This window comes from Dendrobates tinctorius, unplaced genomic scaffold, assembly GCF_039654945.1.
Source record: "Dendrobates tinctorius isolate UK_male_01 unplaced genomic scaffold, ASM3965494v1 ptg000070l, whole genome shotgun sequence".
NCBI lineage: Eukaryota > Metazoa > Chordata > Amphibia > Anura > Dendrobatidae > Dendrobates > Dendrobates tinctorius.
In genome coordinates, this window is record NW_027361738.1 from 126494 (window position 1) to 251443 (window position 124950).

The window sequence follows — 124950 nt, forward strand, 5'->3', positions numbered from 1 at the left end:
GATTATATTTATCATCATTAGTCATTTAGGACAACATTGGATCATTCAGAGATCCACAATGAACTTCTGGAGTGAGTTTGCTGCACTGAAAGTAAAGGGGCCGAATAATATTGCACGCCCCACTTTTCAGTATTTTAATTTCCACAAAAATTTAAAATAACCAATAAATTTCGTGCAACTTCACAATTGTGTGCGACTTATTGTTGATTCTTCACCAAAAATTTACATTTGGTATCTTTATGTTTGAAGCATGATATGTGGGAAAAGGTTGAAAAGTTCCAGGGGGCCGAATACTTTCGCAAGGCACTGTAGCTGAGGGCACAGATGACAGGGGCGCATATATCTGGGGGGCACAGATCACAGGGGGCGCATATATCTGGGGGGCACAGATCACAGGGGGCGCATATATCTGGGGGGCACATATATCTGGGGGACACAGATGACAGGGGCGAATATACCTGGGGGCACAGATCACAGCGGGGCACATAGTTGGGGGGCACAGATCACAGGGGGGCATATAGCTAAGGGGCACAGAGATTATATTGGGCCACCACATAGCTGGGGGGGCACATAGCTGGGGGCACAGAAATTACCTGCAGACAGCCACTGAGCTCCTATTTTGGGACAGGAGACCGGGAGAGCATTGGGTGCTAACCCCACCCACCTTGACGCTAACCCCGCCTTCACAGATGCCATCATCATTCCTGTGCAGGCAGCAATCTGTAATGAACGCTGCATGCACTTGGGGGTTAAATGGCCGGTAGCTGGCAGGGCTGCCGCCGGAGAATTGCGGACTGCAGGGACCTGCCTGCGGGCCAGGGGCGGACACTGACAGCTTGGGGTCCCTGTGCAAGAAATGTGTCTGGGCCCCCTTCCTTTTATGGCGACAAAGCTACATTTTATGTATGTATATATGTATATATATATATATATATATATATATATATATATATATATAGCCACACACACATACATGTATGTATATTACATAGTCTCCTTTATTATGTATATTGCTGTACCTTACACAATGCCCTCTCTAGTCATGTACAGCACCGTCACTTGCATATTGGATTATATAGAGCCCTGTTTTTCATTACATACCGTCCTGTCTTGTTAGCTGTATAATGCAATGATGGCTGATTGAGCATGGGAAAGCTTCCTTTCTAATGGAGGAGCTGATGGACTGGTAGTCTGGTCACCGACTCCTCGATCAGCAGTCATTTTATATCTAAAAAGAGAGGGGACTATATAATAAAAGAGGGCGCTGTGAATAACAAAATTAACAAGAATACACTATGTAAGAGACAGAACTATACATAACAGCAGAGGAAGCTATATAATAAGGGACGGCACCATATATAACTAGAGAGGATGGTACATAATAAGAAACGGTGTTATACATAATAAAAGAGGAAACTATGTAACTAAGGATGGTGTTGTACAGAATTAGTGACTACACTATATGCTAAGGGACTGTGTTATACATAATAAGTACGTATACTATATGCTAAGGGACTGTGTTATACATAATAAGTACGTACATTATATACTAAAGGACTGTTAGGCATAGTAAGTGAGTACACTAAATACTTAGGGGCCTGTGCTTGACATAATGAGTACACTATATACTAAGGGACTGTGTTAGACATAATAAGTGAGTACACTATATACTAAGGGACTGTGTATATAGTGGAAGAAACCAGGGGAAGAGTCTTGAGGAGATCATTTGCATATTCCCAGTGCCTTCTGGGATAAGTGAAGAGTCTCCGCGAGCTCAACGATCACTGGGTTTTGGCCGTTGCAGCTGAAAAGAGGAAATCGGAAAACCAGGGGAAGAGTCTTGAGGAGATCATTTGCATATTCCCAGTGCCTTCTGGGATAAGTGAAGAGTCTCCGCGAGCTCAACGATCACTGGGTTTTGGCCGTTGCAGCTGAAAAGAGGAAATCGGAAAACCAGGGGAAGAGTCTTGAGGATATCATTTGCATATTCCCAGTGCCTTCTGGGATAAGTGAAGAGTCTCCGCGAGCTCAACGATCACTGGGTTTTGGCCGTTGCAGCTGAAAAGAGGAAACCGGAAAAACCGCGCGCCGATAGCCATTTGGTGAGCTGCATTTCTTGCTACATGTTCACAGATTTACCTGTGGAAAAGCCAAACTTCACATGCCACAAATGCAAGCTTGTGTCCCTGTTGGAGGAAAAGTTGCAAAATCTCGAAGAGAGGTTAGCTACGTTGAAGATCATTAAGGAAGGTGAAGAGTTCTTGGACAGAGCAGAATTATCTCTTCATGTTACAGAAAGAGAAGAAATTCGAAGTGCACCTGAAGAAACAGAGGAATGGAGACATGTGACCCAGAGAAGCAGGAGGATCAGGAGGCAGTCAGCACCCATACTGCTCAGAAACCAGTATCAGGCTCTCACGCAGGAAAACGATGAAGAAATACATCAGGATAAGACTTTGCGAACAAACAGCAACCTTGTACGACTTCAGAGTCCTCCTGGATGGAGAAAGAAAAATGTTGTGAAGAAGAAACGGAGAGTGGTGGTCATGGGGGATTCCCTGTTGAGAGGAACAGAGGCCGCTATCTGCAGACCGGATATAACTTCAAGAGAAATGTGCTGTCTTCCAGGTGCAAAAATTAAAGATGTGTCTGACAGGATATCAGGACTCTTCAGACCTACAGATGACTACCCATTCCTGCTACTACATGTGGGGACAAATGACACCGCAAGAAACGACCTGGAAACCATCTGCAGAGACTTTGAAGACTTAGGCAAGAAAGTGAAAGAACTGGGAGCGCAGGTGGTCTTCTCTTCCATCCTCCCAGTGGATGGCCATGGAACAAGGAGGTGGAATAAGATTCTGCAGGTGAACAACTGGCTACGTCGATGGTGCCGTCAGCAACGATTTGGATTTCTGGATCACGGAATGAACTACTTATACGATGGACTACTTGCTAGAGATGGGGTGCACCTTACGAAGACTGGAAAGCATGTCTTTGGAAGTCGCCTTGCTACACTTGTAAGGAGAGCTTTAAACTAGAACAACATGGGAAGGGAAGCAAAAGACCAGAAAAAGCCATACACCTGACAAATGCTATTGAGAACTCTGCTATTAGAAGTGGAAAGGAAGAACAAAGACGAAAGAATCTAATTAATAAAAATATTGGAGAAAGAGAAACCAGTCACAAACTAAAATGTTTCTATACTAATGCACAAAGCATGGGCAACAAACAAGGAGAATTGGAACTACTAACACAGGAAAAGAAATATGATGTCATTGGAATCACTGAAACTTGGTGGGACAATACACATGATTGGAATACAAGACTAGAAGGCTACAACTTATTTGCAAGAAACAGACTTGATAAACGAGGAGGAGGTGTCGCATTGTATGTTAGAAACGCGTATATCTGCACAGAGATTGAAGCTTCAGAGACTGGGAGTTCTGTGGAAACTGTTTGGGTAAGAATACAAGGAAAGAACAATGGAAAGGACACCATTGTAGGCATTTACTACAGGCCGCCTGTGCAAGCTGAAGATATGGATGAAATCTTTATGCATCAAATGGCCAAGTTCTCCAAAAAATATGACATAGTTGTCATGGGAGATTTCAACTATCCAGACATTTGTTGGGAATCTCTCTCAGGCAAAACTAACAGGTCAAGGAAATTCTTATCCTCTCTTGCTGACAACTTTATCTTCCAAAAGGTAAGGGAGAAAACAAGGGGAACTGCTACCTTGGATCTAATCCTTATAAACAGGGAGGAAATGGTTGAGGAGGTAAAAGTGGCTGGGACCCTAGGAGGTAGCGACCATGCTATTTTAGAATTTTGGATAACTAGAGGCGGAAGACCTGTGAAGACTCAGACGTCAAGGTTACATTTCAGAAAGGCAGATTTTAAGGGATTCAGAAAGAGAATTGGAGGGATCCAATGGCTGGATATCCTTAAAGACAAAAATGTCCAGGAAGGATGGGAAATCTTGAAAAATGAAATTCTCAAAGCACAGTTGTTAACAATTCCAAAAAGAGGGAAGAATAGGAAGCATTTAAGGAAACCAGGATGGATGAACACAGAACTTAGCACATGCTAAAAAGGAAGAAAAAAATGTTTATAAAATGGAAAGAGGGAGGCATATCTAAAGAAGAATATAATGCTGTCTGCAGAACCTGCAGGGCACAAATCAGATTAGTTAAAGCTGAAAATGAATTGAGGCTTGCAAGAGATGTCAAAAGCAATAATAAAGGATTTTGGGGATATGTCAAAAGTAAAAGAAAAGTCAAAGATGCTATAGGATTTTTACAGGATGAAAATGATGAAATGGTAAGACAGGATGTTGAGAAGGCTGAACTTTTAAATTCCTATTTTGCATCTGTTTTCTCTCAGAAAGGAAATGTAACATCAACTGTTATTCACTGTCCTATTAAGGGAATAGAAGAATCCAGGATATCTATAAACAGAAAGACAGTGAGGAAACACTTAGCTAACCTAAATGAAATCAAGTCTCCAGGTCCAGATGAATTACACCCCAGAGTACTGAAGGAGATAGCAGAAGAAATTTTTGAACCCCTCTCCATAATCTTTGAAAATTCTTGGAGAACAGGAGAAGTGCCAGAAGACTGGAGAAGAGCAAATGTTGTTCCTATCTTCAAAAAGGGGAAGAAGGTGGACCCAGGCAACTATAGGCCGGTGAGTCTGACTTCTATACCAGGAAAGATCTTTGAACAAATTATTAAACAACATGTATGTCAATACCTGGATAAGAATGAAGTGATTAAACAGAGTCAGCATGGGTTTGTAGCTAATAAGTCATGTCAGACTAACTTAATTTCCTTCTATGACGGTATCACTGATTGGGTGGATCAAGGAAATGCTGTAGATATAGTATATCTTGACTTCAGCAAAGCATTTGACAAAGTCTCTCATACAATCCTTATTGAAAAAATGACTAAGTATGGAATGGACAAGGCAACTGTTAGGTGGGTTCATAACTGGCTTAGTGATCGGACCCAAAGAGTGGTCGTAAATGGCTGCACATCCAGTTGGAAGAATGTCTCAAGTGGGGTACCACAGGGCTCTGTCCTGGGCCCTGTATTGTTCAACATCTTTATCAACGATTTAGATGAAGGAATTGAGGGTAAACTAATTCAATTTGCTGATGACACAAAGCTAGGAGGGATAGCTAATACTAGAGAAGAGAGAGAGAGGATTCAAAAAGATTTAAATAAACTGGAGAAGTGGGCAGCAACTAACAGAATGGTTTTTAACAGGGAGAAATGCAAAGTACTACATCTGGGCAATAAAAATGAAAAAAGCATATATAGAATGGGAGGAATAGGGCTAAGTGACAGCACATGTGAAAAAGACTTGGGTATACTAATAGATCACAGACTGAATATGAGTCAACAGTGTGATGCAGCAGCAAAAAAGGCAAATGCAATTCTAGGATGTATTAACAGAAGCATACAGTCTAGATCATGTGAAGTCATTATTTCCCTCTACTCCTCTTTGGTCAGACCTCATCTGGAATATTGTGTCCAGTTTTGGGCGCCACATTTTAAAAAAGACATCAACAAACTGGAGCAAGTTCAGAAAAGAGCGACCAGAATGGTGACCGGTCTGCAAACCCTGTCTTATGAGGAAAGGTTGCAGGATTTGGGAATGTTTAGTTTGCAAAAGAGAAGACTGAGAGGAGACTTAATAGCTGTCTACAAATATCTAAAGCGCTGTCACATTGTAGAAGGATCAACTTTATTCTCGTTTGCACAAGGAAAGACTAGAAGCAATGGGAAGAAAATGAATGGGAGGAGACACAGATTAGATATTAGAAAAAACTTTTTGACAGTTAGAGTGATCAATGAGTGGAACAGGCTGCCACGAGAAGTGGTGAGTTCTCCTTCAATGGAAGTCTTCAAACAGAGGCTGGACAGACATCTGACTGGGATGATTTAGCGAATCCTGCTTTGAGCAGGGGGTTGGACCAGATGGCCCAGGAGGTCCCTTCCAACTCTACGATTCTATGATTCTATAATAAGCAATAATGTCTTCCTCCACCCCCACTGTTCCTAAGGCCATTATAAGTGCCCCTTCCTCCCATCCCAATCCCCCACACCCCTCATTGTCCTCCTCCCGCATCTCATTATTGTCCTCTCCCTCACCCCATCATTGCTCATTCCACCACCTCCATCATTTTCTCCTCCTCCACCACCCACATTATTGCCCTTTCCACCACCATCATTACATTCTCCCCCACCACCCACATCATCATTTTTTTTTCCCCCACCACCCCATCATGGCCTTCTCCCCATTACCCCATCATGGCCTTCTCCCCATCACTCCATCATGACCTCCCCATCACCCCATCATAGCCTCCTTCCCATCACCCCATCATTGCCTTCTCCTCCACCTACACACACACACACATACGCACAGCACCTTTCACCTGTCCGCAGCATCACCGGTGCCCGTGCTCTCTGGCACAGTGGCTAGCTGGCCGCTGATTGATGACATCATCCAGCGGCGCTGCTCTGTGTCAGAGACAGGAAGTGCTGGCGTGTCCACACCCCAACCACACCCATTTAGCACTGGTGATTACACTGACTGGTACTGAGGGCACAGTGGCTGGTACTGTGGGCACACTGACTGGTACTGAGGAAAAGAAAGAACACAGAGTAAAGAAAAAACAGAGAAAGAAAGGAGAGAGGGAGAAAGAAAGAGAGAAAAAAGAAAGAGGGGAAAGAAAGAAAGAAAGAACAGAGAGGGAGAGAGAAATAAAGGGGAAAGAAAGAACAGAGAGAGAGAAAGAAAGAGGGGAAAGAAACAAACAGAGAGAAAAAAGAAAGAGGGGAAAGAAAGAACAGAGAGGGAGAGAGAAATAAAGGGGAAAGAAAGAACAGAGAGAGAGAAAGAAAGAAAGATTCTATAAAGATACTATAGCAGCCCGGCTCCCATTGTAATGCCCACCTGAGCCTCCCGGTGCAGGACATATCATGATCCGCCTCACATGGCCGACATCCCCGAGTCCAAGGCGATCTCGCTGTCTACGCTGTCGGAGGACACGGGGATGGAACTGAAGAATTTCCCTGAAGTGCCTCCATGGATCCGTCACAATCTCCTCTCGAAATTCCCTAATTTCCTGTCAGCTTCTAGAACGTCACTTCCAGTGGAACATCACGTGCGAATTTTAAAGTGCTCCTCGGTGCTCCGCCGTGTACTCATGTGTCCGCGGAAAAAGTAAGCTCCCGGCCAGCGCAGTAGGGCTGACTCTCTCTCAAATTCGGGACTGTCCCACTGGATCTGGGACGGTTGGGAGGTATGAATGCTCCCCACCATACACCTTGTACACGCATGGTTCTGTTTTGTATGCCTCGTACACACGGCTCCACTCTGTATACCTCGTACACATGCGGCTCCGCACACCTCTCCGCGCTGTACACACACGGCTCCGCACACCTCATACACACGCGGCTCTGCTCTGTAGGAGCCCCTGATCATGTGACCCCTGACCCCTCCCCTCCTGTGACCTCATCACAGGTTCTGTGCGCACAGAACAGCCCAGCGTCGTCATTGCTGGGATTTTTCAGTGGCTGGGGTGGCCAGTTGGTCTCTCTGGGAGGGCGAGGATGGGGTCGGTGCAGGGGAAGGGGGAGGCGTGGAGGCTCAGTGCAATGCAGGAAAAATAAGCTCCAGCCCGCGACAGTTTGGAGGTATGCATTAGCCGGTTGAAGCGGCGGTATGTCTGCCCATGCTGCGGGCCGCATGTGGCCGGAGGTTCCCCATCCGCTTTAAAGGGCCGGCGGCGGCAGCCCACTTAGCCACCAGCCCACCAGGCATCTGCCCAACTGGGCAGATTAGCAATCTGGGCCTGCTGCTGTCTGTACACACAGCAGGCATGGCAGGAGGGGTACCTGGGCTCACCATAAAGGATCTCACTATAAGATCACAATATATAGAATCACTATATAGGATCACAATATGGGATAAGAATATGTAAGATCGCAAAATGAGATTACAATATATAGGATCACTATATAGGATCACGCTATGTAGAATCACATTATGGGATGGGATAAGAATATGTAGGATCGCAAAATGAGATCACAATATAGTGACATTCATGGGGGAACCCGCTACTGAATATTTGGTTTCCTAGATTGTCACCAGCTGTGCCCAAGAAGTAACTGGTGCTGCCACTAGCATATGGCACAGCTCATCCTCCACATATCGGTGACAGCCAGTGTACAGTGTCACAGGGCAGGATAGTCACCAAGATTAAGTGACAGACTAGAATGAGATTTTTTTTGTTCGGTGAAGGACGAGGATCATAAATATCATCTACTTGTGTTTCTTTAAGAAACATGGAATATATTGTACACGTCAGGATTTTGGGTTGTTGCATATGTTCCTTTGAAGTCAGGTGACGCCTAATTTATTGGGAGGAATAAAGTTCATTTTCTCCTAGGTGCTGTGCTTTTGGTACGGTGGCCGGGCACTTTCATAAAACTATAAACCTCCAGATTAACCCTATATCTGCATGCTAATAGAGTTATCCTTCCTGACAGGTTCATTTTCGATAACAAAAAAATAAATTTTAATATGTATCTACACAACCATAATAACCTGAAGGTATCCTTATAAAGACTCTCCTCTCCTCCCTTAGTACGGGACAGATTGTGACAACGTTCCAAAGTGCCTTGGTCTGTGAGCAGAGAGAAATGCTGAGGATACAGAGAAGACAGCCAGAGGCCAGAGAAGAGCACTGAGGAGCTGGCAGAGAAGAGCACTGAGGAGACGGAAGAGAAGAGCACCGAGGAGCCGGAAGAGAACAGCACTGAGGAGCCGGCAAAGAAGAACACCGAGGAGCCGGAAGAGAAGAGCACTGAGGAGCCGGCAGAGGAGAGCACTGAGGAGCCGGCAGAGGAGAGCACCGAGGAGCCGGAAGAGAAGAGCACTGAGGAGCCGGCAGAGAAGAGCACTGAGAAGTAGGGCTGCCACTAGGAATTTCAGGGTCCCATACTGGCAAAATTTTGAGACTCCGCACAAGCTCCACCCCAGCTCAGCCTTCACCCCTCGCACCTTCCATAGTCCCACCGCCATCTCTTGGAAAAACTCCACTTCTGCGCTGCGTCCTCATCTAACACACATTAACAGTTCCCATCATCAGATCACATACACACCCATCAGCTTTTGTTTTGGCCAAAATATTTTTTTAAGCCACCACGAAAATAAGTTAGACTCTTTAGGCAGGGCCCTACTCTACCAACTCTACTAAAACCTATTAAATATTTCTTAAAATACCCAATACTGTTTTTAGGTATATTTTTCTTTAAGTAAATGTGTCACATACATTTTTTAAAATGATCAATAAAACCACACAGAGGGAACAAATACCATCTCACCATGGCCAGACCACATAATACTACCACATAGTGTTAGGCGTCAGGTTTCTGCGTCTGCTCTGCAGGAATCCCAGACCCTTACATTCTGCGGTCTCTTACTGTTTATCTACCGCAGAGGAGATTGCCTTGCAGCAAATCTCTCCAGGGGCTAAGTCCCTCTGTCCTCCTACTGAGCATGCTCATGAGACGATTTCCCATTGGAGATCGGGAGTCATGTGCTCAGGTCCTGCTCCAGATCTCATTGGTCCATCTCGGAGATCTGGAAGCTTCCGGAAGGTCCCGGCTGCTATAAAAAGTGCGCATTGGCCGTTCCGCCATGTGCTAGTATAGTCTCTAGTTGCTACTGTGTGAATGATGATGGATGTATGATTCTGGTGAATGACTCATTTGAAACCCCTTCCCTCTGATATTACGTATGTGCACAGGATCTAAGCTTAGAGTCAGCGCCAGCACGCCATTACTACATCATCCACAGTTGCTAGCTTCCAACATTGCGCTTGCGTACTAGCTTTGTCGTCTAGCGGCAGTGTCCTACGCGGCACTGCAGTTGCAGCCCTCCTTGGCGTCCGCAGTTGCAATGTCGCACGCACGGTAGGTCTAGACGGCCGCAGTTCCGCTGTCTTTGGCTCTGCTCCTGTGACCAGATACCGTGTGTGCATTTACTCTGAGTACTGTGACTCCAACAGGCTCAGCCTTATTGTATTTGTCTTTGTTGAAACCTCTATGACTTAACAGAGATTGCTCCGCGCACCTGGGTGATGTTTAACCCACGTGCGCATTTCCGCCATATTGCTTGCCTGTCACCACTTAGCAGCAGTCATATCATCTACTGCACGGTGGACCCCGAGCGGCGAACGCACTTTATTATTATTTTTATTTAGTGCGTTCCACCGTTCCTAACACATAGTGACCTAATAATACCACATATAAGGGAGAAATACTGCCACATCATGACCAGACCACATATTACCACCACATAGTGAATAATACCACATTCAAGGTATAAATATCACACCATGATCAGACCACATATTACCACCACTGTGACCGAATAACATCACAGTAAAAGGGACAAATACTTCCACACTGTGACCAGACCACATATTACCACTACATAGTGACTAAATAATAAAATACTGGTCATTAATAAAAAAAAACACAATACTAATAACATAAGTGCCATTATTATCTATATATAAAAAGCTGAGTGTATGTATGTGTGTGTTTATGTATCAAACCCCGCCCACTCCACATAGCCCCGCCCACTCCACATAGTCACACTCACTCCACATATCCACACTCACTCCAGCTCCGCCCCTTTTGTGATACACTGAGAAAATGTCAGGACAATCCTACTACAACAGCTAAACATTATGTGGGGCTTATCGGAATCATAGTAAAAGATAACAGCTGTGTACTTGAAAGGAAGTGACAGAGGCCGTGATATGCCTTCCCCTCTTTGGACATTGTTCACTGTATTACGTGCAGTTTCAGAGCGTTTATAAATGTTAATGTGTATGCACTTGATATACAGTATGTTGTGTATAATATTAGGGATAGCAGAGGATAATAGTGGGAATAGAATATTGGGGCAGGGCACATTAAGCCCCCGTCACACATAGCGATCGAGATCGCTGCTGAGTCACAAATTTTATGACGCAACAGCGATCTCACCAGCGAGATCACTGTGTGTGACAGCGATCAGAGCGGCCTATCACATTCAGTAATCAAAGTCATTTTATGCTTGTGTGTTACCCATTCACTATTTCCATCTATCCCCCACCCCCTGAAGATGGCTGGACCAGCATTGTAAATACATCATTGTAAATACACACCTGTACTTTGTATCTCCCCCACCTCATTGTAGATTGTAAGCTCTCACAAGCAGGGTCGTCTTATTTCGCTTTAATTATTGTATTGTTAACGTTGTTACTTATGACTGTTGTGTTTGAAACTGTTCAACTGTAAAGCACTGCGGAATATGTTGGCGCTATATAAAGATTATTATTATTATTATTATCATCATCATCATCATCAGCGACCGGCCCCCCTGCCAGGTATCGCTGATCGCTGTGGAAACCTTTGGACATTTTTGGGGTTGCTGGTCTCCCGCTGGCCAGCACGCATCACTGCGTGTGACAGGCAGGAGACCAGTGACCAGCAGCTGGTAACTAGGGTAAACGCAGGGTATCTAAGGGGCGCAGCACCTAGAAACCCGATGTGTACCTTAGTTACCAGCTCCCTGCATCAGCGCGCTGGTAACTAAAGTACACAGCGATGCCGCGCGCTCAGGGTTGCTGGTGCTGATCGCTGGTGAAGCTGTCTGTTTGGCAGCTCACCAGCGATCATGTAGCGACTCACCAGCGATCCTGACACGTTGATATCATTGTCGGGATCGCTGGTGAGTCGCTATGTGTGATGGGGCCCTTAGTGATAGGGAATGAGAATGTGAGAGTAGATATAGTGAGCATTAGGGGTTTTCCAGCTGGGAGGGGTTACAGATGGTGCAGCACAGAGCAGTTAAGTTGCAATGGAAAAGTGAAACACTTGCTTATTGAACCAAAAAATGGAAACCATGCTTCACAAAAGTCACTCTGTAGCCCAATCATAAGGCTTTGCGCAGACAAGACATGAAACTAACTGAAGTCAAATCATGGGATGTAGCCTGGACATATGGCCTTACTACAGCCTAGAGGTTCAAAGCTTAGCTGCGTATATGTGAAAACAGTGACCAGAAAAATGTCCACAGGAAAAATGCCCACACGGAAAATTGCCAAAAGCAGCATCAACGTTTCAGATCTATATGATATTTCAGGTGCAAGGTGAGGATGTTCACATTAAATGTGAAAAATGCCCACAGACATGAATACCCACAGGAAAACAGTAGAGAGTTATAGGTGAGATGCTCTGCACCACAAAAGAATGTCAGCGAAAATTGCTCACAGAAAATTACCCACAAGTTTATTAAGAACAGTTTATTAAGGAGGTTTAATAACAATAACTTCAATTTCTTAAACAATCATTGTCACCTGCAAATAATTAGCCACCTGGGGATAGTCCTGAACAAGAACAGTTTATTAACCCCTTAGTGACAGAGCCATTTTGCAGCTTAATGACAGGGCCAATTTTTACAATTCTGACCACTGTCACTTTAGGAGGCTATAACTCTGGAACGCTTTAACGGATCCCGCTGATTCTGAGACTGTTTTTTCATGATATAATGTATTTCATGTTAGTGGTAAAATTTCTTCAATATGGCTTGTGTTTACTTATGAAAAAAAAACAAAACAGAAATATGGCGAAAATTTTGCAATTTTCAAAATTTAAATTTTTATGCCCTTAAATCAGAAAGATACAGTACAGACCAAAAGTTTGGACACACCATCTCATTCAAGAGTTTTCTTTATTTTCATGACTATGAAAATTGTAGATTCACTCTGAAGGCATCAAAACTATGAATTAACACATGTGAAATTATATAATTAACAAAAAAGTGTGAAACAACTGAAAATATGTCTTATATTCTTATATTCTAGGTTCTTCAAAGTAGCCACCTTTTGCTTTGATTACTTCTTTGCACACTCTTGGCATTCTCTTGAATGGCTTCAAGAGGTAGTCACCGGAAATGGTCTTCCAACACTCTTGAAGGAGTTCCCAGAGATGCTTAGCACTTGTTGGCCCTTTTGCCTTCACTCTGCCGTCCAGCTGACCCCAAACCATCTCGATTGGGTTTAGGTCTGGTGACTGTGGAGGCCAGGTCATCTGGCGTAGCACCTCATCACTCTCCTTCTTGGTCAAATAGCCCTTACACAGCCTGGAGTTGTGTTTGGGGTCATTGTCCTGTTGAAAAATAAATGATGGTCCAACTAAACGCAAACTGGATGGAATAGCTGGCAGAAACAGCGAACAGGGTCCCAGGCAGCACATGGGGGCTCCAGGCAGTGCACAGGGCCCCAGGCAGCACACAGGGGGCCGGAACAGCAAACGGGTTCCCAGGCAGCACACGGGGGTCCCAGGCAGTGCACAGGGCCCCAGGAAGTGCACAGGGGTCCCTGGCAGCGCACGGGGCCCCAGGCAGCACACCCGGGCCCCAGGCAGCACACAGGGGCCCCAGGCAGCACACAGGGGCCCCAGGCAGCACACGGGGGGCAGAGACAGCGAACAGGGTCCCAGGCAGCCCACAGGGGCCCCAGGCACAGCACCGGGCCCCTGGCAGAGCACAGGGTCAACAGGCAGCGTGCAAGGGGGAGGGGAGAAATCACGCAAAGGGGGGAAGAGACAGCGTGCAGGGCCCCTGTGCGCTGTCTGGGATCCCCTGTGCAATGTCTGGGGCCCCGTTCTTGAGTATATCACTCAATCCGTGTGCTGCGAGGGGCCCCTGTGCGCTGCCTGGGACCTTGTTCGCTGTCTCTGCCTCCTGTGTGCTGCCTGGGGCCCCGTTCGCTGTCTCTGCCCCCCGTGTGCTGCCTGGGGCGCTGTTTTTGATGGTTCTCAAAAGTGTGAAAAATCTGATCTACAGCAGCTCGGGTATATTCTGACCCGGAGAGGTATAATCTGGCCTAGGCCAATTTATACGTCAGGGTATAATTTTGCCTAGGCCATAATATACCCAGGAATAATACAAAATCCCAATGGCAGAAAACATACTATCATATAGTGGTCAGAGGATTACCCAAACCACCAAATGGCATTAGCCGTAGGAAAACTCCACCAATACTTGTAAACATGCAAAAAGAAGGAGTCTATATCCTCAAGTAAAATCACATAATTATTTTATTAGTAGATAAATCACAAATATATGAATAGACAACATAATACAATAGTAATATGGCTGAGTGTCAGAAAGAGACCTAGGTGCAACAAAGGTGCAGTGCTTATGACAGCAGGAAGAAATAGTATGCATATTGCCAGTGCAAATAAATTCAAGAGGCCCCAAAAATGCAAATTAGCAGAGGTATAGTAATCAACTAGTGAGGTGTGAACATAGCAATAATCCCTTGCTAATCAGTCATGAGGTCATAACCCCATACTTATTCCTTACCCATGGCTGTCAAGAGGACCGCACGCTGGTGAGAAGAATTTTTTGTTTTTAATTATGCATTAGGGGCAGAACGAGGACACATACACTAGGATTGGGGACCATGTAAACCAGGACGGGGACATATATACCAGGATGGAGACCATGTGGACCATATACCAGGATGGGGACATATATATCAGGATGTGGACATATTCACCAGGATGATGGGCATATATACCAGGACGGGGGAGATTACTACATAATGAAGGGGGACGGGGGCAATTCATAAGTCTTTATAGAATTTAGAACACAACATGGGCCCATACATCTGACCGTGTGGGGGGGGGGCAGGTCCAAATTTTGCACTGGGGCCCATCGGACTCCAGTTACACCACTGCAAAACCTTATATATTCTCAGCAAGAGCACAAGGAAGTAAAAGTGACAGAATCTCTTTCTGCTGTGCCTTCTGGGCTTCCAGGAACAACTATCTTCCAGCAGCACTCTGCTTTTGGTGGGCTCCCACTGAGATGATAATGTATTAGATGTGGCCTGCAGTCCCATGTAACTCCACAGGTAATACAGTGATACTTTTGTGAGTACTGATAGCAGTGATGGCTCCTCTGGATCACATTGCTGCTGGTTCTGCATGTGCTGCTGTTTTGAGTTGGTGAGAGGAGTAAAGGGCATGTCACACTAAGAGATATCGCTAGCAATATCGCTATAACTAGTGACGTTATAGCGATATTGCTAGCGATATCTCTGTGTCTGATACTTACCTACGACCCGCTCCTCCGCTGCTTATCGCTGATCACGCGAGAACGTTCAGGACTGTTTCTCGTCGTCAGCTTCCTGCTGTGAGGACGAGCGACGCGTGGAGCCGGGAGGGAGGACGCAGGATCGCCTGGTGTGACAGGTAAGTAGCGACCCCCGTCCCCAGCGATGTCGCTGGTGAGATCTGCCTGTCTGGAAGCTCACTAGTGACCACTTAGCGATGTACCAGCGATCCTGACCGCGTCATATCACTGGTCGGGATCGCTGGTACATCGCTAAGTGTGACAGTACCTTAAGACAGAATCAGTGAGAGATGAGAGCAGACTATATCTATCTAGTGCTGATAATGACAGACTGCTACAAACACAGATCTTCGTCATTTTTGCAGTTTTGCACTAGGTCAACTGTAAATCACAAGTTGATCACATCATGTGAACTTCCTCACCTTGCACCTCAAATATCATTGATTTGAAACTTTGTGATGCTGAAATTGGCAATTTTCCTGTGGGCATTTTTCAGGGAACGGAAAACACGTCACTACTTCTGTATTTATCACCCACTCCTTTGGCTTACAAATGCATTATATTACTAATAATACTGAGGTAAAATACTGACCGTGTGTGAATACGGCCTTATACAAACATGGTGGCTGTATTCGGATGGTGGTGCCTGCTCTCAGGTAGGACAGAGTCCAATATCAGGGACTATTGCTCCCCATACCCTGTCATTACTGTAGTGTAGCACCCAAAACAGGGTATGTGGGGCTCAGGTAGGGGAGCACTCAGGTGTAAAAAAAAATATTTCTTTATACAAGGAATAACAGGCTGGGATGTTTCGGCTTTCTAATATTATGTAAATTCTGTCATTCATTTATTTTTAAGTTCCTCACATATATAGAGCCAGTATGTTCCTTAGCGTTTTACACACACCGTCACATATATGACTCCATCATCCATACCTGTATTTCTTGCTACTTCTGCTAGAGGATGGCAGCCCCCCTCATTCTGCTCTGGACCCCGATGATTCTAGTTACACCTGTGAAGTCTAATGATTGCACAGCTCCAGAATCCCTGTGATCTCCAGCCCCATCTACTGGGCAAGTGCGGGATTGCACCTAATTGACCTAGTAGCACCCAGCTGTGCACGGCGTGTGAGCAGTGATAAGACAGCCCGCCGGTCACTGCCTCCCTGCTGCCGCCAGGAACTAGGGAGGTGAGACCGGGCTGTGCTCTGCTACCGGCTATGGCCGGCAGTGTATGTGTGGGCACGCAGCTTCCTGTTTAGCGCTAGCAGACGGCCCACTCGTGTTATTTCCTACAGAGGGCACAGGGGTGAGCTATAGACTGGGGGGATGGTCCCTAGACTGTGGCAGGTGATACATGAGGCTGTCTGGTGCCATGAGGGCAGTCACTGACTCCATGGCTCTTCTGCCACACTGACCACCTGCAGGCTATCAGGAGATGCTATGGGGGAGGAAATCTGGGATATTATAGACCCAAGTTCAATAACTTTATTATGCAGCCCCCATTTATTGCTCCATTTATCATAGCCCCAAAACTAATATGAACCACACAGGATCTGAAAATTGAGGGAGCTGTATATAGGAAGGGCTGATGCTTTATGTAGTAATTTTGGACACTATATAATAAGGGACAATGCTTTATGTTGTAAGGGAGGACATTGTATATAATTAGGGGAGATGCTTCCTGTAGTAATGGAGGGTGCTGTATATGAGGGACAATGCTTGTATAGTAATGGAGGACACTGTATATGAGGGATGATGCTTTATGTAGTAATGGAGGACACTGTATATGAGGGATGACGCTTCCTGCAGCAGAGGATGCTGTGTATAGGAATGAACGATGCTTCATGTAGTGTTGGAGGGTGCTGTATATAAGAGACCACGCTTTATATAAGGGTGTAGAAGCATCCAGCAATGAATAAACCATACACATAAATGCCCTACCGCCAGGGCTGTGGAGTCAGTGAGCCAAACCACCAACAGCGTCTCCTCCATTTCCCTACTCCTGACCCCACAGCGCTGACTACAACAAGAGGTATAAAACCATATAGAACTTTTTTTTATGGACTTTGTGCGCTGCTGAACAATGGACACAATTCCAAATATGGAGTGTATTTAGTCTGTGAACAACGCTATTCTTTCATGTCTGTCATCCCCTGAGGAAGAAGTAACTATTACTCCGAAACGTGTTGGGAATAAAACACTAATCTTTCATCATAACTGGAATTGTGTCCATTGTTCAGCAGCGCACAAAGTCCATAAAAAAAAGTTCCATATGGTTTTGTATATCGGTGGTCACTGGTTTGGCCCTTGGACGTGCAGCAGCTGATCCTTTACATGCTTTACCTTTCCTACAAGGGGTGAGTGGATATTGTATTTTGTATTTTGTCATCGGATAAGACCCTATTTGTGCTCCTTTCGTTCCTATAGCATAAATCATTACCACAAGAGGTAATAATGGCAGACATTATAACTGCTGTTATAAAAGGGCCGGCTGATTTCCTCAGTACACAGAACATTGTGGGTTCTAGTTAATTTAGTGACAATGTACAATTGGTGGAGAGAGGTTGAACTTGATGGACTGAGGAATATTTTAAATCTATGTACAGTAAAGGCCCTTTGACATTTAGCGATGCACCAGCGATATGATGCGGTCAGGATCACTGGTGCATCGCTAAATGATCACTAGTGAGCTTCCACACAAAGATCTCACAGCGATGCAGCAGCGATACAGCGCACGATACTCGCCTTTCACACTCAGCGATGAAGACGTCCTCCACGCGTCGCTCGTCTCACACAGCAGGAAGCAGACGAGAAATGAAGCCGCCCGATCTCGCACGATCAGCGATGGACAGCGGGGGAGCCGGTCGGAGGTAAGTATCACACATGGCGATATCGCTATAACGTCACAAAATCAGTGACGTTTTAGCGATATTGCTAGCGATATCGCTATGTGTAAAACCCCCTTAACTAAAATAACTAGATATCACCAGGGTGAATAATCCACATCATGTAGTAGTCGCTGTAATCCTGCATCATCTCTGGCCTCCTCCCCATAGATTATAATCTCAGTAACTATTGCAGTAATCTATACCCCCCCAGCTTGGATTAACAAGGCGTGGGCTACACCCAGTCACTGAAATCCAGGACCCTCTGCAGCTCTGGCTGTAATGATCTGTGTGCTGCATTGTGACTTGCAGATTACTGTGAGACTCCTAGACGGCTCCACATGTGTTGGATTTTCTGCTGTTTGTAGAAGTGACACTTGCCATAGACTTGCATGGGACTTCTGCAGATTGGTGGTTTTCATTAACAGCAAAGTCTGATCTCTAAAATCGCACCACAGACAAGTTGCACAAATGTTTCTGGTTACAGAACGGCTGTTGTGCGTCGCTTGTTTCTGTGTGGTCCCAGCCGTCCATCGTGTGCTCCTCACCGTCCCGCTATCTTCCATCACCTGCTCTCTGCTGAGCTGCTGCTGGCTTTAGATTGGCCGATATCACTGGGGAACACGTCTTCCTAGCTGGGCTGCAGCTATTTTTGAGTGCACATGCAGTTAACTTTGAGCGACTGGAATAATGTTTCTGTCCTTTTGCACCCGAAGGTCAGCTTATTTCATATTTGGTAAGATCAGCCTTTTGTGCATTTCTGGCAATGTATACTATATGATATATTAAATTTTTTTAAACTCTCATTTCTAGTCCCCCTGACAGGTTTGAACCTGCACTCAAAATATCATGTACCTCAAAGTAGCATTGCTAAAACAAAAAGCACTTTAGTGAGTGCAGGGGGTGTGGATATGTAGCTGAGGAGAGGACTCACACCAGGAGAGCGCCTGACATCCTGCAGATAGACCCCTGCTACCGTGGCATACCTGCCAGTTTCGGGACCCCCTGGACTCGGGATGCTCCTGGACCCCTGAGGGAGGACACAAAAATTCTCTGGTGAGCTGATGGGGCGGGCGGTGCGGCCTGCATGAGGTGGCGGCCATCTTAGACGCGTGCGCTCTGACAGTGAGAGATGCGGCGTCAGCCCCCCATCGCTGCAGCACTACCCGGGCAGTGAGCACACATCCTGAGGATAGGAGGGGGACACTCGGTGAGTGCTGTGCAAGATTGGGCCCCATGTTCCCCTGCTGACAAATCACTTAACCTGCTGGTGCCATTACTTTAGGGGCCCCTGGACCCCCTGCTGCTGTCTCTGCAGGTGCTATGGATTCCCCCTGGCCACAAGAAATCCTATTAACCCCTTCATGACCCAGCCTATTTTGACCTTATGACCTGGCCATTTTTTGCAATTCTGACCAGTGTCCCTTTATGAGGTAATAACTCAGGAACGCTTCAACGGATCCTAGCAATTCTGAGATTGGTTTTTAGTGGTAAATTTAGGTCGATAATTTTTGCGTTTATTTGTGAAAAAAATAGAAATTTGGCAAAAATTTTGTAAATTTCGCAATTTTCAAATTTTGAATTTTTATTCTGTTAAACCAGAGAGGTATGTGACACAAAATGGTTACTAAATAACATTTCCCACATGTCTACTTTACATCAGCACAATTTTGGAAACATTTTTTTTTCTTGTTTTTTTGTTAGGTAGTTGTAAGGGTTAAAAGTTGACCAGTGATATCTCATTTTTACAACAAAATTTACAAAACCATTTTTTTTTTTTTTGGGGACCACCTCACATTTTAAGTCACTTTGAGGGGTCTATATGGCAGAAAATACCCAAAAGTGACACCATTCTAAAAACTGCACCCCTCAAGCTACTCAAAACTACATTCAAGAAGATTAACCCTTCAGGTGCCTCACAGGAACTAAATGTGGAAGGAAAAAATGGACATTTTAATTTTTCCAACAATTTTCTTTTAGCATCAATTTTTTCATTTTCACGTGGGTAACAGGATAAAATGGATCACAAAATTTGTTGGGCAATTTCTCCTGAGTACATCGATACCTCATATGTGGTCATAAACCACTGTTTGGGTGCACGGCAGGGCTCAGAAGGGAAGGAGCGCCATTTGACTTTGAATGGAAAATATGCTGGAATATTTAGCGGTTGCCATGTCGCGTTTGGAGAGCCCCTGTGCACCTAAACATTGGAGCTCCCCCACAAATGACCCCATTTTGGAAACTGGACCCTCCAAGGAACTTATCTAGATCAGGGTTCCCCAACTCCAGTCCTCAAGGCCCACCAACAGATCATGTTTTCAGGATTTCCTTAGTATTGCTCAAGTGATAATTGCATCACCTGTGCAATACAAAGGAAATCCTGAAAACATGATCTGTTGGTGGGCCTTGAGGACTGGAGTTGGGGAACCCTGATCTAGATGCATAATGAGCAATTTGAACCCCCAGGTGCTTCACAAATTTATCTGTAAAAAAAGTGCTTTTTTTTTCACAAATGTTCTTTTAGCCTCAGTTTTTTCATTTTCACATGGGCAACAGGATAAAATGGATCCTAAAATTTGTTGGTCAATTTCTCCTGAGTGCACAAATACCTCATATGTGGTCATAAACCACTGTTTGGGTGCATGGCAGGGCCCGGAAGGGAAGGAGCGCCATTTCACTTTTTGAATGGAAAATTAGCTCCAATCGTTAACGGACACCATGTTGTGTTTGGAGAGCCCCTGTGTGCCTAAACATTGGAGCTCCCCCACTAGTGACCCCATTTTGGAAACTAGACCCCCTAAGGAGTTTATCTAGATGTGTGGTGAGCACTCTGAACCCTCAAGTGCTTCACAGAAGCTTATAACGCAGAACCGTGAAAATAAAAAAATATTTTTTTCCCTCAAAAAATGATTTTTAGCCCACTATTTATTTTCACAAGGGTAATAAGATAAATTGGACCCCAAAAGTTGTTGTCCAGTTTGTCCTGAGTACGTTGGTACCCCATGAGTGGGGGGGGACTACTGTTTGGGCACACGTTGGGGCTCGGAAGGGAAGTAGTGACGTTTTGAAATGTCAACTTGATGGAATGGTCTGCGGGCGACATGTTACATTTGCAGAGCCCCTGATGTACTGAAACAGTGGAAACCCCCCACAAATGACCCCATTTTGGAAGCTAGACCCCCTAAGGAGCTTATCTAGATGTGTGGAGAGCATGTTGAACCCCAAGTGCTTCACAGAAGTTTATAAAACAGAGCTGTGAAAATAAAAAAATTTTCTCCACAAATTATTTTTAGCCCCCAATTTTTAATTTTCCCTAGGGTAACAGGTGAAATTATGTGTGCAAACTGTAAAGCGCTGCGGAATATGTTAGCGCTATATAAAAATAAAGATTTATTTATTAGACCCCCAAAGTTCTTGTGCAATTTTTCCTGAGTACACTGATACCCCATATGTGGGAGTAAACCACTGTTTGGGCACACGTCAGGGCTTGGAATGGAGGCAGCACTGTTCAACTTTTTGAACGCAAAATTGGCTGGAATAAATGGTGGTGCCATATTGTGTTTGGAGAGCCCCTCATGTGCCTAAACAGTGGAAACCCCTCAATTCTATCTCCAACCCTAATCTCAACCCTATTCATAACCCCAACACACCTCTAACCCTAATACCAACTCTAACCCTAGTCACAAACCTAACCCTATTTCTAACCCTAATTGAAAAATAAAAATATTTTATTTGTCCCTATGATAAAGGGGGCAGTGATTTACTTTTTTTTTTTTTTTTTTTTTTTTTTGATCGCTGAGTTTCACAGTGATCAAAATATAAAAAAATGAATCTGCCGCTGGGCGCACTGCGCATGCGCCTGTTATTTTCCAAGATGGCGGCGCCCATGGACCGGGACAGCCAGGGGGGTTAGTGAGTATCGTGAGGGCGAGGGGGGCAGATTGTGACAGCGGCAGCTGATCGCCGTCAGTTGATGGCGGCGCCCGATCGGCGCCGGCAGGGGGGGGGTTAACTTGGTGTCTCCAGCCATGTCCGATGCTACTTCAGCATCGGCCATGGTTGGATTGTAATTCATCAATTTTCATTGATTAAATATTACTATCGCTCTGATTGGCTGTTTCACTTAGCCAATTGGAGTGATCGTAGCCACGTGGGGGCGAAGCCACACCCCTTGTGGTGAAGAACAAAGCCCCCTGTATCTGCGGGTCGGGTGACCTTTCAGTGACCCCGGTCACCCGACCCGCAGGGGGGCTTTAAAGTCATGACGCCACATAGGTGTCACTGGTAAGATTGGCACCAGTTTTCATGATGCCTATGTGGCGTCATTGGTTGGGAAGGGGTTAATGACTCAATGCCAGGCATTATCTCTACAATCTTACGTGGCCCTCCTGCTTTGCGCTATTCCTGGGACATTATCACATAATAGCCCTGCTGTGTTTATAATTTGGAGTGGGGAGTCCCCAGAGTACATAATTCCAGTCATCTTGCTGTGCCATATTGCTATCGATCATGAATCGTCAGGGGGTTAGGAACAGCTGAAAAATTGAGTTTGCCAGAACTGATCCCTCTGACACTGCACTCTGGGGTGAGGAGGGGAGCGAGCAAGAAGAATTGACCCTCAAACAGGCATCCGAACAGTTGATACAGGCCATCTCCAGGACGTCCCTGACTGGGAAAATAGAGGATGTATACACTGAGGTGGGGTGTCTTTGGCAAGATATGCAGGCCATGAAGCGGTGCATTATGGAAGTGGAGACAAGTGTCCCAGATAGATACCATTACACCTATGGAGGCCAAGCTAACAGAAGTGGCAGGCTCTAGAAACACCTGGAGGCAAAAAGCGGATGACCTGGAGAATAGAATGCGTCGGAACAATATCCGAGTCATTGGTCTGCCGGAACGCTCGGAAGGTCAGCATCCTGAGCAATTTTTTTGAAGGCTGGCTTAAAGCTTCTTTGGGGGATGAATTCTCTCCAACGTTCGCCGTTGATAGGGCTTACAGGGTTCCTACAAATCCCCTTCCTCTGGTAGCCTCATCTAGACATTTCCTAGCCCATCTCCTCAACTGCAAGGACAGATATGCTATTCTATGTCTAGCACGGCAAAAAAATCCCATTAAGTTAATCAATGCCACGATCTCTCTTTTTGGATTTTTTTTTTATGGAACTTCAGAAACAGCAGGCACAGTTCATTGAAATCAAGCAGCTTAGAGGAACGTTATGTATTCAATGATCTATCCGGCTCGACTCTGGGTTATCCACGAGGGTTCTTTCGTGTTTTTTTATTGAGTAGCTGCGGTCTATTGCAAAGGAATCCTAATGTACCTATTGCTAATCAGAATTCTCTTATTAATGGTTTAATTGGGGCTTTTTCTGCAGGCGTCCAATTTACCAGCAATACCGGACACTGAGTTCAGTGATGGTATCCCCTTGTTTGTTTTATGATAGGAGTGTGGGACTTTACTCCTATATTGTTAGGTTCTTCTGTTTTCTCTTTTGCAATGGTTAACTGTTCATGTAGAAGTTGAAGCCAACAGCAATCTCATTTTCTGTGTGATGTCGCTAAATTTTACTCGAGTAATAATGCACACCATATCTAGATGAGTAAACATGGGGTCTGAAATAATATGCATGACCTGGAATGTGAGGGGTATTAAACCCCCGGAAGAGAATCAAGGTATTTGCGCAGATTAGGCATTATCACCCTTGCGTTGTGGCCTTGGTGGAGACACACCTGACCAGAGATACAGCTCGGAGCGTACAGAAACCATGGGTACAATGGCTTATCCACGCATTTCTTACTAATTACTCGAGAGGGGTTTCATTACTGATATAGAGATGTTAGGTGGGAGGCCCAGAAGGATCCTGAGGGTCATTTTGTTTTTGCATATGCACTGAATAATTCTAGGAAATGCGTCCATATTGTGTCTATACCCCCCCCCCGGCTAATATGTCAAATCTCCAGAAGGCGATGAGTTTTGCCCTAAATTATCCAGATGCAGATGTCATCTGCATGGGAAACTTTAATTTGGTCATAAACTGCCTTGATAGACTGAGATTAGGTGATGGGGTACCAAAATCTTACTGTTATAATGGTCTGTAAGCTCAGTGGATCCGAACAGTTATGTGGCAGACTGGGTGATCACCAGAAAAATACAAAACCTCATAGTATGGAGGAAGAGAGAAGGGTGGCAGTCAATGTACTCATGTGGCAAAAAACAAATGTCATGTAATTTTAAAAGCATGGAGATGGGGAGAAGTGTGGCGCAAAGGAAGGCGACTGCTGTTTCGTGCTTGCTGCCCTTCAGTGGGTCCTGGGCTGATGTCAGCTTATGTCATACAGGGGGAAACTGAGAATGATGACATTCTACTTTGCCTACAGCATTTTTGATTCAACGAAGTTTTCTGGAATTATTTCTATTTGAATAGCAAGTGACAAGTTGTCCGGGTTTCTGTAAATGCAGCTTGTTCTGCTGTCTCCTCTCCCACTACACTTCCCACATTACCTGCTTATACTTCCGTGTCTTCATTTGCATTGTGTGGGTGTTGTGTCTGCACCTTGTCTGTTGGAAATCTCTGCTAATGGGCTGTAGTCTGTCATTTTAGAACACCATCAGACTCGGGTGATGGCTGAGGGCAGTCCGATGTTTCACACGCACCCATAGACTTGTATGAGTGAGTGCACTTTGATTCTCGGATGCGCCCCCAGCGTGCTGAGATTTTCTTCTCATTCTGAAACTGCATGAGAAAATACCTGTAGATCTGTGCTTCCCCCATAGTATAATATAGGGCTGAGGGCTATCTGATAAAACATCGGCACGCACACCGCCATGTCATACACTCGTGAATGAGCCCTCTGTGCTTTAGTTTTCCTTCTGTTCTTGCAAGATTTGTAATTTTATCTTTCTAGCCATATGCAACTTTGTTTTTATACAGATTAAAAGCTGCTTTTTTACAGTATCAGCAAAAACAGACTTCTGGAATCTCGTGCACACCCTAGTGTTTTTTTTTTTTTTTTGTTTGTTTTTTTTTTCCCAACTGAATTGGAAACTACAGTCTTGTATCTGCAGCATGTCAATTCTATCAGTGTTTTTCCATTTTTTTTAGCAACTTTTTTACTAATAAAAGCAATGAATCTGTTTCTGATGAATACCTTTATTAAACATGTACTGTAGACAAATGACATATTCTGCACCAAAACCCCCAGCAAGAACAGAGCACAACCCAGCTTCTTGAGGCTTAGTGCTCACAATCAGGATATAGCAATGTTTTACACAGCATCAAATGGAAGCATAGTGGGCATTGGATTTCAATAATGCAGGTGAGCTGTTTCCAAGCTGCTGCTTTCTGCATAGTGGGCACATAGCCTTACTGCCAAGAGCAGGTTTTGCCTGCAGAAAAACCCTGGAAAACACGTGTAAACATGACCTTGGGCCAGTTCTGCACACCCATTTCAGTGGATCTTCTACTAAGCCTCATTGGTGGCAAGATGGGAAGACTTCTTTAAAGGTGTCCACTACTAGGACAGCCCCTTCTTAAACTACTGTAAATGTTTTCAACCTGATAAAATCAATGTAAATACTTAGGTCCCAAAAAAATGAGTTATTCAGAGTGATACCTTTATTGGCTAACCAGAGAAATTGGCCAATAAAGCTTTCAGGGCTCAGAAGGCCCTTCATCAGGCTTTTTTACAAGTGAAGGGGCCTTTGGAGCCCTGAAAGCTTGCAAATATAGTTTCTCTGGTTAGCCAATAAAGGTATCACTCTTTGAATACCCTTATTTTTTTTTTTTTTTTTTTTTTTTTTTTTTTTTGGGACCCAAGTACAAAGATTTTTCTGGCTAACACTGTACCACATTATTTTGTATTGTACATCAACCTGATAAAAAAGCCTACATTTGCCTCCCTTATCGGCACTGTTCCAGCAGAGTCTGCACTCAGTCCAAGGGATAGTGATGTGGTGGGCACTGGGCATCATGTGTAATTCCAATCGTTGCTAGCATCAGTCTCCACCTATGGACACCATTGAACATGTAGAAGAAGCCAGGGATGAGCTGCAGCCCTGCCTTCCACTTAATGTTCAGTTCATACAAAGGTGGAGATGGTGACGCCAGCACTGATTGGGCACCGGCAACATGTCACAGCACTTCATGAGATCCTCGGAGAGCGAATGCAAACACGGAGTGTAGACTTCATCACTTTACCAGGGACTGAACACTTAGTTTGAGGTTGTACTAGAAGTGAACAGCCCCTTTAAGAAAGGAGTTGCTTACACAGGGCTTTCAGCCTGGGGAAGAACAGGTGATGCTTATTTGAGCCATGACATTGGTATGTACAAAATGAGTTGCTGGAGGTGCTAAAAAGCTGCTCTAAAACCAGGTGTAACATGAACAAGTTAAGAAGTTAACTTTATCACCTAGTCTACTCTAGGTGTAGGAGAAGTTTTGCAGCAAATCCACTATTTATCAAAAGCTTTATTTTTGTAGTGGTCTCATACTTTGTGACTTTCTAGACTGGACTTGTGCTGTTCACACAGCTGCAAGTTATTGCCACATTCTAGGCTAGTACTGCATTACTACATTCTAATAAGGGATTGCTAATGGAAGTCTCTGCCTTCTGCTACTGTAGATCTTATGTGTAGGTATGTGCACCAACTGGGGGGTGGTCCCTTTTTCACCATGAACAGACTGGAGACAGACCGGTGTACATTCAACAGGTCCCCTTTATTGGCCGTCCTCCCAACGACCACAGCAGCACGACTGCTTCTGTACACAGGCCCGGGTACATTGCACCTTTTTCTCCTTTTTGAATTGACATCCCTCGCTGTTCTATCACTGTGGCTGCCCTAGGCCTACCACCACAGCGCTTCGCCTGTCTGGGTCCGTCCATCTGGTACCCCCCGGGCTTCCTCTGTCCTGCAGCTCTCCTGTCAAGGCCACCCCCTGACTCTCTCCTTCCAGTCCCTTCCGGAGCGCTTCCTCTTTGCCTCTTCCTCCTTCAGTCTTTCCCTCTGCTGAACTCCTCCTCCTGGATTGGCTTCCCTGGACTCGCTCTGTTTTATTCCCCTCTCGAGTCCCTGTAACTCCACCCACCATGACTCTGCAGTTTCCTAAGCATTAGCTGCTGTTAAGTCCTTTTCTTCCTTTCTCGTCTCCCTCTAGTTGCCAATGTTTAGTACCGCACTGTCTCCTTTTCCTGCTGTTCTTGGTTGGGGGCCCCCCCCAGTGGCCAAAACCCAGTACTTCACCATCTTTCACTATTTCTTGCTGTCTCCCCACATGTCCATATGAATTCACTTCAAGTATGTTAACTGCACACTTCATTCACTGTTCCTCTTCAGACAGGTCCACAGGTCAGTCCACTTCCCTACATGTGCAGTCCTGGTAGTGTGGTTAATGTGTGCTAATAGAACGATTACAACACTCCGCTGACCAGCAGCTTCTCAAGTGGAGTCTTAATGCAGAATAGCAAGGTGGGTTGTTGTGGACTTCAGATCTGACCTTGAGGCTGGAACCTGTTCCTTAGCTGGTGGAGCTGCTATATTCCCTGATGGGTGTTATGTGTATCTCTTAAGATGCGGGAGGAGCATCACGCTGCCATAGTAAGGCTAGGCTCATTCTGCATTCAGACACCAGGTTTGGACTATTCAGTGCGTGTCGATGAACCCTTTGCTCTTCATCTAGAAATATAAATAGAAGGAGTTGGCAATGTCTATGGCATAAAATATTTTGTTACCAGGAAATATTTTGCATCTTGCTCAATGAGATTCTCTTCCCTTTTCATGTGCTTTAAAAAAAAAAAAAATAATAATTAAAAAAGTGCAAGGTAATATTCAGAGGTGTGAAGAGATCAGATCTGATAACAAGGGGAAGCCAAGATCACAGGAAAACTGTTGTAAGTTACTGAAGTTGTTTTTTTCACCCCCGTGTGGGTGTAGGGTCTGTGAATGCCACACTGTAATGGTATTGATCAGTTCTGCAGTCTCTTGCTCAGTCATCTCATTAATGAGATCATTGTTCCTAAGTGTGGCCATAAACATAGTTTGAATATTCACTTTTGATCCAATGATCATCTGGTGAATGATTGCTACTCAATTGTCTGTACACCTTTCTGTCCTTATTGGCTGTTACCAGTAGTTCTACCAGGTTGCATGTGGTCAGTGACACTGAAAAAAAGGTTTTCTGTGTATCTTTTATGGAAAGATCATAGATGATATCTTTCATCTGTCAGAATACTCAAGCATGGCCAACTTCATTTTACACATTGATCTGTTATTTCAGCTGAAATGAACGCTCAACTAACTGTGGGTTGAAGTTTTCCACTTTTATGACCTAAAATCTAACCTTGGGCTGCAAAGGTCTGGAGACTGAACACGAAGGAAGAAAAGCCTATGACAAATATCCAAATACATATGCCCCAGTATTTCACCACATCAATGATCATTGGCCTATACCTTCTTGCCTTAACAGATTCCTGTAAGGCCTTGCTTAGACTTGAGTGAAGCCTGAGGTGCATCCCCCTCTACAAGTACCAGTGGAGGCGGTCTGCATGGTTGTCTATCCTCAATGGACTTCAAACTTATTAGCACACTAGAAATGGGTCCGATGCTATCGCATCGGGAGTGCAGTGTTCCCCACACAGGGGCAGTAACAGCCACGTCATTACCGTGCATGTGGAAAAACAAAGACAAACTGCGACCAAAAATTCCAATACTATATAAGTTTATGCAAAAATCAGTGCTTTATTAATTACAAGGGTATCTGGAGGGGAAGGGGTCCACCAAATGACGCATGTTAAAAGGGAAGCTCACCGGACATCTAGATGGTGATCTCAAGGCATACCCCTTGAAAAAGGCACAATCTGCCGAAACGCGCGTTGGGGGTGGATGCTCCTGGACATACTCCCACCTAATAATCTGGTAATTTTACATAAGGATGATAATCTATGTGGGTTTTACATGCTTCCTTAGTTCCTCTTAGGCCATTTGGGATATGTGCAATATATCTTTTGACTGGATAATCATTTAATCTGTGGTTTCTTAAGAATGGATATATATGTATATACTAATATGATCACCATCTAGATGTCCGGTGAGCTTCCCTTTTAACATGTGTCATTTGGTGGACCCCTTCCCCTCCAGATACCCTTGTAATAAATAAAGCACTGATTTTTGCATAACTAATATAGTATTGGAATTTTTGGTCGCAGTTTGTCTGTTTTTCACTGTTTTGTGATTTTCCCCCACAACATGTCCATACCAATATTACACCTTTGATAATCTTCTAGATCTTGTTGGTGTAATGTATTTCACGAGATGTTTGCTATTACCGTGCAGGTAGAGCGTGCAGTTGTGGCTGTTAATACGCATGCATCGGAACAGCAGTGACATGAATGTCACTTGCGCAGGTGCAGTTTGTGGCCTTGCGGCTACGAACTGCGCCTGTGCAACTGACTGCCACGGTGCCTTATGGGATTCGGGGACAGCGGCCAACTGGATATTATATATGTATAGATACTGCGTGCTGATGTCATTACTACTCTGCCCCAAGTGCGCAGTGACTCAGCAGTTAACACTGTTGCTTTTCAGTATTGGAGTCCTGGGTTTAAATCCTACCAAGGACATATGCAAGGAGTGTGTTCTCCTTGTGTGGATTTCCTAATTCCTCATAGACCCTATAAGATGGGTCTCGCAGGCTGAGCCAGTGACTCGCTGACTGCTCTCATGCACTGCAGTACAAGAGTACAGTGTGAGACCAGCAATCATGGCAAAAAATATACACCGTGGGACGAAGTGAAATAAGTAGAATAAAATACAAATAAAGTGCACACAAACCAGACATTGGCAACGCAGTGAGTGTTTGAACAAAAAAGTGCACAAATGGTATTGACCTCTCCAAAACAGCCCACTCTATAAAACTGGCACATTTTTCTGTCCTACAAACATAGTAATGGAATTATTTTAAAAAGGTTAAAATGTCACTTATTCTTCATACTGACTCTCAAAGTGAATAAAGTGATTAAAGTCATATGTAAAAAACTGTATATGGAAACTTCAAACTGTCCTTTAAAAAAAAAAAAAAAAAGCCTTAATATAGCTCATCTTGAGATCCCATGCGGTCCTGTCTGTAGACTGTCCTCCAATGCCCAGGAGCTGTGGTGTGATCAGACCATGTTCCTGTACAGTCAGACACACCATTACACAGTACACAGCAGGGGCACATCTATAAGCTTGTGGCGCCACAGAGGTACTGCACCTCCTGAGGTGTGGTGCCCCACCATCCAGGTAAGTTGGAGGCTCCTGACCATGCTCCAACACTTGCATCCCACACAACACTGTAGTTCAGCAAAGCCACATTGCGGCTCCCTGCTTGGAGTGTAGCAGAGCACCTTTGGTGGCTCCCTGCTTGGAACATGAAACGTGCTGGGAGGCGGGTGGAGTTGAGAATACACAAGAGCGGGAAGGTTTAGGATTCTTGCACTGCTACATCTGGGTACCAGCTTCTACACAGCTTGTGCCTCTCCTCTACCCCTACACTGCCCTGGGACTATAGCTCCACCTGTGGGGAGCTTCACCATCTTGGCAGAAACACACCACCAGCCCCAGAGGATCTGCACGCAGTGTTGGCTCAACATCTCACATTCTGAACACCACAGGTGGTGTCATGAACTATTCCATTAATTACATTCCACCATTTGAACTTCCCCTGTTAATTGGGCGCCCAGGGCCACGGACCGGGTCACTGCTGCTGTGACACATCCCGCCGGCCCAGTACAGAGTACCCCATGGCCCTGGGAGGGTGACCCAAGGTTATCTCAATAGGAACATTATATTCAATCACCTCCAACTGTGGAAAATATCATCGTTCCAAGATGTAGTTATTAAAAGGAACTTTCATTAGCGGTAAAACTGCTTTTAAGTATGTTAGTTCACGTTAAATGAGAAATTATAACATTAAAGAACACGTACAATATCTGACGCATGCACAATGGAGAAACCAACACAGGAATTTTTTTTTACTTGAACAAGACAATCTAATTTACCATGCACAGTACATAAATACCCAATTTCAACCAAAGCAAAAAGGGTCAGGCAAAACAATGGCTGTATGAATGTCGGCTGCACACTTTGCCTCCTTCCACGGTTTTTACAGCTTTAGCCTGAGGCTGCTGTGCCCAGCTCTTGTAATGAGTTGTGTAGACGGAGATATCTGGCTAGTGAACTGATTCTACAAGAACTAGGCACATCAGTCATGATATATTAGGTTTCCATGTCATATGTAACTGACTGCCATCATGTGACTGGATGACCACATGACATGCTAAGGAACAAATGTTTACACTGTAGTGCAGTGGTCCCCAACCTTTTTTGCTCCAGGGACCGGCTTCAAGCAAGACCAGTCTTCCATGGCCCGGCAGGGTGGGGATGGAGGTGTAACAGGGATGGGGCTTTGGTCATAAGGGGGCAGGGTTATGGACGCAGTTGTAGTTTAGCAGTGCATACTTATCATTCATATTATAAAGGTTATAATTAACTCAACTCGCCATAGGTTTTGAATGAGTGGGAGCACCTGGCTTGTTTCTGTTTCAGTGGGAGCACTGGGCTACTTCTACTGATGACCGTCACTGCTAATGATTGGAACCTACACGGAAATGGAGCATTGAGCACTTAAGAAAAATTGTACTGGAGTACTGTACATGCTGATTTTCTAATCAGAAAATGAATGTGTGGCTCCCCCTGTTGTATGCATGGCTCCCCTGTCCCATCCTTGTATACATGGCTCTGCTCCCCTGTCCCATCCTGTATATATGGCTCCCTGTTGTGAGCTCATCTGTTCATTCACCTTTTGTGTCCAAGGATCTCCCTCTTCAGGTGAAGGAAGGTAGTGAGGCTGATTTGGATGAAAGAAACCAAACACCTGATCAGGTGGATTGTGACTGGGTAACAGGAACTTCAGACTGGATATAAGGCAGCTGACACCCTTCTGAGTGGCTGGTGATTTCTCTGCTGGATTCTTGGAGACCAGTCTGATTCCTGCTTCCCAAATATCAGTTTTTGCTCTGCTATTGAACTTATTAGTTTTTGGTTTTGTTTACCTTATTTTGGAGTTTAGCCATCCCTGGCTGGGGGTGTGCTGGGTTCTTATTCCTTGATCAGTGTTCTCTTTTGCTCTGCTTTCAGAATATTCTGAGTGCTGATATAGGGTTTGAAGTCTAGTGACTTCAGGGTCCTTTTTGCTTATCAGTTGTGTTGGTAATATTTTTAGCAGGGTTTTCTCGGATTGCAGACAGCAGCTTTTCTGTCCTGTCCTTTTTAGTTAGCTTGGGCCCCATCATTTGCTCATCCTATCTTTCTATCTGTTAGTGTTTTCATCTTGCTTCACTGTCATTATGTTGGGGTCTGCCTATTGCTTTGGGGTCTGCTCTGGAGCAGTCAGTTTTTCCCTTTTCTCTCTTTAGGCTTATTTAGATCTCCGGCTGTGACGAGGCGTCTAGGATCACCATAGGAACACTCCACGGCTACTGCTAGTTGTGTGATAGGATTAGGGGTCTGCAATCTGCTAGTTTCCAACCTCTCTGATTTTCTGGGCTGAGCTTGCATTTTTGTTTTTTCCCTCATTGGTGACTCAATCATAACAGCTCCCCTCCCACTCTTCCTCCCTTGTATAAAATATATATATATATATTCTCTGCTCCCGCTCCTTTGTATATATGGCTCTGCTCCCACTCTCCCTCCCTTGTATATATGGCTCTGCTCCCACTCTCCCTCCCTTGTATATATGGCTCCGATCAGCTCCCCCATCATACTTACCCTCACATCGCTGACCTTCCTACCTGTCGCTGAACTTCCCTCCCTGCATCTCACGGCGCTTCAGCTCCTGTGCGGAGCGGTCATGTGCTACCGCTCATTAAGGTCTATGAATATGGATGCCACGCCTATGGGAGATGAGTGGCGTCCATATTCATGACCTTAAATGAGCGGTACACTTGACCGCTCGGCGCTGGATGAAGCCGCTGTGCCGACAGGGATCGGTGAGTATCAGCTGCTGCACCGCTGCCGGCTCCCCTTGTGTCCGCGGACCGGCAAGGGCACTGCAACAGCCTGGTGCTGGGCCACGGAGTGGTGGTTGGGGACCCCTGCTGTAGTGCACATTTTGGCACCTGTGGGTGGCAGTTGAAGAAAAACTACTCTGCCACCCCCTCCCCAGTGTAGCAGGAGGTGCTCTTTGGTCAGCACTCTCTCATAGGAGTGCAGGAATGTACAGTGTGATGTGGTGATAAGGAAGCCGTCATCCAAACCCACACCACTGTGCGTGGCGCCCTGCAGGCAGTAGTGTGACGGAGTGGCTGCTGCACACTAACCTTTGTCGGCTCAGTGCTCCTAGCTCACCCACCAGTGTCCGGCTGCATCCACTGCTCACGTTGAATTGTCGTTTCTGATTTCATTCCATACTTGTGAAAATTAATTGGTAGAATTTGGAATTTTTTTCTTTGAGGGTGATCAAAAGCTAGAGGAGGAGAATATGCATTTAAAGTGCTTCCTCTGATTTTGCTGTAAATGGAAGGAGCTTTGTTATGGGTCGCCTTCCCAGGGCTGTGGGGTACTCTGTACTGGGCCGGTCTCTCAGAGGGGAATGTCACAGCAGCGGTGACCCGGTCCGTGGCCCTGGGCGTCCATGTAAAAGGGGTTAAGTGATGGAATAAAGTTTGTGAATGACTCGTGACGCAACCTGTGGTGTTCGGCAATGAAGGTGTTAAACCGACGCAGACAGATCCTCTGGGACAGATGGTGTGGTGCAGCAATGATGTTGTGGCCCTCAACAGGTAGGGCAGTAATCCCAGGGTAGTGAGGATAGGTGTTGAGGAAGAGGGTGCAGTGTCTGGCACAAGGATGAAGCAGTGCTGATGGGGTTGCAGGAAGAAGGCAAGGACACAACAGGGTGCAGTTTATTTACTTTTACTTTGCTTGGCAAATGCAGTCCAGGGTCCAGATTACAGATGGCACAGGAGCTGGCTAGCCTGGAAGCAACTTGGGAATCTCTCTATGCAGATGGGTTGTGTAGTCTCCTTCCTAGTGCTTATTTTTAGGTACTTGCAGTACTGTGTTACACTGAAGTTCCACTTGCTTATTCACTCTAGAACTCCCTCGTATGGCAGACAGCTGTAGCCTTCCTCTTCTGGCTCACACGGTGTTGTGCCTCCGAGTCTTGTGGGAATAGGGCATTCACAGCTTCCTATTCCTCTGGTTTCTGTTGCAGGACCATCAGTGTCCATACAGCCTTGGAGACCGGGCTCCAGATCATGTGCTATAGCTGGGAATGAGCCTGAACTCTCTGCTCAGTCTCCCAGCTCTTCTCCTCCACATCCACACATGTTGCCCTCCTCACACGACACGAACTCCCTCTAATTTTCCCTCCTGGCCCCCAGAGTAGCTCCTCCCCCAGTTTTGGTTCAGAGCTCCCTCTGCTGACCTAGAATGGAAACTGTTGTGTGTTGTGGTTAAATGCCAGAGAGATCTTCTATTGCTTTCAAGCATGACATCACACTCCCTAGGAGGAAGGCAATGCCACTGTGGCGACCATACTCCTGGGGGGGGTGCCACAGTTCCTGACAGTGCTGCTTTTTCTGTTTCATGCAGTTTTATAAATGGTTTCCTGGCTGTCACATTAGCAGGCAGTATATGCAATTGACAATCTTTATCCACACCCAGTATGGTACGTCCAGCTTTCTGATGTACTTATGACATGTTTAGCGCAACTAATCTTAATTTTCTTTATTTTCAGAATGCGCAGTGTGAGGCTTAACATTCTGTGTTGAAACCACTTGGTCCTGATTGAGGTTCAGATTAAGAACATTGATAGTAAATCTTTTTCCCTCTCCAGATAACCAGAATGGGCAGTCTCAGACTTCTGACGCTCGTGTTGGTGCTGACGGGTAACCTGGGACAAGGACATGCTAGGAGCTCCTTAAGTCACTGGTTTAATGGCGTGAAGGTTCCTCCAACAACTAAAGGAGATCCAGGGGATCCTCTATTCCTCACTCCTTATCTGGACAGTGGGAAGATTGATGAAGGTGAGGAACAATTGTCACTTTCCTTGTGTATGAGTGTTCTCTAAGATTAGTTATGATTGCCACTCCAAATAGAAGCTTGTGGTTCCTGTGTTTAGTAGCTGTGTTTTTGGAGGCACCAGTGCTGCAGAATGGGAGAACTCTGAATTTCTTGACTTTATCCCCAGCAGTTGCCATCCTGTGACACTACAACTCCCAGCATGCAGTGCCATCAGTTTCACACCAACTGTAGAACCACTGACTGGTGTTTGATGCCAACATCCAGACACACAGCACATAAGATCGAAGGTGGCAAATGACAAACCATACTTGAGGAAACAGATGAAGGAGGTTTTAGAGACTAGAAAAATTAGCTAAAGGGAGGAAAAGCCATAAAATGGCAAAATAACTATATACTACCTGATAAATTCCCCACTGCCGCTCTGTTGCTACCTTGTGGTGTTTGCTGGGCAGCAGTGATGTCTGTCATGTGATGGCTGCAGTGGTATTGTGCCATAATCTGCTGAGGCAAGTGATTGCCTGCAGGGGTCCCGTGGATATATGGGCAGATCGATGGTCTTGTAGCAAGCTCCTTTTTAGTCTATCTTTAATATATATATATATGTGTGTGTGTGTGTATGTGTATATGTGTGTGTGTATATATATATATATATATATATATATATATATATATATATATATATATATATATATATATATATATATATATATAAAATTTTTTTTTTTTTTTTTTTTTAATAAGCTAAAGTGGTGCAAGAACCCAAGTGTACACTCCAGGCAGTGGTCTGCAGTAAATAACTTTAACAAGTCACAACTGAGGCATTAACTGAAAACAAGAAATCCAAAAAGCCCAAAATGCCAACAATGATATCTAAAGGTGCAAATGGAAAAAACGCCAAAAAAATAAACAAAGATGCAATAAATTTTCTGGATGGATAACTGTTGTCATGAAGGCCAGGAGTCCAGAGTAGCTGGACCCCAAAAGCAAGATCTAATAAGGGGCATGCCTTCAAATCTTTCAAGGCAGCCTCCATGTAATGAGCTGCCACCCCCCCCCCCCCATTATGATTTTCCTTGTATATGCCTGCCAAGTCTTTACTTCTATTTCAGCTCGTGAGTTAAGCCTTGTAGGAGAACTACCAGGAGCAAATGTGAAAAGTTATTCGGGATACCTCACCGTGAACAAGACCTATGACAGCAACCTCTTCTTCTGGTTTATCCCTGCACTGGTATGAATGTAATCTGCTGCCTTTGACTCCTGCATTTCTTCCACTTCTGTTTTCTTGCCAGTAAAACAGCTACAAAATGCCACAAAATGTTATGGTGTATGTGACACACAACGCAGCTGCTATGGGGGCCCAATGCTGTTAACTCGCTCCCCCCCCTTCCCCACATCACCCATTCAATTAGTCAAAAACAGTGATGGAGGAGAGAGCGTCGTGTGTCGCTCCCTTTCCCATCACTCCCCCTCTGCCTCGGGGTGTGCCAGCAGTGGAGCTAATGAGACGCTTTATAGAAACTAGAACAGGAGAACTAGGAGGAGAGGTTAGTATTTGTCTGCTGCATGATACTGTGTGGACTGCTCTATACTGTCTCCTGCACTATACTGAGGGGGGCTGCATTATACAGAAGTGCATTTTACTAAGTCCTATATGGGACTTGCATTATACTGTATCGAGGACTATCTGTATCATCGTTCTTCCTCAGCCGGAGTAAGGGTAGGTTCACACGGTCAGTAAATGATGTGGGTTGGATGCGTAATTGTGCAGCATCCAGATGTTACAGCATAGTGGATGGGATTTCAAGACGTCCTGTGCCCATTATGCATGCACAGATGCCCACAGCTCACCCATGGCAACAGACCTGTGGTGCATCTCCAGATCCCAGCAGGTTAATTTATCTTGTAGAGACGTGATCCTCCACAGGCTAAATATCACCTGTGCAATGTATTGGACGCAGTGAACCTGCAGTTCAATGAACACATGCGGATTCACTTGCTTTCAATAGCCGGCAGCGCTTTGGATGCAGCGGACATGTGCTGTGTTCAAAGCACTGCCAATTACTGAACGTGTGCACATCCCTAAAGAGGTAAACAAGCGTCAAGCGACTTCAATATTGTCAATCGCTTACAAATACAACAGACTTTGTTTTGTGAGCATTTAGGGTCCCACTGTGTCTAAAACCATCCCTGCCCATATGGTCTCTTCACACTACTTCCCTCAATAGTTTTCTTACACATCCCCCCCCCCCCCCCCCCTTCCATATTGTCTGCACCTATTCCCCACTACCCTCTCCATATAGTCATAAAAGGGAGAGGGAACAAGGGTCAGCTCACCATAACAGTTTTCAGTTGGCGTGCCTTTCCATACTGTCTGCACATTCCCCCGCCCTCTCTCCATACAGTGTACTCGCATTTCTTTTCCTTTACCCTAATTACAATAAATCTTCATTGTCTTCTGCTGTATTGGAGAACTTTCTGCACAACTTCCACCTATGCGGCACCAAGGAGGAGTGATCACGTGACCTGATCATGCTGCTGCTGATCCTCCTCACCCAGAAGTGCCAGCTGTCGGGGCTTCAATTGATCAGAGCTGGTGTGCTGCGCCCCTTCGAAGCTGGCTGTCAGTGTGACAGCCGATACTGGCCGATTCCCACTACAAAGACAGATGCCCTGCCTGCTCCTCTAGAGATGTCCCTGTAGGAATAAGTGAAATTGATATTTCTCTAATACAGAGTTCGAGCAGCAGATGGCGCTGTCTTACTAATAGTGACGTGATGCTATTATGGTAAGTCTTGCTATTGAAGCTACTGGCTGTCAGCTCTCGATTCTGAAGACCCAGTTGCTTTGTTAGTGGGTGCATAGTCTTATTCTTGCTTGAATAACCAACACCTGCTTTTATATACCGCAATTAAAGGTAAACCCTTATTGGCTGGAATCACGCATGCAGGTATTTGAGCCAAAACAAGGAGCTTGGTCTAAAATTTAAATGAAGGACTAATGATTAAAGGGAATCTGTCACCTATTTTGCCAATAAGCTGCTGGCACAGCGATCAGGCTTATCTACAGCATTACAGAATGCTGTAGATAAGCCCCTGATGTACCCTGAAAGAAAAAGGAGTTATTAAACTCACCCAGGGGCCATCTGGGTCCAGTTCATGTCCGGAGGGAGTTACGGTCTGGTCCGGCGCCTCCCATCTTGTAGCGATGACTTCCTATTTCCTGCCTGACGCGGCTCCGGCGCACTGTTCTGCCCTGTTGAGGGCAGAGTACTGCAGTGTGCCGGAAGAGGTCTGGCACCTGCGCACCGCAGTACTATGCTCTCCCCTCAATAGGGCAGAGCAGTGTGCCTGCGCCAGAGCCACATCGGGCAGGAAAGAGGATGTGATTGCTACAAGATGGGAGGTGCTGGACCGGACTGCTCCTGGGTGAGTATAATATAACTCCTTTTTTTCCATTCTACATGACGGCACCACGAGAGAGGGGATCCGCCCAGCGAGGACAGGAAACCTTCAAGATAAAAGGGGCGGCTCCTCTCTCCGCATCAGTTGGTTTCCTGTCCTCGATGGGAAACCCTCAAGATGAAAACCTCTTGATGGAAGAAAGAAGAGGATGCCTGGGCCTGGATCGGGTGATCAAATAGCAGGCGCCGGTCTGCTACACCTGATACCAGGTACCGGTAGTCGCCTCGGGGGTCATATATTCCTATGTCCCCCCTGAGCGAGTGCATGGCCACAGCCCATGGGGCAGATGCCCGGGTGAAGCTGGATACCTTGGAGGCCACAGGTGGTGTAACCTCCAAGAGGTAAAGATACCCCGTAAAACGTCCACGGAGACCACTTTTCGTGTTCCCTCCCTGTCGACGTACGGTGGCCATGCAGCCCATGCGACACATCGGTGTCTGGGCGAAGATATTGCTCCTCGGGGGTGCCACGTTGGTGTACCCACCCTGTTGAGACCCGACGCCAGTCCCTGCAAGACTCAGGGGAAGGTTTACCTGGTGGATGCGTTGGTGGTATAGTGGTCGCCCATCCTCTTCTCCTCAGGTAAGAGGGAGCAGATGGCCGGTATGGGGCCCAGGCGCTCACCGGGCAACCCGGGATCGCGCCGCTGAGCACACCGGGGCGGCAAGGATGCGCGCATGGGAGCACGCATGGCGGGGCCTTGCTGGGAGGAAGCCGACGCTAAACCGGAAGTGGTAAGCGGCGACCCGGAAGTAGTACTGGCGCGCTCAGCAGAGACACAGGAGGGTGTGCGCAGTTACTGGGGACGCGCGGGCACAGGCGGTGGCGCGCGCGCACACACAGGGCGCAAGCAGGGCGCGGGGACCAGGCGGTCCAATTAGAAAAAAAAAAAAAGGGGGAATAACCTTCCCTCTTAGGCGGAAGGTGACTGCTCTCATTAAGTGGCTCCTGCTAAGCACCTGGAAGCTGGGGGCTGCTATTTAAACCAGTTGCGGCAGGCGTCACTACACCATTATATGGTAGGGTGTGACTGCTCTCAGCACAAGATAGCAGCAGACATATACGGCAGGATGGAGAGCCCCTCACCAGAGCATATACAACCACGCCAGGAAGCAAGGCGGTCACGCTCACACGAAAAGAGCCAGACACGCCGCAGCAGCAGTGGAAGCCGCTCGGGCAGCGCACGGGCGGATCGTCAACGCAAGAAGGAGGGGTCCCTAGTTTCCTTGGGAGACGGTGAGAAGACCAGTCAGCCTCCAGATCCGGTACCCGTTTTATGAAAGCGTCCGAGTGGTGAGTGAACTACGAGAAAGTCCAGTACTCTAATGTCTGTTCTCTTTCTCTTGTCTCCCCTCTTCCTTCTCCTCCCTCTCTTACATACACTGGCGGGGTGGAGTATAGGAAGTCCCTAGGAAAAGTAGGGGAAAATCTAAGAATAAAGAGTGTGCTTTATGCAAAAGTCCCGTAGGAACAGCCTGGAATAAAAAGTTATGCCAGGAGTGTATTAACAAAACTATAGCGGAGGAGACTCCCTCATTTTCGGATAGTCTGAGGTCCCTAATTCAAACCGAGGTTTGTAAGTCAGTAAGTGCATTGCAAACTGCGGATGCAGATAGGAATACTAGGGATAGATCCAGCCCCTCAGGGGTCTCTCAAGAAGACTATACAGGATCAGAGGAGGACTCAGATAAAACGCACTATTCAGATAGTAGCTCAGATGGGGAAGATACGTTCCCAGTAGAATCTACGGATGAACTTATTAAAGCAATCAGATCTACCATGGGTCTGGTAGAGGAGCGAGCAAAAAAGACAGCCCAAGAACTTATGTTCAGTGGACTACAAAAGAAAAAGCGTAAGACCTTCCCTATTAATGAGCAAATAGAAGAGCTCATAAAACGCGAATGGGAAAAACCAGAGAAAAAGTCCCAGATATCTAATTCTCTGAAAAGGAGGTATCCCTTTGAGGAAGAGGCATCCTCATCCTGGGATAGAGCTCCCAAAATCGACGTAGCGATATCAAAAGTCGCCAGGAAAACCTCCCTACCCTTTGAGGATCTGGGGTTTCTGAAAGAACCGCTGGACCGAAAGACTGACAGTTGCCTTAAGACAGCCTGGGAAACCTCGGCTGGGGCACTAAGACCAGCTATCTCAGCTACGTGTGTGGCTAGGTCTCTAAAGATATGGGTAGACAACTTGGAGGATCAACTAGAACATGGAGTGCCCAGAGAGTCAATTCTGGAAGCATTACCGGCTATTAGAGCGGCGGCAGACTTTCTCGCAGAGGCTTCTGCAGACTCGGCCAGACTAGCAGCAAAGTCAGCAGCCTTAACCAATGTAGGACGGCGCGCAGTATGGCTAAAATGCTGGCCGGGGGACACTCAGGCAAAGATGAAACTGTGCTCTCTGCCATGCGAGGGAAATTTCTTGTTCGGACCAGCGTTGGATGACGTATTGGAAAAAGCGGGTGATACAAAGAAAAATTTTCCAAAACAACCATTTCAGGCGTTTCGGCGCTCCTTTCAGAGGGGCCGAAAATTCAGAAAGCAACAATTCAGAGATCGAGACAAAAACAATTCTGACAGGCGATACAGAGGAGGGAGAGGCTTCTATTTCGGTAAGCCCTCCAGGGGAAGCCAAAAAGCCCTCCCAGTGACGGTCCTTCTCAGGTGGGGGGAAGGCTCTCTCACTTCCTCCCAGCCTGGGAGAGAATCTCATCCAGCACCTGGATCCGACAGATAGTGGGGTCAGGTCTGGAATTAAAGTTCCACCATTGGCCACCACAAAAATTCATTCAGACTCCAGTGCAATCTTCTCAAGAAAGACAAGAGTCTGGAAGAGGAGGTATTGTCACTCATACAGAAACTCGTACTGGAAGAAGTTCTGGAAAAAGAAAAAAAGGAAGGCTTTTACTCCCCCCTATTTCTAATAAAGAAACCAGACAATTCCTGGAGGACAATTATAAACCTGAAAAGCCTCAACAGATATTTGATAGTCCCATCATTCAAGATGGAAACCATAAGATCTGCAGTGAAACTCCTCTTTCCTCGGTGTTACATGGCGGTCCTGGATCTCAAGGACGCTTACTATCATGTCCCGATCCGGCAGCAAGACCGCAAATATCTCAGGGTGGCGGTCCAGATAAAATCTCAGTGGCATCACTTCCAATACAGGGCTCTGCCCTTTGGGGTAGCAATAGCCCCCCGGGTCTTCACGAAATTAATTGCGGAGGTCTCGGCACATCTCAGGGAAAAAGATGCCCTGGTAATACCATATCTGGACGACTTCCTGATAGTGGGGAGAGATTTCTCTCACTGTCAGGAACAAGTCAAGATAGTGATGGAGACACTTCAGACTCTGGGTTGGCAACTGAACCTCAAAAAATCCAAACTGGAACCAACAATGATCCAGAATTTTTTGGGCCTAACAATAGACTCAGTGGTGCAGGAATGTCGCCTCCCAGAGGAAAAAGAAGGAAAAATCAAAAACCTAATCAGGACAACATTAAGAAAGCCATGTCAGTGTTGGGATCCCTAACTTCCTGCATACCAGCAATAAAATGGGCTCAGTTTCACACAAGGGAACTTCAGTGGTGCGTGTTACAAAACGATCTGAGGCTTCAGGGGCAGTTAGAGCAAAAACTCACCATCCCGGACCCTGTACTCCAGTCACTCAGGTGGTGGTTACAGATAGAGTCCTCTCCAAGGGGAGTACCCTGGACATACACAGCCTCCAGAGTAATCACGACAGATGCCAGCCCTTGGGGCTGGGGAGCCCATCTAGACACCCTATGGCTTCAAGATCCTTGGGCTCAGGGCGAAAGATCTATCCTCAAACGAGTGGGAGCTGTTAGCCATCGAAAGGGCGTTGGAAGGTTTACTGATACACCTGACAGGACATCACGTGAAAGTCCTATCAGACAATCGGACAGCAGTAGCATATGTGAACCATCAGGGGGGCACCCGTTCTCGGTCATTAATGAAGATAGCGGGAAGAATCCTGACTCTAGCGGAACGTCAGTTTCTCTCATTATCGGCCCTGCATATCCGAGGTGTGGACAACTTGAAGGCAGACTTTCTGAGCAGGAACCGGTTGAAGCAAGGCGAATGGTGTCTAAAAGAGTCCATTTTTCAACGGATTATGCTTATGTGGGGGAAACCCATAATAGATCTCTTCGCCTCAAAAACCAACAGAAAGGTTCAAAAGTTCTGCTCTCTAAGTCCAGCAGACATGCCACTGGCGGTAGACGCCTTCAGGATAAAATGGACATCAGGTCTCCTGTACGCCTTCCCCCCGATATGCCTCATTCCATTAGTCCTGAAGAAGATCAGGGAGGACCGAGCCAGAGTAATTATGATAGCTCCCTTTTGGCCAAAAAGACCATGGTTCTACTGGCTAAGAGTGATGTCAGTGACGGACCCGTGGGTACTCCCAGAGGACCACGACCTCCTAACACAGGGTCCCTTCAATCACCCTCCGAACTCCAGGTTGCATTTGACAGCCTGGAATTTGAAAGGTCGCTGTTAGAGAAAAAAGGGTTTTCACAAAGGTTAATTTCCACCCTAATCAGTAGCAGAAAGCCAGTGACTACAAAAATATACGAGAGAATATGGAGAAAATTTTTGTCCACCTCGGGCCCAATACAGGAGGGGGAAGTACCTGTGAGGGCAGTGCTAGAGTTTCTGCAAAGGGGTTTAGACTTGGGCTTAGCTGTCAGCACCCTCAAAGTACACGTTTCAGCACTGGCGGCATTATTCAATTATGACCTAGCAAATGATAGATGGGTGGCCAGGTTTATCCGGGCCTGTACTAGAGCCAACTCTGTCCCATCTCCTAAACCACCTCCCTGGGATCTAAACTTAGTCCTATCATCTCTAACAGAAAGTCCATTTGAACCACTAGACGTGACATCAGATAAAGTGTTAACTTTAAAAACAGCCTTATTAGTAGCGCTTACATCGGCACGTAGGGTGGGGGACTTACACGCACTGTCAGCAGACCCGCCGTACACTCAGATTATGGACGATAGAGTTGTCTTAAGATTAGACCAGCATACCTCCCTAAGGTAGTGTCGAAATTCCACAGAGCTCAAGAAATAGTCTTGCCATCCTTTTGTTCTAACCCCGGTAACAAGAAGGAGGAGAGGCTACATTGCTTAGATGTTAGGAGATGTATCCTACAATATTTGGAGATGACAAAACCCTGGAGGAAACAGAGGGCCCTGTTTGTTTCTTATCAGGGGGCAAGGAAGGGCCTTAAAGCCTCTAAGCAAACTATAGCTAGATGGGTGAGAGAGGCCATCATACTAGCATATAGTAGTGCAGGTAGGGCTGTTCCAGAGGGCCTAAAAGCCCATTCCACGAGGGCCATGGCAACGTCCTGGGCGGAGAGAGCGGACGCCTCCATCGACCAGATCTGTAAGGCGGCCACTTGGTCCTCTCCATCTACCTTTTTTCAGACATTATAGATTAGACCTATCTGCTACCTCTGATCTCACATTCGGGAGAAGAGTGTTACAAGCAGTGATCCCCCCCCCTAAAGAGAATACAAATCTCTGTAACTCTCTCGTGGTGCTGTCATGTAGAATGGAAAAACACGGGTATTACATACCTGGTAATGTGTTTTTTCATGAGACATGACGGCACCCTTATATTCCCTCCCTATTTGATCACGTCATTAGTTGGGTGCATTATTAGTATTATACACTCCCTTGGTGTCGGAAATTTATCAGCGTTAAAGTTGTATTATTTATGTGTACACTAACCTGCGGAGTTCCTCTCGTGCTCTGTAAAACAACTGATGGAGAGAGGAGCCGCCCCTTTTATCTTGAAGGTTTCCTGTCCTCGCTGGGCGGATCCCCTCTCTCGTGGTGCCGTCATGTCTCATGAAAAAACACATTACCAGGTATGTAATACCCGTGTTTCTCTTTCAGGTTACATTGGGGCTTATCTTTATAATAGTGCAGTGCCCTTTAAAGAAACGGAGCAGTCTGGCCACAGCAGTGATATTGTTGGCAGCGGATTATTCAGGATGCACTCAGTATGTGACAACAGATCTTTATTCAGGAACAATACATAAGCTTAACGGATCAGGAATAAATCATGTCTCTGTGCAGCATCTAGAGCAGGCTGCTTCTCTCAGACACAGGGAAACAGGAAATGGTCACATGCTCTGCCTGTGTGAGCCTCTAGGAGGTTTTTTGGTTCTAACTCTATAAACGGCATACAAATCTAGCCACTGAACACTCACACAGGAATGGAGTTGTTGCACCAAAGATATTCCAACAGATATTCCCATCTTGGAGCCTCTTGACAGTGACCACTTTGCTGCGGCTTTTAAGACCCAGTCTAGATAACCTTTCTGCGTCACCCTGTTGAACCTTCATCGAGGCAGTTCTTGGGCTGGACCTCTTCAGTTAGGCCCACAAGATTGCTTCCTTCATGTTGGCATCCCAAGCCCTCATCCCTGCATTTGCTTACTCTTCACTCGTACAGATCACAGGTCATATCTGTTTGCCTGATCCTTCAGACAGAACACGTTTGTCTCCTCAGGCGTCCGCTCATCGTGTGTGTGTGTGATCTTTTCTGTTATGCCAAAAGAAGCCAAGAACACACTGCCATACACAACCAATTGTCTAACTTTCTGCTTGTCTCCCTCCTCCTATAGCTCAGTCCGGAGTCTGCCCCAGTTTTGCTTTGGCTACAGGGAGGACCAGGAAGCACGTCCATGTTTGGCTTATTCGTGGAGAATGGACCTTATGTAGTGAATGAGAACCTTACATGTAAGCACCCTTTCATGTCCATTTTACTACATGTAAGCTGTGTGTGTATATATAATATATTATAGCGCCAGAAGAGGGGTCTGAAGTTTCACACCAAAATATTGGTATGAGATGAAACCATTTCCCCCCCCCCCCCCCGACCTAAAAAGATTGAAAAAAAACCCATATATTTTACTCTTATAGATCCATCACATTCCACAGCACTCTACAGACCTTATTGCCATCCCCACTGGGGCTCATAATCTAGTATTCCTATCAATTTGTCTTTGGATTCCTGCCATTTCAGAGGACCTGGAGGAAACCTGCACAAACACAGGGAGAACATGCAAACTCCTTGCAGATGTTGTCCTTGGTGGGATTTGACCCCAGTGCTGCTAACCACTGAGCCACCATGCTGCCCAGTATCATTCAGGGTTGTGAACGTGGGCAACACTGAATCTCCCGTGTATTTTTGGATTAAATAAAGCAGATCTTTTTTGCACTTGTTTACTTGGTGTCTTACAGCCTGTATTGCATCACTGCTGGCTGCAGTGTTACCAGAGCTCACTGACTGATTCTAAGAGTTTGTACCCCTTATTTTTGGTTTTCACTCCTCTGGGCTGATGATCACATGAAAGTTAGAACTGCGCTTTGTGGCTTTAAAATCAGCTCAGAAGGGAGAGGGGTTAAAAGCGCTTGGACAGACTCTCTAATTTCTCTATAACTAGCAGTGCAAGCGCAGCTAAAGACAAACTGATCCTCCACATGCTGTCTGTCATCTAAAAACAATAGGCAGGAGATTGCAAGTGACAGAACCACTGTAAACCACCCTAGTGTTTAATCTGTGCTTTTCTCCCATCTCATCCTCATGTGAAGTGCAGTGTTGGCAGGAAAAACATTTTTTCTGTTTTTAATGCATTCAATTAAATGCTGAAAAATTGACTTTTTGCTCCCCTTCTTCCCAGAGCCATAACTTTTTTTTTTTTTAATTTATTTTTTTCGGGTGGTACTCCACAATCTGGCAGTGACAACTAGAGGTCTGCTGAAGACTTCTGGTTGTCATGCCAACTCAATAGTGGCCAGCAGTCATGTGATACAGGCAGGAATTTATGGCGTGCATGTTAAATGCTGCTGTATGACAGCGGCATTTAACTACTTAACAGCCACAGGTGTATCACAATTCCACCCGTGGCTGTTAAAGGTAAATGCTACAAGTTATATGCGGGACTTATAAAAGAATAAGGAGAAAGGTGATCAAGTAGGGTATCAGCCTAATCATGATATAATCACAAAAGACTTCTTACTCAAAGGTAATGAATGATATGAGAAGTTCCATTTTGTTGTGTGCACGTGTTGTATGATTTCAGCCTACACCCAGACTTTCATCAGAAACTGCTTCAGTGTGAGGGAACCCCAGAATCTGCATGCTGCATTTCCAGGGAGAGAGCACGCTCTCCCTTGTGATGCAGCTCGCATTGCTTTGCTCTGGAGTTCCTCACTGAAGTAGTTTCTGATGAAGATCTGGGTGTAGACTGAAAATGTACAACTTCTGGGCACAATGAAATGGAGCTTCTCACATCATTCATTACCTTGAGTGCCAAGTGTGTTGTTTTTGTTGTTGGGTGGTGGTGGTTTGTTGTGGTGGTGGTGGGGGTGGGTTGTTGTTGTTGTTGTTGTTGTTGTTTTGTGGTGGTGGTGGGTTGTTGTGGTGGTGGTGGTGGGTTGTTGTTGTGGTGGTTTGTTGTTCACAACATCTGACATGCTGGAAAAGATGTGGGCTCAGTGCCGGAGAACATATCAAAGAGAGGGTGTCCGACATCAGCATACTACGCCCAATGTCAGGGTTAAAGCACCATGTGAGAATGGAATGGGGTTTTAAAAAGTGCATTAATTTTACTGCTACTGTAAAACACTGCAATTGTTTTCACTTTAGCTCAAACACATGAGAAACATTGAAATAGCCTTAAAGGGGTTGTCTGCAGACTTTGGCGACAGGCGTTTGACCTGAATTATGTAATTTGCATACGTTCAGTCACATGCCCAATAGACGTATGCACTATTGCTCAATGCAAGTGTAATGAGCGAGGCTAGACATGGTCTAGTAAGAATGTGGCTGGAAGTATGTAGATTGCGTACTTGCTGGCACATGACCACCTGCTCCTGACGCCAGAGAATCCTCAAAGCAAAGTGAACATGTGAGGATTCACAAGTCTGCAGTCAGTGATTGCAGGCTTGTAGTGCAAGGCCAAGCAGCTCCTTTAATAGTAGTCGTTTTGTTTTTCCCTTCACCCATGACAGCACACCTGAGGGATCGGCCCTACCACGACAGGAACCTACTGAAATATAAGGGGTGGTACCTCTCCCCTGCTTCAGTTGGCTATAGATTAAGTCAGCAGAGGAGGATAGGTTTAACCTCTGGTAGAAGGGTGCTGCAAGTGGTGGTCCCTCCCTAAGGTGTTTCGAAGCCTCCAAAAATCTCTCAGGTGTGCTGTCATGGGTGAAGGGAAAACCACCATGGTTACTTACCTGTAGCCATTTTTTCCGGAACCCATGACAGCACCTGTATATTCTCCTCCCCCCCCACCACCACTATATGGGTGTGCATGCTAGTAGGGTGTGATGTGGTGTTGGATAGACTTGTATCTAACCAGGAAGTACTCTCATGCTCTGTAACCAACTGAAGCGGTGGAATCATAGAGTTGGAAGGGACCTCCTGGGCCATCTGGTCCAACTCCCTGCTCAAAGCAGGATTCGCTAAATCATCCCTGTCAGATGTCTGTCCAGCCTCAGTTTGAAGACTCTCATTGAAGGAGAACTCACCACTTCTCGTGGCAGCTTGTTCCACTCATTGGTCACTCTGTCAAAAAGTTTTGTCTAATATCTAATCTGTCTCCTCCAATTCAGTTTCATTCCATTGCTTCTAGTCTTTCCTTGTGCAAATGAGAATAAAGATGATCCTTCTACAATGTGACAGCCCTTTAGATATTTGTAGACAGATATTAAGTCTCCTCTCAGTCTTCTCTTTTGCAAACTAAACATTCCCAAATCCTGCAACTTTTCCTCATAAGATAGGGTTTGCAGACCGGTCACCATTCTGGAGAGGTACCACCCCTTATATTTCAGTAGGTTCCTGTCCTGGTGGGGCGGATCCCTCTCAGGTGTGAGCAGGAAGCCCAGCAGGAAGCTGATGACGAGAAACAGTCCAGGACGTTCTCGTGTGATCAGCGATAACCAGCGGGGATAACCAGCATCCTTCTTGTGTAAATAGATCAAAAATTCTTTGGTTATGGGAGGTCACTGCTTCATCTAAACAGAGGGGGATTTATGGTGAAACATCTGCTTTGGGGATAATCATGATATTTGGTAATGACCACACGTTCCTGCTCTTATGTCCTTACAGTGGCTCATCGGGAGTTTTCCTGGACAAACAAATATTCCATGTTGTATATTGATAACCCTGTAAGTAATTTATTCTATTTAAGGGCATAAATCGATAGTTAATGAACGTCGGCTCTTAAAGGAGCGCTCAGATTATTATAGAATTACAGATGCAAGAATGATATAAATACTCAGCAACATGGCTTATAAGGTTCAGCAGTGGTTGCTAAATATAGATGAATTGCATTATGGGAGAACTATGGACACTTTCCATCACCTTATGGGCATTAGGTAGAAATACTATAGTTACTGCTTTTTTGATGTCGGTCTGCATTGTAAATGGTGCAGGGCTTGATGAAGTGGAAGTTCTGTATAAAAGGTTAAAACCATGCAGAATGATGGCATGCAGTATTGACCTGCAGATGCCGGTATTGCTGGTGGTCTTACAGGCCCATCAATTTCAATAGGGGTTTCCCAACTTATAGTGAGGTTTCACATGGATCTGCATTCCCATTACTGTGGGAGCTGTCTGACCACTGGGTAGCCCACTGACAGTAAGAATGGGTGTGGGGTGCACAGTGATTGTTTAGCAGGGTCTTTTACTTTTTACCTAGCTGACAGCCACTGTAGCTCTGTGCATGGATTGGACTACTTTTCTATAAGCTGGTGGGCCTCCATCTTGAAAACAAACCTAGATTAGTCTGTCTGTACTGTTGTAAAGCGTTCTGCCACTAATAGTTTGTATTGTGTTTTTTGTTTTTAGGTTGGAACTGGTTTTAGCTTCACAAAAGACGACCGGGGGTATGCGGTAAATCAGGATGATGTCGGCAGAGATTTGTACAGGTAATAATGTACCAACTGAAGGATTGGATAAAATACTACTAAAAGGCTCTAGCAGATCTGACATGAAAACCTCTTTTTAAAGGTTTTCTAAGATCTAAACACTATTTCCTAATTGGAAGCAATGGCCTTCAATAAAAGAACCTGATGCTCCTTGCAGTTTTTGCTCACCTTACTGCAGAGATGACTGTCAAAATGTTATCCTTAAATGGGAATTTCCATGAAAAAGATCCTATCCCAATATGTAGTGGGTATATTGTGAAACTATTAGAATTGTAGTATAGTTCTTCTGATGTGCTATGTCTTTCCTCATGTGCAGGCATTGCAGGACCTTAAATATCCATGTTTGCATCTACCCATGAAGTGAGCTAGTTGCTAGTGGTGGTAACATGGGTACCTAAGGTCTTGCAATGTCTGCACATGAAGAAAGACATGGCAAATCAGAAGAACTATACTACCACTCTAATTGGAGGTATTTGCTAATATTACTAGATATTGGGATAGGATCTTGCAGATGGGAATACTAAGCAGTTTGGCCACGACAAGGGTGCATAAAGCTCATATGCTTGGTTTGATCACTTTGTTAATGCTCCATTTTTAACAAACAATGATATGGAAACTATCAGAAAATGTTTCAGGAAAAGTCCTGCCTGAGTACAGCCAAGCACTGATTCTTGCAGGAGAGCTAGCTTTAGTTTCAAGCAAAAGGCTTAAGGCTCCATTTTCCAATTTAATCTCTTTGGTTGGACTGTTTGGCACATTTATTCTAGTTGAACTAAGGGATGGGTCATAATGTCCTCAAACTCATATCTTTCCTATTTCATTTTTTTAGTGCACTCACTCAATTTTTCCAGATCTTCCCAGAATATCAGAAAAATGAATTTTATGCCACAGGACAAGTGAGTATTTTGAATGAGGCATATAGTAACCCATCCAGTTTGTAAAAATGTCTTGCCAGTAGGTGCAGGAAAGTTGTATATCTTTGTACCGTGTTAGCCAGTGGATAGAAAAATATTCAGGATTGAGAGTCCTCATTAGCCTGATGAAGAGACCTGAGTAGTCTCGAAAGCTTGCAATGTGTTACCATCTTTTCAGTTAGCCATTAAAAGGTATCAACTACTGAGGACTCTCAATCCTGAATATTTTGCCAGTAGGTGGTGCTCTAACATAGAATCTGCAGTGGTCTACCCTGTACAGTAAGCGTATACACCATTATTGCTGATGGTTCAAATCTGTATCTTGCTGCGGGCCTTTGTGAAGCGAGAACTGGTGTAGTAGTAAGTAATGTTACCCAATATTCTAGTAGCAACTTTCCCTTTAAATGTGCAGACTTAATAAACAAAGTGCATGAAAAATACTAGTAGCCCTACAGACTGACACCTAGTTGTTCCATCTAACCAGGACAGATTGTTCATATGGACCTGGTTTATTTCAATTTTTAAAATTGAGCAAAATCTACCCCCAAATAAGTTTCACGGAGTTAATCAGGGAAGGTCCCTTGACCAAAATTCCACCCATCTGCACAAATACATCTTAACAGCAGATTTTTAATTTTGGGGTGATGAGCCTCTGCCAGATGTGTCTGGCACTGACTCTCTCCTCCTTTTGGATCTATGGTTTAAGGTTTCTTCTTGTGGTTTGGCCTGACAGTATGAGGAGACTTAAATATTTCAGAGGAGGATGCAAGGTGTTTAATTTCCCAGAGAGGAACAGGACTTGCGCTCTAGTGCCTCTTATTGGAAGTGGCAATCATAGGATTGCTGCTTCCAGTAGGTGGCACTAGAGTTCACATATTCTTCCTCTCTAAAGAAGTTGCAGAGTTATCTTCTCTCCTTAACCATGCACATTGGCAGTCACACACGGGAGAATCAGCAGGTTGGGATGGGGCAAAGAATACCTCATCGAATATTTAGATCTTGAGTAAGAGGCACTAAGCTGGCTAATCTTACAGCTTTTATTTGAGGAGGTCATTGTTCTATTCTGACAAATGCTTATTTTTCACATTTCATAAGGACAGTAAACTGGGTGAACCTCCTTTCCATAAGCTGCCATAGAAGGGTTTGCCCCATCTGGGGCTTGAATGTTAAAACTTCAGTGGCTGATTCCTCCCTTCTAAAATCTGTATCCCTTTCTCAGATCCTCCCCTGGGCTTAACTTGGGGTTAGTCACTCCCAAAATGTTCATTTAAAGCAGTATTCCCACCTAATGAGCCTGACCAGACACTGCCAGTGCTGTACTGTTAAGGGTCTCATAGAAATGAATGGATTTGCATGGCACAGAATTAACTAGGACATCAGTCCTCACTAATGTCATTCAATATGTAGTAATTGAGGTTCAGGACCCGTATTCAAATGATTAGTGGGGCGCCCTCATCCTGTGAATAGGTGTCCCTACACTGTATTAACCCCTTCATGACCCAGCCTGTTTTGACCTTAATGACCTGGCCATTTTTTGCAATTCTGACCAGTGTCCCTTTATGAGGTAATAACTCTGGAACGCATCCTAGCGACTGAGATGTTTGTTTCGTGACATATTGGGCTTCATGTTAGTGGTAAATTTAGGTCGATAATTTTTGCATTTATTTGTGAAAAAAATCAGAAATTTGGTAAATTTTAAAATTCGCAATCTTCACATTTTGAATTTTTATTCTGTTGAAACAGTTGACACAAAATAGTTACTAAATAACATTTCCCACATGTCTACTTTACATCAGCACAATTAATTTAATTTTGGAAACAAATTTTTTTTTTTTTGTTAGGAAGTTAAGGGTTAAAAGTTGACCAGTGATTACTCATTTGTACAACAAAATTTACAAAACCATTTTTTTTAGGGACCACCTCACACTTGAAGTCACTTTGAGGGGTCTATATGACAGAAAATACCCAAAAGTGACACCATTCTAAAAACTGCACCCCTCAAGCTACTCAAAACTACATGCTAGAAGATTAACCCTTCAGGTGCTTTACAGGAACTAAAGCAACATGGAAGGGAAAAAGTGGACATTTTAATTTTTCCAACAAAAATTTTCTTAGCTTTTTTTTTTTTTTTTTTCTTCACATGGGCAACAGGATAAAATAAATCCTAAAATTTTGTTGGGCAATTTCTCCTGAGTACACCGATACCTCATATGTGGTCATAAACCACTGTTTGGGTGCACGGCTGGGCTCAGAAGGGAAGGAGCCCCATTTTTTGGAAAATATGCTGGAATATTTAGACACCATGTCGTGTTTGAAGAACCCCTGTGTGCCTAAACATTGGAGCTTCCCCACAAGTGACCCCATTTTGAAAACTAGACCGCCCCCACCCCCCCAAGGAACTAATCTAGATGCATAGTGATCACTTTAAACCCCCAGGTGCTTCACAAATTGATCTGTAAAAAAGTACACTTTTTTTTTTTTCACAATTTCTTTTAGCCTTAGTTTCTTCATTTTCACATGGGCAACAGGATAAAATGGATCCTAAAATTTGTTGGGCAATTTCTCCTGAGTACACAGATCCCTCATGTGGTCATAAACCACTGTTTCGGCACACGGCAGCACCCGGAAAGGGAAGGAGCGCTATTTAACTTTTTGAATGAAAAATTAGCTCCAATCTTTATCGGACACCATGTCAAGTTTGGAGAGCCCCTGTGTGCCTAAACAGTTAAAACCCCCTACAAGTGACACCATTTTGGAAACTAGACCCCTTAAGGAACTTATCTAGATGTGTAGTGAGCACTTTGAACCCCCAAGTGCTTCACAGAAGGTTATAATGCAGAGCAGTGAAAATAAAAAATCATCTTTTTTTTTTTTTTTTTTTTTTTTTCCCCCTTGTGTCCCTCCAGACAGCACCATGGAGAGTCTTTCCTTGACCTATAGTGGGACAGGATCAGAGGTTAAAAGACCCCTCCCACCTCCACCCTCCAGTGTTTTTTGTTTTTTTATTTTCCCTGTCCCAGCAAGGGACGGTTGTATGAGAGGTTACTCTTAGAGTGAAGATAGCCGGTGGACGTTTATGGCTTTCCATTCCCCCTGACAGGCCAGTCTGTGGATGATTCCTCTCTGGGAGAGGTCCCTCAGTGCCGTCATTCGCTGTACCAAATGGGATTGGGGGTCTCGGGTGGGGGAGGCCCTCTGCCCCAAAGATCAGTCGAGTGGACATGCTCCTGTGTTGAGCCACTCCTCTCGGTGGGAGGCTCTCGGCTCGGACGCCGGCCGGCAAAACATCGCTACTTCCGGAAAACACGCTGTGGAGAAGGCCATCGTGCCTCCGGCAACGTCAGCATAAGGTTGGCGTGTGTTCCACGGCAGAACACGGAAGTCCAGAACGAGACAGGCAACAGGCTAGTTTCTTGGATCTCTTGGGGCACAGGAGAGGAAATCACTGGCAGTAATACAACATTCCTGACTGAACACCACTTCCCTCCAGGGTAGGTTCTCGGCGTTACCAGCTCCCCTTGTCTTTCTAGTAGGTATGGAGCCAGCACAGGTGAGTGCACGCTGGAATGTTGTGTTCATGGCCTGGTCCTCTGGGTTGATACTAGCCTCATGCCTTGGTGCCAAAGCTGGGCCTAGAGCCTCATGCTGAGATGCATCCTCACATATAAGCATCTAGGCCTTGGACCTCTAGGCTATAGTAAGGCCATATGTCCAAGCTACATCTCATAATGTGACCTCAGTTAGTTGCAGGCCATGTCTGCACAGAGCCTTATGGCTGGACACATGGTGGAATGCAGCACATGGTCTCCAGAAAGACTGCCCTCCAGCTGCAGCTCATTAATTAGCTCCTTCAGGTGGAGCCGGTCTGACAATTGAGATGTACTATTCAGAGAGGAGGTTTATCCGGATCTCTGATTGCTCTCTTGGGGGGTAACTGGGGGCCTGGTCTCTCGTTTGGCACCTTCAAGCAGGGCCGTTGTCTGTGCATCATATTATATCATAGGTGCATCGTATTGCCGCTGCGCACGACATATTGCTGCATAAGGCTTTGGTACCTCTGCGCCTCAAGGGGTCATTTGTGGGTCTTAATACCTCTGGCTGTGGGCCTCTGGCTTAGACCTTCTGACTTGTGCCTTTTTGTGGGCCGCACCTTGTATGGTCAGCCTACCACGTCCCATTGTCTCAGGCCCCAACTCCGGTCTTCGTGTTTCGGGACCCAGACCCAGTTTCTGTTGCTTCATTCTTGGCAACTGGGCTTAGCCAGACGAACAGTTATGCTTGATTTGGCCTAGTAACTTAGCATTTCTTCTATTTGGAACAGAACTCTCAAGTGAGTTACTGCCTCGAGTGCTAAAGGCAGGTCTCTCTCATAGTTTGCTTTTAAAGGCAGACATATGTCTTTGGGGGTTTATGCTTTAAGTGGACATATTCTGGGTGCAGAAAATCCTATAAGGTGGAAGGAAACAATTCTTCCCGGCTCCACATAGCAGTCGGACTAGTTTCCTTGATAGACACCCGGTAGACAGATTCTTGTTCCATAAATCCATTGTATTATGTTTACCAGGGGTAGCATCACTACTTTTTGTACATGGTGGCGAATCAGCAGCTCTGCGTCATGTGGCAGAGGATCCCATCTTCGCTGCTCTTACAGGAGTCAGGGCTCCTAAGGTAAAGAAGCTGTATCCAGGACTCTTGCAGTTGAGAACCCATAGTCCCTCTGCCTCGCAGTAGTCAATCCCCTCTGTGGTGGGAGGAAACCTACTTCCCTCTAGTTAGAGTGGTTCCTCCCACCATCGCAGTCAGGGGTATAAATATCTCTAAGATTGCCTTTTAGGATATAACAAATAAGTTGACAAATTTTACAATGCCTGGGCTAATGACTTGTATAGAAGAGCGCGCACACACACTTACTCTCCTCAGTTCCAGAGTCAAGACTCCCTGTGTCTAACATCAGTAAAACAGGGGTGAGGATCCACATTTTCCCGTCTCCCATGACGGCACACAGAGGGGATCTGCCCAGTCAGGATAGGAACCCTACTGAAGATAAAAGGGGCGGTACCTCTCCCTTGCTTCAGTTGGGTTTCCTGTCCTGAGAGGGACCTGTGTTCTGAAGATCACGTACCTGCCCCTCTCTTGTGCCGGCATGGAAGACCAGGCTGGTTCCTGAGCGCTGTGTGTCGGGAGGGGGAAGCTCCGTCCGCGGGTTCCCTGGGGGCTCAGTGTCCGAGCGGGCGCAGAAGCAGCACGGCTGGGGTCCTGGGGCTCTGCCGTGGCTGCAGCGCCGCCCTCTCCCCCTCTGCCGCGTCCAGAAGCAGCGCAGGAGCGTCAGGGAGCGGCCGCTTCCGGGTCGCGCCCCTCTAACGGCACGCTGGGAAAGGGGCATGCCCGCATGACGTCAGGAGGTGGTGCCGGTGATCCAAGATGGCGGTGCCCAGAGCAAACAACGCCGGCAGGCGAAAGGAGATCCCGGCGGCATGGCAGGGGGGGAGGGGCTGTGGTGGTAACCGGAGGAGGCGGAGAGTGCAGTGGATCCCCCTTGCGTAAGGGGGATGACCACAGACGCACTCATGCCCAAGGCTTCAGGATGGAAGTGGGGCAAGACTAGCAGCGTCAGCAGCAAGAGCTCTTGCCAGGAGCAGTCGCTCGAGTGGTGGGAGCGGCAGTCATAAACGCAACGGGCATGACTCGGACGTCCAGGAGAAACGTCACGAGTGCATCTGAGGAGCCTCCGAGATCGGTACCCCTGATTGACAGCGGTTGTGAGTGATCTACATGAATGTCACCCTTATGGTAACTGGGTTCCATTTTCTGTTTGATCACTAGGGGTCGAGGAAGGCTAGCAGCAAAACCAAGAATAGAGAATGTGCCCTTTGCAAACACGCGCTAGCAGATCAGTGGCAGAAAGACCTCTGCGCTGACTGTATAAACAAAACTATACAGGAGGAGACCCCTGACTTGGTGACTAGCCTTAAAGAGTTAATACAACAGGAGGTGAAAGGTTCCCTTAAAGGCAGCCCTTAAAGATAAAAGAAACCGTAGAAGGAGCTCCGATTCAGAGGCCTCGCCAAGGCAGAAGGGGTGGGATAGATCCTTGTCCCCCTCCACCTCCTCTTCCTCTACTCAGTCCTCAGAATCCTCCTCGGACAGCGATATAGGCGGCCGTCCATGTTTCCCAACGGAGGATGTGGAAAAACTGGTCAAAGCTATCAGGGCTACAATGGGCCTTAAAGAGGAAAAGACTCCCAAAGCATTAGAGGATGTAATGTTTGGAGGAAAAGAGAAAATGTACCTTCCCTGTAAATGATAAAATAAATGCACTAATTGACAGGGAATGGAAAAAACCCCAGAGGTCAGGGGGCTTACCTTCCACATCAAAGAGGTACCCTTTTGAGCAAAAGGATTCAGAAACCTGGGAAAGTCCCTTAAATTGATGGGGCTGTAGCCAGATCCTCAAAGGTATCTCTACCATTAGAGGACTCTGGCATGTTGAAAGACCCGCTTGATAAAAAAGCAGACGGTTTCCTAAAGCATATCTGGGAAGCTTCAGCAGGTGGATTAAAGCCAGCGATAGCTGGTACCTGTACTGCTCGTGCCCTCATGGTCTGGCTATAACAAATGGAGGACCAGATCAAGGATAGAGTTCCTAGGGATGAAATTCTGTCTAATTTGACACTGGTACACGGAGCAGCGGCTTTCCTAGCAGATTCCGCAAGGTTGACAGCTAGAGCGGCAAGCCTGTCAAATGCGGCAAGACGAGCCCTGTGGCTTAAAGGGTGTCCTGGAGATTTACCATCAAAACATAGGTTATGTTCCATTCCATGCGATGGCCAATTCCTCTTCGGAAAACAAACGAAGAGATTTTGGAACATACGGGGGATAGGAAGAAAAGCTTTCCCCGATTTCCGGGAGAACCTAAAAAGCAGCCCTCTTGGAGGAGATTTAACAGGGGTCGTCCCCCGGGAGATAGAAAAAGCTGGGACTTTAAACATATAGCCCGATCCTCTTCTTTCTTTAAAGGGCCCTCCACTTCCTCCAAAAAAATCTCCCCAATGACATTGGGCCAGAGGTAGGGGGAAGGCTTTCTCTCTTCCTTTCCGCCTGGGAGAATATCTCCACCAGTACATGGGTCCTAAACATAATGGACGGTTTAAAAATTCATCCGTCCGCCCAGGCATACCTTCATAATGACACCCAGAAGGAAAGACCAAGAGCAACAGCTGGCCCTGGAGATGGAAGTCTTGGGACTAGTGAAAAAAGTCCTACAGGAAGTCCCAGTGCAAGAAGAAGGAAGGGGGTTCTACTCCCCCCTCTTAATACAAAAACCAGACGGCTCTTGGAGAACCATTGTCATCCTGAGGAGACTCAGTGGGTAGACAATTGCTCCTTCAAAAAGGAGTCAATCAACACGGCCACAAAGATCCTGTTCCAACATTGCCTCATGGCAGTGATTAGACTTAAAAGATGCCTACTATCACATCCCAATTCATCGGGAATATCAAAAATATTTGAGAGTAGCGCTCTGTCCAGGGGCAGGTGAAACACTACCAATACGCAGCCCTTCCGTTTGGCCTGTCTACAGCCCCCAGAGTATTCACCAAAGTGATGGCCGAAGTAATGCCTTTTCTTCGTTCCAGGGACATAGTGATCGTCCCATACCTAGACGACTTTCTTGTAATAGGGAGGTCGGAGTCCCACTGCGCACATCAAGTGAAGGAAGTGATAGCAATTCTAGTAGGACTAGGATGGATAGTAAACATCCCCAAGTTAAGGATAACCCCAGTAAAAGAGCAATCCTTCCTAGGGTTGATATTGGACTCTGAGCAACAACGCTGCCTCCTACCAGAGAGCAAAGTGACCAAGATAAGAGGCCTAGCTTGCACAGCAATACAAAGACCAAATATGACTGAGGAACGCAATGTCCCTTTTAGGCTCATTGACATCATGCATACCCGCAGTAGCATGGGCACAGTACCACTTAAGGCAACTACAGTGGGAAGTTCTGTCAGCACAAACAATTGGGCATTTAGAAGGCAAACTGTCTCTCAGTGGCTGTAAGAGATTCCCTGCTCTGGTGGACTGTAGAAAAGAATCTAACAGCTGGTGTACCGTGGCAAAAACCAGTCGAGGACATCATTACAACAGACGCGAGTGCCACAGGATGGGGAGCACACCTGAGATCCCACTCAATGCAGGGGACCTGGTCCTCGCTAGAAAAGGATCACGGTTCAAATGTAAAAGAACTATGGGCAGTGGAAACAGCCGTGAAACATTTCCTTCCTTGACTCGGGTGTGGTGGCCCCAAGGTAATGACGGACAATCAGGTAGTAGTAGCCTACATCAATCACCAGGGGGGAACGAGATCTCGGGGGCCTCATGCAAATATCGGATCTACTCTTCCAGCTAGCAGAACAACATCTGTTATCCATCACAGCACTGCACATATAGGGGGTAGAAAATATACAGGCAGACTTCCTGAGTCGCAGATCCCTAAACCCCCAAGTCTTCCAACAAATAGTTCAGGCATGGGGCAAACCAGAAATAGACCTGTTTGCTACCGCACACAACTGGATGGTCAGTAAGTTCTGTTCACTAAATCTAAGGGAAAACCCCTTCGCAATAGATGCCCTACAAATACGCTGGAAGTTCATCCTGGCGTATGCATTTCCCCCAATAACAATGATCCCAGTAGTGGTCAGGAAAATCAGGGAGGATCGAGCGAGAATAATTCTTATAGCTCCGTTTTGGCCGAGGAGGCCTTGGTTCTCCCTTCTGAGACTCGGGTCAGTGACAGATCCATGGATATTACCGGAGATTCCAGACCTGCTTTCCCAGGGACTAGTGGTCCACTCTCAGGTGAAGGGCTTCCATCTAGCGGCCTGGAATTTGAGAGGGCACTACTGAGTCGCCAGGGATTCTCTCCAGGGTTAGTCTCCACCCTGTTTGAAAAGTAGGAAACCTATAACATCCCAAATCTAGGGTAGAACATGGAAAAGTTCCTAGACTTCTGGGGGAACCCTTGGGGGTGATGTAGCGCCAGTGGGACCTATCCTAGAATTCTTAGTTGGGGCTACAACTGGGGTTAGCCACTAACACACACTCAAAGTCCAAGTCTCAGATTTGGGGGCCCTATATAACTGCAACTTGGCAGCCAATAGGTGGGTGCCCCAATTCATAAAGTCCTGTGGCAGGTCAAGGCCGGTCATTATCCCAAAGATACCACCCTGGGACCTCAATCTAGTCTAAGAGGCCTTAACCAAAGATCCCTTTGAACCACTACTAGAGCTGTCACCAAAGCTACTTAGACTTAAAACTGTCTTACTGGTAGCCTTAACATCAGCCCGAAGAGTGAGCGACCTACAAGCTCTATGTCCTCCATATACACAGATCTTGGATGACCGAGTGGTTCTAAAGGGCATGTCACACTAAGATATCGCTAGCAATATCGATATAACTAGTGACGTTATAGCGATATTGCTAGCGATATCGCTATGTCTGATACTTGCCTCCGACCGGCTCCCCCGCTGGTTATTGCTGATCGCGCGAGAACGTTCAGGACTGTTTCTCGTCGTCAGCTTCCTGCTGTGGAGACGAGCGAGGCGTGGAGCCGGGCGGGAGGACGCAGGATCGCCTGGTGTGACAGGTAAGTAGCGATCCCTGTCCCCAGAGATGTTGCTGGTGAGATCTGCCTGTGTGGCAGCTCACTAGCGACTACTTAGCGATGTACCAGCGATCCTGACCGCGTCATATCGCTAGTCGGGATCGCTGGTACATCGCTAAGTGTGACAGTACCTTTAGACCAGACCGAGGCCTATCTCCCCAAGGTAGTCCAAAAGTTTCATAGGACTCAGGAGATCTCCTTACCATCTTTCTGTAACAATCCTAGAAACCCTGGGGAGCAAAAATTCCATACATTAGATGTAAGAAGCCATAGTACAATATGTCAGTAACTAGTCAGTGGAGGAAAGATCAGTCCCTTTTTGTAGCCTTTCGGGGTAGTAGAAAAGGGCACGGGGTAGCTAAGAGTACCATTGCCAGATGGATCAGGGAGGCCATTATCTTATCCTACTCCGCAAGTGGCGCTCCAGTTCCAGAAGGCATCAAGGCTCACTCCATCAGAGCCGTGGCTACATCCTGGGCAGAGAAGGCTGAGGTATCGATTGAACAAATTGTAAAGCCGCTACTTGGTCCTCACCTTCCACCTTTTTTAAGCACTACTGACCTAACCTTTGGTAGAAGGGTGCTGCAAGCGGTGGTCCCTCCCTAAGGTCTTATTCTACAAGTCTCATGCGTGCCGGGAAAACACCAAGGTTACGTACCGGTAGCCGGTTTTTCTGGATCCCATGACGGCACCTGTATATTCTCAACCCCCCCCCCCCCCCCCATATTTCACTTCTTTGGTGTGCACTATAGTTTGGGTGCTTTTTTTTTCTTTTTTTTTATGTGGTAATAGTTTTACCATGTGTACTAACCCGGGGGGCCTCTCATGCTCTGTAAACCAACTGAAGCGAGGGAGAGGTACCACCCCTTTTATCTTCAGTAGGGTTCCTGTCCTGACTGAGCAGATCCCCCTTTCATGTGTGCCGTCATAGGCTCCGGAAAAACCGGCTACCGGTAAGTAACCCTGGTGTTTCCCTTTCAATGCTTCTAATGAGAAGCCCAATGTTGGTAGTGGCAGGAGATGTTACCTGCCAGATGGAGTATTTCCTTAGTTTTAAATAATATCCAACCTTTTCTTGGGGTTTAGACATGTAAAGGATTCAGAATACACATGACCTCTTGGATGAGCAGGGTACATACGTCTCAATGCTCCGCTATTTTCCATGTACTGTTATTGCTTTGATCTTCCAGCGGTGCAGGGTCTCTGGCCTGCAGGTTTCCTTCTAGTATGGTAAGCTGGTCTCCAGCCAAGGATTAAGCCGAGCCCAGGAGGACCGACGAAGGAACTATCCTGTGTTATAAGCACATACAGCAAATTACTGGTCTGTACAGTCCTCATTGTATTGTGGCTGGGGTTATCACCATACCTTTTGCTGGGCAGTAAGGTTTTAAACCTATTCTGTGACTGGTGTTCATAAGTGCATCCAGACAAAAATGACTTGTATCATATGAACTTTTTCGGTCCAACAACGGACCTTCATCAGAAAGGTCTTTTTGTTTCTTTAGAGTAGACTATAAGTTACAAAAAAGTAAACCAGAAAATAAAACAATGCTATAGACAGTATAATACACGTTCACAATAATAAATAATAATCTGACGTCAGAAGCAGGATCTATAGTGAAGGAAAGTGACTGCAGAAATTCTTTCCAAAAGTGTAGATGCAGTTTTCAGATTTCATCTGTGCCATAAATGAGGGTGAGAACATGGTTAAGGAAACTAATTTGAGTAACAAATTTTTTTTTTCAGGGACCGAGGTCCACAACTATGGTGAAATGGCTATAAGTAAAAAGGATATCCATGTGCTCCCTGAGTGTTCATCACTATAATAGAATAGATATGTCCATACTGACGAATATGGATGGCAAGGAGGATATACCTGTAAGAGACACAGTAGGGTGAAAGATATCCTAATGCAGGAATGAAATCCTGTAATGTTGAAAATAAGAGCGTGGTATGCAGCTGAATGGTACACAGAATACCAAGGGATTAATGATCAGCATGAGTGACCAAGATAATGTGGTTGAATTGTAAGCTGTAAACCTCAGTACCTGTTTATTTTGTAATGACTGGAGCTCGAGTCTATCAAAGGGGCTGGATACACTGTGACTACATAAGGAGGAAAACACTGGTGTTAAATGATGCTAAAATGTGCAAAAACATCTTAATGGTGGCCAGTGTATCCAGCCCCTTTGATAGACTCGAGCTCCAGTCATTACAAAATAGGGTGACAGATTCCCTTAAGTCATTTGCTACAAAAGTGATAATGGCAATCTGCAATTTAAACCTAACTGTGGTATGGGCACCATATGTCCAATTAACCTTCAGAGTCCAAAGGTTCCTTGGGAATTACAAGAAAAGGAGGTCTTGTATGTGTTACTATGGACAATTCAAAGTCAAGTAACATTTCTTGAATCCTGATACCTAGGAGGATGACCACCAGCTCCCCGGCATCCCGATCCAGGAGGTAGGCCTGGACAAAATGATGAATTGGATGAATGTGGAAAGACCACTAGGCGTTCATTCCGTGCCTCCAAGGCCAGCAGAGTTAAATCTTAAAGTAGGCCAATGGGGTATAGCAGCCTTGGGAAAGTCCAAGCTGGATAGAAATGTTGGTAGCTCTTCAGGTGAACACAAAACAAATGATTTTGACCTTCTGTGGAGACAGGGGGAACCCCCAACAAAAGGGAAACCCTTGCTGGATGTTCTGTGGAAAAAGATTAAAGCGCTGAGTGCTGTGCCAGGCTATGGTGTAACATCAGGCATAATTCTGATTTTTGGTATGTAAGATTGGTCTTCCTCATTAATGCCTTTAAAGAATCCATTCTTCAAGCTGCAGAGAACACTACAAGTTATGTCCCTGGGGTGAGATTCATCCAGGTTTGGGGGGCGCAGGGCTCTGTGCACTCTATCAATTTCTATTGGGGCTCCTGGGGAATGTCTGCGGAGGTTATTGAAAGGTGCAAATAGAATATCTTTGGTACTGATTGATTCTGGTAATCCTCTGATGCAGAGATTATTTCTCCTGTTTTCCAAATCAAGGTTTTGTTGAAGTGAGTATAATTGCAGGGACTGCTTGTGCAGTGTGTCCTTTAAGACCTGTGTAGCTGACTCATTGTTCTCCTGAGTTTGGGTTATTACAGCAAATCTAGAATTGATGTTAGATCTCACCTAAACTGTGCAAACTGCTGTTTACACTCCTCCAACTGAGAGGTCAGGGCTAAAATGTCACTTAGATTTACAGGCTCTTCTACAGACAATCCCAACTAAGGATGCAGGCCTGTCATCACCCATAGGTGTAATTGGATGGTAGTTGGCTTTCTGTGTGAGATTCATTTTGTGTTGTGGAGTTAGAGATCAGGCTTGCAGAAGGTTGATGTCACTCAGTGGCTATATAAGGGGAAGCTGTGGGGATGGGAGCATGAGATTACTGGTGTAGGGTGTTTTGGGCATAGCTAACATTTCACCCAGCATAGAAGTGGGGGTCACTTACAACTGTGTTCTCCTGATATTGCTGGCCCGGAGTTATGATTAAGGGAATCAATCCTCTGCTCACCCTGCATCCCATTTTGCTCTATGCACAGCAGGCAGCAAGCTGCTCTGACCCACCAGTATCTCCTGCATGCTATGTGACACCTTGCAGTGCTGCTGCAGCCATCTTGCAATGGCAGTGTCCTCCAGGCTCTGCTCAGCATGGACTGCCGGGACCTCCCTGCTGCACGCAGGATCTCGCCAGGGACCCTCCTGTTACCTGGTGGTCTGAAGACTTGTCCCGGGCTCCGTTGCAGAAACTGCACCCTGCATGCAAGCACATCCTGACTCCCTCTGTTCCAGTGGGACGGTGTGACTGTGCCTGGTCTGGTCTCTGTGCCCTGGTGAGGAAAGGCTGAATATTGCCGTGGAGGACCAGGTTGTTGTCTATTTAGCCTTTGATGATACAGCTGTAATTTCTGATTAAGTACCTGTTCCCACAGAAAACCTGCTACCATTATCCCTACAAGTTAAAACTACTTTTAATGCACAGCCAATCCAATATGTTAAGGATCTGGCCTGATTCTTCTATTTTGTTATAGAACATAAGTGGGTGGTTGAGGAATCTTGTGATTTGACAGGGAGCGGTTTACCATTATCTCACACTCAAAACTGGTGACGGTACCCCTTATGACCTCCTAGATCAGGGGTCTCAAACAAGTGACCCCTCAGGCACTGTAGACCCCTTGGCATCCCTGCCCAATTCAGGATTTATTTTGGTGCGTGTTTAGACACAAACTTTCAATTGAAATGATGTACCTGTTGTGATGGGGAGCTGCAGGTCACAGGGTGCAGGAGCTGGCTGCCGTGACTAACCCCTGTGCCTGCTGCTAAAAAGAAATGAATATTCATGACTTGCCATGGGAGCAGAGCATTGAATATTCATTTCCCTTTAATAGCAGGCACAGTAAGCGGAGCCACCAGTTTCCTGCAGTGGCCAGGCGATCATGTGCCCGCTACAAAACTAAATACTCACTGCTCTCCACTCCCATGGGGGTTGAAAGACATTCATATTCATTCCCTTAAGTAACAGGCACACATGATGGCCAGCTTCCTATGGCCGAGCAACTCTGCCCGCTATTAAAGATCACTGAATAGTCACTGCTTTCCGCACCTGTTGTCCTGGCATGGAGAGCAGTGAGTATTCCAGCAGATATCCTCTGCTTCTAGCAGCGCATGATGTCACTGCCATGTGTGGCTGACAAGCAGAAATCAGCTGCTGACATCAGAACAAGACACTGCAAGTTAGTGCAGGGCAGGCAAGCTAAAAAAAACAAACTACAAGTTTCTGATGAGGGGGCCATGCATACCTGGATTTGGGGACATGTTTCACTCTTTTTCTATTCCAAAACACAGGGACATGACTATAATATGAACCTAGATGCGACATAACTACAGTATGGGGACATGACTACAATGAGTGCACATTTATCACCACATCCATAACATAAGCGCTAAAAAAAGACAAATGTTCAAAAGGTGTACATGGTGTCACTAGAAGTGTCAGTCATTCAAAGAATGTGTCCTGTCTAGATCTTGCCTCAGGATAGCCTCCATAGGGCAACTGCTGGAGTGATTGCGTCTGCGGCCCAAGTGTCTGGCTTCGTCAGTGGGGGAGCTGGGATGGTGGCCACATAATCATTGCCTGAAAGAGGAGGAAAGTGTGCACATCCATTAAACAAATGGCAATTTTATTCATAACAGCACAAATGACAGGAAAAAAACAAACTGCAATAAAAACAGGGTTTAAGAACTGGAGTGATGAGAAATGATCCCATGAGTTCCCCTCCCTCAAATAATTGCAAAGTATACAATATCAACCCTGTAACAATATACAGTAAGTGAGATGACTGCAGTCATGCACCCAGAGCAAAAGAAATAGTGATAATGATCCAATCTTTATAAAACTGTGTATATCAAGCCACATCCACTCCACATAGCCACACAGGAACTGTTGCCCATAGCAACCAATCACTAAGCATCTTTCACTTCACCAAAGCTGTTTAAAAGATGAAAGCTGAGCTGTTATTGGTTGCTATGAGCGACAGTGTTGTAGACAGTTGTGGTAACTGAGGCCTATTATGATTTCTATGGTGTTGTTGTCCTTCTGTAAAGCTGGAAATAACACAACTTATTACCATGCCAACAGATCACCCTGTTGGCTCTGACAGGATGATGTGGGATATTAGTGGTAGTAGTCCGGTGGCTCTGGCTGATGGGATGATGTGGGATATTAGGGAGTGTGGCTGTGCGGAGTGGGCAGGGCTATACACTCAGCTATCGTAGAATCGGAAGGGACCTCCTGGGCCATCTGGTCCAACCCCCTGCTCAAAGCAGGATTCACTAAATCATCCCAGACAGATGTCTGTTTAGCCTCTTTGAAGATTTCTATTGAAGGAGAACTCGCCACCTCTCGTGGCAGTCTGTTCCACTCATTGATCACTCTAACTGTCAAAGTTTTTTCTAATATCTAATCTGTCTCCTCCAATTCAGTTTCATCCCATTGCTTCTAGTCTTTCCTTGTGCAAATGAGAATAAAGTTGATCCTTCTACAATGTGACAGCCCTTGAGATATTTGTAGACAGCTATTAAGTCTCCTCTCGGTCTTCTCTTCTGCAAGCTAAACATTCCCAAATCCTGTAACCTTTTCTCATAAGACAGGGTTTGTAGACCGGTCACCATTCTGGTCGCTCTTTTCTGAACTTGCTCCAGTTTGATGTCTCTTTTAAAATGTGGAGCCCAAAACTGGACACAATATTCCAGATGAGGTCTGACCAAAGAGGAGTAGAGGGCAATAATGACTCCACGTGATCTAGACTGTATGCTTCTGTTAATACATCCTAGAATTGCATTTGCCTTTTTTCCTCTTCGCCACGACAGCACCCACAGAGAGGGGATCCGCCCCCGGAACAGGAAACCTACAGAGAGATAAATGGGGCGGTCCCCCTCGCTCCCTCAGTTTGGTTTCCTGTTCCTGGAAAGGAACCCGCAGAAGAGGATGCCTGGTCTGGTAGCCGCCTGCGTGCAGAATATGAGCAGCAGGGGCCCCAGGACCGGAGGCAGCGTCGGGCGGAGAGGTGTATTCCCCCCCCCCCCCCCCCGAGCTGGTGTAATGCAGGTGAGGCTGGAGGCGAAAGTGGTGCCAAAGCTCACTGGGGGCCTGACTATACTCAAGAAACCCCCCGAGGGGGGTAGACGCATTACAAACGCCATCGGGCGTACTGAGGCCGCGCGCCCCCCCCCCCCCCCCCCCCCTGAGTGACAGAAGGGCTTGTGCGGTGTGTGCTGAGCAGCGCTGCTGGGAGTCATACCTGCGGCAGAAGAAGGCGTGGAGGGGGGGCGCAGACGCGCGGTGTCGCCGGCCGCATTTTCATTTGCGGTGACCCAGCGCTCCAGGAGAGGCAACCCGGAAGTGAAGGAGGACTTCCGGGATCAGGCCGAAGGCAGAGACCGCGGGACAACGCCCGCGCATGCGCAGTAAGGACAAAAAAAAAAAAAAAAAAGAGGAGGAGCAGCTATAGCAGAGGCTTTAAAAGGAAGCCACAGACACAGCGCTAGTGCGCAGTCATGTCGTCCTTAGATGACTCAGCTTCGCTCCCATTAGGTCAGCTAGTGGTATCCCCACTTGGCAGTAGACAGAGCAGTGCTACGAGGAGATCCAATAGCACCAGAAGAAGTGGCAGCTCTAGGAAGGAATCCATTGGGCCTTCCAGGCAAGATGAGCCGTTAGAGAAGAAACGTAAGGAAAAGAAGTCGTCCCATGCCTCGCCTCAGCCTGGGTCCCGGACACCGCAGCCGGTAGTTACTGACGAAATTCACGGGTGAGTGTTTTTTGGTCAGGTTAGATAATTGATAGCCTTCTCTTTTTGGTCCATACCCCCTTTAGGATAAAAGAACAGAGAAGGCGAAACATAGAGAGTGTGCCTTATGTTCGCAGCCCCTCCCGGATGGCCACCCAAAAAGATTATGCCAATCATGTGTTGAGGAGGCCTTGCAGGAGGAATCCTCACGAAAGAAGGAGGATATCCGGGCAATGATAAGAGAGGAACTACGGGCCTTAGGCGGTTCCAGTAGTCTAGGGGGTCACTCCTCCGTGAGAGAAATACGTTCATCTAAAGGAGGAGTCTCGCTGGCGTCAAGGTCGCCGTCAGATACCGGAGAACTAGATTCCGATAAGTCCCAGGAATACCTTTCCTCAGAGGACGAGGATCAGACGTGTTTCCCCACGGACAGTGTCAGTAATCTTGTGAAGTCTGTCCGAAATACCATGGGGTTGCCGGAGAGTAAGGACCCCAAGACCCCTCAGGACATAATGTTTGCGGGTATTTCCCGTAAAAAGGTCCGAGCATTCCCAGTGGTCCCAGCTGTAAAAGACCTAGTTAAGAGGGAATGGGAGAAACAAGGTCAGAGGACCTTCCTCCCCTTAACGTCAAAGCGTAAGTATCCCTTTGACGATGAGGAGTTAACGGCCTGGTCGAGAGCCCCCAAGGTGGATGCGGCAGTAGCCTCTACCTCCCGTAGATCCTCCTTGCCGGTGGAGGATTCGGGAACTTTGGCTGATTCTTCGGATCGTAAGACCGATACGTTCCTCTTGGGAAGCTTGTACGGCAGCCTTTAAGCCCGCAATAGCAGCCACATGTACGGCAAGATCTATGTTGGTGTGGCTGAACGACTTGGAGGACAATATTAAAAATGGAGTAGCTAGGAGTAGGCTTCTTTCCTCTATGCCCCTCATTAAGGGAGCAGCGGCCTTCCTCTCCGACTCCTCCGCGGATTCTCACCGGTTGTCGGCTAGAGCCGCGGGACTGACCAATGCAGGCAGGCGGGCCTTATGGTTGAAGGGGTGGAAAGGAGACACACAAACAAAAACTAGATTGTGTGCTATACCCTGCCAGGGTAAGTACCTGTTTGGTACAGAGCTGGATGAGATTTTGACAAAAGCGGGGGAGAGGAAAAAGGGGTTCCCTAACCCGTATGTTCCGTTCAACAGGAGGGCCTACAGGAAGCCGTCGTTCGGTAAAAAGAAAGACTTTAGACCCCAGGACCGCTGGGGAAATAAGGACCCCCAAGCAAAGAGGCAACCTATTCGGGAAACGTCCCTTCAGAGGAGACAGATCCCGATAAAACCGTTACACCGGTAGGTGGCAGGCTATTAAGATTCAGCCGCCAATGGATGAAGGTGACATCAAACCCGTGGGCCCTAAGTATTGTATCATCAGGCCTAAAATTAGAATTCGTTCGGTATCCACCGAACTCCTTCTTATTGACTTCTATGAAGTCCCGATCTCAGCAGAAAGCACTGGAGATGGAGATTGCGGTACTGCTAACTAAACAGGTCCTAGTGGAGGTCCCAGACGACGAAACAGGGATGGGCTTTTATTCTCCTCTATTCTTAGTCTCAAAACCAGATGGCTCTTACAGGACTATAATAAATTTAAAGAAACTTAATACCTTCCTAAGACTAAGGTCGTTTAAAATGGAGTCGATTTAAGTCTGCAATAAAGCTTTTGTTTCCCAGGTGTTATATGGCGGTCTTGGACCTAAAGGACGCCTAATACCATCTCCCCATATATCGAGGGCACCAGAGGTTCCTGCGGGTAGCAGCCTGGTTCAGAGGTCGGATTCAGCATTTCCAGTTTGCGGCAATGCCACTCGGGCTATCCATGGCTCCTCGGGTATTTACCAAATTAATGCTGGAAGTAATGTCATATGTAAGGCTGAATGACACCCTAGTTGTCCCTTACTTAGACGACCTACTCATAGTGGGGAATTCTGTTTCACAGTGTGAAGCAAGAATAGCTAGGATTATCTCATCCCTACAAACACTGGGTTGGCTAATTAACTGGGAGAAATCCAGACTAGAGCCAGTGACCTGTCAAAGGTTTTTGGGCCTGCAAGTAGACTCCGTAACTGAGGAGTGCTTTCTGCCAAACGCCAAAGTAATGGCCATAATCGACAAAGTACAGAATGCTACAGGAAGACCCGTAATATCATTGAGACAGGGCATGTCCTTGCTGGGGTCACTGATATCATGCATTCCAGCGGTGCAATGGGCTCAGTTCCACTCTAGAGAACTACAGTGGGCTATTCTGCAGGAGATAGACTGCAGGGGCGGCTGGAAGGGAAGATGTCCCTATCGCCCGAGGTGGTTCAATCCCTAAAATGGTGGTTAATTCCTTCCAATCTATCGAAGGGAGTACAGTGGTGGGTGACTCCCTCCAAGATACTCACCACGGATGCCAGCCCCTTAGGTTGGGGAGCCCACCTAGAGGAGCACATGGTACAAGGCTGGTGGCGGGAGAATGAAATAGAGGCCTCCTCTAATGTAAAGGAGCTAACAGCGATTTTTTTTTTATGCGATATCTCACTTCCTCCCGCAGTTAAGAGGCGCCCACGTAAAGATCCAGACAGACAATACCACCGCAGTGGCCTATATAAACCGGCAAGGAGGCACGCGGTCAATGCCACTGATGTCTATCGCGGGAAAGATTCTGAAGATGGCCGAAGTCCATCTTCTCTCCTTGTCAGCGCTCCATATAAGAGGAGTGGACAACTCCCGAGCAGACTATCTCAGTCGCCAGGCCCTATACCAGGGAGAGTGGGTCCTCAGCAGAGACGTCTTCGAAATGATAGCGTCAGAATGGGGCAGACCGGAGATAGACCTGTTTGCAACCAGAGCCAACAGGTGCGTAAAAAGGTTTGCTTCTCTCTACAGGTCGGACAACCCAGATATTCTAGATGCCCTCCAAGCACCCTGGGCATTCCAACTAGCCTATGCCTTTCCTCCGATGATGCTACTACCAACAGTAGTCAGGAAAATAAGACAGGAGAGGGCGAGGGTAAACTTGATTGCCCCGTTTTGGCCAAAAAGACCGTGGTTTTCATGGCTGAGAGCCATGTCGGTAACCGACCCGTGGATCCTGCCGCTGCACCAGAATCTTCTCTCGCAGGGACCCTGCTACCATCCACAGGCCAAAGCCCTGCACCTAGCGGCCTGGAATTTGAAAGGGAGCTACTGAGGCAGAAGGGTTTCTCAAAGAACCTAATCAATACCCTGCTACAAAGCAGGAAGGAGTCCACGACTAAAATATATGCTAAGGTGTGGAGGAAGTTCCTGGCCTTTCACCCAACAAAACTAGCTGGTGAAGTACCCATTACGGCCATTCTAGGGTTTCTACAAAGAGGCTGAGAGCTTAGACTCAGTAAGCACTCTTAAGGTCCACGTGTCAGCCCTAGGAGCCCTGTTTAACTATAACGTGGCAGCTAATAGATGGGTGACTCGGTTTATCTCGGCCTGTCAACGAGCAGAACCGGTGCATGTGCCTCGACTACCAGCGTGAAACCTTACTCTAGGTTTGGATGCCTTCACTCAGGCACCGTTTGAGCCCATAAGCTCAGCATCAGTAAAGTGCCTCTCATTGAAAACGGCTATGCTGGTGGCCTTAGTATCGGCCAGGAGAGTGAGTGATCTTCATGCTCTGTCAGTAGACCCACCGTTCCTGTTAACAACACGAGACAGTCTGATTTTAAAGACGGACCCGTCCTACCTGCCTAAACGGGCAACTAAATTTCATAGATCTCAAGAGATATGCCTACCTTCATTCTATGAGAACCCGTCAACACAGGACGAGGAGAAATATCACACCTTAGATGTGAAGAGAGCCGTGCTAGCCTATCTAGACAGGACCAGTCCCTGGAGGCAGAGTAGGTCTTTTTGTCTCCTTCCAGGGCAGCAGGAAGGGGTCTGCAGTTGCATCAGGCACGATATCCAGATGGATTAGAGATGCGATCTCAATGGCGTATCTGACAAAAGGAGAAGACCCTCCACTGGGGATTAAGGCGCACTCTACTAGAGCCATATCATCCTCCTGGGCCGAGAGGGCGAACGTCCCAATTGAACAAATATGTAAGGCTGCAACCTGGTCTTCTCCGTCTACCTTTTATAGTCACTATAGACTAGATTTGTCCTCTACCGAGGATCTAACTTTTGGTAGATCAGTCCTTAACACGGTGTGCCCGCCCAAGTGATTATCTCTGGAAATCTCTCAGTGGGTGCTGTCGTGGCGAAGAGGAAAAACCGGATTACTTACCGGTAATACTCTTTTGTAGAGTCCACGACAGCACCCGCTCACTTCCCTCCCGTAAGAATTTCTTCACACATGGGTCTCCTTGGTGGTGGAGATTATGATTTAAGTTAGATATGTGATTAAACTTAGTAAGCTTAAAACTGCATAGGGGTAAGATAGATGAATCGCCCAAACAGTTTGACTAAAACATGTATGGCGGTTCCTCCGTTGTTCTCGGTAACACAAACTGAAGGAGCGAGGGGGACCGCCCCATTTATCTCTCTGTAGGTTTCCTGTTACGGGGGCGGATCCCCTCTCTCAGTGGGTGCTGTCGTGGACTCTACAAAAGAGTATTACCGGTAAGTAATCCGGTTTTTCCTGCTGCATCACACCATTGACTCATATTCAGTCTGTGATCTATTAGTATACCCAAGTCTTTTTCACATGTGCTGTTGCTTAGCCCTATTCTTCCCATTCTGTATATGCTTTTTTCATTTTTATTGCCCAGATGTAGTACTTTGGTTTTTAACAGGGAAAACTGCATTCTGTTAGTTGCTGCCCACTGCTCCAGTTTATTTATATCTTTTTGAATCCTCTCTTTAGTATTAACTATCCCTCCTAGCTTTGTCATCAGCAAATTTAATCAGTTTACCCTCAATTCCGTCATCTAAATCATTGCTAAAGATGTTGAACAAGAACAGGGCCCAGGACAGAGCTCTGTGGTACCCCACTTGAGACATTCTTACAACTGGATGTGCAGCCATTTACGACCACTCTTTGGGTCCGATCACTAAGCCAGTTATGAATCCACCTAACAGTTGCCTAGTCCATTCCATACTTAGTCATTTTTTCAATAAGGATTGTGTGAGATACTTTGTCAAATGCTTTGCTGAAGTCTAGATATACTAGATCTACAGCATTTCCCTGATCCACCCAATCAGTGATTCTGTCATAGAAGGAAATTAAGTTAGTCTAACATGACTTATTAGTTACAAACCCATGCTGACTGTTTAATCACTTCATTCTTATCCAGGTACTGACATGCATGTTTAATTCAAAGATCTTTCCTGGTATAGAAGTCAGACTCAGCAGCCTATAGTTGCCTGGGTCCACCTTCTTCCCCCTTTTTTGAAGATAGGAACCACATTTGCTGTTCTCCAGTCTTCTGAAACTTCTCCTGTTCTCCACGAATTTTCAAAGATTATAGAGGGGTTCAAAAATTTCTTCTATCTCCTTCAGTACTCTGGGGTGTAATTCATCTGGACCTGGAGACTTGAATTTATTTAGGTTAGCTAAGTGTTTCCTCACTATCTTTCTGTTTATAGATATCCTGGATTCTTCTAATCCCTTAATAGGACAGTGAAGAACAGTTGATGTTACATTTCCTTTGAGAGAAAACAGATGCAAAATAGGAATTTAAAAGTTTGGCCTTCTCAACATCCTGTCTTACCATTTCATCGATCGATGGATAGAATATATATATATTGTTATAACTAACCAGTTAGCATGCCCAGGCAACGCCAGGCTCTTCAGCTAGTGTCTATATAATCAAAATAATTTGCTTATAGAAGTCTAGAATATAAGACAAAATACATAGCAATAGAATGCCAAGTAGCTATTGGGAACAATAGGAATATGCAACAGATACACACGAGATTAAACATACCATGGTGATTAGTAATGACCTGAAAGGGTGAGTCTCCACATGTTTATCAATGGCAGCTGCATCCCATCCACCTGGCTGGAGGTTCAAGTGTCCAGCATAATCAGGGGAGCAGTGACGTTGTGGCCTCCAACTAGGCTGTCTCTGGAAACTGCTCCTCAAACTCTGCATCAGCACAGGAGCCTCTTCTGCGCCCCTCCAGACTGGGTGCTGTGCAGTAAGCATGAGTATGCCACAGCCTGGGAGGAATCTCAGTGCGGATGAGTTCTGTGGCAGTTAGCAGGCCTTTGACTGAGACGGGACCTGCACATGCCAGGTACTAGTGACTTCACAGCAGCCCATCATGGTGATGCTTTAGTTGGCTGCCTCCCCCCTCTTACCCTCATGACATCCAGATGTTCCAAGAGGCCAATGGAGCTGGCAGTAGTCTTTTTCCTGGGAGAGGGGTTACTGGTCCATATGGGAAGTTCTGCTTCTCCATCATCCTGCTGGGCCCTGTCAGTATTCAGATGTTCCAGCCAGTACAAGAAACGCACGATGGGCTGTTCCCTGAAGGGTCACTGGCCCAGCTGCAGCTTACTGGTCCATCCTCATCCCTTTTTTTGTTTCTCTCCAGCATGGTGTGGTTTTGTTGCCTCAATCTTTAGCATTCCAGTCAAATGATGGTTCAGTAGGAAGAACTGGTGTCGGATGGGCTCCTGGATTTGGGCTTCTCAGCCGCAGTGATCACAGCTCCTTCACAGCCTGAGTATTTGTCCATTTCCCCCTATCTTTGTCTTCAAGAGTAGTGGGTAGGCTCAACAGGCTTAGGATGGGCAATTGAGGGTTAAGACAGTATTGGTGATGGGATTATGGACTTAATTCAATTGGGGGGGTAGGTCAACTTCTAGTTAGTCCTCAAGTTAGCAGGCAGTTTGTCTTGGTGGGATTGGGGGCTCAGCTTGTGTCAGACCCTGTCTGGTTCACTACAGACAAAGGAACATGATTAATTTTGACAATAGGTTGCACAGGGATGTTTGCTTTGCAGGTCCCCTGGGAGCCCATCTTCAAAAAAACAAACTAGAATTTGGGAGGGCAAGTGCATCAACTTTTTTTTTTTTTCCCCTTACTGCTGGAAAAATTCAACCTAGATGTAAGAGGATGGCAACAAGGAAGAAGCAGAGCTGGCACTTGATTCCTCAGAATTTTACTAACTAGCTTCAGGCTTTTGCAACTCTATCCACTGTTATGGGAGAAAAGTACCTGAGAATTGGTCAACCTTGTTTTGCTATATGGTGAGGTCTATAGGATTTGTGGGACAAGCTCTGCTGTGGAATCATTAGCCGTTCTGGCAGCAAAGCTATACGTTCTGCCATACAGTGGGATCAAAAGGACATCTCTGGTTATGGGTGATGGCTCCTACCAGATATGGACATTCCTTTCAAGGTGGGAATGGTTTTGTTTGCCATTCAGCAAGTCAGTCCAGGACTCGTCCTAACTGACTTCCAGTTATTCAACGGGGACCTCAAAAGCTGGCTTATGCTGGCAATTCAATGAAAGCCAGTGTAGATTTGGAGCCAACTGCAAATGCAAGCATTTTTGTTTGGACTGTAGTGGCTCCTCCCATGGTGCCGCCAAATATTTTACCTTCTGGAAATCTGATACCAATAATACCCATGGGAGTGATGGCTGTGAAACTAAAAAATCTGGAGCTTGGCTCCATGGTCTAAATGCTGTTTGGCAAGGTAGTGCATTGGGTTGGGTGTGGAAAGGGAGCATTGATGGCAAAGGCAAATGTTGAATTTGCTTTTAGGTGGTTGCCCATTGATCATAGTGTCTGGTTATTGGGAAGGGGAATTTTTTTTTTTTTGTATGTGGGGAACAGACCATGGTCAAACATCTCATGCGCACTATTTGACGCTTTATTTCCTTCTTGGAGTGGGTCGTCTACAAGGTTTCAAATTTGGACTACCTCATCCACTACTTAGATGAGTTTTTTTTTTTTATGTATGGTCCCTAGTAATTCTTTCAAGACCATCCTTGGGGCTACTGAGTGGGTGGCACCTTGGTGCCCAGTGAAATCAAATGTCCAACTACAAGTATCTGTTTTGGCAATTTCAGCTTCCTGAGGAAAGTGGCATTGAAGGCCCAGGTGGCCAGGATTCCGCAAGGTAAAAAATTGAGGGAAGTGCAATCGCTGCTTGGTAGGCTCAATTTTGCATGCCATATTTCTATGGGTAGAGTCTTGTCTTGAAGGTTGGCTAGTTCTACTGCTGGGGTGAACTCCCCATCGTAGTCAGATGAATACAAGGTGGATTTGACAGCTTAAGGGTAGAGATGAGCGATACCAGCTGATACTTGAAAATATCGGATCGGAATGGATCGGCCGATCTTTAAAAAAAAAAAAAGTATCGGTATCGCCGATTCTGATACCGGGAACCAATGCAAGTCAATGGGGCCAAAATATCGGAATTAAAATAACCCCTTTCTTTCCTTGTAGGTTAATTCTACATGAAGAAAAACAACTAAGAATAATGTAGAATGTATTGTGGGAGGTGGAGGAGACATTAAAGCCATAGAGGTTTAGTTCTCCTTCTCCTTTCCTTCTCCTTCTTCTCCTCTCCTTCTTCTTCTCCCTTCCTTCTCCTTCTTCTTCTCCCTTCCTTCCTTCTCCCTTCTTCTTCTTCTTCTCCCTTCCTTCCTTCTCTCTTCTTCTTTTTCTCCCTCCCTTCCTTCTCCCTTCCTCTTCTTCTCCCTCCCTTCCTTCTCCCTCCCTTCCTCTTCTTCTCCCTTCCTGCCATCTCCACAGCAGGGGAACAGCTGGCAGTGCTGAACCCCACTAACACTTGAACGAATGTGTTTGGCTCTGTGGAGACGACACTTCTGAACACCAACTGACGCTGTTGGAGCCCAGGATTACGCATGCAGAGGCCAATGGGCAGCGGTTTTTATGGAGGTTGTTGACTACTACTGATTCTAACCATGCTCCACTGTCTCTACTATTTTCCCTGGCCTCCAACCCCGCCAGCTACATCTCTGAAGTGGCGTCAGCACAATCTACACTTGTTCCTGTGTTACTGGTGCTCAGTCCCGTCAGTTGATCCCCTGATGTTTGTCCGGCAAGTTCGCCAGCTCTGTCCTCATTCCCACTACTGGTTATGGGAATGTGGACAGAGCAGGAGACCTTGCCGGACACACATCAGGGGATAAACTGATGGGACTGAGCCACAGGAACAAGTGTAGATTGTGCTGACGCCACTTCAGAGATGTAGATGGTGGGGTTGGAGGCCAGGGGAAATAGAGACAGTGGAGCCAGAGACCTAAGTTGGGCACGGTTAAAAATCAGTCGTGGTTTGAATGTTGATGGAGCTGGTGACTTTGCCGTCCACACAGCAGGGCATCAGCTGGCGTTACTGAACCCCACTAACACAGGAGCTAGTGTTTCTCTGTGCAGACGACACATCTGAGCGACAACTGGCTGTGTTGAAGCACAGGGATTATAGTTCAGGTGGTATAAAAATGAACACACCAGCAGACCTGGATACAGTTGCCAACCACTAATTTAGTCTGTAAGAGGAATGGCAAAGTCTTTGGAGATCCAGGCCTTGTTCATTCTCAGAAAAGTCAGCCGGTCAACGTTATCGGAAGATAGTCGCGTGCGACGGTCTGTTAGTACACCACCTGCGGCACTAAAGACGCGTTCCGATAATACACTGGCAGCAGGGCAAGCCAGCACCTCCAATGCATACTGGCTAAGCTCTGGCCATGTATCCAGCTTAGAGACCCAAAACTTGAAGGGGGAAGAGCCATCTGGGAGTACAGCGACAGTGCAAGACATGTAGTCTGACACCATCTGACGGAAGCGTTGCCTCCTGCTGACTCGAGGCGTCGCTGATGGTGTAGACAATTGTGGTGGACAGACAAAACTTTGCCACATTTTGGCCATAGTGGTCTTGCCTTGTGCTGCGGCGCTGCCTCTGCTCCCACTTTGTGCAGAGTTTCCTCCACTGCCTCGACGCACAGAGCTGCTTTGTAAAGCACTAGCAACAATGCTGTCGGGTGGAATGGAAAACATTATGGACTGCACCAGTGACTCTTCGTAATCCCGCAGTTTACGCTCCCGGTTCAACGTTGGTATGAGCCTTTGTATGCTGTCCCGGTAGCGAGGATCTAGGAGGGTGTACACCCAATCAGCCGAGACGAGAATGTGGGCGATGCGGCGGTCGTTTCTCAGGCACTGCAGCATGAAATCAACCATGTGCTGCAGACTCCCAACTGCCAAAGAACCGCTGTCCCCTGTTTGAGGCGTGACCTCGGCCTGCTCTGCATCACCCCACCCTCGCTGTACATACTGAGTAGAGGTTTGTGTACCTCCCTCCTCTGGAGAGATGTCTTCCTCCTCCATCGACTCCTCCTCATCCTCCTCACAAAGTGTCCCCTGCCTAGGCCTTTGTGAGGAAACGCGTAGCGCAGACTGTCCAGAAGCTGATGGCATTTGGGACTCCTCATCCTCCACCTCTTCCGAAACCTCATCCCTTAGTGCTTGCAGTGTTTGTTGAAGCAGGCAGATAAGGGGGACAGTCATGCTGACAAGTGCATCATCTGCACTCGCCATCCGCGTGGATTCATCGAAGGCACACAAAACAAGGCAGATGTCCTTCATAGAGGCCCACTCAATGGTGCTGCCGTGTGAACGGCGCACAGTGCGACTTGTTTGCGCCTGATGCAGCTGGTACTCCATGACTGCTGCCTGATGCTCACACAACCGCTCCAACATATGTAACGTTGAATTCCACCGGGTGGGTAGGTCACATATGATGCCATGTTCCGGAAGGCCAAATCGTCGCTGCAGAGCAGCGAGGCGCGATCTTGCCGTGCTGGAACGCCGCAAGTGAGCGCACTCTATGCGGACCTTGTGCAACAGTGCATCAAGATCCGGATAGTCCCTCAGAAAGCTCTGCACGACCAAGTTAAGCACATGTGCCAGACATGGGATGTGTGTGAGGTTGCCTAGGCCAAGAGCTGCCACCAGATTTCGGCCATTGTCACACACTACCAAGCCCGGCTGGAGATTTGCTGGCCCAAACCACACATCGCTCTCCTGCTTGATAGCATTCCAGAGCTCATGCGCTGTGTGGCTTCGATTCCCCAAAGAAATTAATTTGAGTACAGCCTGTTGACGTTTGGCCACGGCTGTGCTCATATCGGTCGTAACAGGCTCCTGCTCTGCTGTTTCTGAGGAACTTGAGTAGGAGGAGGAGTCTATGTGTACAGACTGGAGTCCTGCAATCCGTGGCGTTGGAAGAACGAGTACAGCGCCACTCTCCAGATCTGTACCCGGCTCCACAACATTGACCCAGTGGGCAGTGAGGGAAAGGTATCGTCCCTGTCCATGGTTACTGGTCCACGCATCGGTGGTCAGGTGGACCTTGCTACTAACGGCGTTTAGTAGCGCATGTTTTATTTTGCCCTCAACATGTTTCTGCAGGGCAGGGACGGCTCGCCTGCTGAAATAAAAGCGGCTGGGCACGTTGTATTGGGGGACTGCCAATGCCTTTAAGTCCCGGAAGGTGTCAGTGTCCACCAGCCTGAATGACAGCATTTCAACTGCCAGAAGTTTGGCAATGCCAGCATTCAGAGACTGTGCTCGGGGATGGTTTGCCGAGTAAGGGCGCCTTTTATCCCATGCCTGTGCTACCGATGGCTGTGATGGATGGGAACGTGCTGCTATGGGTGGAATCTGACAGGGTCTCTGGACAACAGTGGCAGAGGTTCTTCCTTGGCGATCCTGTGAGGAAGCCGAACCAGCAGTGTGTGAGCTGGAGGAAGAGGCCCCAACACGAACTGAAGAGGTGGTGCTGTACATTGGCCTACGTCTTCAGGGTGTCTCTGCAACTCCAACTCGTGCTTGGTGCGCACATGTTTCCACATATTTGTGGTATTGAGGTTGCTGACATTTCTCCCTCTTTTGACTTTCTGATGACACAGCTTGCATTTGACAAAGCAAATGTCATCTGCAACTGTCAAAAAAGGACCACGCACTGCAAGTCTTGGGAGCGCCCGTTTTGCCTTTGGAATGAGGAATGCTCCTAACGGGTGCCGAAGTGGAGGGTACAGGCAACCAAGTCTTCCCCCTCCCTCTGCCTCCTGTTTTGGCTGGTAGGGGAATCTCTTCCTCCGAGCTGCTCCCACCACCTTCCTGTTCCTCACGCCATGATGGGTCAAAGACCTCATCTTCCCTCCCCTCTTCAAACAGCTGCTTCTCCGGGGTTGTCTCGCCAGCACCGTACGCACCAGAAAGTGGCAACTGAGTCTCGTCATCTGATGCGTACTGAGGTGTGCTGACCATAGGCACTGGCCCACTCGCCTCTTCAGATTCAGAGGGACAAAGAAGTTGCGCATCACTGCATACTCCCTCTTCACATTCAGGAATGCTGCTTGGCTGGCCCCCTCTTTCCAAGCCAACAGATTCCGAGAACAGAAGTAGAGACTGTGATGGCTCCTGTTCATGTCTCTGACTGCCTGGGCACTTTGGCAGGTGGTGAAGAGACAGATGGTTGCTCTTCGGTGCTCTGGTCCTGAGAGGCTGTGGAAGTAATTGAAGTCGATGCGTTAGCTGCCATCCATCCGACAACGGCTTCAATTTGTTCCTCCCGCAGCAGTGGGGTACGTTGAGGTCCTACAAAGCTGCGCATAAAGGACTGTTGCCTGCTAAAACTGGGGGATGCTGATCCACTGGTGCCCGCAGCATGCCCAGAATCCCCACGTCCTCTCCCTGCAGAATCCCCACGTCCTCTCCCTGCAGAATCCCCACGTCCTCTCCCTGCAGAAACTCCACGCCCACGCGCCTTACTCCCTGCCTTCTTCATCTTGCCAGACTGCTTAAGATAGGCAGAAAAGTACAAAGGGGGGCCTTAGTGTGCTTATTCCTGAACAGCTGGTTACAGGTACAAGAAACACTAATTTTATGAAGTGTGTGTGTGGACTACACTTTAATAGGAGCTGATGTGGCCTACACAAGTTCCAAATGTAGTGTTTGGTGAACTTTTTTTGTGGTTTCTTTGTTGGAAACAAACTCAAAGTATGTGAACAAAGAATTGAAACTGATAGTATCACCAACTTTTTGGAGCTATTACAATGCAGGCAGGTAACCTACAATTCAAAAGATGAGGCTCCAAAAAAATTGGGTAATACTAATCTGGCTGCGCCGGCAGGACACAAGCCAGAAAAAAAGGCTCCTCTATCTACTCCTATATAGTGTTTGCAACCAACCAATGTTGATGGATACGGATGGATGCACACTAATAGGAGAAGAAAAAATGAGCTGCACTCAAAGACAAATATGTGTGAGGCAGTGACTCACGTTGAGCGTCCTACAGCCAGACGTAGCTGCAGGACACACTACTCAGCGTGAGCTGCACTCACACACAGTCAGAGACCTCTCAGACAGCCGTGAACAGTGCAGCAAAGTGGACACTCGCACTGAAAAGCTGCAGAAAGGCTCCGCTGTCTACTACTAGTGTTTGCAACCAACGTATATGGATACGGATGGAAGCACACTAGATTGAAATTATTTAAAAAATGCAGCTCAAAAAATAAAAGATGTATGAGGCAGCAGTGATCACACTGGGTGGCCTACAGCCTGACGTGGTGCAGGACCCACTCCACAGCGTGAGCTGCACTCACACAGCCCTTGCAGACAGCTGTGAACACTGCTGCTAGGGCAAAGAAGGCTACAGTGGTGGTTTATGTAGCCTGGGTAAAGCACTAGATGTTTGGTGGAATCGCTATTTCTAACTGTCCCTCAGTCTTCTACAGCAGCCTGTCCCTAACTGAATTCACAGCAGAGTGAACCAGAAATGGCGGCTGCGGTGGCTTTTATAGTGCATCATGACATTTCGGCAGCCAATCACAGCCATGCCAATAGTTAACATGCCTACATGCCTAACAGGATGTGCCCACACTTCGGAGGATTCCCATTGGCTTAATCAAAGCAAGCAGGCTCATAGCATGATGGGAACTTCCGATTCCGGTATCCGATATGACAAAAGTATCGGAATTCCGATACCGCTAATATCGGCCGATACTTGCGGTATCGGAATGCTCAACACTACTTAAGGGGGGTGTGTTTGTGTTTTTTTTTTTTTTTTTGTTTTTTTTTTTTTTTTCTCATCCTGGTGGCAGTGACTCTATGGAAACATGGGCTTCCGAACACAAGTGCACTTCAACTGTGAAAACATGTGGGTGGTGTTTGCACTCAATAGTATCGCCAAATCTTCACTTCCTGTGATTCATGTTCTCCATCAGTTGTTGGATTGTCTCTCCATAAATGCATATATTATGGCATCTTGTGTGCAGAATTTGATTGCTGATTCATTCTCTCATGGAGGAAAGGGGATGGAATGTCCTCTAGGACTATGGAACATTATTTCAGATCCTCTGCCCAGAGAAGATCTAATCAGATTTGGTTTCACATGGGCAACTTATCAGTGAGCATGGCATTTGAGGATTGGTTTGGCTCTTTCAGTCAGCATAAGTTAGGGAGCATTGGAGCGCTGTTCATCAGCAAAGGTTACCTGGTTGATTGTGGGTTTAGCCTTGAGCTTCAAAATGCATAGCCTGAGGGATTTTGACAGTTTCTGGTAAAACAAGCATTGAAGGGTTTTCATGGGGGCAGTAGTCGCAAGGATACTAGGCAACTAGTTTATTTCAGCTTATTGGAGTGTTTAGGGGGAATTGGGATCAATTTGTAGTCTGCACTTTGAGGTCTTTTCTGTTTGGCCTCTCTGCTTGCTTCAGTGCCTTGAAGGTTAGGGAGGTTGATCCTAGCAAGAAGAGGGTTTTAGGGCTCTTGGCAGCTAATGCTGCTACAGATCAAGATGTAGAATTTTTGGTTTGGAAATCAAAAACTGATCAGGGAGGAAAAGGTAGACTGATGGCTTTAGGTGTGGTTCCTTCATGTTGTCTGGAGGGTTTTAATGCTTTAAGGCCTAATCAGGAAGAACCTTTTGTTTCAAAGATGGTTCCTTTTTGTCAAAGTACTAATTTACCACTATTTGAGGTATTTGAGCGCGTTGGGTTTAGATCACACCAGTCTTGCGACAGGAAGCGGTTTGTGGCCTTGGCTCACTGTTCAGCACATCAGTCCCTGGGAGTCCAAGTATTACTGGGCTTACATCGGACCTCAGGATTTAGTTGAAGGGTTGCTTCCTTTAATTTATGGGGGTGGTATCAATTTGTGATAGTGTCTTAATATTTGACACTGGTTCACTTGTTTAATTACAGGGTTGGATCCTCTGATATGGATACTGAGCCACTCGTATGTTCACAGGGGTGCTCTTCAGGTGGATGTAAGAAAAGAGGATAGAAGGCTTTATTTCCCAGAAGTGCAGCACTAATTGGGTGGCTTGGTTTTACAGGTATAGGTTGGAACAGGGTTTTTCAGGAAGTGCCCCTCACATGTAGCACCAAAATGTCCAGAGCCCTACGGGGCAACTACCTTGGCAATTGCGCTCTTAAAGAATTGGGGATGTAAAACATGACTCGTTGTGCCTCCCGGGTTGGTTACAGTGTGGTCTTAAATCGTCAGACAATTCTTGGTGTGCTCGTTCAGTTGAGAAAGTTAATAAGGCTCACATAAAGTTGAATAGGGTGGTGTGCAATTGTTACTCAAAATGAGGCCATTGCAGTCTGCCATTTTGACTTGGTGAGAAGATTTTTGGCACTGATAGGCATTGATCTGTGTGCCTTGGGTCTACAAGATGGTATTGAATGGACCAAGGCATTGTGGTGTGGCGCCCCCCAGGGGTATGGTTGCCACACTGGCTTTGCCTTCTTCCAGGGGAGGGTAATGCCAGGCTTGGAAGCAGTGATGGGCCTCTCCGGCAGTTAACCTAATGCATGCAACACAGTTCCACTCCGGGCCAGCAGGGGCAACTCTGAACCAGGATTCTGGAGAGTAGTGTCCTCTGAGGGCCAGGAGGAAAAGGGATCAGATAGTCTGCGAAGGGTGAAGTGTGCAGATGGGAGGTGCGAAGCTGAGAGGTTGAGCTGCAGAAGGCGAGCGCCCTCAGCTTGAGCGCACAGAACTGGAGCCTGGTCTCCACGGTGATACGGATACTGACGGTCCTACCACAGATACCAGAGGAGTAGGAGGCTGTAAATGCCCTGCTCCCAGCAAAGACTTGGGACACAACAGCGATTGAATAGAAAGGCTACAGCTGTCTGTCATACAAGTATAGTTCTAGGAACATCTGAAGAGAGGCATTTCAGAGTAAGTATTGGAGTGCTTCACACTACAAAGTGCTAGGAAGGAGACTGCACAGCCCTTCTGCTGAGAATCCTGATCTGCTTCCAGGCTAACCTGCTCCAATACCATCTGTAATCAGGACGCTGGACTGAATCTACTCAGTAAAGGTACAGAAACTACAACCGCTGTGTCTTGTCTGTTCCCTACGCTTTCGGCACTGCTACATCCCCGTGCCAGCTACATCTACATTGCCCTGGGACTACATCTCCACCTGTGGGGAGCTATACCATCAGTCTCAGCAGATCTGTATGCAGCGTTGGCCTAACACCATATTTGCCAAACACCACGGGTGGCGTCACAAACTATCCTACCATTAACTACATCTCCCCATTGCTTGGGTGTCCAGGGCCACGGACCGGGTCACCACTGCTGTGACACATCCCCCTGACACCGGCCTGGTACTGAGTACCCCACAGCCCTGGGAGGGTGACCCTGGGGGGTAAGTGGGTCTCGGTAATTTTACACTTTTGTGGAAATTCAAAAAACTGAAAAGTGGGGTGTGCAATATTATTCAGCCCCTTTTACTTTCAGTGCAGCAAACTCACTCTAGAAGCTTTGTGGATCTCTGAATGATCCAATGTTGTCCTAAATGACTAATGATAAATATAATCCACCTGTGTAATCAAGTCTCCATATAAATGCACCTGCTCTGAGTGTCTCAGGGTTCTGTTTGAAGCACAGAGAGCATCATGAAGACCAAGGAACACAACAGTCAGGTCCATGATACTGTTGTGGAGACTTTTAAAGCCAGATTTGGATACAAAATGATTTCCAAAACTTTAAATATCCGAAGGAGCACTGTGCAAGCGATCATATTGAAATGGAAAGAGTATCATACCACTGCAATTCTACCAAGACCCGGCTGTCCCTCTAAACTTTCATCTCAAACAAGGAGAAGACTAATCATGGGCCTCTTGGCTGCATCTCTGATCACTCTGGATGAACTGCAGAGATCTACAGCTGAGGTGGGACAGTCTGTCCATAGGACAACAATCAGTCGTACACTGCACAAATCTGGCCTTTATGGAAGAGTGGCATGAAGAAAGCCATTTCTCAAAGATATCCATAAAAAGTGGTGTTTAAAGTTTGCAACAAGCCACCTGGGAGGCACCCCAAATGTGGAAGATGGTGCTCTGGTCAGATGAAACCAAAATCTAACTTTTTGGCAACAATGCCAAACAATGTTTGGCGTAAAGTCAACACAGCTCATCACCCTGAACACAACATCCCCCATGTCAAATATTGGTGGTGGCAGCATCATGGTTTGGGCCTGCTTCAGAAGGGACAGGGAAGATGGTTAGAATTCATGGGAAGGTGGATGGAGCCAAATAAAGGACCATTCTTGAAGAAAACTTGTTGGAGACTGGGATGGAGTTTTGTCTTCAAACAAGACAATGATCCCAAACATAAAGCAAAATCTACAATGGAATGGTTCACCAACATATCCAGGTGTTAGAATGGCCAAGTCAAAAGTCCAGACCTAAATCCAATCGCAAATCTGTGGAAAGAGCTGAAAACTGCTGTTCACAAACTATCTCCATCAAACCTCACTGAGCTCGAGCTGTTTGCCAAGGAAAAATGGGCAAGAATTTCAGTCTATGTACAAAACTAAGACATATTCCCCAAGCGACTTGCAGCTGTAATTGCAGCAAAAGGTGGCGCAAAAAAGTTAAAGGGGCCAAATAATATTGCACGCCTCACTTTTTCAGTTTTTGTATTTCCACAAATTTAAAATGACCAATAAGCTTTGTTCAACTTCACAATTGTGTCCCACTTGTTTCTTCACCAAAAATTTACATTTGAAGCGTGTTATATATGGGAAAAGGTTGAAAAGTTCTAGGGAGCTGAATACTTTCGCAAGGCACTGTAGATCCCTGAATTAGAGAGGGTTTCTCTGTGAGTTTTGCGGGGGGACTTGCGGCGATGGAATATCAGGTCCCTGGAAGTTTAGGTGTGTAAAGGAACCCTTTAGAATGTGGTGCTCCCGAGCCAGTGGGGTAACTGGCTTATGGTCAGCTTTTGTAATAGTGGTCAGCTTTTGCAGTAGTGATGAAGGGAATGCGCTCAAGGAAATGGTGTGAACAGGGAAAAATTAGCTAAAATAGAAAAACCTGTAGCACAGATTCTGATTGACTTGCAAAGTGAATAAACTATTGAATATATTACAGAATCCTAATGGTTTTGGTAATTGCCAGATTTTGGAGCTTCAAGGATCCCACCTTGTGTATTGAACTTTTGACATTTATCTGTTTAAATATAGGCTGCTGTGGCTAAATTATCCAAACTCATGTCAATTTTTCTTTATTGGTAAAACTGTTAGGGGGGTTTGGAGTGGGTACTAGGGACTGATGCAGACCTTTCACCAGAGGATAGAAAATACCAGTCGTGTGTGTATGTATATCTCATTTAGGCATCAGATGCTCCTCTTGCACACTTGTGTTGTATCACTTTTCAGATACATGAAATTATGATTACGTGTTGTAATTCAAATGTCTGAATGATAGACTATGGACAAACACATCCAATACACGGATTCCATGTGTGCTGTAAGTAATTATCACTGCAAAGTATAGGAGAAGCTTTGTAATTTATCCATGGAAACTCACACCTTAGTATATAATCCATCAGTGTCAGTCCTAAAAAAGAATTTAAAAAAAGTAAAAATTAGCTTGAAAAAGACTGGTTTTAAGACACTCCTTGAAAAATTTGACTTTTTTTAACCACTACAAAGATGCAGTTGAAGACACTTTTGTGTATGGGGACCTTTACAACTGCAGCTCCAATGAACTGAAATTAGTTTACTATCAGATCTAAATCTGTTTTATAGGGGCTTACACCTGAACTTCCCACTCTTCTACTGAATCGGTGAAACTCCCAAATCCTGAGCTTGTGAAACCAGTCTACAGCCCCCGTCACACATGGCTATCTCGCTGCTGAGTCACAAGTTTTGTGACGCAACTGCGATCTCACCAGCGAGATTGCAGTGACACTTCTCAGAGACCGGCCCCCCTGCCGGGTATCGTTGATCGTCCTGGAATGGCCAGGACATTTTTTTTGATTGCTGGTCTCCCGCTGGCCAGCACGCATCGCTGCATGTGGCAGGCGGGAGATCAGCAAGCTGGTGCTGGTAACTAAGGTATACAGTGGTTAACTAAGCGACGTGCGTTGCTTGTTACCTGCGTGTCGTTGGTGCTGGTAGCTGGTGAAGGTGCCTGTTTGGCAGCTCACCAGCGATCTGACAAGGTCATATCGTTGTCGGGATCGCTGGTGCGTCGCTATGTGTGACGGGGCCCTAAGGTTATGGGGACAATGTATCTTAAATGCTGACGCCCCCTCCAGATTTTTCTTTTGGCAAGCCTCTTCAGGAAACGCCAGACATTTGTGGTGGCTCTTCAGACTGCATCTTTTACTCTGTAGTATAGAGCGTGTGGCTTCTGCTCGTGAACCACCCTAAGAATGAATGTTACTTTGACTGTGTCTGTTTCTACACCTTGAAGTGGTGAAGAGACATTAGATGGTGCAGGTGCGTTGTTTTATGCTGCACTCTAAGGCTATGGTCACATGTTGCATTTTTTTTTTTTTTTTTTTTTCTGTGGCTTACCACCACCCATTACTTTCAATAGGTGAAAAACGCTGAAAAAGCTCTCTACAAATGCTGGTATTGTGAACATGTGGGCACCATCCTCGGTGTTGTAGGCAGTCGTTGGCCTATATTCTCATGGCTTATTTGTTTGTTTTTCCAGTCCTACGCTGGGAAGTATGTTCCTGCTATTGGCTATTATATCCACACTCTCAACCCAACCGCTAAGGTTAAAATCAACTTCAAGGGGATAGCCATTGGAGACGGGCTCTGTGATCCTGAAGTGGTAGGACATTTTAATTAAATTTTATTTTGATCTACAAAAGGGGTGGAATTTCTTTCTTTGCACTGTATTCATAAAGTATGCACGTCCCCTTAAGACTTCTGATCTGAAACATTTGTTATTGCATTACTAATTGCTGTATCACGTTTAGGTCGAAAAGAATGTAATGTTTCTTGCTTTAGCTGATTAGGATTAAGCACAAACCACATGGCGAGGGCGATCTATTCTAATGACTATTGTGTGTTTACCAGATGTTGGCTGGCTATGCTGAATTCATGTTCCAAACTGGCATCGTGGACGAAAACCAGAAGGCCTATGTCCGGCAGCAGTGCGACCTGGCGATACTGTATATCCAGCAGCAGAAGTGGATTGATTCTTTTGATGTATGTATTGATGTACAAAAAACCTCTTTAATGAAAAATCAATTTTTATTTTTTTTTTTTTTTAAAGGTTCAGTCTTGCCTGCAATTTCAAGGTAAAAGTAGAAATAGATTTTTCTCCATGGAGCCTGATTTGTGGTGGTCTAGTTTTGAGGTTGGATTTATTCATTATGCATTTAAATTGCTCTACTTCTAATGTCTCACATTAACTCGGGACAATTCAGTTGAAAGTAAATTGATTTCAGTGGTTACAGATAAAACAACCTGAGGATGTAAATTCCTTACAGATGTTGCCTTGGATTTGACCCAAGCTCAGTCCATGACATTGCATTCTCCAGCCCAATGTATGCTTCGCCTTACCGGTTACCTTCAGTGGAAAAGCGGTAGCTCCAATTAATGTATTGGGGCCTTAATTCTACACGTGATTGGCAGTGTAGTATTGGTCATCTAATACCAACATTATTGGATGATCATTTAAAGGTTGGGTCATCAGTATCAGACCTGTGTGGGGGGATGACACCCAGCACCCCCACTGATGAGCTGTTCGTGGTGGTGGCGACAAACCTATGTAATGTTTCAGGCTTTTAAGCTGCAATGCTCCTCTGGAAAATATGCAAATTGTCTCTTCAGGGGAAGAGGACTGTATGTATGAACAGTACCAAATGTCACTTGCTCATAGGAATGCAGTAATTCTGCTACATACAGGTGATCTGAGTATCGCCTCAATGTAGCAGAGGCGATCGAGTTTTGGCAGCTTCTAGCCATGCTGTGTATGGGATGAGCTGAACGCTAGAGCCGACTGCTTCATACATCAACTGCAACATATGCTTCACATGATTCACGTAGAGGTAGATGAAGGAGCTTTCTACATGTGTCTAGCTCGTTTTTATTCTCTCATCTGTTACAGAGATGCATATATAGATCTATTTTTTTTTTTTGTTAATTTGTATGGACTTTAACAAAGGTACATTGCTCACATAGCATGCTACAGATGCCCCCAAAGAATCCTATTGCCCATACCCCTCTTGCTAAAGGGCACAAAATAAAACCTATTTCTAACTCCTTTAAAAATAAACACTATGGAGCAGGAGGAATAAAATAAGAGCAAATCCTGCCCATTTTAAAACTGACAGGGTCTCTTTAAACCCCCATGTTCCAAGTAGTTGCCCCTCTGCAATTAAAGGAAAGGCTGAGATACTTGTCAAACACTGGAATCTGGGTTTTATTCTAATTTTTCTTTTTCTTGTAGGTATTTCATGCATTAATGACTTCAAATCCATCCTTCTATCAAAATGTTACAGGCTGCAGGAATTACTACAATTTTCTGCAATGTCAGGTAAGTGTCACTGATCTAGAGGGGCCCAGGGCCGGACTGGGACTAAAATTCAGCCCTGGCATTTGAAGTTACACAGGCCCACTAGTCACATGGTGACTATATAACATCTCTGTACACTTGTAGGTTACAAGAAGTGAGAAGAGATTAACACGACTATATAACATGTAGTCACAGCTGTGTCCAGTATTTCAGCTCAGTCCTATTTATTGCTTTTAGGTTCAGTACTCCTCCCAAAGCTCTGTCCCCTTTTGTACAAACTGTGACAGAATTCCTGGCAGAACTGCTCTCTATTGGGCAACCAGACCCCCTGGTCATAGCTGCCCCTATCATACCTCCCAACTTTTGAAGAAGGGAAAGATGGACAAAGACTGCGGCGCGTGCAGCGCGCCGCTGCAAGTTTTGGCCACGCCCAGCCACACCCATTTCACAACTAGTCACACCCATGTCCACACCTAATCGCACCCATTTAGCACTGCTGATCACACTGACTGGTACTGAGGGCACAGTGGCTGGCATTATGGCACACTGACTGGCACTAAGGAAGAGAGAAAACAGAGGGAGAGAAAGAAAGGGGAAAGAGAGAACAGTGAGAGACAAAGAAAGAACAGAGGGAAAGAGAGAAAGAAAGAACAGAGAGAATGAAAGAAAAAGAGAGAAAGAAATAAAGATTCTACAAAGATACTATAGCAGCCCGGCTCCCATTTTAGTGCCCACCTGAGCCTCCCGGTGCAGGAGATATCATGATCCGATTCCAAGGCGATCCTGCTGTCTGCGCTGTCAGAGGAGGACACGGTGATGGATATGAAGCATTTCTGGTTCCGTCACAATCTCCTCAAGAAATTATCTCATTTCCGGTCAGCTTCCAGCACATCACTTCAGGTGGAACGTCATGTGTGTGTTTAAAATGCTCCTCGGGGCTCCGCCGTGTACTACTGTGTCCGTGGGAAAAGCCCGCTTTGTATGCTTCGTACACACTTGGCTCCGCTCCGCTCCGTACACGCGGCTCCGCTCCGTACACGCGGCTCCGCTCCGTACACGCGGCTCCGCTCCGTACACGCGGCTCCGCTCCGTACACGCGGCTCCGCTCCGTACACGCGGCTCCACTCCATACACATATGGCTCCACTCCATACACATATGGCTCCACTCCATACACGCGTGGCTCCTCTCCGTACACCTCGTACACGCGTGGCTCCTCTCCGTACACCTCGTACACGCGTGGCTCCTCTCCGTACACCTCGTACACGCGGCGCTCTGCTACATCCACACTGTAAATCCTGACCCCACACATACTTACCTCAACCAGCACCATGACAACAGCAAAGCAGAGTCTTGCAGACGGTAGAGGCAAGGCTGAGCGCACAGGACCTGTGATGAGGTCACAGGAGGGGCGGAGTCAGGGGTGACATGATCGGGGGTCTGGACAAAGGCTCCTGATCATGTGACCCCCTGACTCCTCCCCTCCTGTGACCTCATCACAGGTCCTGCGAACAGAGCGAGCAGGCAAGCGAGTGCGACGCTGTGAGTGGCTGCGCGGGGGAGAGGGTCTCATGCTAAGGCGAGGATGGGGTGCGAGGGGGGGGGTGGCGGCTTATCTCCCTGCAGTGCGGGAGGAACTTGGAAACTATCACCGCCGTGCCCGCAGAGGGCCGGCGGCAGGAGCCACAGTGGCCGCAGCAGCTGGCAAGCGGCCCACGTGACAGCGGCCCAGCGGGAAAATGCCCGGTTGGTTATATTGCCAATCCGGGCCTGGAGGGGCCTGTAATGAGCTTAAAGGGACAGTCGGCGCAGACTGACTTACAACAGAGTTCTGCTGCTCTGTGCATCATGGCGGGGCCAGTCATTTATATACACCTTCCCACATGCTTGTTCTCCCATCTCCACACCCCTGACAGTTCTGGCTTCATAGAGCCAAAGAAGGGAGGAGATGGATGAAAAACATGCAGGTGGGAAGGTGTATATAAGTGACTGGTCCCGCCATGAAGCAGTCACTTATATACACCTTCCCACCTGCATGTTTTTCATCCATCTCCTCCCTTCTTTGGCTCTATGAAGCCAGAACTGTCAGGGGTGTGGAGATGGGAGAACAAGCAGGTGGGAAGGTGTATATAAATGACTGGCCCCGCCATGATGCACAGAGCAGCGCACCTTGGGTTGAGGTAATTCTGTGCTGATGTCCCTTTAACATTCTGACATGTATCCATGAAGGATAACTATCGTTGAGTAGCATACACTTTTGCTTAAGGTGTCCAGACATGAGCAGTGACACTTCGTACATCTTGAAGTACATCCATTCTCACACTGCACACCTCTCCTGTACATAACATGACTGTTAGAGGAGCTTGAAATCCTGTCGGATCCCCTATCAATACCTAATTTTTCCCGTCTCCCATGACGGCACACATGAGAGAGGGGATCCACCCAGTCAGAACAGGAACCCTACTGAAGATAAAAGGGGCGGTACCTCTCCTTTGCTTCAGTTGGGTTTCCTGTCCTGACAGGGACCAATGTGCCGAAGACTGCGTGTCAAGATGTCTGTACCTGCCCACCCCCATGCCAGCGTGGAAGATCAGGCAGAGGCTGGGCGTCGGCGCAGCATGGTCAGGGGTCCAGGGGCTCTTCCGTGGCTGCGCGCCACCCTTCCCCCTCTGCCAATGTCCAGGAGGGGTGGCCGCTCCTGGGTCGTTCCCGTCTGACACGCGCAAGGCACGCTGGGTATGGGTGTGCCCGTGTGACGTAGGGGGCGGTGCCGGAATCCAAGACGGCGGCGCCCATGGGAAAATCGCTGGCCGGCAAAAGATCATCCAGGCAGCGTGGCAAGCGGGGTGAGGGGCTGTGAATGGGCACTGGAGGAGGCTAGAGAGTGCAGTGGATCCCTGTCAGAAAGAGGGATGACCACAGAAGACACATTCATGCCCAAAACTTCACAATGGAAGTGGGGCAGGAAGAGCAGCAGCAAGAGCTCTAACCAGATGCATTGCCGAGCCGCCAGCATACCAGAAGTAGCCCCTCAAGTGGTGAGAGCGGCAGTTGTAAACACGACTGGCATGACTCTGAGACATTCAGAAAAAATGTCACGCATGCATCTGAGGAGCCTCCGAGATCGGTACCCTTGATTGACAGCGGTAGTGAGTGATCTTTGTGAATGTCACCCTTATGGTAACGGGGTTCCATTTTTCTGTTTGATCACTAGGGGTTGTTAGCGGCAAAAACAAAGACTATAGCATACACCCTATGCAGAGACCTGCTGGCAGATCAGTGGCAGAAAGATCTCTGCACTGACTGTATAAACAAAGCCATATAGGATGAAATACCTGATTTGGTGACTAGCCTTAGGGCTATAATACAAGAGGAGGTGAAAGGCTCCCTAAAGGCAGCCCTTAAAAGGACGAATAAAAGAAGCCGCAAAAAAGGGTTCGGAGGCCTCGCTAGTGCAAAAAGGTCATGAAAAATCCCTGATGCCGTGAGGTTAACAGAGCGGCAAGCTTATCAAATGCGACAAGGCGAGCCCTGTGGCTTAAAGGGTGTCCTTTGACTACATTTGAACAAGCAGGTGGGAAGGCAGGACTTGGTTTGAATCATGATTCTGTGTGGACTGCTTTTTATTTTTTTTTTTTTTTTTTTGTGCTAGGTAATCAAAGTCTTGGTGGAACAGTTATCCCCTTCCTGACACATGGCCCACTAGAACATGTCTGTTCCCTGTTCTTGATGCAAGCTGCAACTGTGCATCTGTTATCTGCAGAAAATGGCTAATTTACATCCATGATCTGCCTCCAACAGTGGTTGCAGTCTCTGCTCTGCCTGATGCTAACCACTTGTTGCAGTCAGTCTCTTAACAGCAGCCTTTACCGTGTAGGGCCTGGTGACGTGCAGTTACATGCACCCATCGAGCCACTCATCCCTCACCACTTGATTGTGGGGTGCCAATGCATTGCTATATCAGCTGGCTCTTCTGAAGGCCACTGTCCATGCCACGGCTGTGCTTCTTTGAAGACCAATCTGTGCCTAGATCATAATTAAATATACACACTGCAATACGATAGTTTGTGGAGTACAAGCAACTGTCTCAGGCTCATGTTGGGAGAGTAAAAATCTAAACCACAATTTCGGCTTTTTGCTCTCCCACCCCTATCGACCTTAATAAATGGTTACAAAAATATGCATAAAGGTCCACACTAACAAATGTTTGATATGATGTAACAAAAAAATTGAAATGCTAAAACAAACTTTTGGTGCAAAAAGAAGCAAAAAAACCATCAGTTATCATAATACATTAAAGCACCGTATGACTGAAATTTTTCTTAGACGAATTTCCCAACATCTTTTCCACTGCTTAAATAACAAACTTGCTGTTACTTTTTTCTATTGAATGGTACAATTTTCATTCAAAACTGCAGCGAAGGCACAGGACAAGCCTGCAAAATCACCCGGCTAAGAAGGGCTTAACTTATCTGAAAACTAACACCAGCTAAATTTGAGGGTTTAAGAGCATTGCATTACTACACACAGGTACCAAGGAGGAGTTGAGGGTTATCTGGGCATGACTTTGCCATAGGCAACGTCCATATCAGACTGAGGTCTGAAACCTGGACACTACCTCTGGCCCTCCCACAATCAGCTATTCCAGCTGATGTAAAATTTCAACAAAACTACAAAGGGCATCTTCCCTCTGTAATGGCTCCTGCTTCTATCTGCTTCCCTCTTCAATCTGATGCTTATCTATACAAAGATCAAACATCAACAGACCCTTATATTGGTTCTTGCTGCTAACTCTTGGAGGCTGATTTGTTAGGGAGGACATGAGTAAAGATACTGTCACATAGCGATGTACCAGCGATCCCGACCAGCGATATGACGCGGTCAGGATTGCTGGTGTATCGCTAAGTGGTCGCTAGTGAGCTGCCACACAGGCAGATCTCACCAGCGACCTCGCTGGGGACAGGGGTCGCTACTTACCTGTCACACTAGGCGATCCTGCGTCTTCCCGCCCGCGTCTACGCTCGTCTTTCCACAGGAAGCACCGCAGGAAGCTGACGACGAGAAACAGTCCAGCTTGTTCTCGCGCGATGAGCGATATCCAGCGGGGGAAAGGGTCGTAGGTAAGTATCACACACAGCGATATCGCTTAGTGTGACAGGCCCTTTACTGTTCCTGGTGTCATACAAGAATGTGGTAGAAAAGACCTCTGCTAGAAGCTTGCACTCTAGACCAGGAAGATGAGGTGATTGTGTGGGGGTGCCATCTAATGACTACAGTATTTGTTCTCCTTTTCACATCAATGGGTTAATCTTGGGTTTCTTTTAACTTCACTTGTCTCTAACCTTCTTTTTTTTTTTTTTTTTTTTTTTTTTCAAATTGCATTGTTAGGAGCAGATCGATCAAATGTATTTTGTGCCATTTTTGGCAATCTCAGAAGTGAGGCGGTCAATCCATGTTGGCAACCTGACCTTTAATGATGGATCTGAAGTTGTAGAACATTTGCTTTCTGATGTGATGAAGACCATAAAGCCATGGTTGGTGGTGCTAATGGATAATTATAGGGTAAGTGTCCTGCTGCTTCAAATCTCATTACTCACTAACCATCAGGAGAAGGCCACTGTTGCTTCAAGGTTAGTAGGCTTATTGCCATTTAAAATAAGATGAAAGCAGAACCCTCCACTTCTCACCATGAGGCAGAGCAGGAAAAGGGTGCTGCAATATTGGAAGTTCACAGAATGATTTAGTGCATTATAGCACCACACCAAAATGAGGTGATAAAAGCTCCTGGGATGCTAGTACTGACAAGTGTGGACATGGTGTATCTCATTAAATGGCCTTTGAGCTACATGTCAGAATTGTCCTTCCACAGTTGGAGACTTGGTTTTGTGGTACTGGAACAAGTGAACACAAAATAAAGTATGTTTGACACCAAAATAACTTTATTCTTGGGGGATTGAACATGAATATTTGGTGGGAGTCTAAATCTCAGCACCCCTGCTGAAAGCTGCTTAAAAAGGCCACAGTGCTGCAAGGAGTCTTGAGTTCTTTAGTGTGTAAATCAGATTTGGTGTGTATATAATTTTTTTTTTTTTTTTAAACTGTCCCTACTGCAACACTTGGCACAACCCCTATGAAATGTGCAGCATAAAACCTGATGTAAACTGAACAGACGTCAGTGCTCATCAGAACACTGCAGCCTCTTCAGACAATTTATTGGATGGTGGTGCCAAGTCAATTCCCCCTCTAGACTACAAATGACCATACATGAGATGCCTGTTTGCTGCAAATGGTTCAACCGCCTCTCCCACAGACCAAAGCCCTCAGTTGAGTGTTCATAGGTTTTAATGGGATGGGGGGGGGGGGGGGGGGGGGAGGCTCTGGCAGTGGTTCATTGCCCCTGAAAGCTAAAGGAACCACTTGTAAAATTCCAACTTCCTGATCTTTCTCTTGCCTGATATCCTTTGTTGGAAGGCCCCCAAGAACATTAAATGGAACATTTAGTATGTGTATAGGCTGTTACACCCTCAATTATTAAAGCCTGGGTAACCAATGTAATTTTAGGTTCTAACACTCTTTAGTTTTGTTTTTTCTACATATTGTTAATGAACATGTATATGGTCTCATTTTTCAGTTGCAACAACCTTGTATAGTAACAGTATTAGTCTGGGTGACCAAATGGTGTGTTTTTTTTTTTTTTGTTTTTTTTTGTTTTATCAAATTCCCATTGTCTGTCTTTTTGCATTTACTAAGAACATGGTCAGTACATCTTTGCTGGAAATATTACTCACATCACTTTTAGAAATAAAGAAACCCTTAGACTTCCATGCTTCAAGAGCACTGATTTGTTTCCCTATAGCTGTCAGTAGAAAACATTCTCCAAATAATCCTGACTTTAAAATGGCTTAGCTTCCCACCGATCCAGCAAGACCGTCCTGGAATTGGGGTATCTGTGGTGTCAGATGTCCCAGCATGTCCTCATCAGTGTAGCGTGAGCACTGACTTGAATTCACACTGGGCAGCGCTGCATAGATCGGCCTGGGGTGCAGCATCTTCCTGCCCTGCCAGGAGTTTCAGCATCTCCGAGACTACAAATGCGGTTGATTACCTGTAGACAGAGCACTCAATGAGCTCCGTGTGCTGAATAGTGGTGTCTGCAAAGCTATGCCCAGGCTTCTATTAGACCCAAATGTTCACACAATTGTTTGGTCCCTGCCTAACAGAATAGAACTGCTGAATCCTAGCTCACCCAGGCCATCTGTGCCAGTGACTTTATCACTGGATGTTTTCTGAAGCTCCTGGAGATGCCTCAGATGGTGGGATAACTTGTGTGGTAATGTCCCCCAGAAATCTGCTATGAACTCAGTGGTGGGGCATTGCTATCTTTAAACCCTTTCTGACATCAAACGTACTAAGCCGTCCACGGTACCCAGGCCCGAATGACCTTGGACGGGATAGTATGTCATAGTGATCAGCGACACTCCGGAGGGGTGCTGCTCGCGGCTGGGTGTCAGCTGATTATCACAGCTGACACCAGGCATTGTGTCAAAGGTGGTCACGGACCGCTCCTGGCACATTAACCCCAGAAACACTGCGATCAAACATGTTTGCAGTGTACCGGGGAGTTGGGGAATCGTGCAGGGAGGGGGCTCCCTGTGTGCTTCACTGAGACCCTCGGAACAGCGCAATGTGATGTGCTGCACCGAGGGTCTCCTTCCTTCCCTGAGAGCAGGCACTGAGCCTGTGCAGCGCCTGTCAGATCGATCCTCAGACAGTGCTGTGCAAACTGTCAGATCAGCGATCTGACACTTTATTGTAATTTCCCCCATTGAGACAATATAATAAAGGGGGGAAAAAAGTGTAAAAGGTTATGAAAAAAATCCTAATTAAAAAATCCCTTATTTTTTGTAAATAAAAATACACTTAATATCGCCGTGTCCATAATGATCCGCCATATAAAACTGTCCTACTAGTTAAACCCTTTAATGAACCCCTTCAAAAAAATAGGCAAAAAACAAATGCTTTATAATACCACCGAACAAAGTGTAATAACGCGCAATCAAAAACGTATATAAATAAACATGGTACTGCTGAAAACATCTTGTCCTGCAAAAAACGAGCCGTCATAAAGTGTCATCAGCAGAAAAATAGCTATAGCTTACAGAATATAGCGATGCAACAATAATTATAGAAGATTTGTTGCATAAAAGCGCCAAAACATAAGACATTAATGAGGTATCGTAATCTTACTGACCCAAAGAATAAAACCGCTTTATCAATTTTACCACATGTGGAACAGTGTAAACGCCCTTGCCCCAAAAAACATGAAATGCTGGTTTTTGTTTATCCTCCGTCCCAAAAATCGGAATAAAAAGCCATCAAAAAGTCACGTGCCTGAAAATGGTACCAATAATAATGTCAACTCGTCCCGCAAGAAATAAGACCTCACATGACTCTGGGTCAAAATATGGAAAAAATTGTAGCTCTCAAAATGTGGTGGTGCCAAAACTCTTTTTCCAATAAAAAGCATCTTTTAGCGTATGACAGCTGCCAAACAAAAACCCGCCATAAATAGTAAATGAAACCCCTCCCTTAGGGAAAAACAATACCTTTTTTTAAAATTTTATTTCTATTTTCCCATTAGGGCTAGGCCTGAGGTTAGGGCTAGGCCTGTTGGGGCTAGGGTTGGAGTTAGAATTGGGGGGGGTTCCACTGTTTAGGCACATTAGGGGCTCTCCAAATGCAACATGGCGTTTGATCTCAATTCCAGCCAATTCTGTGTTCAAAAAGGCAAATGGTGCTCCTTCCCTTCTGAGCTCTGCCATGCACCTAAACAGTGGTTCCCCCCACATATGGGGTGTCGGCATACTCAGGACAAATTGCACAACTTTTGGGGTCCAACTTCTCCTGTTACCCTTGATGAGAGAAAAAAAAATTGGACCTGAAGTAATTTTTTTTTTTTGTGAAGTTAAATGTTCCTTTTTAAAACACACAAATTCCTGTGAAGCACCTGAAGGGTTAAACTTCTTGAATGTGGTTTTGAGCACCTTGAGGGGTGCAGTTTTTAGAATGGTGTCCCTTTTTATTCGGACTCCCATGACAGCACCACGAGAGAGGGGATCCGCCCTTCAGGAACAGGAAACCTACAGATACAAAGGGCGGCACCTCTCCCATGCATCAGTTGGTTTCCTGTTCCTGAGGGGACGGGATCCTACAGAACACTGGATCCCAGGCCGGCCGGTGCAGGTAGCGAGGGGGGTCTCCTACCTCGGCCTGGTGCAGAGTTCCTGGAGGACGCCACAGTGGCCCAGGATGGGTGGCACGCTGGTGGCGTGTGCAGCAGGGAGCAGCGTCCGCAGGGTTTGTCTCCATAAAGAAGCCGCCGGTATGTATGCCCCCGGGGGGCTCCCTGCTCCAGCGTCGCGGTAATCAGGGGGGTGGGGGGGCAGCGCGGCTGCAGGGTGCTGGGACTGGGGAGCGCTGCCTACTGGTGCGCCCGGGCGTCTTGCGTGACTTCCAGTTACGTCGGAGGCGCGGTGACGTCAGGGGGCGGAGCCTGGGGGTGCTTCCGGGTCGGCGGCGCCACTGCGCTGGGGCCCAAGATGGCGGCACCCATCTGAGAGACGCCGGTGGGTGCCGGTTCACCCGCGGGGAGCGCGCCAGCCAGAGGCGGGCCCTTTTAGGGGGGGGAGGGCGCGGCAGGAGGAAATCTGTCCGGAGGAGGGGTATATAGGCAGGACCCTAGATGGGTGCCATGCCTTGGCCACATTATTGCATGCAATGATGGAGAGCGAGCAGCAGCAGAAGCAGCAACAACGGCAGCAGCGACAATCATCACTGCCGCCCCTGGATGACCTTCGGCAGGTCAAACAAGAGTCCCGTGAAAGTAAGGAGCATGCGGGACGAAGTGACCAATCCAGTCATAAAGGCTCCTCTAGGCGGACAGGAGCATCGACTGAGAAAAATCCCCCTCATTCTCCGGTATTTAATGGTGGCACTGGTCAGTGATCTTCGTGAATGTTCACTCAGTGACGGGGCCTTCTTCTGTGTTTTATTCTAGGGAAAGAAAGCTACAAGTAAAAACAAACACAGGGAATGTGCACTCTGTGCATGTCCGTTACCAGACGCATGCCCCAAAAAGTTGTCCCCCTGTATTCAGCAGACAGTGGCGGAGGAATCGCCGGTGGTAGCTGCGACTTTAAGGGACAGTCAGGGCAGAGATGAAGGAAACTCTGAAATCCATGTCCCAACCAGAAAGCTTAAGGGGTGGGGACCCTATGGAGTCTGACTCTTCGGTAGAATGGAGGAGAAGCAAGGGCTCCCATGTTTCGTCTCCCTCGTCCTCCTCAGAAGATGAGGACTCAGGTCGGTTTTGTCTGCCGCCTGACCGAGTAGACAAGCTAGTAAAAGCAGTCAGAGGGACAATGGAAGTGGAGGAGCCTAAGCCTCAGTTATCCATGCAGGATGTCATGTTCGGGGGACTGGAGCAGAGGAAGCGAAGAGTCTTCCCATTGAATGAAAAAATTCAGGATCTGATCCGCAGAGAGTGGGAAAAAAAACAGCTAAAAGAGGGTCGCAACCACCAGCCCTCAAGCGTAGATATTCCTTTGATGATCTGACGGTGGACACTTGGGACAAGGCCCCCAAATTAGATGCGGCAATTGCAAAGGCATCAAAAAGATCCTCACTGCCTTTTGAAGACATGGGGTCCCTTAAAGATCCTTTAGATAGGAAGGCAGATACCTTCCTTAAAAATACCTGGGAGATGGCAGCTGGTTCCTTAAGACCAGCAGTAGCGTCAACATGCACGGCCAGGTCCATGATGGTCTGGTTGGACCAGTTAGAATCGCAGTTAAAGCTGGGAATGTCTAGGCAGACAATTCTCGGGGGCCCTACCTATAATCCAGGAGGGCGCAGCCTTACTAGCGGATGCAGTAAGAATGGCCGCCAGGGCAGCAGGACTCTAGCCACAGAGCTCTACGAGCCGCATTAGAAAGTGCTGGCCAGGAGATATTCAATCCAGGGCGAAACTCTGTACTATCCCGTGTGAGGGGGAATATTTATTCGGGGCAGTCCTGGACGAACTGCTTGAGAAGGCCGGGGATGATAAAAAAAATTCCCAAATCTTTGGTCTGCATCTTACCGACGTCCATTTAATAGAAGGCGATTTCGGTCAGGGGAGAAGGCGTAATCCTTTACCTAATAGAGACCGTCCCAGATGGGAGGATAGGAGGAGAAGAAGAGGTACGGGCTTTATGTTCAGGTGCTCGTCGAGAGAACGAAAGAGACAGAACCAATGACTAGCAATTCCTGTGGGGGGTAGACTGTCATCCTTCCTCCCAGCGTGGTTACAGATCACCAATAGTGACTGGGAGCGGAAGGTAATATCCACCAGGCTCAGGTTGGAGTTCACTCAGGTCCCACGGGATACCTTTAAACCAACACCCTTGAGATCTTCACCCCTCGAAAAAGCTGCTTTAGAAGCGGAGGTCTTGAGCCTGTGCCAGAAAAACGTCCTGATAGAGGTTCCGGAATCTGAGAGAGGTAGAGGTTTCTACTCTTATTCCTAATCCAAAAACCGGATAAGACATTTAGAACGATTATTTTACGTCTCCTTAATGAGTTTTTGGTTAATCGCACCTTTAAAATGGAGTCCATCAATTCAACAATAAAAATGCTGTTTGAAGGGTGTTTTATGGCAGTCGTGGACTTGAAAGATGTGTACTATCATGTGCCTATCCACGCAGATTTCCAGCAGTTCCTGAGTGGCAGTTTCAATAGATGGTATAATCCGTCATTATCAGTATAGAACCCTTCCCTGTGGCCTCTCAGCAGTGCCCCAGGTATTCACAAAGATAGTGGCCGAAGTTATGGCGCATTTACGGGAAGTTGACATCTTAATTGTCCCATACTTTGATGATTTTTTGATTGTGGGAAATTCGGTGGACCATTGTCTATCCCAGTTAGAGAAAGCGAAGTCCAGATTAGAGAACCTTGAGTGGATAATAAATTATGAGAAATCCCGATTTCAGCCCTTAAGGGTCCAGAAGTTTCTAGGCTTACTGTTAAATTCAGAAACTCAGCGGTGTCTGTTACCATTAGATAAATTACAGCAGATACAGCAGCAGGTTCTCCGGGCAATAGATAAACCCTCCATGACCCTCAGGCAGGCCATGTCCCTGTTAGGCTCCCTAACCTCATGTATCCCAGCAGTCAAGTGGGCACAATTCCACACTAGGGCCCTTCAGAAGGACGTCCTGGTTAATAGCAGAACCTTAGAGGGCTCCTTGCAAGGTCAAGCATTGCTAAACCCCTCAACTCTTATATCTCTTAGGTGGTGGCTCGATGACTGAAACTTAGCCTCGGGGGTGCCCTGGGTGACGCAGAACCCGCATAATAACCACAGACACTAGTCCTTTGGGTTGGGGGGGCCCATATGGGGGACATAGTGGTACAGGGACGTTGTGACTCCGATGCTGAGACCTCATCTAACCAGAGGGAGCTGCTGGCGATTGAATTGGCAGTTAAAGAACTCATTATGTAGCTACAGGGCCATCATGTGAGGATACTCTCAGACAACCAGGTAGCAGTAGCCTATGGCAACCACCATGGTGGAACTCGCTCCGACGCCCTGATGCGGATAACGGAACGTCTCCTTCAGATAGCAGAGAATTTTCGATCTTTAACTGCGCTCCACATCAGGGGAAAAGACAACATGAAGGCAGACTTTCTAAGCCGCAGAGCCCTAAAGCAAGGAGAATGTGCTTTAAACACAGATATTTACAACCAGATTGTCCGCAAGTGGGGTCAGCTGGAGGTAGACCTCTTTGCCACCAGAGAAAACCGGAAAGAAGTCATTCTGCTCTCTGAATCCCAGGTAAAATCCACTGGCAGTGGATGCCCTCCTGATAAGATGGGACTTCTCTCTAGCATATGCCTTTCCGCCATTAAACCTCCTACCTCTGGTAGTAAGGAAGATCGGGCAAGGGTCACATTGCCCCTTTCTGGCCCAGGAGGACCTGGTTCGCATGGTTAAGGACCATGTCTGTATGCGATCCCTGGGTACTGCCGAACCTTCCGGATCTCTTCTACCAGGGGCCAGTCAGCCACCCACAGGTAGCGGAACTCCATTTGGCGGCGTGGTGTTTGAAAGGACACTATTAAAGGACAGAGGGTTCTCCAAAAATTTAATTGACACCCTCCTGAATAGCCGAAAACAGACTACTACAAATATCTATGCTAGAACCTGGAGGCGATTCCTGTCCACCTTTCAGTTTGTCAGGGATGGAATTCTCAAAACAAATTCTGGAATTCCTCCAGAGGGGTCTCGAATTGGGTCTCTCCACAAGTACGTTAAAAGTACAGGTTTCAGCCTTAGGGGCCCTGTTTGCAGGTGATATTGCCAACAACTATTGGGTAGCGAGGTTTATCAAAGCAGCGGCTAGATCAAGACCCATACACAGACAATGTGTACCTTGGGACTTAAATTTAGTCCTTACGGCCATGACAGACCATTTGAACCTCTGGATTCGGCCTCACTAAAGATTATCTCTTAAGGCAGCTTTTCTGGTAGCGATAACATCTGCACGTAGAGTAAGCGACATACAGGCACTTTCCAGATTGCCCCCTTAAACAGAGTTCTTACAGGGTAGAGTAATCCTAAGGCCGGACCCGGCATACCTTCCCAAAGTAGCATCACACTTTCACAGGACACGAGAGTTCTGCCGCCTTTCCTCCCTAATCCGACCAATCCTAAAGAACAAAAACTTCAGGCATTAGATGTTAAGAGATGCTTACTTAAATATTTATCAGCCACGGATCCTTGGAAGAAGGAGAATGCATTATTTCTATCCTTCCAAGGTCCCAGGAAAGGACGCAGAGTATCAAAACGCACATTAGCAAGGTGGATTAGGGAGGCTATCTCTCTTGCCTACACAGCAGGTGGTGGTCTGGCTCCACAGAATTTGAGGGCGCATTCCACTCGTGCCATGGCATCACCTTGGGCAGAGAGATCGGGAGTGTCAATTGACCAGATATGTAAGGTGGCCACCTGGTCATCTCCTTCCACCTTTTTTAACCACTATCTGTTAAACATGGGTGCCTCCTCAGATCTCACCTTTGGGCTAAGGGTGTTGCAGGCTGTAGTCCCTCCCTAAATTAGTTTTACATCTCTGTAATTCTTTCGTGGTGCTGTCATGGGAGTCCGAATAAAGTATTAAGTTACGTAATGGTATTTTTCGGAAGCCCATGACAGCACCCTTAGTTCCCTCCCTTGTTCACATATAGGGGTGCACTCCTTTAGGAAATTGTTCACGAATTAACCTTGTGTGGGAGATGGCATATAAAACTTTTGGTAGATAGGTTGTATATATTATGTGCTGTGTACTAACCATGGTAGCCTCTCAAGCTCTGTAATCCAACTGATGCGTGGGAGAGGTGCCGCCCTTTTGTATCTGTAGGTTTCCTGTTCCTGAAGGGCGGATCCCCTCTCTCGTGGTGCTGTCATGGGCTTCCGAAAAATACCATTACCGGTACGTAACTTAATACTTTTGGGTATTTTTATATCATAGACCCCTCCAAAGTGACTTCAAATGTGATGTGGTCCCAATAAAGTGTTGTACAAATGAGAAATCGCTGGTCAACTTTAAACCCTTAACTTGTGGGAAAAAAAATTTGGTTCCAAAATTGTGGTAAAGTAAACATGTGTGAAATGTTACTTGTCTTGTCTGCCATATCTGTGATTTAAAGGCATAAAAATTCAAAGTTGGAAAATTGTGACATTTTTGCTAAATTTCCACTTTTTTTTTTTTTTTTTTTTTTTTTTCACAAACACAAGTTATAGTAATAAAATTTTACCACTAACATGAAGTACAATGTCATGAGAAAACAGTCAGAATCACCAGGATCCATCGAAGTGTTCCAGAGTTATTACCTCATAAAGGGATAGTGGTCAGAACTGTAAAAATTGGCCCAATCACGAACGTGCAAACCACCCTTGGGGGGGTAAAGGGGGTTAAAAGGCAAACATACAACATGTGGATTTATACAATGCATGCTGAGACTGCCTCTGGAGTGATAGAAACTAGAACTTATGTTTGAAATGTGTTGGACGCCTGGACAAAGTTGATGGGAGCTCACTATTCAGTGGAGATGGTACTGCTCTGCTGTGTGCATCTGACTGATCCATCCCCTGCAGATTTCAATTGTTCTGCTTTTATAATGGACAGAACACAATGGTGTAGCAGTAGTGGCAACACTGCCTTCAAACAGTTGTCTATAACAATTTTCAGAATTTGTCCAGGTGAGATAGAAATGGCCGGAGTGAGCCTCCCAACCCCCTGGAGGAGGCGTGGGCAGAGGCCAACATGACGGGGGGTTGGAGGTTAGTGGGGGAAGGGTTAAAGGGGAGGGGGAGCTAAGGGGTATTTAAGGCAGGGTCTGGGGGGTGCCCGCCCTCTGTTCCTGCTTTCCCAGCTCCTGAACAGTCCCACAACTTACCGGGATGTCGGAGTGGACCAGGCCCTGGACAGCCTGCGGGCGGCGGCGGCGGCAGGGCAGCCTCCTGGCTGGCTGGAGGCGCAGGTGGCCGGCCTGCTTCAACGAGCGCCGGGGCAGGCTGAGGTGAGAGCGGAGGCCCCGGCGGGCGCGGCCTCCAGAGCGGCTGTCCCCCGACACCGCTCCCCGGGCCTCGCGTCGCCGTCGGAGCCCCTCCCGGGAGGAATCCTACCACGCGGCGAGGCCCTGCGGCGGCATCCGGACCTTTGCCCCGGGGCAGGAAGGGGGTGGGCCGCCGCGGCGGTGGTGGACGTGCCGTGCGGCCTGCCTCGGCAGGCGCTTCGGCCACGGGCAGAGTGGTGGCCTGCCAGCGGTGGGGGGGGGGATCTTGCTGGAACGGGGGGGCGCTGCTGCGGTGTCCCTGCAGCGGTACTTGCCTCTGCCCCCCCCCCCCCCCCCCCCCCCCCGAGAATGTGCCACATCCCCATGGCTGCAACGGGACCGGAGGGCAGCCCGGCGGAGTCGGTGCCGGCTGCCAGAAGATTGGAGCGGAGGACACTGTCGGGCACCCAGTTGCCGTGGGGGGCCCTGAGCGACCAGGTGCCTTGTGATGGCTTGGCTGAATTGACTCTCGGCGGGAGGAGGCAGGAGCCTTCATTTGTGGGGGTGCCGCGGCCCAGTTCCGTCGGGGGGTTCAGGCCTCCCACCCCGGCTCAGTCTGCAGGCGTGTTCGGGCCGCAACAACGAGGCTGAGTTCGCCGCCGGGAGGCGCGAGGTCCATGAGGCGTCTGGGGATCCAGGATTTCCAGCTGGAGGGCACACAGCCCCCTCGCAGCCCGGTGAGTATGCGTCTATGTCCCCTGTTTGTCACCTGCTTTTGTCTTTGTCGGTGGTGGTAGGGGGCCCCTTAGCAGAGTCCGGGGGTGGTGGGGTTGAGGTTGGTCTGAGCAGTTCGGGGTCGGCCGGGGGAGTATGTGATATGTTGGCGGATGTGCGCAGCTTGCTTTTACGTTTGGAGCGGGGTTTTGTTGGGTCGTCACCGGTAGCAGCGTGGGTTGGGCCACAGGGTGGCGGGTCAGGGCGCGGCTGCGTCGGGCCCTTGTGTTGGCACGCCGGTGTCAGTGTCGGTGCAAACCGAGAAGGAAAAGGAGTGTCGTGTGCATCTGGATGATCGGGCGCATGGCGAGGTGTATGTGTGTTTTGAAGGTTCGTTGGGGGCCTATCTGAAAAAGGAGGTGAAAGAGCAGATTTGGAAGGATGAATATGTGGAAATATTTTCGCTATTGCCTCTTGAAGTTTAATTTGGACAAAAGTAAGAGGATAGCAAAAAGGAAGAGGAGGAAAAGCTGAGGTGGCGCTTGATTCCTCAGACATTTGTAAATTGACAGCAGGCGTTTGCCATTTTGGCGAGTGTTATCGGGGAACAGGCCCCTGATAATTGCTCCGCGTTATTTTGTTATTTGGATGCTATCGGGGAGGCTTAGAGTTTACGGGGGTCAGGCATGGCTGCGGTATGACGAGCAGTTTCGTCAGAGGAAAGCTGTGCGTCCAGCTATCCGCTGGGACCAAAAAGACATTTGCTTGTGGATGCGGGTGATAGCGCAAAATAAGTCTGGGAGTTCCTTTCTTGGGGGGGCTGGAACCACCAGCCAGACTAACGGCATTGCCGGCTCTACGAGTGGTGGGGGTCAAGGGCAGTCGGGAACGCACAAGGCAGGTGTGTGCTGGCAGTTTAATGACGGCCAGTGTAAGTTTGGGGCCAACTGTAAATTTAAACATCTCTGCTCAAACTGCAACGGTACTTCACACGGGGCTTCAAAGTGTCTCAAGAAAGGGAAGTCCAAATCGGGAGGGGGTAATTCGCAAGGGGGAGACTCCAGTGAATCTGGAAAGGATGGTCCCCTATCTAAATAGATATCCTGATAGGGTAAGAGCGGGGCTGTTGTATTCTGGTTTTCAGGAGGGTTTTCGGATTCCGGGTCCTCCGTTTGAAATCCCATTTGTTTTAAAAAATTTGCGCTCTGCTTTGGAGCATCCGTCAGTTGTTTCGGAGAAGATCCGGAAAGAAGTTTCATTGGGGCGCATGGTGGGTCCTTTCGTGTCCCCTCTTCCGAATCTGGTCGTTTCCCCGTTGGGGGTGGTTCCGAAGGAGCCCAATAAGTTTCGGCTCATTCAGCATTTGTCTTACCCACGGGGGAGGTCGGTTAACGACGGTATTGATCCAGAGATTTGTTCAGTGGTATACTCTTCATTTGATGAAGCGGCGAGTTGGGTCCGGAAATGTGGTCGCGGGGCCCTTATGGCTAAGACTGATTCCGCTTTTCGTTTGCTTCCGGTTCACCCAGACAGCGTGAGGTTGTTGGGCTGTTTCTGGGAAGACAGGTTTTTTGTAGATAGGTGTTTACCTATGGGTTGTTTCTTGTCTTGTGCGTATTTTGAGGCTTTTAGTTCTTTTCTTAAGTGGGTCGTGTGCGACGTCTCTGGTTGTGATTCGATAGTTCATTATTTGGACGATTTCTTGTGCATTGGCCCGGCGGATTCTTCACGTTGTCTCAGGATTTTGAAAGCGATTGAGTGGGTGGCGGATCGTTTCGGGGTTCCGCGGGCGCCCGGAAAAACTGAGGGCCCCAGTACGTGTTTGCGTTTTCTGGGGATCGTCATCGATACTGTTGAATGGGAATTTTGGTTGCCGGAGGACAAGCTTGATGATTTGAGGTCTGAGGTGGTTCGCGCACGTCGGTTGCGGAAAATATCGTTGCGGGACCATCAGTCGCTGTTGGTAAAGCTTAAATTCGCTTGTCGGGTGATGCCGATGGGTCGAGATTTTTCACGTAGGCTGGCTAGCGCTACTTCGGGGGTTCGGGCTCCTCATCATTTTGTGAGATTGTCGGCGGAGCTCAGGGCCGATTTGGTGGTTTGGGAGTCCTTTTTGGAGAAGTACAACGGTCGTTCGTTGGTAATGGCTGATGTGGTTTGTAACGATGCTTTTGATTTGTTTACGGATGCGGCAGGCGGATTCGGTTTTGGTGCTTATTTGGGAGGGCAATGGTGCGCCGCTCAGTGGCCTGCTGCTTGGGTTTCGGCGGGGTTGGTGCGTAACATCACGTTGTTGGAGATTTTTCCGATTCTGGTGGCTGTTCATTTGTGGGGTCAGGAGTTTTGGAATCGGCGCGTTCGTTTAAATTGCGACAACATGGGGGTTGTGAGCGCGATTAATGGTCTTACTGCATCGTCCCCTCCAGTGGTCAGTTTTGCAGAAGTTGGTGCTAGCATGTTTGTCTTTCAATGCGCATGTGACGGCGACACATGTGCCTGGAGTGAAGAACGAGATAGCTGACTCTCTCTCGCTTACAGTGGGATCGTTTTCGTTCCTTGGCCCCGGAGGCAGAGTTCGAGGGTCTGATTTGTCCGGAGGAATTGTGGAGGGTGGCTTACGAGCCGCGGAGTCACTGATCGTATCGTCTTTGGCACAAAAACCTGGGAGGCCTACCGGAATGTGTGGTGTACGTGGGAAGAGGTCCTTATGGCTGGCTCCACCAGTGGGGCCAGGCTTGAGCAAGAGGGTCTGTTGTCATGGTTGGGGCAGGGCGCAAACTAAGGTTGGTCTCGGGCAAAGGTGACACGTTTGTTGGCCGCATTGTCTTTTGGTTTTCGGTTGCGCGGGTACAGGGATTTGACGAAAACGTTTTAGGCTACACAGGTGGTGAAAGGTTTTCACCGTTTTCGGGGGGGGGGTGATTTAAGGCGGCCCGTGTCGTTTAATATGCTTGAGCAATTGGGACTGGTTCTGGGATCGGTATGCGCGGATGGTTGAGGTTGCGTTGTTTCGTCTGGCTTTTTCCTTTGCATTTTTTGGGGCACTGCGGATTGGGGAACTCGTGTCTCACAATAAAGAGTATGTGAGCGGGTTGTTAGCCAGGGATGTGACTTTGACCTCTCAGGGCGTCGAATTTTGGCTACGTAGGTCAAAAACGGACCAGTCTGGGGAAGACCGTCGAGTTGTGTTGGGGGTTGTCTCTGGTTCCGGAATGTGCCCGGCTCAGTGTTTGCATAGATCTTGGGACCTTTGTCCTAGTCTGGGCGGATCTTTGTTGTGTCACGCAGACGGTGGAAGTCTGTCTCGATATCAGTTTGGCGCAGTGTTTAAGAAGTCAATTTGGTGTTTGGGAATGGATGATTCTAGGTTTGCTTCGCGTTCTTTTCGGATTGGTGCGGCGACTGAGGCAGCTGAGCGTGGTTTGGGTCCCTCTTTCATACAGCGCATCGGCGGGTGGAGGTCTAATCGTTATCGTAGTTATGTTCGGCCTTCAGGTGTGCAGGAGGTGTGCCCGGTTGGTGTGGTCCATGGGGTAGATTAATATTACAAGTATTGGAGCGTTTTCTTTGCGATATGTTTCTGTGAGTGTCGTTTTGTGTTTCAGGTACGGAACCGCTGCTGGCCTGGATATATGGTCACTCCTTTGTTTACTGGGGTGCGGTGAGAGCTGATGTCAGGACCGACTGCAGACAGTTGGGAATTTCCAGATCGGTGGCGGTGGTGCGGTGGATCGGTTTTAGGGGCCTGGTGTGGCGTCGGGTGTTGCCGGAAATTCACGAGTGTGTTCGGTGGGACCGGGCACCAGATGTTCTCGTTATTCATGCTGGGGGTAATGATCTGGCTGTCCGTCCCTTCCGGGAGTTGATCAAGGACATCAAGCAAGATTGTTTGCGGTTGTGGGTGACTTATCGGGAAGTCACGATTGTGTGGTCGGAGATCGTGCCACGCAGGCGTTGGCGGTCCATGAGATAGTTGGAAAAGGTCAACCAGGCCAGGATCAAGGTCAACAGAGCGGTGTCCGCTTTTATAGTTAAAAACGGGGGAGTTGCCATGCGACATTTTGATTTGGAGAAGGGTGAGGGCGATTACTGGTTGGCGGACGGGATTCACTTGAATGCAGTGGGTTCCGATATTTGGGCCCTTGCCCTTCAGGAGGGTATAGAGAAGGCTGTCGCTTGGCGTGTTGTGGGTGTCTCGGGTCATTGAGGTGTTCAAAGGCCCCTCGTTGTGGCGGTTTTGGGGGAGGGGGAGTCCTTGAAGTCGGTGGAAATTGGTTTTGGAGTCTCTGTGGGTAGGGTCTCCTTCGTTTAAAGGTATGCTGGTCGTGATCTGGTGAAAGGTGGATGGGGAGTTTTCCGTCGGAAGAGGGCGGATCCCCAAGGAGTTTGTGGACAACATCTATTGGTGTGCTGGTGCTCCCGAGCCTGTGGGGTAACGGCTGGGAGCAAATGGTCGGGGGTGGTTCACAATATTTGGACTATTTCACCACGATCTTGTGGCTTCAAGGACTTCTCCTTCCAGGGTTAAATTCATTGTACTCATGTTTATGATGGTGTTTATTGTTATAATAAAAGGCTGCTGTGGCCATAAAATTCCAAAAGAAATACCGGTGTCTGTGTATTAGTGGGCGCCAAGGTGGGGAGTGGTCACTTTATGGTCACGGTGGGGTTTTGGGGGTAAGTCAAGACGCTTGATATCCCCTTACGAGGTAAATACTTGACAATACCAACGTCATGAAAAATTGGGTGTGCTCAGTCATGGTCTAAAACTTTGCTGCTACATGTGCCGTACACTGTCCTTCCTTCCAGTCTTAAAAAGTTGGCAGGTATGAAATGGTTTGACTATTGCAATTACATGATCCTTTTCCCTTTGGTTGCTTTCTAATGTGCATGCACACACTCCAGATCTTAATGTACACTGTATTTTAGTCACCAGTGAACAATGAGACCACAGACAAAGTTGTCCTTTTTTGACCTCACTGATGATGGTCCTCTTCATGTGGCTGGATTTTCACTACCCTATCAGCAGTATTAAATGACTGCTAATCTGAAGTTAATAGCCTGTTTAGCCATACTGCATTTAAATTTTTCTCCCAGAACGATCTAGAATTGCTCTGTATGCAAGTTTGTTTTTTTTGTTTTTCGTTTTTTTTTCTGCATCCCATATCCGATTTACACTGGATGTGCTGCTGAAACCAATCTTTCCAACAACCCAAAAGATCATTCCACACTACTAATGAGCAGTCTATTTGCACAGTATAGCTATTGGATAAACAAGTGTCAATAAGCAAGTAAAGTTGTACCTTTGTGGAACTTGAACTGTGCAAGTGATGAGGTCCTTCTGTATTTACTGGGGGTCTGACACAATTTATGCTGCCCAAACTACAGGCAGGATGAATCTGAGCTTTGTTGCAGTTATATCCAGATATGTTCATAGAGCTGGCTGGGGACTGTAGTGAGTGAGACTGGCCTGATTGCCAAGGGCGGCACCAGACTAAAGGACTAGTTGGGTCTTTCCCTACAGTTCTCAGTGTCTTCAGACTGTTTCCTCTGAAACACTCCAACATTTTTAAACTTTGGGCAGCATGCATCAAGTGAGATACCCTTTTAAAGTGGAACTACACAACTTGCATTCTTGGGAGCTACGTGTAGCCAACAGTGCCAGTTTGTGCTGCCCCAACCATCTGGACACAAGTGCTTTTCTGTATGTAGCTGTTCTGATATAGAAACTACATCAGAAGAGAAGTGGTCAACAGATCAAGACTTTGTATGGCCATGTACTAATTGCATTGTCCCTATAAATAGGGACCCCATTTCCCTGTTTGGCATATTACTATGGACCTATAAACTAAGGGGCAAGTAGCTGCTACCTACTTGACTGTGCCCAATGCAGATTTCTGCTGGCAGAGCAATCTGACCACTCCTGCCAGCAACTCAGTGCTTTCCACTGACATGTCTACAGAGCAGCGGCTAATCGGCTTTGCTCTGGAGCATCACTGCCGGCGTTATGCTGATTGACAGCCAGCTCTCCACTACCTAACTGCAAGGAGCAGTCTGTCAATCAGCATGTCAGCAGTCACGCCCCGTCAACTGAGCAACCTGGAAGAACAGCTGTTCTGTTCAGCTGACTGTGGCAGGTGCTGTCAGTAACCACTCTGTGCTGGTGCCCAGTGGAAGAGGCAGGTAGTTTACTACCTGCATGTTAGTATTTGGGTAAATGGTTAAGTCCTGGCTAAACCCTTGAACAATCTCAAATGCAGCTTGTATGTACAACCTATGGCCACATTTTGCCACTTACCATGTGTGCTATGGACTTGCTGATCTATGTATTTCATTAAATTATCTTGATCCCTATAACTTATACTGTAAAATTCTTTTATGGGCAGAATTGTCAGATGGCTAAATTGTAGTAAGTAATTGATACCTAAATATACAGTAAAAACTGCCTCAACACCTTCTCCTGATACACATCCCCATGTTGATCAAATTAGTTCAGACATGCAGCCTACATTGTGATCATGTGCCTCAGAACAGGAGCAGCCTGTTTAGAGGTTACCTAGGCAGGAAATGATGGTTATAAAGCCATAGAAACTGTCACTTTCTCATCTGCAGCTCCTTAAATCCCATCTAATTGCCTCATTGTTTGCTGCTTGGTGGTTTGAAGTTGTTGGCATTCTATAGAATATTTTGGGTCCTGAAATCTCAACCTTTACTATTTTTTAAAATTCCTCAAAGTTTAGTTGTTTGCTTTGGTCCAGTTTACATTTTATTTCCTCGCTTTTTTACTTCTGGCCTGATCGCCCAATGGACAACAATCAAGAGTGGGCATCCTTGCAAGCACTGGTTTGCTGACTATTGACTCTTCTAAATGTGCTTTTTAATGTGAACGGAGCTTATTGTAGAAATGTACACATGATGCCTGACACAACTTATGGCACCATGGTGTTGTGTTCTGTTTGATCACCATAATGAGTACCCTTTTAAGTTAAACATATCCATGTAGCAATTGATTTGCTGCCACCTGTCAGCGAAGACGTCCATTTACCTTTGTGTGAACTGTTGCCCCCGGGCAGGCTTAAAAGAAAATGGGCCTCAGTTCGCCACACTTCATTCACAAAAGTGAAATTGAGGTACCATGTTTGAAAGAAATGACAAAAACAGGTTTGAAGTTTAGTATAGGATGAGCCTCAGCAATTACTCTAGATTGCTACTTACAAAGCCTGATTCCAGTTATCCCTACATAAATTCCCTTTGCCATTCTCCTTGTCCCCCTCCCAAAAATAGCAATAAATAATGGTTGAAAAACTTTCTTTAGTTTATAACCAAAATGTGGTTCTTAGACTGAATTTGCTGAGACGAAGGGCTGATCTGCAGTGTAGAGCTATCCTGTTCAGCTGTCTACATCTGGCCAGAGATCATAACAGATTGATAACAAATTGTTGGTGTCCATGGTGCTGCCCCACCAACTATGAGGACCCATCTGGAGAGGCCCTTTAAATGAGCAGGAAGTCACTGCAGCTTCAAACTATGGCAGGAGCTGCATCTGATGCCTTTTTTTTTTTTTTTTAATGAGTTCATACCAATTTTAGCTGGGTACATAATGTTGCTGATTTTTAATATAGAAAATATGTAACGTCCGCAGTGGTCAAAGGCCCCATCAACACTTTCATGTACATGTTCTAGTTGTTTTTCATGGATATAACATGTACCCACTATATTTCATAGGCGCGTTCAGATCTCTGGGTAGACCCAGTCCCCAACCTACCAGAAACTGGTGCCACACTGGTGATGGGAACGGAAACAGAGGTGGATGGAATCTTTAATCCTGCACACAAACTTTTTTTCCCGCCAATGGTCGTATGTCAAGTGTATGTATATAAAGATGTTATAGTTAAAAGAAAAAAAGGGTTTGGTACTGTTAGCCAGTGGGAGAAAATAATAATCTGTAGGCAAAACAAGATGTAGTTGTACCTCTAAATGGCTATCAAAAATAAAACTATGCAACACAGCAAGCTTTCAGGACTTCTTGGGTCCCTTCCTCAGGCATGGTATAACAGTTTCTGAAGAAACAAATATATGCACAAAGGCATGGTATGATAAAAATATATTGCTCCTTGTACACTGTTGGATCACTGTCCATGTAAGTTTTGCAATTCAGTTAGACCTTCTATGCTGTATATTCCCCATAGCTGATATTTTCACTGTCCCACACACAATGATCTTCTGACGTTCAGGTCTGGCTAGCAGATGTGGAGAGATCTGCAAGAGGAGGGAGCCCTCAACCCCATATGTAAAGAAGAAAAATGTCTCCTATGCGGTGTTTTGATTTGGCTTGAGAATTGGAATACTGATTCCATACAGTACACATTCCATATCTATAAGTACTTGGAATTTTTTCTGCCGTCTGATAGAGATGTGTTTTGTAAACTTTCTTTTTAATTTCTGATGTCCAATTTGTAGTTTTCCACTGAACGCTCTTGGCTTCGGCTATTATCTCCTTTTTGGATAAAGTGATGCTACTCTTGCATTCAGAACTAGTCAGCACCATGAATACAAGCATTACAGAATGCCATTGTGTAGTATGGAAGTAATTACTCTTGTGCCCCATTGTTCTAAGTAGTATCCCATCTACAGCGTGAGGACATCTTTGAGGCATGACTTTCCATATTGAAGAGCTCGCTGTAAAACAGATGACCTGCCATAGAAGGTGCATTGTTGCTGTCATTGAAGAATTTAGGTTTTCATTATGCCAAGATAATACAATTTGTTAAATTGCAACTCCAGCTTCGACAGACTGCAGTCTTTATGGGGAGTGGCGACATTGATAATGTAGATTCGTGAAGCATCTGTTATTTCTTAGCTACTCATTATTTCCCCCCCCCCCCCACCTTGTAAATCTGCACCAGTCCAGGATTGGTAATGTATTTGAAAAGCTAAGATGAATTTCTAGTGCATTATTTTAATGGTATAGTACCAATAATTTCATGCAAATATGGTATAAGAAAATTGATCACCTCCTTTTACATCAGGTCCTGATGTACAGTGGTCAGCTAGATGTTATAGTTGCGGCTCCTCTTACTGAACGATTCCTGCAAACTGTACCTTGGTCAAGACTTGAAGAATATAAGGCGGCTGTGCGGTCAGTCTGGAAGATCAGGTCAACAGACACTGAGGTGGCCGGTTATGTCCGTGTGGCTGGAGAGTTTGCTCAGGTAAGACACCACCAAGAATGTGCCATAAGTCTTAGACCATGCCGAACATAGCCATATCACCTAAGTTTCCCCAAAAAACTGTCAATACCTGTTCTCGCATCCTGCAAAGTTGACAAGTCCGTTGTAAATATGTATACATGGCATAAAAACATGTCAGTCCAAAGTAACCTCTTCAGACATAAACTATTGCCCTATAAAGGTCACTAATCTAATGCTGAATTATGAGGGCTTATTGTTTCTAAATATTGGCCTGTCCTCAGAATATGCCATCGATCGTGATCGTCAAGTTGGACTTAATGATCTCCATGTCGTTGCATGCAAGTGTACACGAGGTGAGGTGTTCAGTAGCTAGTGGCTCTGTAGCTAGTTCTTGTGTCCTCTTCATGAGCCTGGTGCATTTTCTATATGCTGGAGAGGATGAATAAAATGGCAATATTTTGCCATCATTAAGGATAGTGAAGTATCTTGTGTACAACCCACTGCTATCTCTAGCAATGTACAAGGGGAAAGGGCTCAGATGGATATGGAGCACTTTGTCCAGGCATTTGGCTTGATAGTCTAGCAGATGCTGCAACAGAGGTGGTAGAACATTTTCAATGAGGACTGGTTACTTGGCAGCTATGCAAACACTATGTGATGAGGTGCACTGCCGGACCGGTGTAAGTCATTGTCCATTTGGTCAGTGAAAAGTGCTCGATGCTCCCCGAAGCTCTGCTTGGTGCCAATGCTCAGCTCTCCAGGGCATTGTATAAAGCTTGAGAATCCACCACCTACTCAGAATTATGACTATTCACATTCTCAGAAAATGTTTAAATATGTTGTGCAGAAGCTCTAAGCAATTGATTTATATTCCACGCAATTACTGCAATACCTCCAAATAAAATCTCTGTTGGAATTTGGGATCCTGCAGCTTTTGTTTTAAGCTATAAGCAAGTTATCGGACTATACATGGCTGAAGTAGCCTGAAATATAACTATAGGGTTAACTTGCAAGCATAAGGCTATGTGCACATGTAGTTTTCGGTGCTGCGGATTTTTCCATGTGGATTTGGGAAAAATCCAGATACATTCTCGGTTCAAAAGGCCTGTGGTTTAGCCAGGGCTGTGGAGTCGGAGTCGGAGTCGGTGCTCATTTTGGTGGAGTCGGAGTCGGTATAAAATGGACCGACTCCTAAAATATATAATAAATTGGGTACAGTAATTCAATGCAGGATGTGCTGAATATTTTTTTTATAGGAGTTTGGGAAAGTTATGAAATGTCCTATAAATGGCTGTTCTATTCCTGATCTAAGGCTACATTCACACACAGCGTTTTTCTGTGTTTTTTGAGGATACGTTTTTCAGCTGCAAAAGCTGATCATCTTTTTAAAAAACTGCATCACCTGAAAGGTTTTTGAGCTCATAGATAATGTTTTCAATAGCAAAAGCAGATTAGAAATCTGCTCTATCTATATATCCATTTATCCATATCTGTCTATCCATATCGTATCTGTACCAAAAAGAATGAAAACCGGGTAGTACACCAATATATATTCTGTTCTATCTAAATATCTTGATTATTGGATCATAAAAATGATTAAATGTCTGAGGTTCACATTGTACTACAATAAATTTTTCACTTAAATATAAGCAATATGTGTGGGAGTCGGAGTTGGAGTCGGAGTCGGTGTAAGGGAAATTGAGGAGTCGGAGTCGCAGGTTTGGCTTACGGACTCCACAGCCCTGGGTTTAGCCCTGTGGTTTCACACCTGTACAATGGAGAAGGTGTGAAACCGCTGCGGATTCAGCACAAAGAAGTGACATGCTGCAGATTTGAACCTGCAGCAAAATCTGTGCGGAAAAATCCGCAGCACGTGCACTGCGTTTTTCAGTTTACCATTGAAAACAATACTGTACAACGCACCTAAATCTGTTGTGGACCCGCAGCAGAATCTGCAACATGTGCACATGGCCTGAGAATTGCACAAAATAAAAACCATGTTTACAGTTTCCATCTGCTGCAGTTTACCAAGAGGCTGCTGTTGGCTCTACAGGGTGACATTTGGTGTTCTGTGACCATGATGAGAACAAACACAAATGGGGGAAAGTATGAGGATGTGATCATGTGGCTTTTTTTTTTTTTTTATCAATTTGGCCCAACATTCACAATTGTTCACCTATTGCTATACATAGAAATGTATCTTATATTTTTTTTTTTTTTTTTTTTACATTTTACAAACTTCACTGCATACATGGAAATGGATCTAATGTCTCTTCACTAAATTTTGCTAATAAGTGAAGGCCTTATCACATGCAATTTGGCTCACAGAACTAAAACAGTCCATTCAGATGATCTGATGGGAAGGAATGCTCGTTTCAGATGAGCACGTTTAAAAGGTCCGATAATTGGGACCATCTATTGCCCATTAAATGAGCTAAATGCTTGTCTTAAGGGTGCAGTGATCTTTAAGCAGACTTAAAAATTGAAATTGTAAGTGCATCACAGCACGAGTCCTATATTCACTGGACAGATTGTTCTCTATGGATAGATCATCATGCTAACAATTGTTTTGTGCACAGAACTAGACTTCTGAGCCTCAAGAATTCTGGTTGTCCTGTTTAGACTGCTGATTGGCAAAATTATTCTGGCAGCCTCTTAACTAGAAGTAGTGCAAGAAAGGGACCATTTTTAAATATAAAACTACTCAAAGTTGATGTTTGACCCTCTAAAGAGCTTTGCAACATGACCAAGGATGAAGCCAGAAGCTCATTCAGACAGTTCTACATGAAGGGGTAAAATACTGAAACATGTGGAGAGGCAAGATGGGTGAAACTATTAAAAAAAATAAATAAATAAATTAAAAAAAAAATAAAGACCAAACAGCCCTCCCCACTATGTCACCAAGAGTATTGCGCTCAACCATCCAACTAAACTATGCTCTGCACTGATGAGGGCCTAAAATAATCGGTGTCTGCAGATTAGTTTCTGGCATGGTATTTGGTCATACTGCAAGGCTTAATAGATCATTGACTTCTGATATCTGCCCCATACGTGGTCCTTCTCTGAGCAAATGTTCATGGTTTTTCTCCCATAGTGCATTGTCTATAAGATTCATACCCTGATACTCAACTGATAATTAGGAGGAATGCTGTCTTTTTTGCTAAGGGGATCAATCGCCTGAACCAGATATCGCCTATCTTAGGAATCGACTGACTTAAAACATCTAGCAGAAAGATGCGCTCCTGCATACCATGCACATTTCTGACATTTTTTTTTTGTTTTCCTCTCTTCCCCTTCTCTGGGTTTTTTTAAGTGGGGGCTATGCAATAGAGAATCTTCCATGTGTCAATCATAGATATTTTTATGAACTTGCTATGATTTTACAGATTAATTATTTTAACATTGTTCCCATACATTATATGGGTTGCAGACAACTGGTTCCGTATTGTTACTATAAATGCAACTAAATCTGTTTTAGATTTCCTTTATTGGTGTAGGTGTAATATAAACTGCAAGAGGTGCAGGGGGAAATCCAAAGAGCCGAGACATTTTACACAACTGAAGTCATAATACAGCAGAAATATATTTATTCTATTTTATGAAACCCTCTGTGGAAGTGACTTTTCCCCTTATCGTGTGGGTGGTTCTTGGTGTTCTGGTCACCTCCCAGGCGATTACGTGCTCTAAACCATATGATGAATTCAAGGCACTTGCAGGGTGGATTTAAAAAGTAGCTATCATGTTTAATATGTTCACTACAGCGCAATGTAGGCTCCATGGCAAATGTGAGTAGTTCATGCAGGAGCTGTGCACTTCAGACCAGTCTGTGGGGATCTCGGGACCAAGATTCCCACTGAGCTGTAGCACATGGCAGCCATAAAATATAGTCTACGTATGTGTTTAATACAGATTTTATTATGCCGCATTGCAGCCAATACTGTACTATGTCCAGATGAACATGAAAAACTTTGCCCTTTTACCCAGCTAATTCTTGCTCCCATTAGGTCTGACGGCACATGATTATAAACTGACTAGCTGAATCCGTCTAAGCTCTATGTAGCAACAGGAGGTCAATTTTCCCTGTGAGTCGTGTCACTGCAAAAGTCTCTGGCAGGGGGGAGGAGCAGAGCAGCTCAGTCAACAGTTAGATGGTATGACAAATGCAGGGTCAAGAGACTGCCTGTTGCTACATAGAAGTGAACTAGCTGGTAGGCAAAATGAGCAATTGGAAGTACACAGTGCTATTTAATGTAATGACTGCAATATATTAAGAGGACAAACTTTGGGAGGAGTGCTTTAATCTAAAGTCTCAACTTCCTTATCAGCTTGGATGGTATCAATCTAGTTGGAATGTGTTCCTCGGTGTTGGCAGGTCTAGATTTCAATCTTCAGTCTAATTTACAGTCAAGCTGAGAGATTCGTATATGTTCAATCGTCTCTTGGATAAAGGCTATTCTAAGTTCACATGTCTATGTAATCATCCATTTACAAGGGATGGGTGAGGATATCGTAGGTGAGGGTAGAGCTGGTCATGCAGTGGGTTTGGTGGTTACTGCAGGTTGTAGGCTTGTCGGAAGAGGTAGGTCTTCAGGATCCTTTTATTGAAGGTTTCCACTGTAGGCGAGAGTCTAATATGTTGGGGTGATGCACGTGAGAAATCTTGTAAGCAATTATGGGAAGAGGCAGTAAGGAGTAGAGAATGAGATATTGTAAGGATCGGAGGTTGCGTGCAGGTAAGCATCAGGAGACTAGATAACATGGAAATATACACCAAAATATCAGTTAACAAACATTTTTAAGCAGACAGTGAAAGGGATATTCGAGCAAAGTCACAAAATAAATGTTTTCATGAACTGGTAACTTTTACACTACAAAGGAAGAGGGAACATGGCTTCATACTGACTTGCAGCTAACATCTGACAAGTGTTTAGCCACCTTAAAATGTCAATGTGCTGTGGTTCCCAATCATTTGATGTACTTGCATGCTAATAAAACTGCCTGCATCCTATGTACTTGTACTGACTCGCTTCATTGGTCATTTCTATTACTTCTGACTTAATTAACTTTCTTCTCTTTTTCTAGGTGATAGTCAGGGGAGGTGGCCACATACTTCCATATGACCAGCCGGAAAGATCTTTTGTGTTGATTGACAGGTTCATAAGTAATTGTAAGGCCTTGAATTGTGAGAATGTGCTGTAATTTAATACCAATAGATCCTTTTTTTTTTCTGTAAAAGTAAGATTGATTTTGAAGAGTAAATATTAATAAACTATTTTGTAAGAATAAAGGTTTTTGACATGAAATATTAAGCAGACATGTTTGTCTATGGTTCTTGCGGTAGTTCAGCCACTTGTACTGGTACAGTATTTGAAGTGTTAGAACTGAAAATATAGGTCCTCTAAATACGAAACATTAAAATGACAAGATGTTAAAGTCTCAACGTGTTAGACTTTCTACTAAGTGCGCCCTTGAATGTATCTCCTGTCTTCCTTGAATAATTTATCGAATCTGAGCTTGTTGGCTGAAGTGCTGCACCAAACAAGAGTATAGGGGGGGTATGTGCACACATTGCGGATTGGCCTGCAGAATTTTACACAATCTGCATATCTTGGCAGAAAATGCAGGCTAAAATGCTTATGGATTTCTTGCGGACTACTTGCATATTTTGTTGCGGATTGTCATGCGTTTTTTGATGCGTGGATTTGCCTTACTCGATGTATAGTCAATGGGTGCAGAAAGTCTGTTTTCACACACAGATTTGACATGCTGCAGGAAAAAAAAAAACAGCGAATCCACAAAGATTTTTCTGCAGCATGTGCACAGCAGTTCTCAAATTCCCACTGACTATCATTGGTACTGTCCTACACTGCAGATTTGATACAATTCTGCACGTCCAAAAACACTGCGGAAACGCATCAAAATCCGCAACGGACATCTCTCAGCACCCCATACATTTAATAGCGTTGTGCCTAGCCTTGCACAACTAGTAAAGGTGTTCATTTACAATTAACTAAGATTTGACAAAGATTAATAAGTGATGTGGGACACAAGTACTCAGACTAAATATCCCTGGCTGCTGACCAAGGGTCTCATTACATTTAGCAATGCATCAGTGATCCTGACAGTGATAAGACCCGGTCAGGATCGCTGGTGCATCGCTAAATGGTCGCTAGTGAGCTGCCAAACAGGCAGCTCTCACCAGCGACGCAGCAGCGACAAGCGATCCGTCGGCGGTCGCTGATGACTACGACTTCCGCCTGCGTCCATGTGTCGCTAGTCTGCACCAGCGGGACGCCAATGAGGAAAAAATGGCCCAGGCACTTTGATCGCGATCAGCGATATCCAGTTGGGTGGGGGGGGGGGGGGGGGCGGTCGTAGGTATGTCATACAGCGATATCGAGAGAGGCCATTTAGAGTCAACACGCGACCAGACTGATAACTTGTTATAAAGGTTAAGCCAGCCCCTGATCTGTCATAGCAGATGTACTGTATAGAAAGGAGTGAGCTGGCTTGGCTATTAATGTGGAGTCAGCCAGCCTCCTCCTCTCCCATTTCTCTAATGTGGTGATGCAGGAGGTGCATGAATGTCAGGACAAAGAAGCTGCTGAGACCCAGGATATAGCAACGATAAAGTGCCTGCCCTAATAAAGCTAGAATACAATACTAAACATTGTAAAGCAATTTCAAATTCTTGGCATTGCAGAAACCATAGGATTCATATTCTCAATGTACAATATAAAGTTTGGAAATTTTTATAACCTGTGTGCCAGGAATATTACTATAATACACACTTGCAGGCCTTGTCTGCTATCCATGAAGTTAATGATTGAGGAATGTTCTGCCACACTGAATGCACTTAAGCTCACAAATGATAACCAATGACATCCCAGACATGATCGATGGGAGACCATTTTGAAGACACTAGTTCATGGTAGCTTGCTTGGTTTGATCAGTCATTCTGTGCTGACAGTCCCTTTTTAACCCCTTTCCTACATTAGACGTACTATTCCGTCCATGTGACCTGGGAACTAAGTCCCAAGGACAGAATAGTACGTCTTGCGCGATCAGCTGTGCTCACGGGGGGAGCGCAGCTGATCGTGGCCGGGTGTCAGCTGATTGTCACAGCTGACACCAGCACTGTCAGGGGTGGTCACGGACCGTCCCCGACACGCTAACCCCTGGCACACTGCGATCAAACACTATCGCAGTGTACCGGGGGTTTAGGGAAGCATCGGGAGGGAGAGGGCTCCATCCGTGCTTCCCTGAGACCCCCAAAGCAGCGCAATGTGCAACGCTGCTGCGGGGGCCTCTTCCCTGCAGGTCCCCAAATCCAAAAGGGTGGCGGGGGCCTGCAGGGATGCGGCTTCCTCATGCCTGCAAAGCACTGGCATGAGGAAGCCTGCAGCACTGCCTGTAACAGATCGTTGATCTGTCACAGTGATCTGTGATGTGACAGATCAGCGATCTGTCACATGACAGTGATGTCCCCCTGGGACATTGAAATAAAGTTCAAGTGTAAAAATGTAAAAAAATCGCTAAATAAATTCCCCAATTCATTTTTTGAAAATAAAAAACAAAAGTACACATTTGGTATCGCTGTCTGTAACGACCCACCCTTTAAAACTGTCCCACTAGTTAACCCCTTTATTGAACCCCTTAAAAAACAAAGCTTTATTTTTTGCTTCGTTTTTTATTTATCATACCGCCGAACAAAATGCAATAATGCACGATCGAAAAGACGGATATAAATAGCCATGGTACCGCTGAAGATGTCATCTTGTCCTGCAAAAAACGAGCCGCCACACATCAGCGAAAAAATAGTTATAGCTCACAGAATAAAGCGATGACAAAATAAACAATTTTAAAGAAAAAATTATTTCATTGCATAAAAGCGATAAAACAAACGACATAAATGAGGTATCACTGTAACCGTACTGACCCGAAGAATAAAACCGCCTTTATCAATTTTACCGCATGTGAAACGGTGTAAACGCCCCTGCCCCAAAAGAAATTCATGAAACACTGGTTTTTGTTAATTCTGCGTCCCAAAAATCGGAATAAAAAGGGATCAAATGTCACATGCCTGAAAATTGTACCAATAAAAATGTCAACTCATCCTGCAAAAAAGACCTCACATGACTTGGTGGATCAAAATATGGAAAAATTATAGCTCTCAAAATGTGAGGATGCATAAACTATTTTTACAATAAAAAGCGTCTTTTAGTGTGACAGCTGCCAAAAATAAAAACCTGCCATAAATAGTAAATCATGAGTAGATAGGACCGTTGGCACAACCCTATAGTATTTTGTGGTGCACCAGTAGGATCCCAATCCGTGACTTGTGATATACAGAAACTTGGCACACACTTGTGAATTCTGATGCAGAAAGGTGATTTTTAATAAAGTACAGTACATACAGACGTTTCGGTCTATGACCTTAATCAATGTACAAAGATGTACTGTGTACTCAGGACACTTGGGCATAGAAAAAATCAGATAGGTGAGGAGGCACAGGAAGCCGTCTCTCGTGAAATGGCAGTAACAGCAAGACGCGGTATCCGCCGCGAATCAGTAGATTTTTTTTTTTTCTATCTATGACCAAGTGTCCTGAGTACACAGTACATCTTTGTACATTGATGAAGGTCATAGACCGAAACGTCTGTAGGTACTGTACTTTATTAAAAATCACCTTTCTGCATCAGAATTCACAAGTGTGCCAAGTTTCTGTATATCATAAATAGTAAATCAAACCCCCCGTTATCACCCCTTAGTTAAGGAAAAATAAAATAAGTATTTATTTCCATTTTCCTGTTAGGGCTAGGGGGGTGTTGGGGGTTAGGGTTGGAGTTAGAATTGGGGGGTTTCCACTGTTTTGGCTCATTAGGGGCTTTCCAAACGCAACATGGTGTCCGATCTCAATTCCAGCCAAAAAGTCAAAATGGCACTGCTTCCCTTCCGAGCTCTGCTATGCGCCCAAATAGTGGTTTACCCCCACATATGGGGTATCGTCGTACTCAGGACAAATTGCACAATAACGTTTGCGACCTTGTTACACTTGGGGGAAAATAACAATTGGGGGTGAAAAGATCATTTTTGTGGAAAAAATGTTTTTTTTTTATTGTATGGCTGTATGTTACAAACTTCTGTGAAGTCCTTGGGGGTTCAAAGTGCTCACCACATATCTAGATAAGTTCCTTTGGGGGTCTAGTTTCCAAAATGGGGTCACTTGTGGGGGGTTTCCACTGTTTAGGCACATCAGGACAGGGGTGGGATTCAAATTTTTAACAGGTTCTGTGTTTGTGTGTAGGAAAACACACCCATTAAGCCACACCCATTTACACACCCTTTTCCTAGGGGGCGCAGTCAAACAGTTGAACAAAAATAAATTTGAATGAGATCAGAACAGTGCAACCTTCTGGCCAGTGGCTCTCCTGACCCGAGTGTCAGCTGCATATATTTCTATGCAGCTGTCTCACTTAACTGACCAGCTGGCCAGGCTGTGCACTACATTCTGATTCATACGATGGTCTGTCTGCGTCCTAACGATAATTAAAAGTTCCAGTAGGCAGCATAGGTCCCCAATAGGCAGCATTGTTCCCTATAGGCAGCAAACATCCCCAATAGGCAGGCACAGGTCCCCAATAAGCAGCACATACAGTAACTGACCTGGCGTTGGCCTGTACCATACGCAGGCTGGACTGAAGTAATCCCACTGTTGAGGCCTCCTGGATGGCCAGGCCCCACGCTGCCCGTCCTGCTCCTCTGAGTCTGCACAGTGCACAGAAAGCAAATAACGCTGCTGCACCGCCGGTGACCGGGCCGCCGGGGATAGAAATTCTGGTATACAGGCAGCAATGGCAGGCCACACACAGACGAGTGTCCAGGCTCAGCTCACATTGACTGGGCAGTGGCAGTGACTCCTCCAGCGAGCTCCAGACTAGTTACCTGCCAATGGCAGCACTGCGCCGCAGGAATCAGTGCGTGGGGGCCGCCAGGGTGTGCTGTGCTCTGTCTAGTAGTCAGGCAGAGCACGTATCAATGCGCGGTATCCGGCGGGAAGCAGAGCAAAAGTCCTCTGCTCCTTGCCTGCAGGCAGCAACATCAGAGTACCGGATCGCGGCTCTGGATCTCCCCGGTTCAGGGAACCGGCTGCTTTTTTTAACCAGGGAGAAC

The 124950-nt window shown here is 46.3% G+C and overlaps 1 protein-coding gene across 3 annotated transcripts; it reads left to right on the plus strand.

The window, feature by feature from the left end:
• Positions 1–16258: 16258 nt before the first annotated feature.
• LOC141095388 (probable serine carboxypeptidase CPVL) lies at positions 16259–120086 on the plus strand. 3 transcript variants are annotated; one of them, XM_073581343.1, is made up of 13 exons: positions 16259–16402; positions 34978–35167; positions 36275–36393; positions 45290–45404; positions 48784–48842; positions 49525–49604; positions 50434–50500; positions 87465–87587; positions 87836–87967; positions 89214–89300; positions 94667–94840; positions 114616–114798; positions 119860–120086. In XM_073581343.1, the coding sequence occupies exons 2-13, from the start codon at positions 34987–34989 to the stop codon at positions 119974–119976; spliced, it is 1437 nt and encodes a 478-aa protein (XP_073437444.1). In that variant the 5' UTR covers positions 16259–16402; positions 34978–34986; the 3' UTR covers positions 119977–120086. The 3 variants fall into 3 exon arrangements, with proteins under 3 accessions (XP_073437444.1, XP_073437442.1, XP_073437443.1); XM_073581341.1 differs by lacking the exon at positions 16259–16402 and adding an exon at positions 16432–16521; XM_073581342.1 differs by lacking the exon at positions 16259–16402 and adding an exon at positions 27540–27569.
• The last annotated feature ends 4864 nt before the right edge of the window (positions 120087–124950 follow it).

Bases quoted from the DNA above. Each gene is read 5' to 3' on its own strand.
- LOC141095388 (XM_073581341.1), top strand. From the start codon at position 16,447: ATGTGTGGGCACGCAGCTTCCTGTTTAGCGCTAGCAGACGGCCCACTC. The intron at 35,168-36,274 runs GTGAGGAACAAT...CTTCTATTTCAG, and splicing joins CAGTGGGAAGATTGATGAAG to CTCGTGAGTTAAGCCTTGTA. The intron at 87,588-87,835 runs GTAGGACATTTT...TGTGTTTACCAG, and splicing joins GGCTCTGTGATCCTGAAGTG to ATGTTGGCTGGCTATGCTGA.